This window comes from Mytilus californianus, unplaced genomic scaffold (assembly GCF_021869535.1).
Source record: "Mytilus californianus isolate M0D057914Y unplaced genomic scaffold, xbMytCali1.0.p SCAF_12, whole genome shotgun sequence".
Taxonomy (NCBI): domain Eukaryota; kingdom Metazoa; phylum Mollusca; class Bivalvia; order Mytilida; family Mytilidae; genus Mytilus; species Mytilus californianus.
The window spans coordinates 6,074,570-6,200,827 of NW_026262604.1; the positions used below are offsets into that span (position 1 = coordinate 6,074,570).

Consider the following 126,258-nt stretch of genomic DNA (forward strand, 5'->3'; position numbering starts at 1 on the left):
GTCCCCAGTCCATACAAGCTGTCAATTTTTGATTGACACAATTTTCAATCTTTGATTTTGATAGTTGTCATATTAATCGATACTAACAGGTTAATTTGTGAGCCACTTAGCTGTAAAAATCATTATCGAATAGTATCTACAGTAACTTTCACATTTCAAACAACATTTATCAAATATAAGAAATATCAATACCTTTTGTTTGTAGCCGATGGCAATTACTCTTTTCCTTTTATTGTTCAATCTCTTGTGACGCTTAATTGAAAATTTGTCCTTAGACAATATATCATGTTATACTGGTAATGTAAGAATTTTGTTTCAAATTAGTTTAATACATTGTTTAAGGAAAGACTGCTGTATGCATATGATTTTCACTTTAAAGGAGCGTTCTGCCATTTCAAACATGTTTAAAAAATCCATCAAAGCTTATATTTCAATTAAAATGATTCTTTGAAATTAGAATGACAAAAAACAAAAAATTAATATTTACTTGTACATATCTTCCTGTTTTTAACAATATCCATCTCTTTTATTTAAACCACGAGCAAATATGTACTTCATCTCATGATTGTTAATATCTTATATGATTATGTGAATATAATGGAGTAAAGAATATCTGTACGTGTATATGTTGTAATGTACCGTTGAATAGCATTTTCTTTCAGGTTACTAGGACTTGCTCAGCGTGAAATGACTACGTCAAAACTACGGTATTAATAATTGAATAAAAATTATAAAAAAAATATAGATGATATAGCCTGAGGATATAACACTCTTTGCTTTATCTGACATTCAATACGATCCAAAGACATATTTCCCTGCATTGATTTATTTATACTTGATTTTAAAAACAGCAATTTTGAAGCCACTAAAAGAATAAGTAATGAAATAAATACGGTATTTTTCCAATGTTGAAATACCTTATTGGTCGGATATAAATTCGACAGAATAAAAAACAATCAGATTCGAATTAGTTTTCAATCGAGTCAAATCAGATTCGTAGCCAGGGAACCATCAGCTACTTTACAAGTCTAATACTGAAATAGTTAAAATGTTATGACCAATTAGACAGGATGAGACAATTCAAAACACAACCAGTTGATAGAGATTTAAACAAATTCTACTTTTTTTCAAAAAATCAAATCAAGGAAGTACTATATATATATACAAAGAACAAAAATAACTTTACGAGCAATAAATGGACAACACAACTCCTTTGAAATTTTGTGGTTGAGTCTGATTTTTAATAGTATAGTATTTTACCATGATATATATAGTATAATGGTTACTGAATACAAAGATCGATTAATTCTGCGTCATATGCTATTAAGGTAACAGAGGTGTTTGGGGTATTTTAAAAGTCGAAGCAGCATAGACATCTTTTAGGAAAAAGTAACATTTTTGTTTATTTCGAAATCTGTATTTTTACTAACTCAGACCCTAACCATAGTTATTTTTACCAAACGAAAATATATATCACTCTTTAACACAATTATAGTAAAACCATAACTCATATTTCAATCAGTTTATCTTTTTCACAGTTATTGTTATATTGCGTTTTGTTTTAGAGATTGTACATCATTTGGGTGACTTTTTACAAATGTCAGTAACGTTTTCCACAAGTTATATCAAGAACACCAAACACACAAACAAATCATAATATATAATGTTGTTGAAATAAAAAAATATTCATTGTCATGTTATATAAGATTTCAGCACGACAGTAAAAGGTGACTTGTAAAGATAATGTGAGAAGCGCACGAAATATGTTTGCCTTACTCCAAATCTGTATGGTAATTGTTTTCCTTATTATAATTGGTTAGAACTGATGCTGATTCTGATTATATTATAACCCAGGTTTAGCTGTGTAAAACTAAATTGCCAAACAGTGTTATTTTGACATAAATTTGATAAGTAAATACTAGAATATAAAAGATATTTACAATACGACAAAACAAATAAAAAACAAAAACAAAAAAACAAACAAAATAAAACCAAACAAACGTAATATTTCGCTAGACAGACTAGCTTCATCGGACATGCATCTATCCTGGTTAAAATCGGATGCAGATAAGAACATTTTGCAGTTCATTGTACATTTAATTTTGCTGCGCTAAAATTATGACGTTGAAGATTTTTTGTTTGATTGTAAAAGTAAGCTACGTTTGCAACTTTTCTGTATGTTTTCCTATATTTATATATTAAATGATGAAATCTTATTATATTTCAAATTTGAGATAACTACTTCAATCATAAGCATCTTCATTTGGTCCTGTAATTGTCGATGTTGGTCAGGTCATTGTCAACGTTGGTGAGGTAATGTTTTCGCAGGTTTTTAATTTTTTTTTTTTCGGATTCTTTCCTATATTTATATATAAAATGATGAAATCTTATTACATTTCAAATTTGAGATAAATACTTTGAGAAAAAAAAAACCTCACTAACATTTTCATTTGGTCCTGTCATTGTCGATGTTGGTCAGGTCATTGTCAACGATGGTCAGGTCACGTTTTCGCAAGCTTTTAATATTTTTTTTCTGTATTTTTTTTCTGACATTCATTTGTTAAATGATGTTTTTGCAGGTTTTTAATATTTTTTTCTGTATTTCTACCTATATTTATATATTGAATGATGCAAACTTATTATATTTCAAATTTGTTAAATCCTTTCAAAAAAGTTATTAGCATTTTAATTTGGTCCTGTCATTGTCTTGTCATCGGTCAAGTCATTAGTGTAAACCGAAAAATCCGAAACATCTCTTCTATCACTTTCCGGAAGTTTTTAGCGATCCTTCATAACTTCATCCACTCTACCAAGGGGCTGATAGTGGTGTCTGTGGTGGGGGGAAGGGGATTAACTTTCCATTTCTATTTTCTTTTTTTTTACTATTACTTTCTACTCTTTGATTTTCTGCCAATTCTTCTCAATTATTTATATTTCTGCACACCTTTAATCTGATTTATATATATTTGGGGTTCATTTATTCTATTTTATTCTTATCTGTTCTTTTTTACTTTTATTCTAATCTGTAAACCCCATTTATACCCTCATTCACGGTAACCATTTCATACCCTCATACATGGTAATTGATACAAGTAAAATATACATATATTACTACATTATGATATAAAGTAGGTCTATAAAAATACAATAGCATTTTATTAATGATCATATATAAGGCACTGGTCATTCATGTTTTGTGGAAAGGGGGAGTTTTTTTTTTATTAAAACAAATTGTTGGTTTCCATTTAAAATAAGTGAAAAAAAACACGACATTCAGTTTCAAATAAAATAAATGTTCTTGTATGTTAATGAAAAATGTAGTTTATTGTTTAATGAAGTCCAAAAAAGACAAAAAGACTGTTCCGAGAAAGATATATTCCCCAGAAACCGTATACAAGGTGAGTATTTGGTAATAAAGACGGTTTATTCCTCCTATTCCTACAATTCTAAAATCTGGTATTTAATTTGTAAAAAATGTATGTAGAAATAGGAGAAATAGTTAAATAAACAAGGGATTAAATCAGATTAGTTGTAAAAACATAAGTTTTATAAACTAATTAACTTCAGGTAAATATCCATAAAACCTCTTGCGATTTTATTTATGTCCAATTTGAAAGTATTGATTATAGTGGAAAATGTGTGTTTTTTTTTAAGTTCTATCAAATGCATGTTCTTGTTTCATTAAAATTGTCCTGTATCCTTATTCTCTTCTCTTTTCTTCTCTTTTTAAAACTCTTGTGTTTATTTCCTCGTGTAATGAAAAGTTTTTGCCATTGAGTGAATGCATCAAATATAAATCAAATCAAATAGGTGCAAAGTCCCAAAAAGATAGAGATTACTAACACAATTATGTAAGCAGTATTCAAACACCATATTTTACTTTAAGCTCATATAAAAAAATATCAAAACTACTAGACAATATAATATGTTTAGATAACAAAATTGATCATAAAATTAGTCCACATACAACAAGAATTTAAGTTCTACAAAAGTATGTTACATGAACAATGAGAAAAATTACAAAATGCGTATATTTTTCAAAATTCAGAATTTATTACAAAATCGGTTTTTATGAAGTCATTGTGATCTTGGACTAATAAATGACTTGGTCCATCATGGGTCCTACATTTATGTGCAATGCATGCGATGATCTGAGTATATACTGTGGATCATTTTACTTTGAGTGCTATGAAGTGTAGTGAACATTTAGCTTTGCCTATTGAACCTTATACTTTTGTAACATTGATCTCAGTATCAATGCTATCTATAATGAAGATTACAATTCAAATTTACTGTGTATGTAGGAATAGAAGGAATATGTTTTTTTAAAATGTAGGAATTGCAGGAAGACACCATAAAGACATATCCCATATCAATACCAACATTCTTGACACTTAACATCTATTTGTACCTATTCTTTAAAGACCGATTTTGTTTACTGATTAGAAGATTTCATTTGTTAATCGATTTAGTCCTGTAATAGAAATATTCGTACTCCAATCAGCATGTACATGTAGTTTACATAAATGCTTTTGGATATAGACATTACACATAGGTGTCAATATTAGCACAACCATCGATAAGTTGTCATCATAAGTCACGCATGTTGAAGCTGGGGTTAATTAACGGCCCCTTTCGGAAGTCAAATCAAGCTGTGACTTAATTTTCAATCTAGATATGAAGATTCAGTAGCAATAAAATTATGTTTGAAGATTTTATGGTGACCGCGACTGGGGGAGGGGGCACGTGCCCCCTGTATCTTCCGGTATATCCGCCACTGCTATTGAGATTATTAATTTGATGTTGTTCGATTATACAAATTAATCTAAAACTCACAAACAACACAAACACAAAAATATGTGCATTATAAAATAGCATTTCGGAAAACAATAGAAGTAATTAATGGTAGAAAATAAGGCCTGGTCAGATGGCTGATCGTGGTATCATGGTCTTAAAACCCTCTACTGTATTACATGATACAACTTGTTGAGGCAGTTCATTCCAATGAATATATGTACGTGGATAAAACAAATATGTCAGGGCCGTAGCGTAATGGTGGCAAATGCCTCACTTTTGAAATGACGATCAAACTAGAAAAACATCTTTTTTCTGCATTTCTTATTATTTTTTATCAAAAACTGAAAGCGATTTGATTATTGGCTATCATATTTGGTCATGTTTGATCTCAATTCGTTCATTACAGAGGCAATTGCAACCTAGCTTTTAAATCTATAGAATCAGTTTGATCATCAAATTTACGAAAGCTCAAATTTCAATCTGATTAAAGAAGTTGTGCATTTGCTATTCTTACTTTTGATCTAAATATTTTGTTTATTGATAACAATACCAAAACCAGAAGCCATGAAAAGTACCAGTTCCACTAAAATATTGAGATGACGGGAAACACACATCTTCCTTGGAAGACTCGCACGTTTTGTCTAGAAACTTTATCACAATCATCTCTTATTTGATTAATTAGACAACTGCAAATTTATTCTTGCAAACCAAATACCGGTAGTCATTAAGAATCATTTACAATGCAAAACCTTGTGGAGCTAATATCAATATAGAAAGGCTATGATAAGTCAGTCTCTGAGAATTGTAACATGTACATGTTCGATGAAATCTCATTCTTGCACTCAAGGATGCCTTAAAATTCGAATTTTCAGAGTTAAGGGCATACGATACAGTTTTGATCCCACGGTGATTTTTTTACAAAATTTTGCATAGAAGTTATTTTTCACCTAGTCAATTCAAATATGTAATAAAAAATATACCTTCATGTGATACTTTAAGAGATAAATGGGGTAGAAATTGTATACATTTACTCAAAATTTCGTTTTCTTTACATTTCTATCCTTTGGATAGACATACCTAACTTTTTGTTTCAAAAGATAAACACAAGCGGAATTTTGTAAACACATTTGGAAAATCTTTTTTACATAAGTATGCTCTAAATTTGTATAACAATTCTTTAGAAATAATGATTTTTTATCAAAGTTTCATGATTTTAGAAAAAAAAACGGCATTTTTTGCTGTGTATTTATCTAATTTAAAAATATTTCATCAGTGACTTTTTCATAAAAAATGGTATAAATAATCTTCATACGTAACCAAACCTAATGTCATTTTAAAAAAGAGGGGTCCATGAACTTGTTTTCAAGTTAAATTAGTCTGAATGATAAAAACCAGTCGAAAAATGCATCTTTTCCCGATATGTCACAGTTTGACGTCGCGAAAAATATCATTGTACGTTTTCAACGTCATTACCTCCACTGTAACTGTATCGTATGCCCTTAACTGAGATTTTTAAAACTATCTATCGGATTCAGTATGTTTTATAACTATTTTCTTGTAAGATTTGTAAAAACTTGGTACAGTATATTAGACCGAGAGGTATAAAAGACAGTACCAAGGCGAGGTGTAGGCAGTCTCCAGGAAACAATAAAGCTTGCTGACAGAGATTTATATCATAAAGTTTTTATTATATTCAAACTGCTTCTTTTTCTGCCGGTGACCAATGATCAGTCTGTTGTGAGACACCTAATTTAGGTTAATGCATCTAAAAACCTTGGAACGATCTGCAATGGCCGATGAAAGACTCTGTGGGATTAATAAGTTCGATGCCTATAGAAATAATTTTAAAATTGACAGGGCATTTTTGAAATTTTAAACTTGAGGTCATCGTAGAAGCCGGAGGTTTTGGATGAATAGAGATTAACTTCCAGATTGACACTTGACAGTTTGTTATAACTATTTGTTAAAAATAATCACAAAAATCTGCTTGTTTCTTGTTATAAATACGCCAACCATTCTCTTAGTGTTTTGTCCGGAAAAAGCAAGTCTACAGCTCAATATACCGAAAAATTTTCGTCCCTCTGGGGGCACATCCCAAAGACACCATTTGCCTCAATTCCTTTAGGGGTGGCTACGGTCGTTTATGTGTAGCTGTCTTTATTTGTCTGTATTTGCCGCCAAATAAGAACGAATTATCTTGTGTCTATTCAATAATTATCTAGATCGTTAAGGTTCATTGGCAGAATAGAAGTCAAAATATGTTTATTTTTGGTTTTCAAAGACCTTGCCACAGCGAGCCGTTCGTTAGGATGTGCTGGATGTATAATTACACAGCCACGTGCAGATACGTTAGATTCGAACTCATGTTAGAACCGGAGAATGTCACACTATCTGCACGCTACTTTGGACCCTTGCAGTGCCCTTGCACAACTATTTTGGGGGTTTCTAGGTCTTCTGTTGACAAACTTCTCTCCCTATCCAATATAACTTCTTTTCCAGTGACAGTCCAAATTCTCGTCCTTCATCCCAGACGACAATTATTACAAGACCTACCTATTATCTCTATTGTTCTTCTCGTCCGAAACATACGTGAGATATCTTCCACTGGACGTAAAACACTCAAAAATCAATTAATCAATCTATTGTCTAGAGGGATAAGAATGTTAAATGTAGGGACTGTAACAATTTCATGAATAGTTTTGTAAAAGAAAATAAGTATGTATCTTAACTGTCAAATTTCAATTAGGTACAATTTAGGCCGGTCATCTAGTCTGAAACTGAGGTGGTGTTGAGTAAATGGTTGCTCGTAAATTGGGCTGCTTATCTCTATTCTTTTTATATTTGTGTGAAATTTGCTGTTTTTGATGTTCGTCCCGAGTAATTTAGCAATACTCTAATTTAGGTCCGACTTAATTGAGGTTTTGAATGCATGATCTTTAGCTTTAGATAAGGTTGTCTTTAGGTTTCTACGAATAAATCGAACACCTAGCAAAGAGTCTCAAATTAACAATAAAATAAATTCGCCTAACTGCGCCACAAAAAAATAACCTGCAAGCACAAATCGAAGTATTATCCCCTTTTCACAATGCGTATTCTTCTGAAAAATTTGACTTCTATAAGTATGACTATTTCTGAATGGCCAGTGGATCGCAAATTGACGGTCAGCGCATGCAAAGTAGAATAATCCAACCTCTAATTCTTGAGCATTTGACATCACTTCCGTTTAATAGATTAATAATTCAAGGAAGGTTTAGTTTCAGCATTATTTTTTAATGTAATTTCGTTACAATAATAACCCAACAATAATTTTCATCGTCGCAGAGAGAGGTGTTTCAACAGTCGGTAGCGTTTAATTCTTGTTTTTGTTTTGTAATATAGAATATATGATCATAATTCGGAACATGAATTGGGTAGATATAGAAAAAGTACCTTGAAATCATAAGACTACACATAAATGTGTAAGAAACAATTAACATGACACGAATCAACAACAACCACTGAACTACAGGCTCCTGACTTGGGACGGGCATATACAGGATGTGACGGGGTTAAACATGTTTGAAAGCTCCAACCACCCTTAGCATTGAACAGCTGTGTACTAGCATACCATAAGAACGAACTATAAAATTTATTTGAAAGGGCTTAACTCATCCTATCGATACAAAAATGTTCCTGTTTAAAACGATCAATGGAACTGAGGACAAGGTACTCTTGATTTACTCATTGTTAAAACAAATGTCGTATACATGTGTTATGTAATTTGTATTTTGTTTGTCACGAAATGTTTTATCATTCTTAAGACAATAAAGATTATAATATTTCATAATAAAAAAAAAACATACTACTCAGTAAGTAAAGAATACAGTGCCAACGTATCATGTACCATGCAATTGGCCCTAATGAATAGTCAGTCCGGTTTATCACTAAGATCAAGTAATATTTACCAAAAGAGTATTACCTTGCAAAGAGTTAATTTTGGTTGTAACATCTAAAATATTAAACTTCGACAATTAGGGCATCATTCGACGAATAAAATTGTAAAATTATCTGAAAACAATAAATCAGAAAGCGCTATGTGTATTTTTACGATAGAAATCATAATTTTCACTATTTCGGCTAAATGTTCCTAGTTTTTGCTTCAGACGACATTGGCGACCCGCATGGACCACACTTTTGGTTTATTAGGATGTATATCTCGCCCATGTACATGTGTATCATCTTAACATAAACAAAACAATTTTGGTCGAGAGATGTGGCTAGTGCTTTTTTTTCAGAAGGGAAATATACTTTAAAACTGCAGTAGAATAGGAAAAATGGCTGAAACTGGTAAAATATAATATCTTTGAAGTTGCCAATGTTGTAAAAAAAAAAAAAAAAAAAAAAAAAAACAGCCCTCAGATTAAGTCTAGTTTATGTAAAAATGCATATATTAGAATGTAAATATTGTTTTTTTTTAGGTATAATAATGTCATATACATGGCTTTCATATTTCATGGTTTGAGCGTCCTTGATAAAGGTAAATCAAGAAAACCGATTCAGTTGCACGCAATTTCTTTAGTTATTAGTGTCATTTTATTATGTATTGTAATTTATACAGCTTCTCCTAAACATATCAACACATGCAATACCGAATACCGAATACCGAACTATATTTAAGATCGTGACCAATACTGATAGATACAATTGGGATTACATAATTCATTTCGAGCATTTAAATAATGTCCTCCACTGAAGCAATAATGCACATCGTTTTGTGACGAGTTTTTTTATTTTGTATCATAAATCGTAACTGCTTTTTTTTTTCTTTTTTTTTTAGAATTATCAACGGAATAACAAATGGTACACATTAAATCATGAGAAAAACTGAGAATAATGAAGTTTTTAAATCAAAAATATCGATTCAACAGATATTTTTTTAACAAAAAAACAATACGTATATAATGAATTGTTGTTTGAACTGTAAGTAAATTCAACGTACTTAACCTTTTGATATGAAATCATGACGTCATACACTATAAATCTATGAATGCTTTTATGTGAATGTCATACAGAAATCTTAGGCAAAGCCGTTGGGTACCATATCATGTGCAATGTGCGGAGATATTCTGTTTTATTCAACAATAGAACAGGACAAATCTATAGAAATCTGGTTTCATTTCAAATTGTGAACTAGAAAATAGATATTCACTAGTAAACGAATTTTAGTCAGAAACGGTCATTTTGATCTTTACATCGTCTTAAAATTTGATTTACTCCTACTTGTACACTTTGATTACACGCTTACAAAGTCATCCCCTATTTACTCAATTGGTGTTTGTTGTGTCGTTATAAAGGTAAGAAAAAGGGGGCGAAGATACCAAGAGGAAGAATCAAAACTCATACATGTAAGTCGGTCAGAGACCGAAAAAAAGAATGTTATAGATAACATTTTAGAATCGAATCGACCAGTTAGTGCCAATCATCCTAATATTTATGCAAATAACAAATTAAAGACAAACAGAAAGGTCAATCAAAACCGCCAAAGGAATCGGAGTGATGCATGATTAACATAATACCAAATCTCCTTATATCGCAATCGATTAAGGTGCTAATCCAAATGAGTAAATAGTCATATCAATACTTAATCAAAAAAGGTTTAAAAGTACAGAAACCGTTCAGGTGCAAAACGATTATCTTACTTCATCAAGTAATACTTTTTTTCTGTAAACTAAATATGCTAATTCATCTAAGATTAAAAAGCTGCATGAAACGTGTGACAAATGACTTACATTATCATTGATGCCTAGTGTAAGTTGTATATATTCATTTGCGACAGAGGGGGAGCGAGACGTGCATTGAATACGCATTATATCTCTTTGAGTCTGTTGAAAAAAAAACAATGAAATCCAGCCACATCATGAATATTGCTTTTTTTCTCGCAGAAATGTGCGGAACATGTAAGTAAAGTCCATTACTAATAGTATGTGATATGATTTTCATTTTCAGGTCAAGTTACAGTTAATGAGCTTTGTCACAGATTTTTGTGAAATTTGCACACAACTTTGGCTCGTTGAACTATAATCTAAAATCGAAAAAAATAATACATTTATCTCTTTTATTATCTGAAATAACACTGATTGAATTTATTCAAAATTGGCAAACATTTGTTTATCAAATCGGGTACAAACTTTCTTAAATTTGTCTTAAAATCATAAAATCTCCTATTCTAGTCCATACATTTGTATTCAAAAACTATATGTTGTTGATACATAAATTTCCATTTTAATGATGTAAAATAATAATAGAGTCACCGACTTCTTTTTAACGGTATACATTATTCATAGTATTGTTCTAAGGCCACACCAGCTTGATTCCTAGTTCTTTGGATTTTCCCGCTCCTAATGTGGAGAAATTAACATTTCAATAAAAAAAAATACCGCTTCTGCAAATTTGTGGTCCGAATGCCGCTCGAAAAATGAGTTTCTCCTTGAATTTGTTTTTCACATAGACGTTTTTCTATTGCATATATTGCTCCGATCGTTTCAAACGCACATGTGATAAATCAATTTGTAAATAAAAGGTCAAAAATCGGGATGCCAACATCCAGTTGTATCAGCTCATTGCCGTAGACAAGTAGTGTTTGAACACACAGTTATCCGATATGCTTCTCGTTTTACCTTTGAAGACCTGTTCTAGGATGCAAAAATAACACATCATTATTTTTAAAACCATCGTCATCCCCGATCCTTGTTTAAACAGGCATGGACCTATCTTGGAGAAATGAATTGTAAATTCCCATGAACTTTTTTTTTAAATTACAGTATTTTATTTTGGTAAAACCTCATATCCCGTTTAGTCTTTTGGCATGCAAGCAGAACTCTTCTTTTGTTAGGGTGGATTTAAAGTGTACCAACGAGACCAAGTAGATGGTATTGTGATTGGCATGCTCACCTTATTAGGGGTGTGTTATTGGTTCAACCAATTCTAGTAAAGCTAAATAGTTTTAAATGCCTTGCTGCTTTTAGGAGCAAAGGGAAAGAGTATTTTGTTCTGTCAGAATAATGTATCGGAATAGCGTGACAGGCATTTTAAGGGAATATTATAATACCTTGGGATCTACATGTATAGCAATATAAGTATCTTGTTTAGTATGTTGTTTTAGTACAAAGCAAGAAATATTCACCTCGCACCGTATTTTGATTCTGAATATGGATGAATAGTTCCAACTAGGTGTCAAGCAGTCAAAAAAAACAACCATTACCGTATAATGAAAACCAGGTTTAATCCACTATTTCCTACATAATGAAATGACTGTACCAAGTCAGGAATATGACAGTTGTTTTCCATTCGTTTGATGTGTTTGAGCTTTTAATTTTGATATTTGATAAGGGACTTTACGTTTTGAATTTTCCTTAGAGTTCGGTATTTTTTTTTTTTTTTTTTACTTCTTTCTTCTATCAAATGATCTTTCAGGGCATTTGTTTGGATACATACACATATCTTAATTTTATTCAAAACACATATTATATTCAGAATTACTCTAAATATCAGCACAACAATGTTAAATCTGCAAATTTGTTCTTTCCTCGCCGGGATTCAAACTCATGCTATTGAGATATCGAGACAAAACCGCCTGCACTGTGTCCAGCGCTCTTGACCACTCGGCCACCTAGACTGAACTAAAAATTCATCTTTCGGTGGCCTAGTGTTACCTCTCCTCGTCAGTGGAATCTAAAGTTGTAATACAGTACAGGATATATTAGGCATGAAGATGGAATTGATTGCAGATTAGCTAAACTATCTATCGTAGAGGACCGTAAGATGCAGTCACAGAAATAATTATTTGATAAGTACGTCTTAACAAGTGACAACTCTTCTAACTCCTGGTTTTTCTTAATCATAAGAAATCCGATGGACAAGGTATAATTTACAGTTGTCACTACACATAGGCAGACATACATATATATATATATATATATATATATATAGAAGTCTATAAAAAGGACCAACCAGCAAATTTACTATATGACAATGTTAAAATAATTGACACCGAAGAAGGCTATTTGTTAAGCCGAAATATTTGTCAACACGATTTATTAACAACATCTTCGTATAATACCATCTTATATTAGTATCGTTGTGCAAATCTCTAGACTTATATATATATAACTTTACAGTGATTGTATGCTTCTAAAAATAGAATAGCATCCTGTAATTATACTGAAGAGATGAGTAGATTATCATTTCTGTACACTTAGAAATACTTTGTGTATTGCGTTAGGTGTCCTTGTTTAATTCCTACGAGAAGGTAACACCTCCCAAAACGAAAGCTGATTTTTATCAGCTATAGTTAGAGGAGTGGATAAGGCGGTGTTGTCGTAGAAGTACGAAGTGAAAATTACAGGTTCCAAACCCGGTCGGGGAGAAAGTAAATAATCAGATCTACTTTAACATTGTTAGGTTGATTTTCTAGGCACTTTATATATATATATATATATTTCTCTAATTCTTCGTCAATTTATCCCTTTCTACACCCATTGTATAAAAAAAAATTTAATCAACGTGTGGTTCGTTTGATCTCAGTTCTTCATTGGTTAAAATCCGATTATGACGTCGAATTTTCTTGCTTTCCTCTGAATTTCCTTTTTGTGACGGCATGAAAAAAGGCGACCATGCCTGATGATGTCACATAGAAAGAACACATCTTTTTGCAGATCATTCGAAAAGAATGAATAAATTTGCCTGTGTATTGTTTGAAAATCATTAGAGAAACAGATTCCACCACCAAATCTCGTGTAATACGATATTTATCCACTCTCGACAGTTAAATATTAAATATTTAAAACGCTCGTATCACACTCGATGCAGTGGTAGAATCTATATATATATATAATGACTGAATAATAGCCAACGATAAATCTTACGGGGCGATGGATCATGTAAATATGATACAGTACACTACAAAATATAATATGTAACCAGTCTAAAAGGGTACAACATCACCAAAAAATGACAATAAACGAACAAATGTAACTATAAATATTTCGGATAACAGATATCCTTCATCTGTATGAGCACGATGTAAAATGAATCAGATCAATCTATTCTGATTATTAAACTATAGCAATCTTGAATTCTATACAATAAAAAAAGTGAAACAGTTTCACCCGAACATCATATGTAGAGACGCTAATAAACTTTTAAAATTTTCAAAAAACGACTCAAAGACATGCCTAAAATGAAAATAGTAATTAGAGATATGAACTGGCACAACTCTAAAATTCCAAAATGACGTCAGTTAAGATGTTACAACAACTGCGTGTAAATACATTCCCAAAAAAAATGAATGGTCGTCGAAGTGACTACACCTGCAAGCCCGACCTCCCCGTAAGTCGTCATTTGAGATCACCTGGGCACGCCCAAGCTGATCTCAAAAACCTTACAATCATAATCATAGACCACAACGAGGGTTGGTCAAGGGCCGAAAGACTTGCTCGGGAAAGGTTTTGAATAAGAAAGCTAAGAACAGTTTCCCCAGAGGGCATAAATGAAAAAAAATAGAATGAGTCACTCATTTTCCCTACCATCACTCATTTTCCTGACATCATTTGTTTTCAGTTACTCCGGCTTCCTTACTTGACCCTTACAGTTTTAAGGATTCTTTTGGAATTTTTTGAATTTTACTAGTTTAAATACCAGGGTTTTTTTCATTTGGTAGGGATGTACAAGTACGCATCCACGTCCATTTTTTTTAACCTTATCCCAAATTTATTATTATTTTTTCTTTTCATTATAAAACTGCTATTTATTTGGGATGATAAAAGCCTCTGTTTGACATATTTTACCAGCTTATATCGATCAGTGCTGTTTTTTTGGGGAATGTATTTACACGCAGTTGTTGTAACATCTTAACTGACGTCATTTTGGAATTTTAGAGTTGTGCCAGTTCATATCTCTAATTACTATTTTCATTTTAGGCATGTCTTTGAGTCGTTTTTTTTGAAATTTTAAAAGTCTATTAGCGTCTCTACATATGATGTTCGGGTGAAACTGTTTCATTTTTTTTATTGTATAGAATTCAAGATTGCTATAGTTTAATAATCAGAATAGATTGATCTGATTCATTTTACATCGTGCTCATACTGATGAAGGATATCTGTTATCCGAAATATTTATAGTTACATTTGTTCGTTTATTGTCATTTTTTGGTGATGTTGTACCCTTTTAGACTGGTTATATATATATAAGTAAAAAATCTTTAATATCTATGCACACGTATGTTTTTCCATAAATTGCAGGCGGCGTGCTTATAAAAAACAGTTGGAATCGAATAATGCTGATGCCAATAGTAGCTCTCCTTTTCAAAGTACAGACCAATTTATATAGCAGGAATCGTTATAGTCGCATTTGGTATGGTCTGTGTGCTTGTTTTCGTTTCAATTTATTTCAGAGGAAAGAAATTGAAACGTAGAGCCATGGTTATTTAGATTAAAAGTTTTTGAATAGAATTTAAACGATTGTGTTCTTGATTATCCATTGATTGTTAATTACAAAACAGCGAACATTATATGATAATTGATCATTATTTTACTGAAAGAAAATCTAATAGATTTGTGTTTGTTTGTGTGTATGCTTTTGTATTGTAACGTTAAATTTCTTACAAACAAAATGCAACCCGAAGGTTATTCTTTAATCTCATTATCAGTAGTTCATTATTTTAAATGGAGTTTGTATAATTCATTTTTTGTTTTAAAGATATAAGAAGATATGGTATGAGTGCCAATGAGACAACTCTCCATCCAAGTCAAAATTTATAAAAGTAAACCATTATAGATCAAAGTACGGTCTTCAACACGGAGCATTGGCTCACACCGAACAGCAAGCTATAAAGGGCCCCAAAAATTACTAGTGTAAAACCATTCAAACGGGGAAACCAACGGTCTTATCTATATAAAAAAAGGAAAAACGAGAAAAAAACTTATGAACCACATCAACAAACGACCACTACTGACCATCAGATTCCTGACTTAGGACAGGTGCAAACAATTGCAGCTAGTTTAAACGTTTTAATCCCAGCATTCCCTGTGTGATATGGAACCTTGTGGTACAATGTCAGAGAGATCCATACACTAACACACAAGTTATGTCTGGAAGTTACAAAATTGCTTATTTTTGGCCCCTTTTTGGCCCCTAATTCCTTAACTGTTGGTACCATAACCCCCAAAAATCAATCCCAACCTTCTTTTTGTGGTACTGAACCTTATGGTAAAATTTCATAGAGATCCATTCACTTAAACTAAAGTTAGAGTGCGAAAACCAATGTGTCTTCGGACGACGCCGGACGACGCCAGACGACGACGACAACGACGACGACGACGACGCCAACGTCATACCAATATACGACCGCAAAAAATTTTTGCGGTCGTATAGAAATTACTTTTAACAATTCCATAATTGATATTTTTAGAACAGATATTAGATTCCTGCAAATTTTTCATTTATAAAGGGGCATAACTCTAACACCGTTTAAGTGAGGCCACAAAAATTCAAACTTGATCTGTGGTTTGTGGTTATGACCATTGTGTATAAGTTTCAAAACATTTGGTTGAGGCAAACTATAGTAAGAGAACGGAAACTAAAAATCCTGCATTTCTTTCATTTTAAAAAGGGCATAACTCTAAAACGGTTAAAGTGACGCCACCAAAATTCAAACTTGATCTGTCTTTCGTGGTAATTAGCATTGTGTATAAGTTATATAACATTTGGTTGAGGCAAACTAAAGTGAGAGAACGGAAACCAACTTTGGGACGTACGGACGGACGGACGTACAGACGGACAAGGGTAAAACTTAATGCCCCCTTCGCTATGGCGGGGGCATAAAAAAGACAAAGACAAACAGAAGAAGAAAGGTACACAAAACACACGTTAGAAAACCAAAGACTTAGCAGCACAAACCCCATCAAAACCTGGGGGTGATCTCAGGTGTAACCGTTATATAACGGCTATACAAAATAACAAATTCATGAAAATAACAGATATATATATTACAAAAATGCAGAAACATGATGAAATTCTTCATGATTTGTCTCATTGGCATATATACAACATTTTCTTAGTATTCGTATGTTGTAAAATGTGAAAGAAGAGATTATTGATGATATGTCAGAGTACAAGAAAACACCTTGTTGGTTACATTTTTATTGGTCGCTATAAAACCAGGTTCAATCCACCATTTTCTACAAAAGAAAATGCCTGTACCAAGTCATGAATATGACAGTTGTTGTCCATTCGCTTGATGTGTTTTATCTTTTGATTTTGCCATTTGATTAGGGACTTTCCATAGGATGAAATTTGAAAAAAAATAAATAGGCAGGACAGGAGTTTTGAGTTAAAAAAAAAAAGCAGGATGAGACACTTTTCAAAAAGGATGACAATTTATGTAAAAAAAGTAAGGATTAACCAAAAAAAAAAAGGCAGGACCGAATAGAGTAAAAATTAAAAAGGCAGGACAGAGATTACAAATAAAAATAGATGTGGATAGTGCATGTCCACATGTGGACACATATGATGCCCCCGCTTGCATAGCATATAGTTATAAAGGGACGCTACCCAAATTTGAACTTGATCTGAGTTTTGTGGTAATAATGCTGCATTGTGTGTAAGTCTCATAACATTTGGTTGAGGCTAACTTAAGTAGAGAACAGAAACTAAAAATTCAGCAATTTTTCTATTTGTAAACACGCATATCTCTAGAACGTTTGTGTGTAAGTTTTATAACATATTTTGTTGATAGAGAACGGAAACGAAAAATTCAGCAATTTTTATGTTTATAAAGAGACATAACTCAAGAATGGTAAAAGTGTTCTCACCAACTTAATCTGTATTATGTAGTAATAAGCATTGTGTATGAGTTTCATAACATTTGGTTAAGGCAAACTAAAGTTAGACAAGCGGCTGTCAGAGTGACAGCAAACCGGATTTTCCTGCAGAGGTCGAACCCTAAACAGTTGAGCAAGTATGGACACTACATTTAAGCTCTGAATTTGGATTGTGATTGAATATTTGACACAGCATAGGTTTGTGACACAAAATGAATGTGGTTTGAGAACTGAAATACTTGAAATTGGACATTTAAATACCTATTATGGTCCAATATCAAAAATCTAAGTACATATTAGAATCAGCATATCAAAGAACCCCCAAGAATTCAATTTTTGATGAAATACGACAAAAGTTTAATTTAAGACCCTTTGGACCTCAATGTGGACCAATTTGATAAAGGAGCCCACAATCCAAAATCTCTCAATACATGGTTAGATTCAGCATTTCAAAGAACCCCATAAATAATTTTTTTGTTGAATCAAACAAAGTTTAATTTGGACCCTGATTTGGACCAACTTGAAAACTGGGCCCAAAAATCTAATATTTAAATACAGGTTTAGATTCAGCATTTGAAAGAACCCTATATATATTCAATTTATGTTGAAATGAAACACAGGTTAATTTTATCCATAATATTTTCTGTGCAAAGGGAAATAACTCAAACTGGATAAATAGTTCTCTAAAATAAGATATGATGCAGTTTTTCAAATTATAATCAATAATATAATAACAACCAGTGATGACTAAGTTCTCTAAAATTAGATATGATTTAACACTCAAACATTGCTAGAATCAGCATATCAAAGAACCAAAGAATTCAATTTTTGATGAAATTAATTAAAAGTGTAATTTAGTACCCTTTGGACCTCAATGTTGTATTATCTTATTAATAATGAAAAGAAATACAGCTTTAGATTAAGCATTTCAAAGAACCCTATATATATATATATTCAATTTATGTTGAAATCACAGTTTAATTTTTTGACCTCAATTTGGACCAACTTGAAAACTTGGCCCAAAATCAGAAATCTAAATATATGTTTATTAATAGACAATATAAGCTTAGTTTTTAAAGTTTTAAACTTCATAAAAAAAAATATATATATAGCATTCAGAAAATAAGTTTTTACAGAATAACAAACAAACTTGCCACAAATTCTACAAACAATTTACCAAAGAAAAGAAGAAAAAAATCCAAAATTTTATTTATCATTAATACAATGTCATTTCAAAATCTATAAAACTTATCAGTAACAAGAAATAATTGTAACAGAATATGCTGTTACGAAGTATCCCAAACAAAGCTCCAATAGTTCGTCATTCCAATTGTCGCTTGACATTGGGCAATGTCCAGTACAAATTGGTTTATGATATGCATTAGTGCCGCCTATGGATTGACCCTGTATGTCATTCAAATCTTCTTGAAATTACGAACAGGAATTTATATGGTTTAGGGGTGGTGATCTCAACCGTTTACAAGTTCTCAAAAGGGGGGGGGTGATCCCCAGGGGACTCTCCCTTTATTTCATATGATTTATTTTTTTGTCCTGTACAACAATATATATGGTTTAGGGGTAGGGATCTTGACCGTTTACAAGTTCTTAAACAGGAGGCGGTGGGGGTGACCCAAGGGGACTCACCTTATATTTCATTTGATTTGTTTTATGGTCCAATACAAGAATATATATGATTGCCGCATGGGGATCTTGACCGTTTACAAGTTTTCAAAAAGAAGGGGGGTGGGGGTTACCCCAGGGGATTTCCCCTTAATTTCATTTGATTTGTTTTATTGTCTCATTCAAGAATATATATGTTTTAGGGGTGGGGATCTAGACCGTTTACAAGTTATCAAAAAAAGGGGGTGGGGGTGACCCCCATGGACTTCCCCTATATTTCAATTGATTTGTGTTATTGTCCCATACAAGAATATAATTATATGGTTTAGGGGTGGGGATCTCGACCGTTTACAAGTTCTTAAACAGGAGGGGGTAGGGGTGACCCCAGGGGACTCGCCTTGTATTTCATTTGATTTGTTTGATTGTCCCATACAATAAAATTGAGAATGGACATGGGGAATGTGTCAAAGAGACAACAACCCGACCATGGAACAGACAACAGCAGAAGGTCACCAACAGGTCTTCAATGCAGCGAGAAATTCCCGCACCCGGAGGCGTCCTTCAGCTGGCCCCTAAACAAATATATATACTAGTTCAGTGATAATGAACGCCATACTAAACTCCAAATTGTACACAAGAAACTAAAATTAAAAATAATACAAGACTAACAAAGGCTAGAGGCTCCTGACTTGGGACAGGCGCAAAAATGCGGCGGGGTTAAACATGTTTATGAGATCTCAACCCTCCCCCTATACCTCTAGCCAATGTAGAAAAGTAAACGCATAACAATACGCACATTAAAATTCAGTTCAAGAGAAGTCCGAGTCTGATGTCAGAAGATGTAACCAAAGAAAATAAATAAAATGACAATAATACATAAATAACAACAGACTACTAGCAGTTAACTGACATGCCAGCTCCAGACTTCAATTAAACTGATTGAAAGATTATGTCTTCATCATATGAATATCAGGCACAATCCTTCCCGTTAGGGGTTTAGTATCATACCATCATAACATATATGAGAAGAACATAACCCGTGTCATGCCAACAACTGGTTTTCAAATAAATGTGTTTAGTGCCGATGCAAAGACCCTATAAGTGAATCAATATTAACGCCAAAATATGCAATCTTTAATGACCTGACGGTGGAGATTTTGACTGTTTACAAGTTTTCAAAAAAAGGGGATGGGGTGACCCCAGGGGACTCCCCCTCAATTTCATTTGATTTGTTTTATTGTCCCATTCAAGAATATATATGGTTTAGGGGTGGGGATCTCGACTGTTTACAAGTTATCAAAAAGAAGGGGGTGGGGGTGACCCCCATGGACTTCCCCTATATATCATTTGATTTGTTTTATTGTCCCATTCAAGAATATATATGGTTTAGGGGTGGGGATCTCGACGGTTTACAAGTTCTTAAACAGGATGGGATGGGGTGACCGTTTACAAGATAAAAGCACATTCTCAAATTGAAAGGGGGTGGGGGGTAAGAATATATATGATTTAGGGAGACTTAATTATCTAAAATGTCTAATAATGAACAGTAAATTTCAAATTTCATTTATACAGTCCTACTAGTAAATTTCAAACTTTATATATACAGTCCTACAGATCTTATCAGGAAACAGAAAAGTTCCAACTAAATCTGTCACTCCAATGATAGTATATGATAAGATATAACCCAGATTTAATTAATAATTAATAATGTAATTAACTTCAAAATGTCTAATAATATAGCTTATAATCATTACCACTTAGGAAATAGATAATTTTCAAATTAATCTGTCACTCCAATTTTTATTGAAATATAAGACATTATGCTTAGTCATAAAAAAAGATAACAAGCGTCAAATATTTAAAAATTCCACTTTTGGATATTAAAAATTCGTAAGGGTTCCGCGGAACCCAGTGTCTCGCCTACTTTTGCTGTTAATCGGAGGCTCAACAAAAATGAGAAAAAAAATTAATAAAAATATTCCTCTCTATACTATCATTTGAATGTAAGTAGCTTCTGGTTTGGTAAAAATCCAGGATAATATATGAATCTAATAAATGTTTTAAAAACTTAAACTGCAGACTGTATGTAATGTTGACTGGAAGAAAAACTAAGTCCATTTATAAGTAAAATACGAAAAAAATGGAACAAAATTTTATCAAAATTTCCTTCTAGATACTAGCTTTTGATCATAAACAAGCTTCTGTCCAAGTGTGGTACAAATCCAGGATAGTTTAAGAAAGTTGTTAAAATTTTAAAAACTTTAACCAGAGAGTGAATGTAATGTTAACTGGCAGAAAAACTAAGTCCATTTAAAAGTAAAATACGGAAAAAATGGAATTTTTTTTTTTACAAAATTTACTTCTGGATACTATCTTATGATCATAAACAAGCTTCTTTCCAAGTGTGGTAGAAATCCAGGATAGTTTAAGAAAGTTATTAAAATTTGAAAAACTTTAACCACAGAGTGAATGTTATGTTTCCTGGCAGAAAAACTAAGTCCATTTATAAGTAAAATACGGAAAAAATGGATTTTTTTTTTTACAAAATTTACTTTTGAATATAATCTTATGATCATAAACAAGCTTTGTCCAAGTTTGGTAGAAATCCAGGATAGTTTAAGAAAGTTATTTAAATTTCAAAAACTTTAACCACAGAGTGAATATTTGTGGACGCCGCCGACGACGACGACGCCGACGGAATGTAGGATCGCTATGTCTCGCTTTTTCGACAAAAGTCGAAGGCGCGACAAAAATGGCAATAACTCACGATAGAGATATACTAATATCTTGAAAATTGAACTAGACCTTCATTAAGTCCCAGGAAGCAACATATTTAAATTTAAAAAAAAATTGTTAAAGCGTTTTCATGTAATTGTGCTGACACTGTTTGGCAGCCGCCCGTAGATCCGCCCAGCCGCCCCCGTACATCACCATTTTAATAACCGATATTTCCTTCGAAAATCCGGTTAAAAACGGAAACAAACAATTTGTACTTGATCTTAGTTTTATGGTAATGAACATTGTGTATAGATTTCATAATGTTTGGTTGGGGCAAACTTAAGTTACAGAATAGAAACTAAAAATTTTGCAATATTTCGATTTATAAAGGGGCATAACTCAATAATGGTTAAAGTGACACTACCCAAATTCAACTTGATCTGTGTTTTATCAGTGGAAGTCAAAATTAAACATTGCATTGTATAAAACATTGATTGTAGTTGATTCAACTATAATCATGGACAAAGGAAGATAACTCCAATTCAAATAAAATGCTCCGCTGGGAGCAGCTTGATACGACCGCAGAGGTCGAACCCTGAACAGTTGGGGCAAGTATGGACTCAACATTCAAGCTTGATACAGCACTGAATTTGGATTGTGATTAAATATTTGACACAACATAGGTTTCTGACACAGAATGAATGTGGTCTAAGAACTTAAAAAATTTTAATTTACCTATTCAAACCATATCATTATTATTTGCTTTTATATATAAATCAGAAATATCCAATTTAAAATGAAAAATTTTAAAGAAAAATAAAATTCTCCGCTGGGCGCAGCTTGATACAACCGCAAAGGTCGTACACTGAACAGTTGGGGCAAATATGGACACAACATTCAAGCTTGATACAGCACTGAATTTGGATTGTGATTAAATATTTGATACAACATAGGTTTCTGACACAGACTGAATGTGGTCTAAGAACTTAAAAATTTTTAATTTACCTATTCAAACCATGTCATTATTATTTGCGTTTATATATAAATCAGAAAATAAAAAATGGAAAATTTTAAAGAAAAAAAAAGGAAAAAAAAATCCCTCCCCCAAACTTTTTGAACCCCCTTATGATTCATCACCCCCAAAATCAATCCCAGCCTTTCTTTGTGGTATGGTACCTTGCAGTACAATTTCAGAGAGATCCGTACACTTGAACACAAGTTATTGTCTGGAAACTAGAAAAATGCTTGTTTTTTGGCCCCTTTTTGGCCCCAAATTCCTAAACGTTTAGGGCAATTACCCCCAAACTCAAACCCAGCTTTCCCTTTGTGATATGGAACCTTGTAGTACAATTTCATAAAGATCCATACACTTACACACACGTTATTGTCCTGAAACTAGAAAAATGCTTGTTTTTGGCCCCTAATTCCTTAAATTTTGAGACAATTCCCCCAAAATCAATCCCAGCCTTCCCTTTGTGATATGAAACCATGTAGTACAATTTCATCAAGATCCATACACTTACACACACGTTATTGTCCTGAAACTAGAAAAATGCTTGTTTTTTGCCCCTTTTTGGCCCCTAATTCCTAAAATTTTGAGGCATGTACCCCCAAAATCAATCCCAGCCTTCCCTTTGTGGTATGGTACCTTGCAGTACAATTTCAGAGAGATCTGTACACTTGAACACAAGTTATTTTCTGGAAACTAGAAAATCGCTTGTTTTTTGGCCCCTTTTTGGCCCCAAATTCCTAAACGTTCAGGGCAATTACCCCAAACTCAAACCCAGCTTTCCCTTTGTGATATAGAACCTTGTAGTACAATTTTATAAAGATCCATACTCTAACACACAAGTTATTGTCCTGAAACTAGAAAAATGCTTGTTTTTTTGCCCCTTTTTGGCCCCTAATTCTTAAAATTTTGAGGCATTTACCCCCAAAATTAATCCCAGCCTTCCCTTTGTTGTATGATACCTTGCAGTACAATTTCAGAGAGATCCATACACTTGAACACAAGTTATTGTCTGGCAACTAGGAGTGCTAAAACCAATGTGTCTTGGGACGATGATGACGATGCCAACGTCATACCAATATATGACCGCAAAATTTTTTTGCGGTCGTAAAAATATTACTTGATATTTAGAAGAAAATAAAAATTTTGCAATTTTTCCATCTATAAAGGGGAATAACTCTAGAACGGTTAAAGTGACGCCACCAAAATTCAAACTTGATGTGTGTTTTGTGGTAATAAGCATTGTGGGTATAAGTTTCATAACATTTGGTTGAGGCAAACTTAAGTTAGAGAACGGAAACTAAAAATTTTGCAATTTTTCAATTTATAAAGGGGCATAACTCTAGAACGGTTTAAGTGACGCCACCAAAATTCAAACTTGATCTGTGTTTTGTGGTAATAAGCATTGTGTATAAGTTTCATAACATTTGGTTGAGGCAAACTCAAGTTAGAGAACGGCAACCAATTTGGGGACGTACGTATGTATAGACAGACAAGCGTAAAATTTAATGCCCCCACCACAACGGCGGGGGCATAACAAAAAGGCAGGACAAAATTTTTCATCCTAGACCCCCCATAAATATCAAATGGTAGCTCCCTAAGGACAAGAAAAAGGGACATATGACAGGTGGAAACTTGGTTTTATGAGGTATCAATATGCAAATTGTGATGAACCTAGGTGTGCTATATGTAATTCTTTATCACATATATATTTTACTATTATGAGTTCTAATATATGTCTCTTTAAACATGTAAATTAAGTTTTTTTACCAAGTTTACTCCGTCGTCGCCAATGCTGAAGCATAACAGTGTCTCGCGAGCCATACAAAAATCTCAAAATCCTAGCATTTTGTAGTCAGATTTTCTCTATCTATTATGATTTTCAAGTAACAACCGTAATATTTTTTTCTATTTCAACCCTAGTATTCATGTGAGCTGATAGGTAAAAAACATGATCTATATATAAATTATCAAGAGGATAATTCACCTCAAAGTGGTATTAGAGTAGACGACCGGACGATGACTACAAACAAAGCTCTTCAAAAGAAAAAGAAATGATCTGAGAGAACTCGCCTTTGCTGAAAGTAAGTTAAGACAAATTTCAGCACATGAATAAATAAAGTTCCCCCACCTCAGACTAAGGATGAAAACAGCACATTTCTACATGTAAAATTCACTTTTATCTTCAGTCTAAATACCCTTGCATTGTGTCCCTGTAAGTGAAAACTACAACCAATATCTGAATCATAGGGCTGAAACTTTTACATTGTTAATTACATTTATTAGATTATCTGAATATACATATACAAATGTCATGACTGTTTAACATTAAATAATTGTTCATAAATTTTAAATTTTAGGCGAGTTGTTTTGTCAAATAGCAGATATGTTTTATAACAGCTTGCATTAAATAAACAAAGACTGGTGAGCGTTCTCATTCATTTTTGTAAGATTGGACAATTCTTCATCTCATATACATGTATCACTATAATGAGTTCTAATATATGACTCTCTAAGCTTTGATTGGGTCTTATTCCTTTCCTCATACTTCACATTTATTGTGTCTCTCTAGCATATGTTGTATGGTTTAACTCATACCGTCTTTTGGGGTATGTAGTGCGCATTTGTGTATTGTGCACACCCCCTTTCTGGTCCAAGAAACTTGAGATAAAAAGTTTCTTGTTAGTACTTTAGTCTCTACCCAAAACAACATATTTATGAAGTTTATTAATAGACTGACTGGGTGTTAATAAGATTAAGAATAAGAAGAATAAGAATACTTTATTAATCCAATTATGGACCCTTGCGGGTTTTAAATTTCATACAATGATTACAATGATTTTTGTTATAACAATGAAATAATAATAAAATAAAATACAACACACCACAATAGAACACTGAACAGTTATTGTATGCACATGGAAGAGAAAGTTATATGGGAGACAATCAATAATTTATGTAAGGATTATTCCCCTTTAAACAGTATCTATAAATCTTTGAAGATATTGTGTTCAGAGCTGGAATATGAAGTAATATGGGAGACAATCAATAATATATGTAAGGATTATTCCCCTTTAAACAGTATCTATAAATCTTTGAAGATATGGTGTTCAGAGCTGGAATATGAAGTAATATGGGAGACAATCAATAATTTATGTAAGGATTATTCCCCTTTAAACAGTATCTAATAATCTTTGAAGATATGGTGTTCAGAGCTGGAATATGAAGTAATATGGGAGACAATCAATAATTTATGTAAGGATTATTCCCCTTTAAACAGTATCTATAAATCTTTGAAGATATGGTGTTCAGAGCTGGAATATGAAGTAATATGGGAGACAATCAATAATTTATGTAAGGATTATTCCCCTTTAAACAGTATCTATAAATCTTTGAAGATATGGTGTTCAGAGCTGGAATATGAAGTAATATGGGAGACAATCAATAATTTATGTAAGGATTATTCCCCTTTAAACAGTATCTAATAATCTTTGAAGATACGGTGTTTAGAGCTGGAATTTGAAGTAATATGAAGTATGAATTTAATCCCCAGTATTCGTTGTCATATGTCTCTTTAAATGGTAATAAGCTACGAATTCAAGAGAACAAAAAAGTTTTTTTCCAAACATTTATAAATGCGGAATGAAGTTAATCCCCAGTATGCATGGTATGTGTTTTCAAATGTTTCTTAAAGCTTTTATTCTGAATAAATTTTTTTCCACATACTTCACATTTAAGCTACGAATTCGAGAGAACAAAAATATGTTTTTCCAAACATTTATAAACATGATAAATGCGTAATGAAGTTAATCTCCAGTATGTGTTTTCAAATGTCTATGTAAGCCTTTATTCTCAATAAATCCTTTTCCACATACTCCACACTTATGATTTTTATCACAAGTGTGTGTGCCCATATGTGCACTCATGTTAGTTGTCTTACTAAAGCTTTTACCGCATACAAAACAATTCTGAAGTGTATCACTAGTATGCATTCTCATGTGTGTCTGTAAGTCATGAGACTGTGTAAACCCTCTACCACATATATCACATGTGTAAGGTTTCTTTTCATGTATTTTCATGTGTATTTTCAAGCTACTTTTCACACTGAAGTCTTTACCGCATATCCCACATTTATAAGGTTTGAATCCAGTGTGTGATCTCATGTGTATCCGTAAGGCAAATCTGCTACGAAACTCATTGCCACATAAATCACAGTCATGGAACATTTCTCCAGTTTTTAATAGTGGGTGTGTTCTTGTGAGTGTTCTTATGTGCATTCTTGTCTGTTCCTGTGGGTGATCGAACTGACTAAACTCATTACTACATTCCTCATAGTTACTATATTCATCTTCAGCATGTGTTCTTATGTACATCTGTAACACAAATTATGTATACATCAAAATTTTCATAAGGGCAAGTATATGTGGTTCCAGTTACATCTAAAAACAAAATATTAAGGTAGGTTTTTTTTTTATTTTACGGGTGTTTTTTTTACATTGAGTCTATAGCAGAAACATTTGGACTTTAACATTGTTTAATGAAAAATGACTAAAAATTATCTTTAGGCACGGCTATTATTAGGATTAAAAAGTAGGGTAGGTAGGGTAACTGGAACCACACATATATTTTTATTTGGCCTAACAATGACAACACATTTTTAGTTTTATTCCCTAGCATTGTCAGATATAAAAAAATTTCATTATATTTAATGTTAAAACATTTGTTATTTTTTTTGTCTATTCTAAAAGTAAATTATCGAAGTCATTTCCAGTATAAGTAATTTTGTTCTGTATCATCTAAATAATAAGTTCCTTTCAAAGGTCTTTTTTGATTCCAATATGCAAAATAAACAATATGACCAACCAAGAGGCTGTCTGAGTGACAGCACACCTAATTCTTCTGCAGAGGTCAAACCCTGAACAGTTGAGCAAGTATGGACACAACATTTAATCTTAAAACAGCTCTGAATTTGGACTGTGATTGAATATTTGATACAGCATGGATTTGTGACACAAATTAAATGTGGTCAAAGAACTCAAAAATTTGAAATTGAAATAACCTATTATGGTCATATATCCAAAATCTAAGTGCATTGCTAGAATCAGCATAGATATCAAAGAACCCCAAGAATTCAATTTTTGATGAAATATGTCTCAGTTTAACCATTTCTGTTCAAATGTAAATATAAAATTGAATATGATTTATCCATAGACTCTAAAATTAGATATGATGTAAAGAGATATGATGCTATATTTATTTTTAAATTATAATCAAATATAATTAATAGTTTTCTAATAAATCTGTCACTCCAATTATAATTGGGTGATTGCATTGACAATTACCAGGTGTGTGTTATCTTATCTCTTTGTGTATAAATCAAAATCAAACTTCATATATATCGTTGATAGGTCCCAATATTTTTTCTTTCATTTGTAACATACTAGTATAATCCTGCAACTTATTTTATCTTAATTTTAACTTTTTAGCTTATAAATAATAGATTATTATCTAATGAATTTTCAAATCTGGAACCCAAACAGGATCAAGTAAAAATTAAAATTAACAGACACAACAAAACATTTATAGATATAAGAAGATGTGGTATTCATATATCACTTAGAAAATAAGTTTTTATAGAATAACAAACACACCATAAAATTCTTCAAACAATTTACCAAAGAAAAGAAAAATTAATCATGAAAATCATACTTGCAAATCTGAAAGGTTATTTCCCTTCTCTTTATGTCTCCTCATGTGTATGCTAAAGCTACTTTTCACACTGAAGTCTTTACAGCATATCAGACATTTATAAGGTTTGAATCCAGTGTGTGATCTCATGTGTATCTGTAAGTCATATCTGCTACGAAACTCCTTGCCACATAAATCACAGTCATGGAACATTTCTCCAGTGTGTGTTCTTATGAGCGTTCTTCTCTGTTCCTGTGGATGATCTAACGGACTAAACTCATTACTACATTCCTCATAGTTACTATGTTCATCTTCAGCATGTGTTCTTATGTACATCTGTAACACAAATTATGTATTTAAATTTTCATAAGGCCAAATATGTGTGGTTTCAGTTATATCTAAAAACAAAATGCTTATTAGGGAATTTTTTTTTCATGATTTTTTTTTTCCTTGAGTCTATAGGAGAAACATTTGACTTTAACATTGCTTATGAAAAACGACAAAAAAATCTTTAAGAACGGCTATTATTAGGATTAAAAAGTAGGTTAGGTAGGGAAACTGGAACCACACATATATTTTTCTCTGGCCTAACAACGACAACACATTTTTAGTTTTTATTCTCTAGCATTGTCAAGCAAATGTGAGAGTCTGGATGGTTGTCATGGTTGTCCTTAAATTCTAATTTTTACAATTATCATTATTATTAAGTTATTTTCTTCCAATTCTTCTCACATTTTCCCATCTTTCTTCTTTGACAGTCCATTGTTCTCTATCTTGAACATCTTGGAAGTATTTTCGACCTTAATTGTGTTTTACTTTCTTACCACAAACTACATTTATGTAATTTGGTCACTTATGGATGGTTGACTCATTGGGGATCATACCACATCTCCTTATTTGGTCACTTACAAAAAATGTATGGATGGTTGACTCATTGGGGATCATACCACATCTCCTTATTTGGTCACTTATGGATGGTTGACTCATTGGCGATCATACCACATCTCCTTATTTGGTCACTTATTGATGGTTGACCCAATGGCCATCATACCACATCTCCTTATTTGGTCACTTATTGATGGTTGACCCAATGGCCATCATACCACATCTCCTTATTTGGTCACTTATGGATGGTTGACTCATTGGGGATCATACCACATCTCCTCATTTGGTCACTTATTGATGGTTGACCCAATGGCAATCATACCACATCTCCTTATTTGGTCACTTATGGATGGCTGACTCATTGGGGATCATACCACATCTCCTCATTTGGTCACTTATTGATGGTTGACCCAATGGCAATCATACCACATCTCCGTATTTGGTCACTTATGGATGGTTGACTCATTGGGGATCATACCATATCTCCTCATTTGGTCACTTATTGATGGTTGACTCATTGGCGATCATACCACATCTCCTTATTTGGTCACTTATTGATGGTTGACTCAATGGCAATCATACTACATCTCCTTATTTGGTCATTTATGGATGGTTGACTCATTGGCGATCATACCACATCTCCTTATTTGGTCACTTATTGATTGTTGACTCAATGGCGATCATACTACATCTCCTTATTTGGTCACTTATGGATGGTTGCAGGGATGATTTCAGGTGTTTTCAAATGGGTCCCTTGACCATCAAATTGGGAATTTTCATCTTAATTGGGAAATTTTCATGCATAAAAACTAAGACGAAATAACATTATTTTCCTGTAAATATTAGGTTTCACCTGTACACTGCTGTAATAATTTGTAACATTTTTATAATAATCCTGGATGGGCTACTGATTATGATCGATATATATGATTACCAGATCGCTTGACAGTTATTGGTTTGAGACCAGGGAAGTTGTTACATGAAGATCATTGCACATGATGGCGACAGATGCAGTGGCACTATCTTCTCTTAGCTATGGTAACCTAGGCCTTTTACATATATAACAGCTAACATAAACCACTGAAAAAATCATCCATTGGGTATATTTTTCAACAACAGGTCATCTTTATAAATTTACCTTGATTCAAATGGATTTCAAATTGTACTGGCCAATTGTCGAATTCAGAAAAGCAATTACAAAAGTTCAAGTATTATTTTTGTGATTTTTGCTTGCTGTTTAATATGTAGAAGTTTGCCATACTTTTACTTTATGTGTAGCCCTTAGAAACAGGAAATTGAAGCATTGAACAATTGTATTTTAATATTATTTCATTTTGGATCATCTTCACAACTTTTGAAACAGTTCCATAATGTTCAAGAATGATCTATCGTCCACATGTATTTTCAAAACGCTCAATCGTTTGTCTTTTGAGGAAATATGGGAAATAGAGACTGACAAAATATAAATTAATTTCTTTTACAAAAAAAAAGTTTTTCATCATATCATATACCGGCTCTGCTGGGCGATCTGCTTTTACGAGATCGGTGCCCATTAAACATGTTAAAACTTATTCATAAATGTTATATCTAAAATGAAATTTGGCTCTCTGCCGAGATCTGCTTTAATGAGACCCATTTTGACAAAAAGCATCTTGTTTATCGACCTGCTGGGTGATCTGCTTTTACAAGATCAAATACTCCCATTTCATTTTAATCAATTGAATCCGGCTGCTAAAATCGTTTACCACATGCTGACATAATTAAATCGTTGTTAATAAAACGTGATTGTTGACAGCATTCTCACCCATGTCATATGGATTTTAAAACGCTTTGACGAAAAACTTTAAAAACATAATAGTTGCCTAAATCGGAAACGGAAACATTTCCGGAAATAACGATTTTTATTTTATTTTTCCTGAATTACATATTTATATTCACATAAATTTTTTGGGCCGCTGGCCGATTTTAGGGCCTTTAAGCGGCCCTAACTATATAGTAGAATCATCCCTGGGTTGCCTCAATGGCGATCATACCACATCTCCTTATTTGGTCACTTATGGATGGTTGACTCATTGGCGATCATACCACATCTCCTTATTTGGTCACTTATGGATGGTTAACTCATTGGCAATCATACCACATCTTCTTATTTGGTCACTTATTGATGGTTGACTCAATGGCTATCATACCACATCTCCTTATTTGGTCACTTATGGATGGTTGACTCAATGGCGATCATACCACATCTCCTTGTTAGGTCATCTATGGATGCTTGACTCATTGGCAATCATACCGCATCTCCTTATTTGGTCACTTATGGATGGTTGACTCAATGGCGATCATACCACATCTCCTTATTTGGTCACTTATGGATGGTTGACTCATTGGCGATAATACCACATCTCCTTATTTGGTCACTTATTGATGGTTGACTCAATGGCTATCATACCACATCTCCTTATTTGGTCACTTATTGATGGTTGACTCAATGGCGATCATACCACATCTCCTTATTTGGTCACGTATGGATGCTTGACTCATTGGCGATCATACCACATCTCCTTATTTGGTCACTTATGGATGGTTGACTCAATGGCGATCATACTACATCTCCTTATTTGGTCACAGTGAAAATTTGAACTTGATCTGTAACTTGTCATGATAAAACTATATACCAAATATCAAATCAATATCTTAAAGAACGAACATGACGAAGAAAAAAAGTGTGGAAAACCGATTTGTGTGAACGACCAATGGACAGAGGAACAGAGGGAGTGCAAACCTAAAGTCCCCTTCAACTTTGCCTGTAAGGAAATAATAACTTGCATTGCATGGAAACCTCATGCCATATATTTGATTTTATGATCTTCATTCAGTAAACTTTTCAATTTTATTGATCACGAATAAAAAGAAAAGTTGTCATTTCATTTCATTTTATTTAATTTTATGAGCCAAAGTTTGTCAAATAAACTTCAGTTCTTCCTTTTATTCTTGTCAATAAAAGACTGGTAATTAGTAGATTTCTCTTTAATTTGTTTTGTTTTTTTGTTTTTTTTCCTGCATGGGGGTCTATTTAGCTTGCACATTTTGGCCCTTGTTAATTGTTTGAGCTATAGATATTTTCTTTCTTCTTTTTTAAATTATATACTGTGGATTCATTATTATTTGTTGGATATCAATTTTCGTGGATATTGTGGGTAAAGGCTACATGTAGCTACGAAATTAAAGGATCAACGAATGAGATATTTCCTATTGGCTTGTATGCAAACTTTGACAAAACCACAAAATTAAATATCAACGAGCATGTAAGTGTTCCTTAATCCATGAAAATAGGTACCCATGACACAAAAATAAGTGAATCCACAGTAAAGATGTTCTATGTTTATCATGTTTATCATCATGATCATGTTTATCATGTTTATCATCATGATCATGTTTATCATGTTTATCATGTTTATCTCCTGATCTTACTTTGTGTTAACAATGACAATGTAAAATGATTCTTACCTGTACTTCTTCTATGTCCTCCAACCTTTCATCATCAATTGATTCATTCTTTTTTTGTGGTATCATTGCACTGTCAGTTATGATTGTGTCACTCTTTCTCTTCCTTAATGGATTGGTTTGGATTTCAGACTGGTTTTCAATACCCTGTATAAACATATTTGATGTTACACTATGTGTTGTTTGTAATGTTCTCTTCAGCATGAATTCTGTCTTTGTGTCTTTAGTAGTTTGTTGATGGCCTTTTACAGGTTGTAATTCCTTCAGCGATTGGTCTGACATCAAATGTGTTACAATCTTTTTGCTCGGTGATGCCTGCGTCTTAGAAGTTGATTGGTTGTCAATTTGATTAAAGGAATCTTCTGTTTCTGACGTTTTGCAACAAGTTTTTTTTATTTTTGCTTTCACTAATTGTTCCCTTTGAGGAAATTCTTTCACAGTATTCATACTTATACAGGAATTAGAACTTTCATGTTTGCTGCAAATCTGCAAATAAAGGAAACAATTTAATATAACAAATTTACGTTTTTACACACAAGCTATAATAAAAATATTTTTTTTATTTTTTAGTTATTATATCATGTATATCATGTATATGTTAGCCATTGTTTAAGCCATAGATGTTTTTTCTTCCTTTTTTAACTATATGATATGTTTATCTCCAGATCTTCTCTTTGTATTTACAATACATGTGACATATGCTGAAACAATTCTTTAAAAATAAAAAAGAAAGAAAAAAAGAAAAAAAAAAAAAAAAAAAAGACAATTCTTACCTGTTTTCTTTTTCTTTCTCTGTCTTCACGCCTTATAACAGCATTTGATTTTTTCTTTCTTCGTGGCATTTTTCATCTGTTAAGACACTTTTTATTTCCTAATAAAAAACAAGAGTGCACATGCTGAAATGTCTCGCCTTCTTTACTAATCATTGATATTATGTTGATAGTCCTAAATATAAAGCTTTATTACAACTGTCACATAAACTTAACATTAACCAAGTAAACTAAACATTGACCAATGAACCATGAAAATGAGGTCAAGGTCAGATGAACCATGCTAGGCAGGCATGTACAGCTAACAATTCTTCCATACAACAAATATAGTTGACCTATTGCTTATAGTTTAAGAAAAACAGACGAAAACACAAAAACTTAACACTGAGCAATGAACCTTGAAAATGAGGTCAAGGTCAAATAAAACCTGCGTGACTGACATATAGATCATAAAATATTTCCATACACCAAATATAGTTGAACTATTGCATATAGTATTAGAAAAAAAGACCAAAACTCAAAAACTTAACTTTGACCACTGAACCATGAAAATGAGGTCAAGGTAAGATGACACCTGCCAGCTAGACATGTACACCTTACAATCATTCCATACACCAAATATAGCTGACCTATTGCATGCAGTATTAGAAAAAAAGACCAAAACTCAAAAACTTAACTTTGACCACTGAACCATGAAAATGAGGTCAAAGTCAGATGACACCTGCCAGCTAGACATGTACACCTTACAATCATTCCATACACCAAATATAGTAGACCTATTGCATACAGTATAAGAAAAACAGACCAAAACACAAAAACTTAACTATAACCACTGAACCATGAAAATGAGGTCAAGGTCAGATGACACCTGCCAGTTGGACATGTACACCTTACAGTCCTTCCATACACTGAATATACTAGACCTATTGCTTATAGTATCTGAGATATGGACTTGACCACGAAAACTTAACCTTGTTCACTGATCCATGAAATGAGGTCGAGGTCAAGTGAAAACTGTCTGACGGGCATGAGGACCTTGCAAGGTACGCACATACCAAATATAGTTATCCTATTACTTATAATAAGAGAGAATTTAACATTACAAAAAATCTGAACTTTTTTTTCAAGTAGTCACTGAACCATGAAAATGAGGTCAAGGACATTGGACATGTGACTGACTGAAACTTCGTAACATGAGGCATCCATATACAAAGTATGAAGCATCCAGGTCTTCCATCTTCTAAAATATAAAGCTTTTAAAAAGTTAGCTAACGCCGCCGCCGTAGCCGCCGCCGCCGCCGCCGGATCGCTATCCCTATGTCGAGCTTTCTGCGACAAAAGTCGCAGGCTCGACAAAAAACCAGTTATATTTCAATCTTTACATTCAACAATTTACAATGGTGAAGTACAATTTTAAAGAACAACAAGCATAACTTGCATGTAAATATAAAATAAACAGCAGCGCCATGAGCGCATGATACGCCCGTCCTGTTTTCAAAGAATAAAGTTTAATAACTTCTCAATGTCATACATGAACAAATGTATCAGAAATTCATTAAAATCAAGACTGGAAAATCCCCCCTTTTTTAATGAATGCAACCCCACAACTCAAACAGTCAGGGATATAACTCTATAGGGTTATTACAGAAAAATAACATACATTTGTTATTGTGGACTAAAAAATCAAAGAACTGTGATAACATATGTATGTTAAATGTTTCAAAGGGACAATATACATCACTAGTTTAGTTAAAATGCATACAAGTTCTATTGATATTACTATTGTCTTTATGTATACTTAACTATAGAAAGATATAACAGTTCATAGATTGCCAATTTTGCATAGTACACCTATATGTTATTACAGAAAAAATTTGCCTGTAATAACTAAAGGGTGTTATCACAGCTTCTCTATATCACTCCAAAAGCATTTTCTCAGACAAACATCATGCTTAATTACAATGTATTTTAATTTATTGTAAGAAATAATGACTAGAGCATGTAATGAGGTTCTGCGCAAGCTTCCCAGTAATTCCCAAGTGTCTCATATAATAAGTTACATTCCTTTAATAACTAAGCTATGTTATAACAGCTAAGTTTATCCCTTAAAAGCCTCGTCTCATTGATTTACAATGGTTAATTTATTAAAAAAATAATTATCAAGGCTATGCATTTAGTTTCTGCGCAAAGTCTCAAGAGTTCCCTAGAGCCCATTATAAATCAAAACACTTTTGATTTATTTTAAAAATAACAAACATGTTATTGCAGATTTAGAAAATTAAAGGAATAAAGAGTAGACAACTCATGAAAGTCTCTGTAATAACACACACAAGTTATGTTCTGTAATATCCCTATAGAGTTATATCTCTGACTGTCAAACATAACATCTAAAATTTATAAAAATAGAAAAAGAACTTACTTCAATAGATATAAACTATTCACTAAAATTTAATGAGACCTTATGAAAGTGTTTCTGAGTTACAATGTACTGTCCAAAAACTGGAAAATCCCCCTTTTTTTTTTAAATAAAACCCTGTCAGACTTGGAAACGTAAAATGAAGAAAAATCATAACTGTCAACAGAATTAAAAGGACCATCAAAAGCATGTATTTTATCTAAAACCTCTAAAGAATTTTTAACACTCCGAAAATAATTCATACCATTATTTTCATAAGCTTTATTACAAAAGTTAATAACAAGTTCTTTGATAGTATTTAGGGAGGTAGTTGGAAGCACTGATAGATTAGTAGTATAACACTTACTAGATGTGGCGTTGAAACGGAATTTAAATGGTTTTTTGTGCAATTTACAATGATTTAGGTAACCAGTACATGGTAGGGACTTTCAAATGTTCGGAAGAGGCTTTAAGCTGGGTAGTGGCAGTGATTTTCTTGTTTACAATTTGACTCTCTGTGGAGCGTACGGACCTGAATGTAGAAGAATTGATAATTTCGTTTTGGAGAACTACCGTGTAGTACAATGTATATGCGTCATACCACCACTACATTATTGGCTGCCTTGTCTGCTGGTACTAACACAAACCGCTTTGCGATTACTTGAAGTTTTTTATTCTAGAAATGGGAATATAATGGACCCTATTATTAATTTCAGAATTGTTTTCAAAATGAGATATACGAATATTAACAGTATTCATAATTTTATTCAAATAACTGTCTAGGGATTTTTTATCAGATTTTTGACGTTTACACCAATTTTTACAGTAGGCAGTCAGAGCATCTTTAATGACCTGATGACACTGTTTCCAATCTTTTTTAGATGGAGGACGATATTTCGGTCCTTTCTTAAGAAAAGTTTTTACCTCACGGTCTTCAACGATGTTGAGGTCTCCTGTAATGACATGACCATAGGGAACATATCTAAAACTAGATGTTTCACAGTCTCAAGTGGAAGGAACATTATTTTCTATATTGACATCTGATGTAACTGACGTATAATTAAAATTCAAACTTCTGCTGGGTTTTTTATAAGAATACGAAATAACGGGTGGTTCTATATTATCAAAATATGGAGGTATTTGGCTATAGATGGTAGAGTCGTGGAATATGCTAGATAAGTTAATAAAATCAATACCTCTATTTATGTATTTTAATTTAAAAAAATATAATTTATGATTTTCAGGTTTATCGATACTAGGAAACACGGGTGTATTCATAAAACGAACTAAAAAAAGAAATTCTATCACATTCCAGAAAAATAGCATATAATTTACTTATTGGTATCTGACACCATGGACACAGTTTGCATAATACTTGATGTCTGCCATTATTTTTTATTATAGATAACAGATCAGCAAGTGTATAACTTATACGATGTTTAATACGTTGATTACGGTTTTTGCGTTTACCATGAGACCTATTATTTCTAAGTTGTTTATCAACAATATTAATTAAATCACAAAAGAAACAAGTTACAAGTTCTAATTGATTGATTAAATCCAATCTGCAACAGGTAACCCTCATCAGGTAAATCAATCACCTGTTGTAACTATCAACGTGCTGGTTGAACAAATGTTGAATATCTCCTGTAATTTTTATACCATACAAATACAATTTAACAAGTCACTATTTTACCGAATTAATGATTTCTTACCGAAAATTATAGTACCACAAAACCGAAATATAGGACCATGCGAGGAATGATATCATAGTTATTTATAATCAAAATTAAATAGCGTCCATGACATGTGGTGAAGCACATGTTACATGATTATATCTGACAAAAGTCAGATTTCTCTTTTGTTCTTGCCGGTGGGTAACACTTTTGACACGTCCTTGTATTTAATTCGTACAGAAGACGACAATGCGATCTTGTCGCCCATCTTTCAAGCAGACAGTTTACCCTCGATACATACCGCTTAATTGATAGATAACTCCAGAGATTTCCGAGAAGTCTTCTGGTAATACATGTAATATCAGAACCAATGTCGAAATGGAAACTAATAATTTTCGGGAATAAAAAAAAATCCGATTTTTTTTTGGGGCAAATAATTTTTTGACCCGGGGCTTATTTTTGACCCGGTCGGGCCGAGGGGAAACAAACATGTTTTTTATTTTGGCCTAAATGTATACATTTTATACAGATAACCATTGAATTGAGAGTCATTTCTTGAAGATTAGAAATTTTATTCCCTTCTCCACTAATTCTATGTAGGCAGAATAGAAGATTTGCACTTTTTAGGATACTTTGTTAATTTCCAAGCATTGTTTCAATAATCCAATCTTTATAAAAAGCATTTTATTGCAGTGTTTAAGTCATGTAAGTGAATCGTAAATTTCAATTGCTATGAAATCATATTGCTAAATAAACACCCTACAGGGTGATCAATGTCATTAACACTTATAGAAATGATAAGGCTGATTATTGTTATATAAACATATCTGTGTTCTAACATGTCTAATCTGAATAATAACTTATTAATTAGCGGTGTACATATAAATAATTTAAAAGTATTTTATCTTACATTTTGAATTTTTAATAGTGGATATAAGTATTTGAAAAAAAAGGGCTTTATGTTACATTAACATTTTGACCAATCTAGTCAGATGGGTGATTTAATAGATTTTGAGGAGAAATTATTGAGAAAGGCTTTTTCCATTATTATTAATATTTGTCTAATGTGTCTTCATGTACACTTGTCTCAGACTCAGAGTTGCTGTATCTTCATCTCCGAGTACAGACATTGTCACAAACCTGTGCATCTGGAAAGGTTTTAAGGCATAGCATGCCCTAGATAAATAAAATTCAAATGCATTGTATGATTTAGAAAATTCAAAACTGAACTGGATTTTGCAGTGCACTTTTTTTTGTCCATGCAAAAGATGATAAAATTAACAAACAGTCGAGTTTCACTTGATATGGTCCACTGAGGTACACAGTTTAAATCACCAATTATTGTCATGTACATGTATCTATTGTCCATGTCAATCAATACAGCTCACTTCAATTATTACCTGTGGGGAAGTTCTCAAATAAAGACAACAGTCGTATACAGCTGTTCGAAATTCATAAATCGATTGAGAAATAAATGTGGATAGTGTCCACATGTGAACACAGATGATGCCCCCGCTTGCATATCATATAGTTATAAAGGAACATAACTGAAGAACGATAAAAGTGACGCTATCCAAATTTGAACTTGATCTGAGTTTTGTGGTAAGAAGCCTTGTGTGTAAGTCTCTTAACATTTGGTTGAGGCTAACTTAAGTAGAGAACAGAAACTAAAAATTCAGCAATTTTTCTATTTGTAAACACGCATAACTCTAGAACGGTTGTGTATAAGTTTTATAACATTTGGTTGAGACAAACTAAAAAATTCAGCAATTTTTATGTTTATGAAGGGACATAACTCAAGAATGGTAAAAGTGTCGCCACCAAATTTCGTACTTAATCTGTATTATGTAGTAATAAGCATTGTGTATAAGTTTCATAACATTTGGTTGAGGCAAACTAAAGTTAGAAAACGGAAATAAAAAAATTGTACTTGATCTTAGTTTTGTGGTAATGAATATTGTGTATAGGTTTCATAATGTTTGGTTTTGGGCAAACTTAAGTTACAGAATGGAAACTAAAAATTTTGCAATCTTTCGATTTATAAAGGGGCATAACTCAATAATGGTTAAAGTGACACTACCCAAATTCAACTTGATCTGTGTTTTATCAGTGGAAGTCAAAATTAAACATTGCATTGTATAAAGCATTGATTGTAGTTGATTCAACTATAATCATGGACAAAGGAAGATAACTCCAAAATAAAAAAAAAATGCTTTGCTGAGCGCAGCCGGATACGCCCACAGAGGTCCAACCCTGAACAGTTGGGGCAAAAATGGACACAATATTCAAGCTTGATTCAGGTCTGAATTTGGATTGTAATTAAATATTTGACATATTATAGGTTTCTGAATAAATGTAGTCAAAGAACTTGAAATTGGTTATATGAATTGAATTTATATTCAATTAAAGATTTCTTGCTGTTGTGCAATAGTCCCCAATACTTAGTAAATCTGTTGTCAGACTATAAACAAATAAAGTTCAATTAATTCTCAATGTCATATTAGAAATTTATGGAAATAAAAAGGGAGCTTACATCAATAGATATAAACAATTCACCAAAGTTTCATGAGAATTGGTGACAGCATTTTTGAGTTATTGTCCGAAAACTGGAAAATCACCCATTTTTTTAATGAATAAAACCCAATAACTCAGAAATGTAAAATGTAAAATTTATAAAATTCTAAAGGGAGCTTACATCAATACATACAAACAATTCACCAAAGTTTCATACGAATTGCTGAAAGAATATGGAGTTTTTGTCCGAAAACTGGAAAATCCCCCCTTTTTTATGAATAAACCCTGTAACTCAGAAACGTTAAATTTAAAATTTATTAAAATGGAAAGGGAGCTTATGTCAATAGATATAAACAATTCACCACAATTTCTTGCAAGTTGGTGAAAGCATTCTTGACTTATTGTCTGAAAACTGGAAAATCCCCCTTTTTTTAATGAATAAAACCCCATAACTCGGAAACGTAAAATCTAAATTTTATAAAAAATGAAAGGGAGCTCACGTCAATAGATATAAACAATTCACCAAAGTTTTATGCAAATTGGTAAAAGCATTTTTGAGTTAATGTCCAACATGTTGACGACGGACAGACGGTCGGACAGACAGAAGGACAACGGTATACATGTACCATAATACGACATACGTCCCGTAAACGGGCGTATAAAAATTACTTGATATTTAGAATAAAATAAAATTTTTGCAATTTTTCCATTCATAAAGGGGCATAAGTCTAGAACAGTTACAGTGACGCCACCAAATTTCAAACTTGATCTGTGTTTTGTGGTAATAAGCATTGTGTATAAGTTTCATAACATTTGGTTGAGGCAAACTTAAGTTAGAGAACAGAAACTAAAAATTTTGCAATTTTTCCATTTATAAAGGGGCATAACTCTAGAATCGTTAAAGTGACGCTACCAAAATTCAAACTTGATCTGTGTTTTGTGGTAATAAGCATTGTTTATAAGTTTCATAACATTTGATTGAGGCAAACTCAAGTTAGAGAACGGAAACCAATTTTGGGACGTACGGACAAGGGTAAAACTTAATGCCCCCACCACTACGGCGGGGGCATAAAAAACATTGTCAAAATTTCACTTTATTTTTTTTTTATAGCAATACAATACAATATCCAAAACATCATGAACATGATTAAGATTTATTCAACACAAAAAAAAAACGTTGTCTCACTTTGTTTTGAGACAATGACAACAATAAAATTGAGAATGGAAATGGGGAATGTGTCAAAGAGACAACAACCCGACCATAGAACAGACAACAGCAGAAGGTCACCAACAGGTCTTCAATGCAGCGAGAAATTCCCGCACCCGGAGGCGTCCTTCAGCTGGCCCCTAAACAAATATATATACTAGTTCAGTGATAATGAACGCCATACTAAACTCCAAATTGTACACAAGAAACTAAAATTAAAAAAAATACAAGACTAACAAAGGCTAGAGGCTCCTGACTTGGGACAGGCGCAAAAATGCGGCGGGGTTAAACATGTTTATGAGATCTCAACCCTCCCCCTATACCTCTAGCCAATGTAGAAAAGTAAACGCATAACAATACGCACATTAAAATTCAGTTCAAGAGAAGTCGGAGTCTGATGTCAGAAGATGTAACCAAAGAAAATAAACAAAATGACAATGATACATAAATAACAACAGACTACTAGCAGTTAACTGACATGCCAGCTCCAGACTTCAATTAAACTGATTGAAATATTATGTCTTCATCATATGAATATCAGGCACAATCCTTCCCTTTAGGGGTTTAGTATCATACCATCATAACATATATGAGAAGAACATAACCCATGTCATGCCAACAACTTGTTTTTAAATAAATGTGTTTAGTTCCGATGCAAAGACCCTATAAGTGAATCAATATTAACGCCAAAATATGCAATCTTTAATGACCTGACAACAGTATCGTAACTATAAAATATTTAGAAGAATACACTTGCAAAAACTTGATTACAAAGTTATTAAACACAAAACCAATATAAAAAGGGTGCGAATGTGTAGGGTGTGAATGGACTTTGGGCGCGAACATGTTTTTGGGCGAACGGACCCGGATTTGTGAAAATGCAGCTATTTTAGCCATATACATGTAGCTAAACATAGGTTTCCACATGATTCGTCATGAACCTTAAGGTTCATCTATACACTTCTACAAAAATGGCTGCTTTTACACCATGAAATTTTCTCTGAATGCAGACAAAACTCTGTAATTCTAATAGTTTTAAATCCTGGCAGCACCTAGATATATACAAGTTGTATTCATTTTGTGTTGAAAAAAGAAAAAAACTTTTGTGGATTTTGCTAAACATTTTCTTTCCTTGCCACAGGTGATGTAAAAATAAACAAAGTCATGTGAAATCTTTGAGATGGTCCCCCTCAGGTAATGGTTGTATTGTATCATATTGATTGAAATGGACAAGCGGGACAATAGAAATCTACTCTCTACAAAGGTGATTTAAAAAGTGTAAATGAGTGGACTGTATCAAAGAAAACTCAGGTGTTTGATTATTTCACCATCTTCTGTGGCAAGGAAAGAAAATATTCATCAAAATCCATAATTTGGCATAAACTAAAGTGTTTTAACTTTTTAGAACATAAATTGGATGTAACATTAATTTATCTAGGTGCTGCCAGGTATTAAAACTTTTAAAACTACACAGTTTTGTCTGTACTCAGAGAAAATTTCATGGTGTAAACACAACCATTTTTGTTAAAGTGTATACATGTACATGATGTAGATGAACCTTAACGCGGAATCGATATTTTTTGTCATTGTTCAGATGTAAAAATTTATACTGAAAGTCCATTGCTCAGGTTTATTGTTTTTGAGATTCATTTTGTTAAATCGACATACTTTTTAAATATAAAATACAAAATATCGTCGTCTACCTACCAAATATCTTTGTATTGGTCAATCAAAAAAAAATAGATTCAACGTTTTCATTCAACAGTACCCATACATAAGCCGGAAGTGAAAATAAAACCACAATAAAAGGGCGATAATCACGATTAAATACCTATGGAACGCCATTTTTACAAAGTTTTTTAGGCTTGCTCTACTAGGCTTATTTTGCATGACTTTTAAAACATAAACTCTATCCAGTAAATTCAACAACCAAAATAGTTCATAGATTTTATTAAGCTAGACATTGCTTTTTGTGCATGTGCAACGTTATGGTGGTTGATTTCTTTACAACATTTTAAATTTTGAATAAATTGTGAATATGTTAACATTTTAAAAACTAATCCGTTAAGGGAACATCAGGGGCGGATCCAGGATTTTGGAAAGGGGGGCGTAGTCATGAAGTTTGCCGAGCGGAGCGAGGCGAAATTTTTTTTGGGCCTTTTTTTGACTAAAAAACATAAAATAAGTGTAAAATGCATTTTATAGTTAAAGTGTAGGGGTTGGACATTTTTGGTGCCGTATTCTCTCCATTAATTGTCTATTATAAAATGATTGGATGGATCCAAAGCTATGTACTAATTAATTTATTTGATGTGGGATTTGTCAGTAAAAATTGGACATAGACAATTTCGTTTGTTGTATGCATGGTTAGTTAGCATAACCTCACAGATTTCTTGTTGTAAACAAGATATACGGCTATTCAATGAAATTTACAATACGACCGACACGAAGAAAGACAAACAAGCAATTTTTATCCAAATGTTTGGTTGACTCTGAATGTTTAAACCAACAAGGGAAGTGAGGGGGTTCCAAATCAACCAAAGGCTACTAATGAGTCGGAAATGACAATGAAGTTGTGAATGACTGTCGACACATGAAGACATATAGGCCACACCCAGCAGCAGGTTGCAGTCGGGCCTTGAAAAAAGTATTCAGTATATCAGTTCGGCGAAACAGACATTCCGGTCAGATATGGGATTCACATGCAACCCCCCCCCCCCCCCCCAAAAAAAATTACGCCCGTTTTTTATTCATCATGTTCATTTAATGCTAAATAATTTTGTTGAAAATATTTTTTTCTAATAGCAGAAAAGTGGACAAGATTATTGTTTTAAATCCAGATACGGCCAGAATTATTGTTTAAAGCAAAAATCAGGGTCAGATTTTTTTCTCTGAAATATCTCAGACTGCCCCCTCAAATCAAATGGTCCGTACCTTAGACTTTAAATCTATATTTAGAGCTTACTGACTGGGGATCACTTTTCAGCAATGTTATTAATGGGCTGGCGCGTGTGGGGTTAAACATGTTTTCGTAGGTAAATAATATTGCTGTGGAACTTTTTTTTCATGAGAGTGTAATAGAGTATTACTTTCTGATGGTTGGAATTGTGAAATAGAAGTCAATACGTTCTTGCTCAATACTTTGTCGCTTTGAAGGCGTCATGCTTGTCATCCTCAGCCTAAGCAATGTGTTACTGTAATTTGAATTTCAAAATGACTGAGTGACGTTTTTTCGACGTACTGGTCAACTCCACCGTAGCGAATCACATGACTTTGACATAATCAATAATATATTACAGTAAATACGAGCGAAAACTATCTTTATAAGTAAAGAATTGTCGCATAAAAATTGAATACACGGGAAATGGCAAAGTTCGCGAAGTCTAGTCTGATTAATCATTTTACCAAAAAAAAAAAAAAAAAAAGTGCAAGCAAAGGGGGGGCGTACGCCCTCTACGCCCCCCTCTGGATCCGCCACTGTAAGGTCGATGTTTACAAGAGCAACTTAATTTCCGAAATTCAATTAAATGGTGTTATAAATCTGGAGCTACTACAAAGGAACATTTTAATTTTTTAAAGCAAGATTTAGCAGAACTTGTAAAACAGTATAATAACATTACATTGTTTGTGTGGTTAGGGATAAACGATCTAACAAAGAAGGAAAGAAATGGCAGTACGTATTTCTTTGAAAAGTAGTGGAAATGACAGTGTAAATAATATTTATTCGATCTACAAAGAAATTTACTTTTTCGTTCGTAATTTCGAAAAGGTCAAACTAATTTATATTGAAGTTCCGGTATGTTCTATTTATTGGTGGAACGTTTTTCATAATCATTCAAATCCTGAACAATTTCGTGAAGATGATGTGTGTGTCTACATACTCAAATTGAGCAGTTGAATACTTATATTCGTGACATCAATCGTATTTTACATGTACATTCTCCAAGTTTGTCAAATGATTTAGTGCAAACACGGAAACAAGGAAAACGAAAACATACGTTTTCTAGTTACACTTTTACTGGATATTATGATGGTATTCACCCGCGTCCAGAGCTATCAAGATTTTGGTTGTTAAAACTTTTTTGCGTATTTAATATGTACTGTATTTAGTTATAATACCAGAGAATTCTGTCTGGAAAGGGATTTATTTAAAAGATTCAACTCAAGTTATCTGTAAGTACGTTTATTACTATACTTAATAATTGTATGTGCAAATTGTCGAGCTACAATAATATTCCAGTTCAGAGTTAGGTATATATGTGTGGGAATCTGCGCTCAAAATGCAAGGGATGAATAACCTTTTCTGTATGTGTACATTGGTACGCTACAATTTGAACTGTAATTGACATGAGTAGTCAAGGGATTGATTTTTCTTCCGTTGAAATTAATAACACCGCTGAATCTACGTTTTTGTATCAAAATGAAGATGATTTTGATAATACTATTTTAACTCCAGATTTTCTAGAATTTAACGAATTTAAAGAACATGACATTTTTCTCTCCCTACCAACACCAAGGAAAAGTTCCACGCTAAAATTGCATTCTACAATTTAGATTCATCGCTTCCAAAAAGCTCAAACTCGTTTGCCAAACTGGAAAAACTTGCCAACTGCTCAACATTTTCGGGTTATTCCCAGGATAACGCAAAGAAATTTTTATCGGAATTTAAGTCATATATGCCCTTTTGCACGATCTTCGTGATTTTGACGGGAAAAAAGTAGCCGCGTTTCATCTTCATTTAAAAGGTCCAGCATTAACCTGGTTAAATACCCTGAGTGAAAGATCAAAAGAATCCTGGAACGCCATCGAAGTTTTGTTTGAAGAAAAATTCACAAATTTTAAAAATCACAGCGCTATGGCCATGATGGAGGGTCAAATTTTTAACACCCTTAAATTAGGAAAATCACAACAGCTTGAAGATTTCCATAGTCAAATCCTTGAAAAGGGATACCTTTTACACAAACCTGATCATGAGGTTTTAGCTAGATTCATAGAGGGCCTACCAGAGAAAATGGCATTTTTCGTACGGGCTGGTCAGCCGTCCGATTTGTCCGCCGCTTAAACGTCTGCTAAAATGGCCGAAACATGTGGATACCGTGAGATGATATTTGAAAATGCAGTTTCTAGCTCTCCCACTGAAAAAAGCGAAATTTCTAATCTCAAATCTCAGATTTCAAGCCTCACTTCTGCTATAAATCAGATTTCAACATCAAAACACGACGATGTCAATAACTCTAACTCGCAACCTACACAACATGATTCTGAAGTTAAAAATTCCTCTGAATTCGCTAATCTTACGAATGAAGTTGCTTAGCTCAGTAAAAATGTTTCAGAGCTTTTAATTTCGAAAGCCCCACAGGCATCATCAAATAGCCAATACGAGTCGCCACAAAATAATGTTCAAAGGAGACAACAGTATCAATACCCAAACACCAATTCAAATTGTTTCAACTGTAATTTTCCAGGACATAGGAAACGAGAATGCAATTGGAATGGATTTGGACAAACAACAAGTAATAAATGCCAAATTTGTCACCAAACGGGTCACACTGCTTTTCGATGCAAATCCTTTAAACCTAATCAGGAAAACTACCAATACCCGACCAATACAAGGCCAGATCGTTCGGGTGCATAAATTCGAGGTCTAAACAAGTCAACTATACCGATTCCAAACCAGATAACCTATCTACTTTTGATAATTTTATATATATGAATGTTTGTTGTGATAATGTTGATATCGCAGCTTTGATTGACACTAGAAGTTCAATTAACATTATGTCCGCTCCACTATATAAATCTTTACCAAGGCATGTTAAATACGATATCAGTAGTTTCACTGAACCCATTAAATTAGCAAATGGACAATTAATAGTTCTGGAAGGAACTTCTTCCGTAACAATTAAAACGAATCAAGGTTTACATGAGGTCAAAGTGTACATTCTTAGCACGAGATCACATCCGTTAATTTTAGGTATGGAATACTTGAAATCTAATAATATTACATTGAAGTTCAGTGAATTTAACACAAACAGTAAATATCATCATGTGAAATGTAATAAAAGGCTAAGTATTCAGCCAAATTCTGAAATTTTTGTTCGGGCAAATGTGCCGAAATATTTATCTGTTGGTCTTCAAGGTATATGTACAAACAATGCGTTTTCATTAGGAAAAGGACTGCTTCTTGCAAAAGCGATAGTCACTGTGTCAATTGATAAAACTATTCCTTTGAAGTTAATGAACCCTACAAATACAACAACTTCAGTCTCTAAAGGGTCAATATTGGCGAATTTTCAGATATTGAATGCTGACTTTAGTGTTATAACTGAAGACATTAAATGTCCCCTGTAGTTCAAAATGTACAGATTAGATCCAATAATCAGATTATTTCAACTGGTAAAAACAATGAATTTACCGATGAAACCAAAACTGTGTTTTTGTCAAATTTTAGTATTCCTTAACCATTAAATCCGGAACAAACAACGCAATTAACTGACTGTTTATATGAAAACAAAGACATTTTCGTAACAAAAGAAAATCCTAATCTAGGGTTCTCAACTTATGTACAACATAAAATAAATCTTAAACCTGATGTTGAACCAAAACACCAACAACCTTATCGACTCCCGCCACATAAAAGAGAAGTAATTGCGGCACCACTTAGATGAACTCCTTAAACAAGGAATCATAGCACCGATTAGCGAGGAAGAAAATGTGCCTATCACAAGTCCAATAGTCTTGGTGACTAAACAAAAAAGACAAAATGATACTTTTCAAAACGAAAAGGATGCAGCCTTATCACAATATAGATTTTGTTGCGATTTAAGATATTTAAATTCATGTACCGAACAGTTTAAATATTTTATTCCTAATCTACAAGAACTTACAGAGTCATTTTCACAATTTGTTCCAAACTATATATCGTCAATTGATTTGTCCTCTAGATTTTTCCAGTTGGGCATTGACCCCGATTCTACACGCTACACAGCATTTAATACATGCTTTGGTACATATAAATTTTGCGTTTACCGATGGGACTTTCGTCATCACCGGCATCTTTCCAATTACTCATGGACAAAGTGTTGCATGGACTCAAATTTAAGTCATGTCTTTGTTATCTTGACGATGTTTTGATATGCTCGGAGACATTTGAGTAACATATTACTGACTTACAAGAAGTTTTTCATAGATTTCGTTCTGCAGGTCTTAAGTTGGGACCAAAGAAGTGTTCGTTTGCCCAGTCGTCATGTATCTTTTTAGGCCATTCTATTTCAAAGTCCGCCACCTGATCGAGTACAGGCAATTCAAGATTACCCACCACCTTAAAATGTAAAAGAGCTACGGCGTCTTATAGGAATGCTTAACTAGTTCCGTAAATTTATTCCGAATTTCAGTGCAAAAATATCACCATTATTTAACTAGATTACTGAAAAAGGGTCAATTTTTCGTCTGGAATGTTGAACAACAATCGTCATTTATATATATAATTAATGATTTGAAATATGCGTTACTGAACTCAAAAATATTAGCATTTCCCAATTATGATTTGACATTTAGACTTGCTGTAGACACATCTTCGCGTGGAATTGGTTACATGTTATATCAAATGCATCCTAATGTAAACGGTGAAGAACAACCAAGAGTTATACGATTTGGTTCAAAGTCGTTAAGTAGATGGCAACAGTCCTATGGACCTACAAAACTAGAACTTTTGGGCATGGTAGTTAGTATACTAGACTGCGCTGATTATTTCCGTGGATATAAATTTGTTGTTGAATGTCACCATCAAGCTCTGAGACCTATATTTCAAAAACAATTCAAGGGTGCAATTTATGAACGATGGATGGCTATTTTACAACAATTCAATTTCGACTTGCAATATAAACCAGCCGAACAAATGCAAGTAGGCATATGTATTATATATTGATAGAAACAAGTGCCTGTGTACATCTCTCTTTGGTTCATCTTCCTAGAATTATTAAGGGAAAGTAAGACAATTAATCTATACACAATAACCAGTTTAGTTATGATTTTTCATGCACCGATTTAAAAGTACACTCAACGGAACTAAAACTGTATGAAATGTAGGTTACACGTCAATAAGACAGCAACCAAACGACAAGAACAAACTAAGGACATCTATAAGGCAACATATAGTATAATTTCAACAATAGATAGGTGGCTACACAATATGTCCATTTCTAATTCGTCACTATACCGTATAAACAAATTGTGAATAAATTTAACAGAAACGATAAAAAAAAAGCTACCATTAAATCGCAATTCTCAAAATAATGTAACAATTTTTTAGGAAGAAAACCTAAATATGAAAAAAGTTAATAATTTAATATTCACCCAATTTTAACTACATAAAAGCGTATTTCCCCCTTTCTTTATCCTAAAAGAAACTTTCCTAGGAGCCGTGGATTGCGGAATATCGTCCGCATATATTTCCAAAATGTTCACATAGATTGATGACGTCATGTGTTAAAATAGTTATTGGCCAATCAAATCGGTATATATAATTTAATCTGCTCGTTCGGGTTAGGTAGGGTCATCCGAACCGTGCAGATTAAATGATATATATACCGACTTGCTTGATCAATAACAATAGCATATTCTAGTTTGTATTCGTTTCTTCCTTTTTTTTTGATTCAAAGATTTTTTATTTTGGCAGTCGATGACCATGATGACATTCTTCTTCTTTCAGTTTGTTGCAAATCAGGCAAGACATAATCTCGTTACAAGTTCAATTCATATTAACCTTTTAATCTAATTGCAACAGGTACCATCGACTTCAACTGTATGGATATGCCGTATGTACCATGTGTACTTCGAAGCTTATCTTTTGAAAATGTGGTAGATACTATACCTAGTATCTGTCAAGATAAATAGCGAATAACAAACCAGTGGCGTAGCTAGATCATTTTTACGTGTACGCCCGAACCTCGTCATGAGGACTGAGGGCCCTAAGCGCGTCCAGGTCAAAACACCTGCTGGTAGGTTCGAAGGGGCGATACGCCCAGAAGCTAACGAGTTACCGAGAATGAGATACCATGTGTTCCTATCATTAAAAACTCATCAATAGCAACATACTTTAAAATCCAAATAGTTTTGTTTTATGTTTAATTTATATTTATTGTGTTAATTTGAAAACTAATGGTCATTGATTTTTAGAGAAAACGTCCAAACCAGTTACTTTAAAATGTTTAAAAGGAGCGGGTGTAGAGCAATCAATCGACAAAAACACATTTGTATGTGCAAATTTCGTAAATAAAAATGAAATGAATTGATTTGAAGAGATATTCAGGTGCAATATTAAAATTCGTAAAGTGATCTAGAACCCTTGTTTTCGTCTTGGATTTCACACCACAAAAGGTGAATTCATTTAGCAGAACATTACAGGATTTAAAAATATCAAACCTTTTCTTTGGATATGTATTCTTGATCTGAAATATTAACTTCTATCATAACAATCTATTAAGGTTTATAAATTTATCATGCAAACAAATTATTTCCCAGACCGTTTGTTTATTGCGTAAAGATAAGTCCCTCTGTCAGTGTAATACTGTAAAATAAACGAAAAACATTACTTTCTAACTTTTGGTTTTAGACATTAATCATAAAAAAAAGCTTCTGCCAAAGTTTCATAAAATTCGAAGAAGGCTAGACAAAGTATGTTAAATGTCCGTCAAATTTCACGAAGGTCAAAAAAGTTATTGATTTGATTTTTTTTAACCATACTGAACCTAAATGTTGACGCCGTCGATCTGGCTATTTTAACACAAATGTCACAGGCAGGCTCGACAAAAATGCAAACCACGTATCGATCGAATCTCATCGGATAATGAATTATTTTAAACAAAAAGAAAGTGAAATTCTCAGTAGATTCAGACTTTGACAGAAAATGAACAAAATATGATAAACTCATCATAGATACCTAGATTGAAATTTTGTATTTGCACCAGTTGTAAATAACTCATCATATGATAGATAATATGATACCATTTGGTTGATTAAAATCGTCACTTTAATTCGCAATCACAAGCAATTGAAGAAAGAATTACAATACTTAAGTGCTTTTCACCAGTTCTTTTTATTTTATTTCGATTGAAATATTTGTTTTATCAAAATTCAAGTGTACGCCAGGGCGTTTTGACGTAATCGTAGCTACGCGCCTGAAAACACAATATTCGGTACCGTAAGTCTAACAAAGAAAGTAGAACATGACGAGTCGAACATACAATATTGTATGAATAAAAGGAGAAAAGTGTGCTCCAGTACCCACTTTAGATCACAAGGTCACAATCAAAAATTGCCTCGGGTGACCAGGTCACTTTTAATCAAACTATTCAGTTCTAAACTGATTTGATTCTCGGTTTAAACATTTTAAAGGTCACATGTACTTTCAAAAGAGACGTCAGGTCGCAACGTGGTCAATCCTTCCCCCCTTTGACGTCCCAGATCGGACTTGACAATGGTGTAGCCACATATAGGGTGAATGCATCCAACTTGAACATTTGGATCCTACTACCTAAAGTTATGTATGGCAAGTATCCATACCATTTACATATTTTGGCTATGGTTATTTCACTTGGGATACGTACATGTAAGTATTTCATTCATGAATCAAATACCTTTCTTGGCACAAACTCATATTTGAAAATTTATACATACTAATATATCATAATATTATTAATGATAACAATGTGTGGGACTATAAAGCATAGAAAAAAAAAGAAAGCACAATAGAACTGGTATGTAATGCGTTCTTTCTAGTGCGGCAATCAGTGAAGTTACTTCCAGTGTGTAATGTGTGTTCGAATAAACCGTTAATCACACGTTCTCTTTGGATTAAACGAGATCTTATCTATATAAAAAAGCAGAGACAGATCCAGAGTTTAAGGAAAGAGGGAGGCATAATTGTCCAAAAAGATAAACATACCACAAATGTTGTTTTTTTGACGATTTTTAAGCAAACGATTAGATGATTTCAATCAAAAGGGCACTCAAAACCCACATTGATCTTCGGCTATGTCAGGAAGATTTTCTATAGGTCGTTCCTCAAAATACAGATTTTGTTTCGTTTCGTTGTGTTTCGTTTCTCAATTTACATGTTTCGTTTCGTTTCGTCGTGTTTCGTTTCGTTTCGCTGTGTTTCGTTTCGTTTCGCCATGTTTCGTTTCGTTTCGCTCTGTTTCGTTTCTGTTCCGTTTCTCACTTTACCGGGATCGGTGTATAAATCAAATAATACAGGCATGCAATCAAAGGACGATAATCACGAATGAATTTCTATGGAACACCCATTGAACTCAAGTATACAAGTAATAGCTTGTCTAAAAATCTTGCTGTGTTACTCTGCATAATACACCTTATCGCAATTTGTCCGCCATTACTGGATATCACACAGGTTCCCGTAAAATTTTGACGTCATAAAACAAAATATCTGACGCCACAATGGAAAAGTGATTGTTGTATGACGCCAAAGTTCAAGCGGCCGGGTCAGCCGGGAATAGCGATAAGGTGTATTGTATTGGGGTAAAACATCAAGTATGTTATAGGGCTAATTAGTTCCAGGATAATGGCAGATTTCAGTGGCGGATCAAGGAGGGGGGAGGGGGTTGGAACCCCCATTTTTATTACGATCAATGTATTTGAATGGGGACATATAGTTAGGAACCCCCCCTCCTTTATCTTTTCAAATGGCTGGATCCGCCCCTAGGTTAAGTAGTTTCTAAATCTATGGCAGATTTAGAAGTTTCCAAATCTATGGTAAATTTTCTGCAAATGGATCGGAGGACCCGGCAGTAAGTACGTATCTGACAAAGTATATATACTAGCTCAAAATGATGTAAACAGCCTTCAAGGGTATTAGAAGTCTAAGATAGAGCTTTTTTAAAATATCAAGAAAGATTATTTGGTACAAAAGTACTGGATAGTTGGCGTAAAAATTCTGCAGTTTAGGCTTAACAAAATGTAAAGAAAAAAACAGCTTTGCCTTTCAAAAAAGTATGAAAGAAAAGCAAACTGCAAAAAGCATTCCAAAGACACAATAAAAACTGGTATAATTAAGGGACATGGTACCCCAAACAACACAGAAGAGGACGAGAAAAGAAGGAGCGGAAACAACCATGAAACAATAACATCAAAAACACCATACTCCCCTGCAGTTCCAGCTCCGATCCGCATACTACTCTACACCAAAGGCGGTGGTAGTGATTGATGGAGTAAAGGAAAATGGTTCCGGAACGTAAACTATCACTGTACGGAATTTGCAAAGCATAAACAATACGAACCAACATAAAATCCGACGTAATTATATTAGTATTTGTGACGTTATATAGTTCACTATTTTCACTGGAAATTACGCAAAAATCAAAATCTGCCATATAGATCTGACGGAAACAAAAAAGCTGACATAGATTTATGATTTGTATAGCGTTTTGTGACGTTAAACTTTGCCTTAGATTTGAAATTTGCCATAGACCTGGAACCCAATAAAGATTTGAGTCCTACATATATTTGCCTTTTCAATTGTTTAGTACATAAATCAATTTCACATATTTTATGGCATTATATGACTGTTTAATTTTCTGGACCATGCATGGCCAAAAAATTTAAAGAAAAGAACACTGTACGGGACAAATTAGCCATTCCAGAATTGGCAAATCTGACTTTGTTGTTTTACAAGATAATAAAAAATATATTTGGTCAAGTGAAAGATTATTAAAAAAAAATCCCATATGTCCCAACATGTCAACGTTGTCACTACAGCTGATTAAAAGTACATTTTAGAAGTTCCATTGGGAAATTTAAAGTTCCCATGGGAACATATAAGAAAATAGTTTGTTCACATTGGAAGTAACTTATCCTATGGGAACAATTTATCTTCCCATTGGAACAATTTTTCTTTCCATGGGAACAATATTTTCTTCCTATGGGAGACACATTTTCTTCCCATTGGAACATATATTTTACGATGGGAACATTTTTTTCATTTTGACTGTTTTTTTCCTATATATATAGAAAAATGTAATGGAGGCCGTGGCCGTCTTTACCTTTTTTAAACTCTAAGCAATTGTCTTCAACTTCCGTGTGTGATTTGGACTTTTCATTTTTTTCTAGACATGCAGGCGCGGATCAAGCCATTTCAAAAAGGGTGTCCCAAACCACCAGAACACTATGAAACGTTTATACAATTAAAATAATAATAATAAAAATAAAAATTGTAAAGAAAGCGAGTTCTAACTAACGGACACCCACCACTCCCTTGATCTACCAATGACATGGCATAACAAGTTATAAATAAGTCTGGTATCCCTGAAGCGTTTAACACTTTTGATCCAGATAACACGGTTCACTGAACATGGAAATGAGATTATGCGAGCGGACATGGATGACCTATTGACACGTATACTAAATTGTTTCTAAGTTTAAATTTTCTCTCTACTTTAAAATAAACTGCTGGTACAGAGATATGTCTCACCTGTCAGAGTTAAATTAAGAAAAAGACAATCTGGTTGACAGCAACATTGTTAATTGATTTAAAGTCCCTGAACCATGAAGAAGGGTACAGGGCCTGGGATGTAAAGGCAGAATATGGCAAAAACCTATGCACTTTATTCTTTTGATTTGTACCACGTGACTTTGACCCTTTTTTATTAAACTATACCTCCCTTAATTGTAAAGTGAAAACATATGAACGTGTATTTGAAAACTCATTGGGTGGATATTTTCAAATGTATTTTGTAATTCTAAGGAAAAAACAAAAATTTGACTATTTACGTAATGGTAAGGATGAAATCATCGTTTTTTTTAAAACAATTATTTGGCCGAAAATTTAAGAAAGTAGGTAAAAGAAAACATTTTTACATGAAAACTCAACCTCCAAGGTGTTTCCCTATATTCGGACATATCAGGAGCAATCTCTTCTTGTATCCGTATTTCAATTATGAATCTTGCCATTTTACGATTTTATTTAGCAATTATATTACGATAACGTACGCTTCCAATTTTCAAACTTGAAAGGCAGTGTCATATAAATTTCGAAATTTTTAATTATCTTAAATATTTCTGTCCGTTTTTCTCAATTCTGTACCTTTTGTCCTTTGTTCTCTTTTCTTTATATTATAGCACCTCATTATTAATTCTTAATTCTTTACTCTTTATTTTGTTATTCCATTTTTTCTTTATTCTTTTTAGTTTTGCTCATCATTCTGTATTCTGTATACCCCAATCCACACCCTGAAGCATATTGTGTCCTTTACTTAACATTCAATACATCAAATATAGCTGACCTATTATTTGCAGTATTTGGGAAATAGACACAGCCATGAAAACTTAACATTGACTGATTACCATTGAAGATGAGCTCAAGGTAATCTGAAACCTTCCAGACAGACATGTACACCTTACAATCATTCCATAAACCGAGTATAATTAAGCTATTGTTTATAGAATTTGATAAACTAACAAATCCACAATAGGTAAATATTGTCAAATGAACCATAAAAATGATATCAAGGTCTAATGAAACATACCAGTCGGACATCTACACCTTACAATCATTTCATACAGCAAATATAGTGGCAATACTGTTTATAGTATATGAGAAATAGACCAAATCACAAAAACTAAATATTGAACCACGAAATTGAGCACAAGGTCAGATGAAACCTGCCAGAGGGATATGTACACTTTAACAGCATTCTACAAAACAAGAATAGTTGACCTATTGCTTATAGGATCTGAGACGTGACCACATAGCTTAATTTAACCTTGACTACTGGTCCATGAAATAAGGTCATGTCATGTCAGGTCAACCATACCTGACGGAAATATAGACGTTGCAAGGAATACTCATACTAAATATTACTCATAATCAAGTGAGTACTAAGTATTTCATTTGACAAATAAACTTAAACTGTTTATGTAGTCACTGAATCATCAAAATGAGGTCAAGGATAATTGACATATGACATACAGAAACTTCGTACCATGTCTACCTTCTGTAGTTTTTAAAATTGTTGTTTGTCTTTTCCTTTTTTTTAACATTGTCATACAGCGGGAGGTTTGGCTAGCAATTAAACCAGGTTCAACCCACCATCTTTTTCTTAAAATGTCCTGTATCAAGTCAGGAAAATGGCAATTGTTATATTATAGTTCGTTTCTGTGTGTGTTACATTTTAATGTTGTGTTTATGTTGTGTCGTTGTTCTCCTCTTATATTTGATACGTTTCCCTCAGTTTTCTTTATTTAACTCAACTTTTTTTCTTAAAATATCCTGTACCAATTCAGAAATATGGCAGTAGTTATCAAAAAGTTCAATTCTATGTAAGTTAGCGTTTGTTTTTGTTGCACTTCAGTGTTCCTGTGTGATATTTATAAGATTAATAACAATATGTCATGTATGTATTCTTATTTTTGGCGCAATGTATTTGACAACAAATTCTTACTGACTTACATCATTATCTTGATATACATCATATATTAGTATAAGAAGAATGCACACGCTGAAATTACTTGCCTTCTTTACTAACCATTTTTATCAAGTTGATAGTCCTAAATATAACGTTTTACTACAATTATCACATACACTTGCCTTGATCTAAGAAGATGAGGTCAAAGTCAGATAAATAAAACTAGAAATACATGAACACCTTACATTCATTCCATACACCAAATTTGCTTTAATTATAGTTGAACTATTGCTCATTTAGGATAGCGTTTAACTAGGAAAGCTTAGCATTGATCAGTAACCATAAAAATTTGAAAGGGTTTCGCGGAATCCAGTGTCTCGCCTTCTTCTGCTGCTAATCACAGGCTCAACAAAAAAGAGAGAAAAAAAATAAAAATATTCCTCTCAATACTATCTTTTGATTGTAAGAAGCTTCTGTCAAAGTTTGGTAAAAATCCAGGATTGTTTATGAATCTTATAAATGTTTTAAAAACTTCAATTGCAAACTGTATGTAATGTTAACTGGAAGAAAAACTAAGTCCATTTATAAGTAAAATACGTAAAACAGGTACAAAATTTTTAACAAAATTTCCTTCTAGATACTAGATTTGATCATAAACAAGCTTTTGTTCAAATTTAAGAAAGTTATTAAAATTTTAAAAACTTTAACTACAAAGTGAATGTCATGTTTCCTGGCAGAAAAACTAAGTCCATTTATAAGTAAAATATGGAAAAAAAAATATTTTTTTAACTAAATTTACATCTGGATACTATCTTATGATCATAAACACGCTTCTGTCCAAGTTTGGTACAAATCCAGGATGGTTTAAGAAAATAATTAAAATTTCAAAAACTTTAACCACAGAGTGAAATCAATGTAATGTTTCCTGGCAGAAAAACGAAGTCCATTCATAAGTCAAATACGGAAAAACCGGATTTTTTTTTAAAATTTACTTCTGAATACTATCTTATGATCATAAACAAGCTTCTGTCCAAGTTTGGTAGAAATCCAGGATAGTTTAAGAAAGTTATTAAAATTTCAAAAACTTTAACCACAGAGTGAATATTTGTGGACACCGCCGTCGACGACGACGACGGAATGTAGGATCGCTATGTCTCGCTTTTTCGACAAAAGTCGAAGGCTCGACAAAAATGAGGCCAAGTTCAGCTGGACCCCTCCAGAAAGACGTGTAAACCTTACTATCTGTGCACGCGTTAGATATAGTTGACCTATTCAATATAGTATCAAAATAACACACTTAAAGTCATATGAAACTTCAAATAACAAAAAAAATTGATGCATATGTTTTTATTATCTAAATAGCTAGTTTTTATTTTACAACTTCTGAACATGTACTTTTTTCTAAAGAAAAATTCTTTAATTTGTCCAAATTTAAAAGAAATTTACTTTTTTTATTCTTGGCTTCCAGTCAACAATCGCCTGCACGTTTTTGGATGCTGTTACCTCAGCGTGACCTTTCTCGTAGAAATCTGGTGATCGAAATACGCATATGTGAATGGGGAAACCGAACGTAAACTTCGCTCCGTCATCGAAACAAACTATAGCTTATTGTACATGTTATACACGTGTTTACCTAATTCCATGCTTCTTTGTTGATTGTTTACAAAGATGACAATCGGTAAACTTCGGTTTTAAAACACGTCCATTAAACAGCTGACATATTCTCACAACATCACTGACCAAGTGAAGTATTTTTTTGACGATTACACGAAATGGATACGTAAAAAATGATAAAATCGTGCACAGGAGACTCAGTTCATGATATATGTATGCATTGTTGCAAGAATTGGATTAACATTATTTTTCACCGGTCACTCGTTTCATATGACTTTAACCAGACAAAGTCTAAAGTTTCCAAGTTAAGATTGATCATTGAACTATGAAAATTAGTTATGGTCAGACGATAATTGCTAACAAACATATACACCTTACAATCATTCGATACGCCAAATAAAGGCAACAGTAGTATACCGCTGTTCGAAATTCATAAATCGATTGAGAAAAAAACAATCAGGGTTACAAACTAAAACTGAGGGAAACACATCAAATATAAGAGAACAACGACACAACAGAAACACACACAGAAACGAACTATAATATAATAATGGCCATTTTCTGACTTGGTACAGGACATTTTATGAAAAAAATGGTAGGTTGAAAACAGTTAACCTATTGATTATTATATAAGAAAAACAGACCAAAACACAAAAACATAACATGACACCTGCCAGTTTGGACACATCATTCAATACACCAAAATATAGTAGACCTACTCCTTATAGTATCTGAGATATTGACTTTACCACGAAAACTTAACCGTGTTCTCTGATCTATTAAATAAGGTCGAGGTCAAGTGAAAACTGTTTGACGGGTATAAGGACATTACAAGGTACGCACATGCCAAACACATTTATAATATATAAGAAATTAGGAATATTAAACGAATATCTTAGCTTTTTTTCAAGAAGTCACTGAACCATGAAACTGAGGTAAGAGACAGTGGACATATGACGGAGAAAAACATCATAATATTAGGCATCTATATTCAACATGTACATAGTATGAAGGCCCAAGTCTTCTACGTACTGAAATATTACGTTTGAAGAAGTTTGTTAACGCTGCAGTGACCGTCACCGCTAGATCACTATCCCTTTGTCAAGCTTTTTGAATCAGAAGTTGCGGACTCGACAAAAATGTGAATTTAGATTTCAGTTTTCAAGTTAAAAAAGTAGCATGATCTTGTATCCTTTTATGTGGAATAAGTACTTTCTCGGCATTTTTACATGCATCATATCCAACATGTCCTAATGCGGTTGAATACATTTATGTGTCTGTGAATTCATAAACTGACTAAATCCTCTTCCACAAACATCACATTTAAAAGGTTTATCACCGGTGTGTATTCTCATATGGGTCCTCATGGTGTGTCCACGACTAAATCCTTTACCACATACACCACATTTATAAGGTCTATCACCAGTATGTATTCTCATATGTATCCGTAAGCTATGACTATCAAAGTAACTTGTATTGCATTCGTCACATTTATAAGGTTTATCCCCAGTGTGTATTCTCATATGGGCCCTCATGTTCTGAACAGAACTAAACTCTCGTCCGCATAAATCACATGTAAAAGGTTTATCCCCAGTGTGTATTCTCATATGGGTGCTCATGTTCTGAACAGAACTAAACTCTCGTCCGCATAAATCACATGTAAAAGGTTTATCACCAGTGTGTATTCTTATGTGTTTCTGTAAACAATTAGTATGCCTAAAAACTTTTTCACAAACATCACATTTATAAGGTTTATCTCCAGTATGAGTTCTCATGTGTGTCTGTAAGTGACCATTCTGCCCAAACGCTTTACCACATACATCACATTTATAAGGTTTATCACCGGTGTGTGTTCTCATATGGGTCCTCATGTTCTGTCCAACACTAAATTCTCTGCCGCATACGTCACATTTATAAGGTTTATCACCCGTGTGTATTTTCATGTGTATCCGTAAGCTATAACTATCAGGGTAACTTTTACTGCATTCGTCACATTTATACTTTTTGTCACCAGTATGCAAAGTACTGTGTCTCCGTAAGTTACCACTTTGACTAAACCCTTTACCACATATATCACATTTAAATATGTTGAAAGCCTTTTTATCAATGAGTGATCTCATATGCGCCTTCAGCTTTGTACCATTACTGCAACGTTTACCACACACTTTACATTCATAGTCATTTTCGCCAGCATTTAAGACGAAGTGTTCCTTTGACTTGTCTGTTGTCTTATCAAATGAGATGATCATGGAATCAGCTGTATTTTCGTTGTTAGACATTTTATTTGTATCTTTTTCTTTCTCGTCCACTTCTTACATTCTCTGAGTGAAGTTGAGTCTGATGAATAGAAAACACACAATGAACATAGCTGAATATATCCAGGTACAAAAAGACGGAATGATTTCTATTCTAGACTGATCGTCCAAAAAGAGCTGATGTTAAATTTGTTTCCCTCTTTTTAAGATGTTATTATATTTTTGTATTGTTACTTAATGTTTGGCCTTTTGGATTTCGAGGAACCAATGAAGTAAAATATCTTGTTTACAATTATTCTAAAATGACCAGATTAGAGTTACTTTTAATGAATATGTTGACCAAAGGTCTATTCTAGAAGTAAATATAAATGTGATTAAACAATCAATCCTTTCTGTAATGACCTAACTTAAGCATTGTGATATGAATAGGAATAGGAAAAGGCACGTTGTACACGGTTCATATCAATAAAATAAATCAGCAATCTATCAAATAAGCATGGAGTTTACAGAAAAGAGACAAACATAGATCAACAAGCACATCAAGTTCTAAAAGTAAATTAATATTCAAACGCACCAATGCATTAACGCATCAATACAAATTTGTAAATGGATCACCTTTTTCTCAATATTCTCTTGCCTCAGCGTGGCAGTTATACATATACTGTACACTTATCTAAAATTATTTCTTGACATTTTCCCCCATGTGTTATTAGATATGTTAATTACTTCATAAGACCAATGTAATTATAAATACCTAGGTATATTACCATTGACAGACTTTTTGATAAATTAATCAAATATGATTAAAAGTTTTTGAATAAATCTGTCACTCAAATTATACTTAGGTGATTGTATTGGCAATTAACAGATGTGTCTGTTATCTTATCACTTAGTCAAACTTGGTCTATATAGTTGATAGTTCCCAATATTTTTTATTTCATTTGTAACATACTAATATAGATCTTCAACTTATCTGATCTTAATTTTAACTTTTTAACTTATAAATAATAGATTATTATCTAATGAATTTTCAAATCTGGAACCCCAAACATGAAGAATTAAAAATTTTAATTAACAGACACTACAAAACAGGTATATCATATATCACTCAAAAAAAATAGTTTTTTTACAGAATAACACACACACCATAAAATTCTTCAAACAATTTACCTAAGAAAAGAAAAAAAAAATAATGAAAATCTGAAGGGTTATTTCCCTTTGAACAGAACTCTGGTTAATATAGTACTTTAACATTACATATATAATAATTAATAATGTAATTAACTTCAAACTGTCTAATAATATAGATTATAATCATCACCACTTCAGAAATAGAAAATTTTTCAATAAATCTGTCTCTCCAATTTTTATTATGAGATAAAGCATTTACCTTTAGCTTAGTCATAATATGATAGCGAGAGAAAAATATACAAAAATACCACTTTTGGATATTAAAAATGGCAATAACTCAAAAAGGAGAAATGCTAAATTCGTGAAAATCGAACTTGACCTTCATTAAGACACAAGAAACAACATACCTAAATTTGAAAAAAAACATAACAGTGTATTCATACTATGGTGGAGACACTGTTTGGCAGCTGCCGCCTGCCCGCCGTATATCCCCAAATCAATAACTGATATTTACTTCGAAAACCCAGTCATTTTTTTTAAGTAAATATTAAGTAGTTAGAAATAACGTGGATCAATTATAAAATCATTCAGAATTCAAATGATGTGATTCCTACAGTAATATATTCAATCCAGGGCATTTGTAACATCATTTTTTGTCCCCCCTAGAGGTAGAGCCCCTTCAGATTTTCACTTGCCCACTTTTTCTGTAAACAATATATGTTGGGTAAACTTGCTTGTTCTTTTATGTAAATTCCGGTTGGTGTGTTACATATGTCACTGATGAGCCATGGTACTGCAATGTTTGTGTACAGTCTGAGGAATAATGAACTATGAATATTTTTTACGCAAACAAATAGTTTTCAAATCATTAAACATCTTGATAAATTTTATAATCTTTGAATTTCTGTGAATGAATTACCATTTCAGTAAAATTTAAATACCAATTATCAGTAAAATGTCCATTTTATCAATTAAACATCATAGTTCTTATTTTATTTTTTATATCATTATCGAGAACTGGTCAAGTTGTCTTCGAATTCGGCATACTTTTAGCATTGAAACAAACATGCCCAAAGGTGACGTCATAATAGAAATTAAACAACCAATCAGGTTCATTTGTTTCAAATAAGGTCAACTTTCATAAAAACAAAGGTCAGGAATAAGTTTTTAAGATTATGTCGGTAAACAGTAAAATAGAGCACTGGTCAGTAGAGTCCAGCAATACACCATGTACACACGGTCAATATGATTCTGAAAATGTTTATGAGCCGTTCCATAGAAATATACATTTTCTTTACATTTAAAAAAAAACATGTTTCTTGTGTCTCAGATTTGATTTGAACCAAACAATATTGTCTCCTAAAATATTTACATCGACACTGATCGATCTGATGACACTGATGTCAGCGAGTGTAGGTCGATTTTATTATTTTTGTTATGATCTGTTATAAATACGTAGTGCACATTTCCTTAGTAATAGTATTTGTTATTTGCAGTCCAGTTCTTGTATAAAGTTTGAAATTATTATATAAAGTAGCATTGCTTACTCACATGCCGATTGCAATTATATTGTCGTGACTGTGTGTATAAATAAAAAAAAATACAGGTATGGATTCAAAGGGCGATAACCACGAATTTATTTCTATGGAACACCCTTTGAACCCAAGTAACATTACTTTGCGTAACGCCGTTTAAATAGAGAACAGCAGATTAAGTTGGTCTTCACACTCGTAATTATTTGAAGAGTAGGGGCATTAGGCTATTGTAACTCGTTAAATGTAAACTTTAAGATTGTTTTATTTTCTGAATATCATTTCTACATTTTTTTTCTAAGGCCCCTCTTTTAATTTCATGTAATATATAGGCCGTTGCCGTCTTTAAGTTTTAGAATTTTTGACAATTATCTTCAACTTTGTGTGTGATTTCGACTCTCAATCTTTTTTTCTAGACAAACAGGCGTGGATCCAGCCATTTTAAAAAGGGTGTTCCAACCCCCGGAACACTATATGAAACGTTCACATAATTAAAAAAATATTAATAAAAAAAAGTGCTCACGCTGAAATGTCCCACCTTCTTTACTAACATTGATTCAATGTTGATAGAACTAAATATAACTATCACACAAACTTGACATGATCCATGAAAATAAGGTCAAGGTCATATGAACCAAACACGAAATACATGTTCACCTGACAAGCATTCCATAAAGTTGACCTATTGATTGATTGATTGATTTTTTGGTGTTTTAACGCCACTTTTAAGCCCCGCATTTAGGCTATTTCGTGGCGGCCAGTTTTTATTGGTGGAGGAAGTCGGAGTGCCCGGAGAAAACCACCGACCTTCGATAGGAAAACTGACAATCCTAGTCAATTAAGATTGGAGTAGAGTGCACCCGCGCACATGAGCGGGGTTCGAACTCTCCAGTTGTTGACCTATTGCACATAGTATCTAAGAATTAAACTTAACTCGGAAAATTTAGCATAGGTCAATTAACCATGAAAGTGAGGTCAAGGTCAGCTAGATGAACCCTGCCAGACAGATATGTACACCTTATGATCACTACATACTTTAAATATAGTTGACGTATTGCATATATTGTCCTTAAAACAAACTCAACAAGAAAACTTAACATTTATTAATGAACCATGAAAATGAGGTCCAGGTCAAATGTACCTGCCAGACAGGCGTATACACCTTTTAATAATTCCATGCACCAAATAAAGTTGACCTATTGCTTAAAGTATAAGAAAATCAAAACACAAACATTTAACATTTACCAACAAACCGTCAAAATGAGGTCAAGGTAAAAAAAAAACCTGCTAGACTGACATGTACATCGTGAAACCTTTTCATTTTCCAAATATAGTTGACTTATTTCATATAGTATTAGGGAAACAGGCATTAACCCAAAAGATCAACTTAAACCACTGAACCATGAAAATGAGGTCAAGGTCAGACAACACCTGACAGTTTGCCATATGCACCTTTCAACCATTCCATACATCAAATATTATAGAAGACCTATTGCTCATAGTATCTCAGATAACGACTTGACCACGAAAACTTAACTTTGTTCACTGATCCATGAAATGAGGTAGAGGTTAGGTAAAAACTGACCAAATGGCAAGGTACGCACATACCAAACATAGTTATCCTATATCCCAAAATTAAAGAGAAATTACGATTTCTAAAAATCTTAAATTCTTAAGTACTCACCCTAACCAAGAAAATAAGGTCAAGAACAATATACAGTGAAACCTGTTTAAACCGAACCTTTTCGAGACTAAACATTTTGTTCGGTGTAGGCTGATGTTCTGTGTTATCAGGTCTACAACGCATACAAATTGATATGGCGGTGCTTAAGAACATGTTTGTTTTATACAGGTTTTCGGTTTATGCAGGATTAGGTTTAGCCAGGTTTCACTGTACATATAACAGATGGATTCTTCATAGCATAAGACATTTATATTCAAAGTATGAAGGATCCAGGTCTTCTATCTTCTGAAATATTAAGCTTTTAAGAAGTTTGTCAAAACCACCGCCGCTGGATCAGTATCCCTTTTTCAAGCTTTCTGCGACAGAAGACGCACGACAAAAATGATGTCGATGTCCGAATCACCCTGCCAGACATCAGATACACATTGCAGTCACTCAATACACCAAATATATTTGACCTAGTACTTGAAGTATCTTAGGAAAGGTCATAACCATGAAAACTTAGCATTGACTAATTAACCGTTTGAGGTGAGCTCATGGTGATCTTAAACCTACAAGACAATAATTCTCACATTATAATCATTCCATACATCAAATTTAAGTATAAAACGTGAAAAATAAACATTGTCAAATGAACCATGAAAATGGGGTCAAGGTCATATAAAACCTACTAGTCGGACATGTACGTATACATCTTACAATCATTCCATACAGCAAATATAAGGACCGTACTGTCTGCTTAGAGTACCTGAGAAATTGACAAAATTACAACAAGAGTGCACACGCTGAAATGTCTCACCTTCTTTATTGACCATTGATTCAATTTTGATAATCCCAAATATAAAGCTTTAATACATGCATCACATAAACTTAATTAATCCAAGAAAATGAGGGAAAGGTCAGATAAACCAAACATGAATATAATGTTTACCTTACAATCATGTAATACACCAAACTTAGTTAACATATTGCTTATAGCTTCTAGGAAACAGATTTTACCAGGAAAACTAAACATTTACCAAGTGCAAGTGCAAGTAAACCATGCCAGAAAGACCTGTACAAATTACAATCAATCTATGTGTTAAATATAGTTGCCCTATATTGCTTATAGTTTCTATGAAACAAACATCATCATGAAATCTCAACATTGACCAATGATCCATGAAAATGAGGCTACGTCAGATGATACCTACCAGACAGGCATATACACCTTACAATAATTCCATACAACAGTTGATCTATTGGTCATAGTTTAAGAAAACCGACCAAAACAAAAAACCTTAACACTGCGTTATGAACCGTGAAAATGAGGTCATGGTCTAATAAAACCTGCTAGACTGACATGTACATCATAAAATATTTCCATACACAATATTTTAGTCGAATTTTTGCATATAATGTAAGAAAAAAAGACCAAAACACAAAAACTTAACTTTGACCACTGAACTATAAAAATTAGGTCAGATGAAACCTGCCAGTTGGACATATACATCTAACAATCATTCCATACGCCAAATATAGTAAACAACTATTGCTTAAAGAATATGGTAAATGAACTTGACTTAATAGATATAAGAAGATGTTGTATGAGTGTCAATGAGACAAATATCCATCCAAGTCACAATTTATACAAGTAAACCCTTATAGGTCAAAGTACGGTCTTCAACACGGTGCCTTGGCCCACACTGATCAGTGATAAAGGGTCCGAAAAAATGACTAGTGTAAAACCATACAAACGGGAAACCAACGGTCTAATGTAAAAAAAAAAACGAGAAACTCGAAACACTTCAAACTACATCAACAAATGAATGGCCATCAGATTCCAGACTTAGGACATGTGCAAACAATTGCAGCGGGTGTAAACGTTTTAACAGGTACCAACCTTCACCCTTATCTGAAACAAAAGTGTAAGTTAAGCCTTTATCAACTTATTTATATAGCTCATTCTTATGTTGTACTGTAATACCACTGTCCCACGCAAGGGGAGGGTTGAAGTCACGCTAACATGTTTAACCCCGCCACATTCTGTATGGATGTACATAACATCCACCAATGCAAATAAATACGTAATTCATACTAGCATAAAATAACATATTCAATGAGTTTTGATTTTAACCATATACATAAACGCAGTTGGAAATTCGTTCATAATGATAATTCTATGTTCCATGTAATACTGTGTTATTTAGTGTTCTATGGTAGCATCGATAATATTTTTTTTCTGGTAGTAATTAGCGGTGATTTAGATATATAGTTTTGAAACTAAGAAATGGCGTCAATTAAAGACTGGCAAATCTGTTATCAATTGGGTAAATATACCCCCTCCCCCCCCCCAAAAAAAAGGTACAGACATCTTCTGAAGCTAATGTTTCATTTCAAATTCGAAAGGGTTGATTGGTTGATTGATTGTTGGTTGCTTAACATCTATAGGGAACGTGAACCATCGTGGAATTATTTTACATATAGAATGGAAATGGGGAATAAGTCAGAGACAACAACCCGACCAAAGAGCAAACAACAGCCGAAGGCCACCATGCAATGGGTCTTAAATGCAGCGAGAAAATCCTGCACCCGGAGGAGGTCCTCAACTGTATAAGGCTTACGGTAGTTAATGAAAATACCAAACTTGGTAATCTAAATGTATGAACTTTATTTTAATAAACAATACTTTTTGGATATACATCAGCTTTTATTAATTCTATTTACAACATTTAATACCAATATGTATTCTAATATTTGGCGCCATATATTAGGCAACAAATTCTTATTGACTTACATCATTATCTTGATATACATCATATATTAGTATAAGAATGTACATGGTGAAATGACTTGCCTTATTTACTAATCATCTATGTTATGTTTATAGTCCTAACTATAAAGTTTTACTACAATTACCACATAAACATTAATACCTTGATCCAAGAAGATAAGGTCAAAGTCAGATAAACAAAACTAGAAATACATGAACACTTTAAGTTACATTACTTCCATATACCAAATTTGCTTTAATTATAGTTGAACTATTGCTCATTTAAGATAGAGTTTCATCAGGAAATCTTAGCATTGATCAGATCAGTAACCATAAAAATGAGGCCAAGTTCAGCTGGACCCCTCCAGAAAGACGTGTAAACCTTACAATCTTTGCACGCGTTAGATAAGGTGGACCTATTCAATATAGTATCCAAATAACACACTTAAAGTCATATGAAACTTCAAATAACAAAAAAAAATGATGCATATGTTTTTAATATCTAAATAGCTAGTTTTTATATTACAACTTCTGAACATGTATTTTTTTCTAAAGATTTTTTTTTAATTTGTCCAAATTTAAAAGAAATTGACTTTTTTGTAATTCTTGGCTTCCAGTCAACAATTCGCCGACACGTTTTTTGTATGCGTGACCTTTCTCGTAGAAATCTGGTGATCGCAATACGCAAATGTGAAGGGGAAACCAAACGTAAACACCGCTCAGTCATCAAAATAAACTATATCTTATTTTACATGTTATACACGTGCTAACATAATTCCATGCTTCTTTGTTGATTGTTTACAAAGGTGACAACCGGTAAACGTCGGTTTCAAAACACGACCATTAATCAGCTGCCATATTCTAACAACATCAATGACCGATTGGAATATTTTTTTGACGATTATACGAAATGGATGCGTCAAAAAATGATGAAATCGTGCACAGGAGACTCAGTTTATGATATATGCATGCAATGTTTAAAGAATTGAATTGTTATAATTTTCAATGGTCACGCATTTCGTATGACTTTACTCAGACAAAGTCTTAAAGTCATATGAAACGAGTGTCTGGTGAAAAATAATGTTTATCCAATTTTTGAACCAATGCTTGTTTATATATATCATAAACTTAGTCTTCCGTGCACGATTTTATTATTTTTTACGCAAACATTTCGTATAATCGTCATTTTTTTTTCTCTCTGACTGTAATTGTGTGAAAATATGGCAGCTATTTAATTGTTGGGTTTTAAAGCCGTAGTTTGTCAACAATCAACAAAGAAGCATGATTATTGAGCACGTGTATAACATGTACAATCAGGTAATAGTTTATTTAAATGACAGATCCATGCGTATTGCGATCACCGGATTTTTACGAGAAGGGTCACGATGAGGTCACTTACTTACCGATAATGTGTCGGCGAATTGCTTCCTGAAAGCAAGCAATTAAAAAAAAGAAAACGTCTTCTGAATGTGGACAAATTAAAGAATTTTCTTCGGAAAAAAGTATATGTACATAGGTTTTATAATGAAAACTATCCATTTTGTTATAAAAAACATATGCATCATTTTTGTTTTAATTTGAGGTTTCATATGACTTCAAGTATCAAACTAAAGATTGATCATTGAAGTATGAAAATTAGTCATGGTCAGACGAAAAAACTGCTGGACAAACATATACACCTAACAATCATTCGATACGCTAAATATACTTTATCTTATGATTATTATTTTAGAAAAACAGACCAAAACACAAAAACATAACTTTAACCACTGAACCATGAAAATGACATCAAGGTCAACTGACACCTGCCAGTTAGACAAATCATTCCATACACCAAAATATAGTAGACCTACTCCTTATAGTATCTGAGATATTGACTTTACCACGAAAACTTATCCTTGTTCTCTGATCTATTAAATGAGGTCGAGGTCAAGTGAAACTGTCTGACGTGTATGAGGACATTGCAAGGTAGGCACATGCCAAACACATTTATAATATAAGAAATTAAGAATATTAAACGAAAATCTTAGCTTTTTTTCAAGAAGTCACTGAACCATGAAACTGAGGTAAGAGACAGTGGACATATGACGGAGAAAAACTTCATAATATTAGGCATCTATATTCAACATGTACATAGTATGAAGGCCCAAGTCTTCTACGTACTGAAATATAACGTTTGAAGAAGTGTGTTAACGCCGCAGTGGCCGTCGCCGCCAGATCACTATCCCTTTGTCGAGCTTTCTTGCTTGCGACAGAAGTTGCAGAATCGACATACATGTGAATTTAGATATCAGTGTACAAGTTTGATACAAAGTAGCATGATCTTGTATCCTTTTATGTGGCAAAAGTTCATTCTCAGCATTTTTTCATGTATCATATCCTACATGTCCTAATGCGGTAATTTACATATATGTGTCTGTGAATTCATAAACTGACTAAATCCTCTTCCACATACATCACATTTAAAAGGTTTATCACCGGTGTGTATTCTGATATGGGTCTTTCTGATCTGTACACAACTAAATCCTTTACCACATATACCACATTTATAAGGTTTATCACCGGTGTGTATTCTCATATGGGCTCTTATGATCTGTGCACGACTAAACCCTTTACCACATACATCACATTTATAAGGTTTATCACCAGTATGTATTCTCATGTATATCTGTAAGTTATGACTATCAAAGTAACTTTTACTGCATTCGTCACATTTATAAGGTTTATTTTCATGTGTATCCGTAAGCTATAACTATCAAAGTAACTTTTACTGCATTCGTCACATTTATACTTTTTTCATCAGTATGCAAAGTACTGTGTCTCTGTAAGCTATCACTATGACTGAACCTTTCACCACATACATCACATTTATAAGGTTTATCACCGGTGTGTGTTCTCATATGGGTGCTCATGCTCTGTACAAAACTAAATTCTCTTCCACATAAATCAGATATAAAAGGTTTATCACCAGTGTGTATTGTCATGTGTCTCTGTAAACCAGTTAATCGCATAAAAACTTTTTCACATACATCACATTTATAAGGTTTATCTCCAGCATGAGTTCTCATGTGTGCTTGTAGATTACGATTCTGCATAAACTCTTTACCACATACATCACAATGCTATGGTTTATCATCTGTATGTAATTTCATGTGTTGCAATAAGCTACATTTTTTATTAAACTCTTTACCACACACTTTACATACACAAGGTTTATCCCCGGCGTGTGTTCTCATGTGTTTCTGTAAACAATGAGTATGCCTAAAAACTTTTTCACATACATTACATGTATAAGGTTTCTCTCCAGTGTGTATTCTCATGTGTGCTTTTAAATTACCTTTCTGCCTAAAGTCTTTACCACATACATCACATTGATATGGTTTATCATCTGTATGTAATTTCATGTGTTGCAATAATCTACATTTTTTTCTAAACTCTTTAGCACAAAATTTACATTTAGAAGGTCTATCCCCGGTGTGTGTTCTCATGTGTTTCTTTAAGCCATGAATATATCCAAAAACTTTTTCACATACATCACATTTATAAGGTTTATCTCCAGTATGAGTTCTCATGTGTGCTTGTAGATTACCATTCTGCCTAAACGCCTTACCACATACATCACATTTAAAAGGTTTATCACCTGTATGTGTTCTCATATGGGTCCTCATGCTCTGTCCAAAACTAAATTCTCTTCCACATACATCACATTTATAAGGTGTATCTCCAGTGTGTATTTTTATGTGTGCCTGTAAGGTATCTATCCGACTAAATTTTTTGCCACACATATCACACTCATAAGATTTATCACCAGTGTGTATTGTCATGTGTCTCTGTAAACTATTTAATTGCACAAAAACTTTTTCACATACATCACATTTATAAGGTTTATCTCCAGAATGAGTTCTCATGTGTGTTCGTAAATTACCATTCTGCCTAAACTCTTTACCACATACACCACAATGATATGGTTTATCACCTGTATGCAATTTCATATGTTGCAATAAGTTAAAACTTTGACTAAACTCCTTACATTTATAAGGCGTATCACCAGTGTGTGTTCTCATGTGTATTTCTAAACCATGATTTGTACTCAATCCTTTATAACATATATCACATTTAAATATGTTGAAAGTCTTTTTATCAATGTGTGATCTCATATGCACCTTCAGATTTGTACCATTACTGCAACGTTTACCACACACTTCACATTCATAGTAATTTTCGCCTGTATTTAAGATGAAGTGTTCCTTTGACTTGTCTGTTGTCTTAACATCGCCTGTATTTAAGATGAAGTGTTCCTTTGACTTGTCTGTTGTCTTAACATCGCCTGCATTTAAGATGAAGTATTCCTTTGACTTGTCTGTATTTAAGATGAAGTGTTCCTTTGACTTGTCTGTTGTCTTAACAAGGGAGATCATCATGGTATCAGCTGTATTTTCGTTGTTAGACATTTTATTTGTATCTTTTCCTTCTCGTCCACTTCTTACAATCTCTGAGTGAACAGGAGTCTGATGAAAAGAAACGAGAAAAACACAATGAACATAGCTTAATATATTCAGGTAAAATAAGATGGAATGATTTCTATTTAAGGAATGATTGTAATATTTTTTTCTGTCTATGAAGAAATAACATGAAAAATGTGGTGCACACTGAATAACCCGCGTAGCCGGTTATTTAAAGTGTGCACCAAATATTCTTTGTTATTTCGAATAGGCAGAAAAAATATTACAGTCATTTATTATAATTTAATTCTTAAATCCATTTCAAACCTCAGTATATCATGAAAAAACGTTGATGACGTCACGGTCACATGACAAAATTATGTCTATGGGCCGATAAACAAAACGACGTCAGCCAATCAGAAGACGTGTTACTTCCAAAATTAATTATTCATGTTATTCTAGACTGATCGTCCAAAAAGAGCTGATGTTAATTTTGTTATCCTCTTTTTAAGATGTTATTATATTTTTGTATTGTTACTTAATGTTTGCCCTTTTGGATTTCGAGAACCAATGAAGAGAAATATCTTTAATTTTGTTTAAAATTTTGTAAAAAAAAGACCAAATCAGACATTCGGTAATCCTCGGTAGAATCCGCTACTCTCCTTCTAGATGAGGGTACGGAAGTTGAGACGAATACAAATTAGAGTTACTTTTAATGAATATGTTAATTCAAGGTCAATATATACTAGTCGTAAATATAAATGTGATAAACTCTTTCTGTAATGAAATAACTTAAGGTAGATCATAGGTATATGTTTCCCCGAGATAGATTTTTTTTATTATTTGCCAAAATGAAGATTTTAATATGCTCTTTTTCAAAATATGATAACATGGATGGGTCACCGTGCAATTTTTCAAGCTATGAGTTGTTGGAAATTGCCTAAATTTGCTAAGAATGATCATGAAAAAACATATTCTCAAATCTACTAGAAAGAATTTTGAAATAAATTGTGAGAAGATAGGTTTTATAATATGTTTCAAGAAAATAAAAATAAAAAAATTGTGTCACTGAATTTGTTTTCTTGCCACAAGTAAAAATTAAAAAAATCCCTATCAGTTCAGTATAAATTTGTTACTAAAAGAGTTATCTCCCTTTAAATGACTTTGTTAAAAATAAATGATTCTTAAACACAAATGCTCGGTATTTGTTTAAATATTTTGAATAATGCAATAAATCAGCAAGTTTTCTCAATATAAATAAACAGTCTAATCAATAAAATTGCACATCTGTGTACAAATTTGCAGATTTGGGCAAAAGCTAGACTGATAGTGTAATGCGATAGTACAATCCAAGATGGCGGTATACCATGAATTTACCTTAAGCATTATGATATGAATAGGAATAGGAAAAGGCACGTTGTACGTGGTTTATACTGTGGATTCATTGATATTCGTTTGATACCAATTTTCGTGGATTTCGTGGGTACCGGGTAACCACGAATTTAAATGTTCAACGAAATACAAATTTTCTACCGAAAGGAAGCAGACTTTGCCAAAACCATGAAATCAAATATATACGAATATGCAAGTTTTCATCAATCCAAATATTTACATGTGATAGGTGCACTTTTTTTATGAAGACACCTTTTCTTGCTAATTCATTAATATTATAATTAATTTCGCTGACCGTTGTCACGGTAACTCTAACATAGCTTATTTGACATATAATATTGAAGGATTTTATGGATCATTGATCACGGATCAGTCTGGATCCGTCAAATCCATCACCCATTAGCATGATAAGTGAAGTTCACATTAAGCAGTAACGCATAAGGTTGCAAGTACTGTACATTACATATTTAACGTTAAACTGAACAGACCCATTGGTGGACTTCGGCTGTTGTTTGCTATTTTGTCAGGTTGTTGTCTTACTGACATATTACCCATCTCTTTCTCATTTTTTTATTTTCAATAGCACCCAGCAAACACACAACATTTTAAAAACATTTTTTAAATGTCATATGGACGTCTCTCAAAAAATGTTTCAATAAGATATCATTTAAACATAAAAAAAATGTGTATTTTATTGTTTTTGAAATGTTTTATTTCTAACATTTAAGTAAAATGTTTTTACAACATTAACAAAATATTATTTGCAAATATCTTTTATTCATGTTCTCAAACGTTGTTCTAAAATATCCCGTAGATATTTTATAATATAAAAAAAAAATATATTCTTCAATTGGTATTTTATATTTTAACAACATTTAGAGTAAATATTTTCCAAATATCCAAAAAACATTCTGCCAAAAAATGTGTTACAGAAAATATAGTTTTGCTATTTGCATAAAATGTTTTATAACGTAAAATTAAAATGTTTTACATAAAACATCTGAAAAATATCAGCTAAATGTTTTCTATAAAATATTCTGACATACACATTACTTAATAGTCTTACTGATATTTTATTCAACATTTAACGGATATAAAAATAACATTTTATTTAAACTTTATTCAAAACCCCACAAACAACGTTTTGTGGAATTAGCTCGTTTTTTCAGGATAAGATATAGTACTACATTTCATCAATATCATGACAAGCAAGATACTATGGTTGATATCCTTAATTGATATCTTGAAGATCCTTGAAGTCAGATTTTATTCCTTCTTATATTAAAATTCAAAAGAGTCAACATTAAATTAAGCAATAATGTATTAATAAACAATCACCGTTCTTTAATGTTTATTCATTTCGTTCGTGTATATTTTAGAAATTAAGAGATGAAAACTGTAACTGTACTAAGTTCAATTTTCGTATCGTTTATATGCCTTACGGAAAACCGACCTTTTCCGGAATCGACTTTTGTTTTATCACCGGAAATGATTTTGCAATTTGAATTTCGAAACGAAGACAGGATATCAACAAAGAGAGCCAAGAAAATTGTTTGTTACGCGATATATACTCACTTGGTAAGAATGATTAATCTGTTAAGATGAAACTTGTGCATTCATTGTGTGTGTTCAATCATAATCGGAACCAAATTACATCTGTTTCTGGAGGTGCGGATCAAGGTTTTGAAAAAAAGGGGGCCCCTGCCCAAGCCAAGGCAAGCAAACGTTTGGAGTGATACTTGTAAATAGTCTATACATTTATCTTATAAGTAGCTCCATAAGGGGGTCGGGGCCCCTAAATCCGCCACTGTTCAAGCATCTACGTACAACAATTATGAATTTGTTCATTGATATAAAAAAATTATAAGGATATGTGGCTTGTGTGTTTGATTGCCAATATACCTTATTGCTATTTGTCCGCCATTACTGGCCATGGACATCACAAAAGTTCCCGTAAAATGTTGACGTCATATTAGAAAATATTTGACAACACAATTGAAAGTAATACACCTTATCGCTAAATTGTCCGCCATTACTGGACATCACACAACTGTCACAAGTTCCCTTAAAATTTTGACATCATCATAAAAAATATCTGATGCCACAATGGAAAAGTGATTGTTGTTTGACGTCAAAAGTTCAAGCAGGATAGATTCTCGGGTCAAGCGGGAATAGCGATAAGGTGTATTATTGTATGACGTATGCTGACGTAAAAAGTTCAAGCGGGACAGATTTCCAAATACTGAAATAGCGAAAAGGTGTATGAGACAGCTATCCACCAGAATTTAAATGACTTGGATAAAAGAAATTATAGGTCACTGTACGGCTTTCAAAACTGAGAAAACCAATGTCCACTTTGAAGCCTTGACAAACAAATGTTAAATTTTTCTCAACACAATTGAAACAAAACAACTAACTGCCTACATTAAATATACATACATGTATTATGAAAAAGAAATTTGACAGACTTAAACCAACAACAACTATTGCAATAAGCATGACTCAATACCTTGTTTCCGAGGCACACAAACAAGTTACAATAACACTAATATAAGCACCATTTGAATATGGAGATTTTTTTTCTAGTAAAATTAGTGTATGTATGTATTTGCAAAACAGTAAATTAAATTTCCCTTAACAGCTTAATGAACATTACAAAGACTATGTAAGACTTCAGCACAAGCAAGATAATATAAACTGTTGCTTAAAATCTTTTATTTTTTAACAGGAGCTAAAAGAAAAGCCACAAAGGACAAGTTCAATATGCAGGTTTACAATTTGGAAGTGGCGCAGGTTCTTTGAAATGTCTACAACCTTTCAGGAGAATTTTTTTTGAAGTAAGATTTTCATACAAAATTACTGTTATTCCATATTTAATTCAAATATTTAGCATAAACAATGCATTACATTCATTAGATTATGGGCATACAATACAGAAAAGATATCTGGATATTTGAATAAATTATTTTTTTTGTGACAAAATAGAAACAAGTTGTTTTTTTAAATCAATCTTTTAGTCCAACAGTGTGCTTTCATAAACATATTTGCTTTCCTTTGAAGTATTTCAAATACATATAAACAACTCATTTAATGACATCTGTGTGTTTCTCGGAAGTTAAGTTATATTATTATCATCATTGCGAAAACAATGTGTAACACTTCGATAAGTTATTATGTGCCTATAGTATACTTCTAGGACTGTATCATATGCCCTTAGATACAAATGACAAGTTATAAACTATGTCACTCTACAGAGTTTAACACTTAAAAAGGACAATAAGATGTTTAATGACATTATGTAGCAGGGCTTTTAAAGGCCCTTACATGATACAATGCATTTAATGAAAACTAAAAAAACCCAAGAAAAACAACAGCCTGATTTATACAAAACAATAAAAGAAAAAAAATATGATAGACAACAATCAACGAGTATAATGAAATAAGACTCTGGACTGGACACATATCTAGTCTAAAGTTTTTTTTAATTTTTTTTAATAACTAAATGAAGTTCAGCGTGGATTATTGCTCTCTCTTAACACGGTCAGCAATTTATCGTCCCCTTCCGACAGACTATCATCGTTATTTGTTTCAAAACTTTAAAGGGGAGGGGATGTATATCCTTCAGGCAACGTGAATCGTTCTATAATTAAGGAATGTGCAAGAAGTTCATATATGAATGTAAGATTAGTTTTTTTTTTTCAGAAGCATGGCACAGCAAGAAAAGATATAAGACACTACAAGACATTCCAAGTGATTTTGAATAAGACAATTGATTGACTTTTTCAATGTATTCTTAAATAAATCAAATAGTTGATGTAAAATGGTGTTTTGTTCTCATCTGTTCAGCCAATTATCAATGATTATTGACTTAAGATGTAACCCTATTAGAAGTGTAGCATTTTAGTTTAGAAAGAGAAGATGTATTGAAAAATCTGAATTTGGGACACAAGTTTTAGTCAATGTAACTTGAACTTAAAAATGTGTATAATGTTTGCATAATGTCCAATGGCATATATGTCATGCATGTTCAGGTTGACATATGCATGATGCGTATAAGATAGGTAATAAAAGTTGAGAGTGACAAACTAAACATTATACCATTGTGGTTGGAATGTGAGATTTCTTGCACTGTCTGTCGTCTGTCAACCTATATTTGTCGGATTTTGTCCAACAAATATTTTCATCAAGTGCTGTTTTTCCCAAAACTGCTGATAAAGATGAGTTCATATTTTAAAATGAGCTGCTTGATAGTGATGAACTGTGATGTGTGAACATTTTTGTATCTTTCACCTGTTTCCTGTTTGCTTATACTTTGTATTTCAAAATGTTGAATGTTCTCAAATTTTTCATTACTTTAATTAGTAATGCTGATGAACAGAATTACTTCATATTTGGTAAGTGGCTTGACCATGATGAGTTGTGTCTGCCATTTTGGATGTGTCAAAATTTGTAGATACTTCTTGTTTTTAGAGACTTTGAATTGTGAATTTCATATGCTTAGCAAAACAACTGATTTATTCTTGTTTGTATATAGAATTAATCACTGTGTATAAATTAATTTAACTAATGATTTGTTATTTAAAGAAGCAGGAAACTCAATCAAAAGTACAGACATTTTTTTATTGATATGGTCTAGATATCAACCAAAAACATCTTCTTAAAACATTTTGAAAACATTTTTAGGCACAGTCTCACTTGCAAGAAAACATCCAAAAACATTTTTATAACATTATTTGATGTTCATGATATTTTTCAAACGTTCAGAAAATATTTCTAGAAAATATTTTTTAAAAGATTATCAAAATGTTTTATACGCCATTGTTTTTCACATTATCATGATATTTCTTTACAACATTTTAATTATATTATGCAAATATTTTAGAAAATATATTAGAAAACGTTTTAGCGATATATATTCTACCATACATTTAATGTTTTTCTCACGTTTTTTTGTGATATTTTCATGACATTAGACACAACATTTTAAAAACATTTTAAAGATGTTTTTGTGTTTGCTGGGCAGCAACCCATAGATTTAAGAACCATTCTATAATATTCTCAGGAAAAGAATTTGTATAAAATGAGTGTTTTATACAGAATCAAATCTGAAATTGACCTATAGGATATTATAGGCTATCGGGTCAGTTCGCCCTAGGTCCGTTCACCCTGAGTCTGTTCGCCCTGGAATACGCCTCCTTACTTTATCTAAAAATATTAGTATTAGGGTATTAAAGTTTAATTAACTCATTCAGATATTTATGTGGTACATAATTTTTTGAAATTTATGAAAACACATGGAAATGTTTAAAATCAATGGAGTGTTTTTTTAGCATTAATTGTCCTAATAATAATATATATATCTCACTAATTATTGTAATAATTGTACATGTCTTTGATGGATTAATAATAAAAACAACATTTTGTTTTGATAAACTAGTCAGCTTGGAAGGAGTTAAAATGGTGTATGAATTGTAAAAAATGACAAGGATCCATAATTTCATTTGTAATAATACTGCATAAATTGACGGAACAGAATTATTAAAATTGTAAAAAATCTCTAAAGATAAATGCATTGTATTCCAATATTCTACTATACAAATCAATGGAAAATATTTGGTTGGACACTAGGCGAACAGATACTAGGGCGAACGTGAATCAGGGCGTACGGATGGCGGATTCAGAATATAGCAGTATACGGTTAGCAGGTTAACATGATCCTAAAAATGTTAAATAGACGTTCCATAGAAATATAAATGTTCTTTACTATGTTAAAAAAACATATATTAATAACAAGAAAAGAGTCTCGGTTTTTAAACCAAACAACATTGTCCCCCAACATATCTAAATCAACACTGATCAACAATATTCATAGATCTAATTTCAATGACTGTTGATTGTTGGCAGATTTTTTTATTTTTTTATTTTTGTGAAAACATTCTGGCTGCACAATTATTGTTTGTTATTTTCAACTTAATCCATATGGACAGTTTAGCATCATTAAATCAAATAATATTACTTACTTACATGCTTATTGACGTACCTAGTCTGTAAGTAATAAAATTATAATGCAGGTATCTAATCAAAGGGAGAAAACCACAAATGAATTTCTATGGAACGCCCATTGAATTCAAGTAGCATTATCATAGCATTGTATGCGTTCAATATTAGAAAGCATTAGATCAAGCTGGTCTCCACATTCGTTAGGTATCTATCTTTTGATTTATAGAGAAAGGGGGGGGGGGGGGGGGGGGGGGTAGGAAGAAAAATTTGGTCTCGTAGCCGTATTTTGTTAAGTTGTAATGAGGGGGGGCAATACCTTATGTTAACCTGTTTTGGCCTTTTTCAAGATGTTGTTAACTGTTATCTGAGATAACTGTTTTCAACCCACTGTGTTAACTGTTATCAGCATTTTTGCATTTGTTGTTAACTGTTTTTGCCAAAATTTAGTCCAAATGATTATGACGTCTGGCAAAGCTATTTTATTTTTTTTCTGGGACGCCTTCCTAAAAATTTGACGTAAAACAAAGAAATTCCAGAATTTTACAAAATATACTCATTTAATTTTCTTATAATTGATTGCCATGGTTACTCGTTAAATGTTACATTTCATTATTTTTTTCTGAATACCTTGTTCCTAAGTCTATAATAAGGACAAATTTTAAAATATTTATGCTAACTTTTAAATTTGCAGTAATATTTGGGCCAAATAAAGGCTTAATTGTCCGCTACTTTTTTCACGCTATCCGTAATAAACACATTGTTAATAGACACTTTTCGAGTTCGATGCATTTCCGTCAAAAATAAAAATAAAACGATGCCCATAAACGCACGAATGATGTTCACTAAAACCAAAGTTTTTGATTCTGGTTTTAGTGAACATCATTCGTGCGTTTAGGGGCATCGTCACTTCCGTTCCAATGTTGAGCGAGTGGTTGAAAAACTATAATGTTATATTGCACGAATTATTCGTAAAATTAAATTATCATAATTGACAATCAGCACTGCTGTCATTAGAGAATTGTGATTAAGTACTTACAAAACAAAATTTGTTTCTAGTTTATCCTGCACAATGACGATCATTAAGACGCTTGATGAACGTTAAAGGGATACTTCGCAAAAAAATGAAAAATTGATATTATGTTGATTATGTATAAAACAAGAGTGCACACGCTGAAATGTCTCGCCTTCTTTACTAATCATTGATATTATGTTGATAGTCCTAAATATAAAGCTTTATTACAACTGTCACATAAACTTAACATTAACCAAGTAAACTAAACATTGACCAATGAACCATGAAAATGAGGTCAAGGTCAGATGAACCATGCTAGGCAGGCATGTACAGCTAACAATTCTTCCATACAACAAATAGAGTTGACCTATTGCTTATAGTTTAAGAAAAACAGACCAAAACACAAAAACTTAACACTGAGCAATGAACCTTGAAAATGAGGTCAAGGTCAAATAAAACCTGCGTGACTGCCAAATAGATCATAAAATATTTCCATACACCAAATATAGTTGAACGATTGCATATAGTATAAGAAAAACAGACCAAAACACAAAAACTTAACTATAACCACTGAACCATGAAAATGAGGTCAAGGTCAGATGACACCTGCCCGCTAGAAATGTACAGCTTACAATCATTCCATAACCAAATATAGTAGACCTATGGAATACAGTATAAGAAAAACAGACCAAAACACAAAAACTTAACTATAACCACTGAACCATGAAAATGAGGTCAAGGTCAGATGACACCTGCCAGTTGGACATGTACACCTTACAGTCCTTCCATACACCGAATATACTAGACCTATTGCTTATAGTATCTGAGATATGGACTTGACCACCAAAACTTAACCTTGTTCACTGATCCATGAAATGAGGTCGAGGTCAAGTGAAAACTGTGTGACGGGCATGAGGACCTTGCAAGGTACGCACATACCAAATATAGTTGAACTATTGCACATAGTATTAGAAAAAAAGACCAAAACTCAAAAACTTAACTTTGACCACTGAACCATGAAAATAAGGTCAAGGTCAGATGACACCTGCCCGCTAGACATGTACACCTTACAATCATTCCATACACCAAATATAGTAGACCTATGGCATACAGTATAAGAAAAACAGACCAAAACACAAAAACTTAACTATAACCACTGAACCATGAAAATGAGGTCAAGGTCAGATGACACCTGCCAGTTGGACATGTACACCTTACAGTCCTTCCATACACCGAATATACTAGACCTATTGCTTATAGTATCTGAGATATGGACTTGACCACCAAAACTTAACCTTGTTCACTGATCCATGAAATGAGGTCGAGGTCAAGTGAAAACTGTGTGACGGGCATGAGGACCTTGCAAGGTACGCACATACCAAATATAGTTGAACTATTGCACATAGTATTAGAAAAAAAGACCAAAACTCAAAAACTTAACTTTGACCACTGAACCATGAAAATGAGGTCAAGGTCAGATGACACCTGCCCCCTAGACATGTACACCTTACAATCATTCCATACACCAAATATAGTAGACCTATGGCATACAGTATAAGAAATACAGACCAAAACACAAAAACTTAACTATAACCACTGAACCATGAAAATGAGGTCAAGGTCAGATGACACCTGCCAGTTGGACATGTACACCTTACAGTCCTTCCATACACCGAATATACTAGACCTATTGCTTATAGTATCTGAGATATGGACTTGACCACCAAAACTTAACCTTGTTCACTGATCCATGAAATGAGGTCGAGGTCAAGTGAAAACTGTGTGACGGGCATGAGGACCTTGCAAGGTACGCACATACCAAATATAGTTGAACTATTGCACATAGTATTAGAAAAAAAGACCAAAACTCAAAAACTTAACTTTGACCACTGAACCATGAAAATGAGGTCAAGGTCAAATGACACCTGCCCGCTAGACATGTACACCTTACAATCATTCCATACACCAAATATAGTAGACCTATGGCATACAGTATAAGAAAAACAGACCAAAACACAAAAACTTAACTATAACCACTGAACCATGAAAATGAGGTCAAGGTCAGATGACACCTGCCAGTTGGACATGTACACCTTACAGTCCTTCCATACACCGAATATACTAGACCTATTGCTTATAGTATCTGAGATATGGACTTGACCACCAAAACTTAACCTTGTTCACTGATCCATGAAATGAGGTCGAGGTCAAGTGAAAACTGTCTGACGGGCATGAGGACCTTGCAAGGTACGCACATACCAAATATAGTTATCTTATTACTTATAATAAGAGAGAATCTAACATTACAAAAAATCTTAACTTTTTTTTCAAGTAGTCACTGAACCATGAAAATGAGGTCAAGGACATTGGACATGTGACTGACGGAAACTTCGTAACATGAGGCATCCATATACAAAGTATGAAGCATCCAGACCTTCCACCTTCTAAAATATAAAGCTTTTAAGAAGTTAGCTAACGCCGCCGCCGCCGCCGTAGCCGCCGCCGCCGCCGCCGCCGGATCGCTATCCCTATGTCGAGCTTTCTGCGACAAAAGTCGCAGGCTCGACAAAAACCACAAATTCATAAATATTAAAGTTTATTCTGCTAGATAAGAGATCACCATAGATTTTAAATTTAGAGTATCACTTCTCCGCGTGCGGCCATTTTGACATCATCCCTGAATAGAAACCACGATATATCTATAAACCACAAAGGACCAAAACAAGCAGTAACCTAACGTAGCCGTAATTGAGTGTCGATATCTTGTCAAGCGTATGGTTGTTTTACCCGACAAGGAAAGCCTAAACAGTTTCCCGGGTCACAAAAAAAGATTATAATAGACATGGTTGTGCATGCAACCTTTCCTAACTAACTTGATAGGCGGAAAATGTAATTATATATAAATTTTTTTGAATAACTACTATGGTCTGTCGTTTTAAAACTGTTTTTTACTAAGTTTTTGAAACAAGAAATTTTAATGGAAATTAGTTAAAAAGTTCAAAGTGATAAATTAAGTGTTACGTGTAAAAATGTTTTCGAAAATCTAGTGTATTCATAATTAATTTATGTAATAATCTTATTTAAATAAATTCGGACCTTCCCTTATCTGATCACCAGTATGGCTAAAGGAATTGTTCCCAGAGGTATTGTGAGTTGACACGTCCAGGTATTCAAGCGATTTCCTGTCGGGCTTTAAAACTCTTATTACACAATAACATAGAGCAAGTTCGTACATCACTTCACCTCTGAGGGTATTGAGAAGTGTACACGGCCGATAACTTGTAACTTTCCATTTTGAAACTATCAGGTGAGTATAGTGCTTTGTCTTGCGTTTCCGATAGTGATATACTAGTCTTTACTAAACCATAGATATAATAGCCATTATATATATGACTAAACTCATACGCTTGTTTATAAATAACATTTATGGTGTAAAGAATATTTATGAAAATCTAAATAATTCCAAAAAAAGATTTGATAAAATAAAAATATATTTACATATTTTCCAAACGTAAATTGGGGAAAATGTAAGTAATTACTCGTTGTCAATAATTATGGACATTTTGAAACGTACAAATATTGATTTAACAAAATGTTCGCACTTGTCGATCATTGGATTATACGCCTAGATAGAAGGTTACGGAACTATAGATAGTCGCAATTTAGAATATATACATGTATATTGAATATACGAGAGAAACATCCAAAACCAATCTGATTTAAATACAGGTCGATATCTAACTTGCTTTGGTTCATCGAAGTTATGCACATAGTAAAATCACAGATTTTTATTTCAATTAGAATATTTGGACAGTTTAAGAAAGTCGTCATCATCTCAATGGTTGTGTATTATGTATAATAATGTAATAATGTGAACATGGTTATATTATACCGGTAGTACCTCATGTCAATTTTCCTGTTCCGACTTGCATGTAATATATAATGATCCCCAAAAAGCTTATTTGAAGAAATAAAGAAACTTCACTCCGAATAGACTGATAGTAGATGTATTAACGTCTGGTCATCTAGAGGGTTGATTAATTTATTTAGTTAGCTTAAAAGGGAGGGGGGATAAACCATTCCTAATATTGCACTTATGCATAAAATATAAAATGAGAGTAATATAAGAGAAAATATAAATACGAAAAGTCGTATATCTGGAAAAAAAGTCTCACTGGCAACTATAAAATTTCACGTACAATTGTCATTCTTAATCGAAATAACGGACAGTCATTAAAATACATGCATGTACACTTTGATAAAAAGGGGTGCTGCAGTTGCATATTATTCATCATAAATCTATTTCAAGTATGTACTTTCCTGTCATTCTTATAAGTTAACTCAGAGACATGTGACTATACATCTCTAATTAACGACAATCAACCATATAAATATTTGAATCTGATGTGACTTACCGTTCATCTCTTTCTTTTTTCTTCTTTTGTTTTTTGATTTGGGCAGGTACACAAACATTGTAATGTTAGATATACTGTTCCCAGGTTGGGAGGGGGCGGTGGTTGGAGGCGAAGTATATCGAAAGTTACAAAACAAGAACGTTGTATTGATGAATTCACATGAAGAATTCTGATCTTGGGCGTAGGTTTCTTTTTTTTTAAGTTCAGTGATTTAAATTGAGAGAAAAAAATCTGTCAGAATTTAAATCGTACCGGCAATTTCCAACTAAGAGTCCTCTAAAACCATGAATGGTCATGCTTCACAATCATCAGAATTTTCTTTGCATTGTTACATTCTGTATCGGTAGTGATTTACCTTTACATTTCCGGGTATAACAGAGCTACTTGTATATTACATGTATGTGGTTAGGTGACGTCCCATGAGGTCTTACGTATACAGGTTCACATTTATAATGGTTTCTGATAAAAACAAGGTTTTATGACATTCACACTCCTGCATGTTCTGTATACCAAATTCTTATCTTATTTTCAGACCAAACGAGGATGTGAATATTTTCCAGGAAAAATATTGAGTATCAAAGTATCAAATTAATTTCGGGATTTTTTTCTTTCTTTGTATTAAATCACAGAAACTTAAAGAATATACTGCTTGTCCGCTTTAGGTGTATTCTTGTCGGTAAACGGACAGAAAGTCACAGGACAAAAAGTCACAGGACAAAAAGTCACAGGATATAAAGTCACAAATTTGATAGGAAAAAAAGTCACAGAAAAGTCACAAATAATTTGTTGACAATTGTTTGAATACATAAGAGAAAGATCTTGAAATATTTTCTTTTTATTACATATATCCATTTTTAAGTTAAGGAAATTGTTCATAAGCCTTGATAAATGAAAATTTATTAAATTTTAATCATTCAAAGTATAATTTCTTGGCACCATGAAGCCATTTAAGTACTAATCCACTTTGACATTTTGTTTCCATAACAATTATTTGATCATTATTGATATTTATTGAATAAATGTTAATAACAAAGTTGCTTTATATATAATAGTTCAAGAAGAAAAAACAAAAAAATTTTTTTTTAAATTAGTGTTTTCTTGTTCAAAGAAAAATAAATTTAAAACTGAATTGGGACTTTTTGTCCTGTGACTTTCTGTCCTATATTCTTCTTGTCAGTTAAGACTGACATATATGTCTCTGGTATATAGTGGGTTTATGAATGAATGATAAGTCTTGCAAAGGTACAAGATATAAAGCACATTGAAAATTGATTCCGCCGGTCTGTCTCAAAACTTCAAAAAAGGAAAGTTGACGTTAGATTGATTCTGTTTTTTTTAAACATCGTTGGTCAAATAGCTAAAGTATGTATACGTTGTGAGATTTTAAATATTTTAATAAGGGCATTCCCGATTAAGTAAATGTAGATCGCTGTGGACGGACCAAGCTATATTAATCATGTAACCGCGATAATTTTCTCTAAACATTGAAATATTCAAGGTTAATACCCATGATAATTTGAAAAAGTAAGTACAGTGTATGGTTTATACGCTCATTTTCGTGGGCCATTTTTATTTATAAAATTATTTAATTGAAAGTAATTCAGAATTTCGATGTTACAACAAATACTCACCTATCTATTTTAAAATTAAGCTTACGCAAAATATAAAAGATATACATTTATATAACGGCGATTCAGGTATTTTGCCACCATATTCCTCCCCAAATAATTAATGTTTTTATCATTCATACGAAATGTTGTTCACACCTGTAACGGTGAACCGTGTTGGCTAAAAGGTGTCTTCCTGCTATTCCTACATTTTATAAATACATATTCCTTCTATTCCTACAAACAAAGAACAATAGATTTTGGTATATGGTGTTTTGTTGTTTTAGTAATTTAAATTTAATTAAAATACAGGTAAGTACAGGTAATCTGGAAAGGATGATTACAATGATAAAAATAAATAGAAAAAAAGTAGATGCATTGCAAAGAGTATAGAACAGAAAATTCCCCAAAATGAATGTATTTCTGTTAAAAATGTTTTTAAAATAATAAAACCCTAATACGACTTTAATTTTAAAGTTTAATAGATATTTTAAGGGGATATTATATTGTCCGGTGAACTTTATAAATTTTGACTATGTTCTAATTAAATGGCGTTGTTGCTAGAATAAATGCTACAAAAGTATTATTATTTTTATTATTATCATCAAGGATTTGTAAATCTATCTATACAGATCCTTGTTATCATTGATGTTTTGGGTGGCGGCTTTCCCGGTATGGATCTTGCGCCCTACTAAACACTCATTGTGTGAAAAATTAAAATTTCCTTAGTGTTTCGTATTGTTTCATGTGAGTTCTGGAGTTGTGAAGTCCTTACTTTGTTGTGAAGTTGTACTCATGTAAAATGATACAGGATTTTGAAATATTGATGTTGACATTGCATGATGAATATAAGCTAATTATAATTGCTTTGATTTGAGTGGTAATAGTAGCCGGTAAATGAAATAAATAAAACTAGATAAATGAATGAATCTCAATGTCCATCAGGAAGATTGAGATTATATATTGCTACCCGATAGCCCAGTGTCAATTATATATATATAAAAAAAAGCCAAAGCTATATATGCGTCAAATAAGTAAAACATTGATAAATAAATAATAAATTTATGTTACATTTCTTTAACCTACTTTGAGCTTAGCAAAAAATATTATATCAGAAATTGCCATAGATACCAAGAGACCAGTTTGATTTGTAGTCCCCTGTTCAGTGAGGATCGTCGGGGTGATATGTATTGACCTCTACTGCCCTCACTGACTACTGGGTAGAAAGTAATTGAAGTATCTGGAACAACTATGCAACAGATGGCCCAAGAACTACAAATCATCTAGAGGGCTGGTACAGCAGATTAAAGAAATTGATCAAGGCACACCACCCAAACATATTTAGTCTTGTTAAGCTGCTGAGGCATGAAGAGGCGATTCATGCGTGCAAACTACTCCAATATGCAGCAGGAGGGAAGCATGTACCAAGGCTAATTATTATTTTTCATGAACATGATGAAATAAATAAAATGGAACTTTACCGATCTTTTTTTTATTATTGTCCTCGGTGATATAAGAGGAAACACACATAATACAACAGTACAAAAATAGACAAGAATAAATATTTCTTTCAATAATTTGTATCGTTTTATACTGTTAGTACAAAATGTACACTAAAATTGCACATGAATTGAAAACTAAAAGGTATTTCATTTAAATTTACCCGAAGTTAATTAGCTTCATGTTTTTACAACCTAATCCGATTTAGTCCCATGTTTGTACAAGCATTCCTCCTATTCCTACATGGTTTTCTTACATTTTACATACCGAATTATCAAATGTAGGAATAGCAGGAATAAACCGGCTAAAATTCACTGAGTGAAGATCAAAAAGAATAGAATTACAGAATGCTAATCTTTTTATTACCTTGAATTTAACCACGCATTCAACAGGTAGTCACTAAGTGTCACAGTACAATACACATTGTATTTTCACAGTACTAGTTGGAAATGTTTGCTAGACTGAAGTAAAAGCCGTCAGGTGAGAATACAAACATATGCATTTGTAAAACAATATCAGTTATATATGTTTGTTCAAAATATCCGTCGGAAAAAAAATCATAAAAATATATTCTATTGTATGATTTACTTTTATTACTGTAATCATATCAGAAATCCTTTAAATATAAATCGTATATTTTAATTTTGAAAGTTGCACGGCTGATCACTTTACTTTCTTAATTATTAGTTGGTTAATAGCTACGCCAAATGTTGTCGATGCGCTTTAAATCGCGTTATTAGATGATTAACGAACAAGACTTATAATGAGATTTATTCACTCCCGGCATGCAAAAAGACTTAAACTACGTCACATAAGTCAGGAAGTTGGAATAAATTAAATTATTAATTCCCAATTTTCTTCTTTATTAGTGTTCATATCCAGATAAAACTTGGTAAATATGTTTTTTATGGTATTATGAACATAATAAGATGAAAAGTAAAAAATCGCGAATTTTACCTTTAATAGTGCAGGGATACAGGCGATCCCCTCTACCTGGTAAATGACGTCATAAAGTCGCGCATAACTGACGAGTTTTTTTTCGGTGACGGATGAACTCGAAAGTGGTCTTTTGATTCAAGGGGTAAGTATGGGGTACCCTACATGACGAATATGACGGTAACATATTTGTTGAACTAACACTAAGGATCAACGTTTTACTCCACTTGAAGCTGCTGACGGTAGCTACAAAATCAGACTTGACGAATCACGATAAAAAGGAATAAGGCTTATTTAAGGTTTATGACCCCTTCTGTAGCCATGTGAATTACGAAATTTTCAAACTGCAATAGTATCAAAATAGCAAAGATAATGCATAATAGAAATATGCCATTTTGTACATATACCAAAGAGAAACTTCGTGCAAAGCAATATTATTTATTGTTTCCTTGTATTTAATAGAAAAAGGGGATTTTGGGAAGATAAAACCAAATTTTTTGTAGAAAATCTACAGACTTTAATACAGAGATTTTTGTTATAAAATTTTAAACATAGATTACTCACTTGTTTTTCTATGACGTGCTAGCGTTTATTGTTTACGAAAAGTCCTAAATACTATATATAGTAACCTTTCAATTCCCAAAAAACTCGTGCTGAGTCACTAAAGTTGGGCGCACCCTAGAAGGTGTACTTGAATTGATCCATTTTTATAGTTATTTTTTTTACCGATATCTAAATTTATAAATATGTTTTACGGAAATCAATGCTGTCACTGCATGCAATAATCATCTACCTATCGAGCACCAAATTGGGTGAAAAGTCATAACCATGAAAACTTAACATTGACAAATACTAGTAAACCGTTTAAGATGAGCTCAAGGTGACCTAAAACCTACAAGACAATCATTCACACCTTATAGTCATTTCATACACCAAGTTTAAGTATACTATTTCCTATAACATTTGATAACTAAACATTGTAAAATGAACCATGAAATTGAGGTCAATGTAAGATAAAACCTACTAGTCGGACATGTACACCTTACCATCATTCCATATAGCAAATTTTAGGGCCATTATGCTTATAGTATCTGAGAAATGGACAAAATCACAACAAGAGTGCACACGCTGAAATGTCTCACCTTCTTTATTGACCATTGATTTTATTTTGATAATCCTAAATACAAAGCTCTAATACATGCATCACATAAACTTAAAATGATCCAGGAAATGAGTCAAGGTCAGATAAACCAAACGGGAAACACATGTCATCAATACAACCGTTTAATACACCAAACATAGTTGACCTATTGATTATAGTTTCTAGGAAACAGACTTAACCAGGAACACTAAACATTGACTAATGAATCATGAAATTGAGATCAAGTTCAGATGAACCATGCCAGAAATGTGTATCTGGTGCAGTAAACTTGATACTGTTAAAATATTAATTTAATACATAAAGTGTTTTGGTGTGACACCTGTAAGTTATACAGTTAATTTAAGTACTTAGAAGAGGAATAATTACTCCTTGTAACGATATGAAACTTAATGTCATTCAGACATATATTGTTAATGTTATCAGGGTTTATAGAAAAGAGGAAATGGACCAAAAACACACAGCAAAATAGACAAAACATAATTATCATAAATAAAGAGAACAATCGACCAAAAATAGACAAGATGCTGTAAAAGATACAGAAAATCGGATTTTCCTGTAGGGGTCGAACAATGGCCAGTTGAGCAAGTATATACACAACATTTAAGCTTAAAACAGCTCTGACGGAAACTTCATAATATTAGGCATCTATATACAAAGTATGAAGGATCCAAGTCTTCTACCTTCTGAATTATTATGTTTTAATAAGTTTGTTAACGCCGCAGTGGCCGTCTATGCCAGATCACTATCCCTTTGTCGAGCTTTCTGCGACAGAAGTTGCAGATTCGACAAAAATGTGAATTTAGATATCAGTGTACACGTTTAATACACAGAAGCATGATCTTCTATCCTTTAATGTGGCATAAGTTCTTTCTCAGCATTTTTTCATGCATCATATTCAACATGTCCTAATGCGGTTGAATACATATGTGTGTCTGTGAATTCATAAACTGACTAAATCCTCTTCCACATACATCACATTTAAAAGGTTTATCACCGGTGTGTATTCTCATATGGGTCCTCATGGTGTGTCCAAGACTAAATCCTTTACCACATACATCACATTTATAAGGTTTATCACCGTTGTGTATTCTCATGTGTATCCGTAAGCTATAACTATTAGGGTAACTTTTACTGCATTCGTCACATTTATACTTTTTGTCACCAGTATGTACGGTAATGTGTCTCTGTAAGTTACCACTATGACTAAATGCTTTACCACATACATCACATTTATAAGGTTTATCACCAGTGTGTGTTCTCATATGGGTCCTCAAGTTCTGTTCAGAACTGAATTCTCTTCCACATAAACTACATTTATAAGGATTATCTTCAGTATGTTTATCTCCAGTATGTATTGTCATGTGTTTCTGTATACCATAAATATGCATAAAAAATTTTGCACATACATCACATTTATAAGGTTTTTCTCCAGTATGTGTTCTCATATGGGTCTGTAAGGTACCATTCTGCCTAAACGCCTTAACACATACATCACATTTAAAAGGTTTATCACCGGTGTGTGTTCTCATATGGGCCCTCATGCTCTGTCCAAAACTAAATTCTCTTCCACATACATCACATTTATAAGGTGTATCTCCAGTGTGTATTTTTATGTGTGCCTGTAAGGTATCTATCCGACTAAATTTTTTGCCACACATATCACACTCATAAGGTTTATCACCAGTGTGTGTTCTCATGTGTCTCTGTAAATTATTTATAAGCATAAAAACTTTTTCACATACATCACATTTATAAGGTTTATCTCCAGTGTGAGTTCTCATGTGAGCTTGTAAATTACGATTCTGCCTAAAATCTTTACCACATACATCACATTGATATGGTTTATCACCTGTATGCAATTTCATGTGTTGCAATAAGTTAAAATTTTGACTACACTCTTTACCACAAACTTTACATTTATAAGGTGTATAACCAGTGTGTGTTCTCATGTGTATTTTTAAACCATGATTTGTACTCAGCCCCTTATTACATATATCACATTTAAATATGTTGAAAGTCTTTTTATCAATGTGTGATCTCATATGCGACTTCAGATTTGTGCCGTTACTGCAACGTTTACCACACACTTTACATTCATAGTCATTTTTGCCTGCATTTGAGATGAAGTGTTCCTTTGACTTGTCCGTTGTCTTAACAAGGGAGATGATCATGGAATCAGGTGTATTTTCGTTGTTAGACATTTTATTTGTATCTTTTCCTTCTCGTCCACTTCTTACATTCTCGATGAATAAAAAAAAACACATTTAACATAGCTGTATATATATATATCGATTTATCCTGCAATTAGCCAACTATTGTACAAATAATAGGTATACAAATAAATTTTTCCTTTATTCGTTCTTGTTAAAATAAAGTCTCCTGTTACCCCACGTCCATGTTGAGCAAGCGGTAATATGAATATTTGTGTCTCCTAACCAGTTTATTTTGGGGTACTCTACGCGGTCTGCGTTTCAACTATGTCGATTTCTTTGATTGATCGTTGGTTGCTAAACGTCCAGTGGTCGATTTCTTTGAGAAATTAGAGACAATGATTCAGATTCTAATAAGTAAATTTTCAAGTAATTTCAGGATAAACACAATATATGTACATTGTCGGAAAATATAATATTTATACGTCAATGACCTCAACTAACCTATTAGCCACGCCTACTTACCGGAACTACTGTATTTCATCAACAATGTCACGTCACAACCATGACAACGTGTATCCCGCAATGGTGGTAAGTCGTGCACTTAAGGCCATTTTTTATTTAATTTTTCTGTAGACTTAGCTTTGTTTTTTTATTACTGTGTATTGTCAAGCTTGGTTACTCATAATTGTTTCTCAGTCACTGAATGTACGATGTTGTTTCATACTGCAGCAGATGACCCGGTTTGATTACATTCAAATTCTAATGGCTTCAAAACCACGTGACACATTGAATCGTTATATCCAATCAAATTGCTCTACTGTCAATTAGGTGATTTTTTAGTACAAGGCAATTATATTATTTGTTTGTATGATATTGCTTTGAAATAGTTTGCAATAAATTGGGGGTTTATTCAATAGGAAACCTCATTATTAGCCATGAAATTCGATATCAATGGAATTTTATATGAATATTTACTTATGGTCAGAATATCGATCTCTTTATATTGAACCAATTTTTTTTTTTATGAAAAATATATGTATGTTGTTTTTTATTAACCTACTCTATATTCCTGAACAAAAATATGGCATGATTATCGTTTGTTTCCCAAAGTTTTTCTTTCAATTTGGATGGGTTTTTTTCGCGGGAAAATCGCGTAAGACGTAAGGTGCTTGCCATTTTGAAATTCTTAAAAATACGATTTGCTTGGCCTGTTTGGTCTGCCATTAAGATTGATGACGCTAAATGGAATGTAAACAAAGCAATGGAGGCCGGAAGAGGGGATTTCTGAAGTTCTGGAATGTTTTTAGGCATTCGGAAGTCAGGTTTGAAACGGCCATTAGAAAATTGGCATTTTTGTACAATGCTTTAGAATAACAATGAAAACATATCTTTAGAAATGTTTGTTTATTTAGAAGTGTAGAAAAAATGTATTCTGCACTAATTTTGTACGCTGGTATTGGCGTAGTGACGTCAATGCGGAGTTTTCCCGTGTGATAAGTACAATAACAAAATCCGAACGAACCAACATTATGACCGATTATAGACTACGGTAGGATAGTAACAATTGTCAAACTTTTGTAAATTTAAACTTGTTATGTCTTGAAATTCGTAATTTACATACCATGTTTATTAAATATTATTAAATTAGTTTATTTTCTCTTTCTAATTCCTAAAAAAGTCAATGTCTTATCGCCTGGACTTTATGAGTTACTACGCTTATAGGGAAATACCCAGACAATGGTACCCCAAGAGGGAAATTCCAAACACTTTTTTTTAACAATAAATTTGTTACGTTTTTTATTTTTTTTTTATGTTTTTTATCGATTTCAGTATAAAGACAATATACGTATAGTGTCTAATTATTTGTTCTCGCTATGAAGCAACAGAGCCTCGCTTTTCGTCCTGTTTCTCTTCTTCTTCCTTTATAGTACAGGCCTCCCATGGGAGTAGTATCCTACTGTTTTATGCACATGTTCTATGTGAGAACAACAAATGTGCGGGTAAGTGCGAATTATCTACAGTGAAAACGGTGCTTCTTTTCTAAAGCTCATACAACATGTACAAATAAATTTTATATTTTCCGACAACATACATATATTGTATATGTATGTGTTGTATATGTATGTGGTTTATATAATTACATTAAAATAAGCAATAAATCACATACACAAAGTCATGGAGTCTACAGAAAAGAGATTAAGGTTAAACATAGGTCAACAATCACATCAAATTCTAAATGTAAATTATAATTCACGCGCATCAATGCCTCATTAAGCAGGAAGATGTCAGAGTCACAGCAAACCGTATTTTCCTGCAGAGGTCGAACCCTGAGCAGTTGAGCAAGTATGGACACTAAATTTATAAGCTTATAACAGCTCTGAATTTGGATTGTTATCGTATATTTGAGTATAGGTTTGTGACACAAAATGAATATGGTCAAAGAACTGAAATATTTGAAATTGGACATTTACCTATTATAATCCAAAATCTAAGTACATTGATAGAATCAGCATATCAAATAACCCCAAAGAATTCAATTTTTGATGAAATCAAACAAGTTTAAATTGAACCACAAAATGTTGAATAATCTTCTATTCCTGGCTCTCTAATACATTTATCCAACTGTTTGTGTCATTCATGTGCACATGTGTGTGATCAGTATTTTCCATAGATTTGATTTTCAAAAGTTAAAATAGTAAAATATAGTTTCTTTTTTGTGTAACCATGGCAAAATTCTGCATGTATTTACCATAAAATATTGCAAAAAGGGGGATGGAAATGTCACATATTCTCCACAAATTTGGTTCAAACTAGAATTTCCCTGAAATTTAGAATATTTTATGGAAAACAACCCATCCTGATGTATAAAAAGTACTTAAATTAAATAAAATAGGGGTTGATAATTTCTATCAAAATAAATCAATAATTGCAATTGTATTCGACACAAACAAGAGTATTCTTTTCCTCATGAAATTTAAACATAAAAAAAAATTTATATTGGTGCCTTTGAAATAAATAGTTACAAATAACACTGAATTATTTTTTATCAAATGAAATAAAAGTTATCATTTTAAACAATGCAAACATAAATTTATAGTGTATTTTCTTTTAATTTCTAATGAAAAACAGCATATAATGAAGAACGTAAAATACAAAAATCTAATGGCGGTCAATAATTTCCATTAAAATGAAGAAATGATTGCTTTCTTATTCAATTAAAACGAAAGTTTATGTATATTTAAAAGAAAGTCTGCGTTTATCACTGACTCATAAGTAATGTGGAGTTCGTTTTAAAATAAGAGTTTTAATATATATGTATCCGTCCAATTGGTGTATTTATATTTAATTTCGCTGTCAAAGTAACTTTCACATAGCTTATTTGACGTATTTGACAGATTCTATGGTTCATCGATCACAGATCTGTCATGGACCAGTAAAAGTATCCATCACTGATCAGTCACCGATCAGTCATGTTCACATCAAACAGTAACGCCAGTGGCAGATCCAGAAATTTTCATAAAGGGGGGGTGGGTACTGACTACTTAAGATGGCCTCGCTCCCGTCATGCTTCAGTGGTTCCCTATATAATCAACCAAATTTTACAACAACAAAAAAGTACCAAAAAAAGAGGGTTGCCCGACCCCGCTAAATCCGCCTCTAAACGCCTCATGTACATGACATTTTTAACATTGAACTGAGCAGGCTTTTCAATAGCAGCCATTCATAGTGTTTTAAGAACCATTCTATACTATTCGCAAGAAAAGAATTTGTATAAAAAGAGTTTAATAACGGAATCAAATCTAAAATTGACGAAAAGAATATAACAGTACACGGTTAATATTGTCCTAAAACTGTTAATTAGACGTTCCATAGAAACATAAATTTTCTATACGTTGTTAAAAAAAAAAATATCTTATTTACATGTAAAGTGTCGCAGATTTTATTTAAAACAAACAACATTGTCTTCCAAATATTTACATCAACACTGATAAACGATATTGATCGATCTGATATCAGCGAGTGTAAGTCACTAAGTGTCGGTCGACTTTATTATTTTTATTATCTGAATACGTAGTGCACATTTCCTTAGTAAAAACTTATTATTTGCGGTGAAGTTTTTGTATAAAGTTTGAAATTATTATATAAAGTAACATTGCTTACTTACTGCAAGTTTATTGTTGACTCGTGACTGTGTGTATAAATCAAAATAAGACAGGTGTGAAATCAAAGGGCGATAACCACGAATGAATTTCTATGGAACACCCATGGAACTCAAGGAAGTACACCACTAATTCATGGCCCCATTGCTTTCTATGTTAAATTCCTCAATTTCAAGCAGACACAGCTCTTTTGTTTCAAGTTCAAATAAAGTGACAATCATTGCATGTCAAAGCAACACTTTATGGTGTCTTGTACTGGAAAAATCAACATACCTTTAATGGCATATAAGAAAGAACTGGTTCCCGGAACTTCGGATGTACCAAAACAGGTACTTCAGATCTGACATACAGGCAAAAAGTACCCTCTTTATAAAATTTGGTGCAGTTTTTTTAATATTCAAAATTATAAGTCAAAAAGTGTTCTACAATGATCACCAGTCATTCAGCTTTCATTTGATACCAACAATACCTAAATATTCTACATATTTTGAAAGCTACACTCATGCGTAGGAACTATTTTGTGTTAAATATGTACTACTTTCTAGTATGTGCTTTCTGGCCGGGCCGAATTAGTGGTGTTACACCTCAAGTAATACAAGTAATAGCTTTTCTAAAAATCTTGCTGTGTTACTCTGCATAATTGTACAGTTTGAAAAGTTTAGAGTGGTGGGCGCATATTCGCCATGGACACAAATTCGCCGTTTTGCTATTTTTTCTGTAAAATGTGTGTGCCTTTACCCAGTACTTGCATAAATAGATAGTAAAGTCTTTTTGTAATGTTCTTACGGTTGATATTCCTCTTTACCCCCTTTCCAAGGTTTTTCGCACTTATAAAGGAATACGCAGGTGTTTTTAAACAATTTTTGGCTATTATGCAAGATTTATATGGCAATCATGCGCAGTCTTAAAGTAAATATTTGTGAGAAAAATCGTATAGGAATGATCTATCAAGCTTATTCATTTAATTACAATCATTCGTTTTTATAATATACCAGGATAATGAGGATGATCATATCATACATTGCGGCGAAAATGTGTCCCCCATGGTACACGAACAACTTAATTTACTCTTGAGTTTGCGTTCAGTTTTAGAACAATTAACCAATGTTTTGAAGATAATTCCGTTATCAAACAGTTTTTTCATATAGCAAAATTTCTAAATCCTACATAAAAAGTTCCAAATATTTGAATGTAGGTCAGATGTAAGTGGAATGAACGAATTATGCAGCGAATATGGGTCACTCACTCTAGTCTTTTTATTTCAACCGTGTGAGTGATTTTACGCCGATTATAAAATTGGTGATTCTCCTAACATAGGAGGGAGTTGCAGTACAGGTGTATTGGGGGTAAAACATCATGTATGATATAGGGCCTATATTAGTTCCAGGATAATGGCAGATTTCAGTGGCGGATCAAGGGGAGGGGGGGGGGGAGGATTGGAAACCCTCTTTTTTACGATCAATGCATTTAAATGGGGACATATAGTTATAGAACCTCTACTTTACTTTACTTTAGTCTGTACTGTTCCGCCTAAATCAGACGACCCACTTTTCAATGTGAATATCATTAAAATTGTCATTTAATCCAATGCACTAAAATTGTTCTTTTATACACATTAACCACCACCTCTTTTTACACACGAGAATAAGTACATCCCTTGAAATATATACACGACAGAAATATATAACCATCCATTTTATCCTTTTTTTTAATGACTGGATTTAGCAGTTAATTTCTAAATCTATGGCAAAATTTCTGCAAATGGAGGAGCCGGAAGTTAGTACGTACGTATCTGACAAAGTACTTTAGCTCAAAATGATGTAAAAAGCCTTCAAGGATATCAGAAGTCTAAGATAGGGCTTTTTTTAAAATATAAAGAAGGTGATTTGGTACAATAGTACTGGATAGCTGCTGGGACTATTAGTATAATTGTCCCAGATAGGTGGCGTAAAAGTTCTGCAGTTTAAGCTAAACAAAATATAAAGAAACAAACTGCTCTGCATTTCAAAAACGTATGAAAAAAAAGCAAAATGCAAAATGCATTCCAAAGACACAATAGAAATCGTATAATTAAGGAACAAGGTACCCCAAACAACACAGACGAGGACGAGAAAAGAAGGAGCGGAAACAACCATGAAACGATAACATCAAAAACACCATACTCCCCTGCAATTCCAGCTCCAATCCGCATACTACTCTACATCAAAGGCGGTGGTAGTGATGGATGGTCCCGTACGAAATTATAAGGCGTATTTTGCCTGGAACTCTGGCGTAAACCATACGTAAGTGGTAGTTACGTGTCCAGACCCAGGCGTAAGGGAGCAGGAAACGTAAATTTGTAGACTTACAGGCGTAGAAAAAGTGAGAAACCTGGCGTAAATTGAAATAAGCAAGGCGTAACTTTTCTTACGGGCGTAAAACTGTTGGTTTGGCGTAAATCATAATACCCATAATGCTTTGTTTAAAGGTTCATGGGATTTTTTTTCAACTTTTGGCTCTTTGATATTTGTTTACAAGTCGGTTGGACTTATAGCAGCTATATAAATTCAGGGATAATTAACTTGTTTTGTGCTTTTGGAAGAATTTTAAATTGGCATCGTGGAAACAAATTGATAAATGAAAATTAATTGTGAAATAAAAGGAAATATGTAGTAAGAATAATTATGTAAGTAATTAAGTTATTAAGTTTTTATCTTTTGTCAGTAATTTTGAATTCTGAAAACCTTTATCCTTGGATAATAACATTAAAATCTTTCACATGAAGTTAAATTGCAGTACATTGTAGTATCATTGATATTTTAGTTTAAATGACATTAATTTTCAATAAAAAAATTAGTTAAAATGCTAGTTATACATAAGGAAAAATTAATTGTCATAATTCTTCTTTAATTTACATAAACTCATTTGAGACAGTATATTTATAAAGCTTCTTCAAAGGTTAATATTTCAAGTTTTATGTCAAACACTGAGAAATTATTAAGCAACAGACTTACAATACAGAAGTTAATGTATCAAATACACAAAAGTACACAGCTAGCTAGAGTAATACACTGATTTAAATTGAGTGTAGAATTATTTAAGGATATTACGCCTGGTTTATTTATTGAACAGGCGTGCTCATTTGCATATAACGCCTGGTTTTCTGAGGACCAGGCGTTCTCATTTAAATATTACGCCTAATTTTAAGCCTGGTTTCCGCCTCAGTTACGCCTAGCTGGTTGACGCCTAAAACATGCATTCCTTAAACACTGCAATGACGCCCAGATAAAGTATGATTTCTACGCCTGGTTCGTGTCATATACGGGCGTCACATTTCGTACAGAGAGTAATGGAAAATAGTTCCGGAACGAAAACTATACGACTGTACGGCAAAGCATAAACAATACGGCCAACATAAAATTGGACGTTATTTTACTTTAGTTACTAGTATTTGTGACCGCAGTATATAGTGCACAATTTTCACGAGAATGTAAACAACATTCAAAATCTGCCGTATAGATTTGGAGGAAACAAAAAAGCTGATTTTTATGGCGTTTGAGACGTTAAATTTTGCCATAGATTTGATATTTGCCATAGAGTCCTACATATATTTGCTAAAGCTAGATTCCTACATATATTTGCCTTTTTAATTGTTTAGTACATAAATCAATTTCACATATTTTCTGGCATTATATGACTTTAATTTTCAGGACCATGGCCAAACATTAATTGAGAAAAGAACACTGAATGGTGCAAATTTGCCATTTCAGAATTGGCAAATCTGACTTTGTTGTTTTACAAGATATTAAGAATATATTTGGTCAAATAAAGATAATCCCATATGCCCCAACATGTCACTGTTGTCACTACAGCTGATTAAAAGTACATTTCCGATGGGAAATTAAAAAAATTCCCATGGGTATATTAGAAGTTCCATTGGGAAATTTAAAGTTACCATGGGAACATAAAAAAATAGTTTGTCCGCATTGGAAGTAATTTATCCTATGGGCACAATTTATCTTCCCACTGGAAGAATTTTCTTCCCATTGGAATATACATTTTACGATGGGATTTTTTTTTCATTTCGACTGTTTTTCTCCTAGAAAAATGTAATGGAGACTGTGGCCGTCTTTAATTTGTTTTAAACTTTAAACTATTGTCTTCAAAATCCGTGTGTGATTTGGACTTTCCGTTTTTCTAGACATGCAGGCGCGGATCAAGCCATTTTAAAAAGGGTGTCCCGAATCCCCGGAACACTTGTTTGGCTTTATAACTACTAGTATTTTGATCTGAGTGTCACTGATGAGTCTTATGTAAACGAAACGCGCGTCAGGCGTATAAAATTATGATCCTGGTACCTTTGATAACTTTGAAACGTTTATACAATTAAAATAATAATAATAAAAATTAAAGAACCTTAGTGAGCGCGCTCACATTCCCCACGTCCTCACATTGTTATTGGAGAAATAAAATATGTGTAAGAAAAAAAAATTGAATCATAATTTCCTGTCAATATGCACATCTACATAGTATGTCCTTATTATCTACAAAGTTTCATGAAATTATGTTGTGTGGTTTCAGAGGAGTTGCGATGAAAAACTGTTGCAGAAGACATTGAAGCAAATAAGTTCAAAGGGGCGTAACTCCTAGAAAAAATATTGAATCATAATTTCCTGTCGATATGCAGTTCTACATAGTATGACCTTATTATCTTCAAAGGTTTCATGAAATTCTGTTGTGTGGTTTCAGAGGAGTTGTGATGACAAACTGTTGCAGTAGTACATTGAAGCAAATAAGTTCAAAGGGATGTAACTCCTAGAAAAAAAATTGAACCGTAATTTCCTGTCGATATGCACATCTACATAGTATGTCCTTATTATCTTAAAAGGTTTCATGAAATTCTGTTGTGTGGTATCAGAGGAGTTGCGATGACAAACTGTTGCAGTAGTACATTAAAGTAAATAAGTTCAAAGGGGCGTAACTCCTAGAAAAAAAATTGAACCGTAATTTCCTGTCGATATGCACATCTACATAGTATGTCCTTATTATCTAAAAAGGTTTCATGAAATTCTGTTGTGTGGTATCAGAGGAGTTGTGATTACAAACTGTTGCATAGTACATTGAAGCAAATTAGTTCAAAGGGGCGTAACTCCTAGAAAAAAATTGAACCGTAATTTCCTGTCGATATGCACATCTACATAGTATGTCCTTATTATCTAAAAAGGTTTCATGAAATTCTTTTGTGTGGTATCAGAGGAGTTGCGATGACAAACTGTTGCAGTAGTACATTAAAGTAAATAAGTTCAAAGGGGCGTAACTCCTAGAAAAAAAATTGAATCGCAATTTCCTGTCGATATGCACAACTACATAGTATGTCCTTATTATCTAAAAAGGTTTCGTGAAATTCTGTTGTGTGGTTTGAGAGGAGTTGCGATGACAAGAAACAGGACTGACGGACTGACGGACTGACAGACGGACGGACGGGTCAAAAACATTATACCCTCCGCAACTCGTTGCGTGGGGTATAATAAAAATCGTAAAGAAATCGAATTCTAACTAACGGACACCCCACCACTCCCTAGGATCTACCAATGACATATTGCATAAATAAGTCATGAATAAGTCTGGTATCCTTGAATCGTTTAGCCCTTTTTTTTCATTTGAACAACATATATTAATTTTCAGCAGTGGATGTTGTTTCGTATCTTATTTTGCTCATATTTAATACGAAATGAACCATTTCGAAGATATGACAGATAAGGATTTTGATCCAGATAACACGGTTCACTGAACATGGAAATGAGATTATGCGAGCGGACATGGATGACCTGTTGACACGGATACTAAACTGTTTTTAAGTTTAATGTTTAGCTTTTCTCTCTACTTTTGAAATAAACTGTTAGTACAGAGATATGTCTCACCTGTCATGGTAAAACTAAGAAAAAGACAATCTGATAGACAGCAACATTGCTCATTTATTTAGAGTCCTTGGACCATGAACTAGTGTATAGGGCCTCGAAATTGTCAACAGGGTGAGGTGTAAAAGCAGAATATGGCAAAAAACTACACACTTTATTCTTTTGATTTGTAACACGTGACTTTGACCCTTTTTTATTATTAAACAAAACCTCCCTTAGTTGTAAAGTAGAAACATATGAACGTGTTTAAAAACATCATTGGGTGGATATTTTTAAATGTGTTTTGTAATTCCAAGGGAAAAAAAAACAGAAATCTGACTATTTACGTAATGGTAAGGATGAAATCATCATGTTTTTTTAAAAACAATTATTTGGCCGAAAAGTAGGTAAAAGAAAAATTTTTTACATGAAAACTCAACCTCCAATGTGTTTCCCTATAGGTGGATATATCAGGAGCAATCTCTTCTTGCATCCTTATATTTCTATTTTTAATCTGGTCATGCATTTTATGATTTACTGTTATTTTATTTAGCAATTATATAACGGTAACGTACGCTTCCTATTTTCAGACTTTATCTAAAATGTTTCTTTATCTTTTGTCCATTATTCTCTATTCTTTATATTTTAGCACATCATTAATCTTATTCTTTATTTTATTAGTCCATTTTTATCTATTCTTTATAGTTTTCCCCCATCATTCTCTATTCTATAAACCTCCATCCACACCCTCAAGTTTATTAATACACCAAATGTAGCTGACCTATTGTTTATAGTATCTTGGAAACAGAAATATAACCATGAACACTTAACATTGTCAAATGAACCATGAAAACGAGGTCATGGTCAAATGAACCCTACCAGTCGGACATGTACACCTTACAATCATTTCACACAGCAAATATAGCGGTCATACTGCTTATAGTACCGGTATTTGAGAAACATTCCAAACCACAAAACTAAACATTATCCAATGAACCATTAAAGGTCAGAAGGAACCTGCCAGCGGGACATGTGCACTTTATCGGTATTCTTAAAACAAAAATACCTATTGCTTATAGGATCTGAAATTTGGTCGTGACTACATAGCTTTAACCTTGACTACTAGTCCAGGTAATAAGGCCGAGGTCAGGTCAACCTTACCTGACGGACATATAGACGTTTCAAGGAACACTTACACCAAATATTACTCCTAATCAAGTAAGTACTACGTAATTCACTTGATAAATAAATCTTAATCTTTTTAAGTAGTCACTGAATCATGAAAATGAGGTCAAGCACAATTGACAAAGGACAGGCGGAAAATTCGTAACAAAAGGTATCTGCATAGAAATATGAAACTTCTATGTCTTCTTCATGTCTATCTTCTGTAGTTTTTTATGTTGTGTTTTGTGTATAGTACTGTTGTTTGTTTGTCTTTATATTTGTCATTTCAGCAATATTTTGTAACATTGTCATAAAGCGGGAAGTTTGGGTAGCCATAAAACCAGGTTCAATCACACATTTTTGTCTTAAAGATGTCTTGTATCAAATCAGGAATATGGCTGTTGTTATCAATTGAATAGTTCGTATCTATGTACGTTGGCGTGTGTTTTTGTTGCACTTCAGTGTTCCTGTTGTTCCTTTGTTTTCCTCTTATAGTTGATGTGTTTCCCCCTGTTTAAGTTTTAGTTTGTAACCAGGATTTGTTTCCTCTCAATCGATTTATGACATTTGAACACTTATCACTATCATACAATTAACAAACATCAAGTTTCAGACGATTATTACCATCATACAATTAACAAACATCGACTTTCGAACGTTTATCACCATCCTACAATTGATAACATCGACTTTCGAACGTTTTCACCATCTGACATACAATTAAAAAACATCAAGTTGCAAACGTTTATTAACCATCATACAACTAACAAACATTAAGTTTCAAACGTATATCACCATCATATAATTAACAAACATCAAGTTTCGAACGTTTATCACACAGGCACTTGTCTCAAAAATAAATTCCCTATATACCTTAATATTAAGGTATAGGAATTTTTTTTCTAAGACAAGTGCCTGTGGTTTATCACCATCATACATTTAACAAACATTCAGTTTCGAACGATATTCACGATCTCACATACAATTAACAAATACAAATGTATCAAGTTTCGAACGTTTATAACCATCATACAATTATAACAAACAAAGTTTTGAACGTTTTTCACCATCATACAAATTACAAACACCAAGTTTCGAACGTTTATCACCTTCATACAATTAACAAACATGAAGTTTCGAGCATTTATCTCCATCCTACAATTAACACACATCAAGTTTCGAGAAGTTTAGTATAGGTATAAAATAAGGTTTAATCCATCGTTTTTTACCTGTACCAAGTCAGGATTATGACAGTTGACTCGTTTGATGTGTTTGAGCTTTTGATATTGCCATTTGATAATGGAATTTCTTTTTTGAATTTTCCTCAGAGTTCTGTATTTTTGTGATTTTCGTTCTTATCACCATCTACAATTAACAAACATTCAGTTTTCGAACGTTTATCACCATCATAAGCATACAATTTACAAATATCAAGTTTCGAACATTTATTACATTCGTACAATTAGCAAACATCAAGTTTCATACATATAATACATTTGTAAAATTAGCAAACATCAAATTTCAAACGCTTATCATTATCATGTGTTTTTATGTGTCTTTGTAAGTTATAATCTGTAGGAAATCCTTTGCCACAAATACTACAGTGTCGAAGATTTCCAGAATGTTTTTTTCGAATGAGTTTGTAGGTTACTTTTCCTATTAAACTGTTTGCCGCATACATCACATGTATGCATACCATCACCAGTGTGTAATTTCATGTGCATCCTTAGAGTATCTTTACTACACAACCCTTGACCACACACTGCACACTTATAAGGTTTGTCATCATTATGTGTATGAGTTCTTACGGTTCTCTCCAAGGTATGTGTATGAGTTCTTATGTGTCTCTCCAAGGTATGTTTCTGACCAAATCCTTTGCCACATGCTCTGCACGTGTACGGTTTATCTCCATTGTGTGTTCTCATATGTTTTTTTACGTATTTTTCTAATCTGAAACTTTTATCACATAATTGACATTGATAAGGTTTCTCACCCGTATGTAATGTCAAATGTCTCTTTAAATCATCTTTTCGACCATAACTTTTACCACACTTTTCACATTTATAAGGTTTATCATCAGTATGTGTTATCATATGTCTTTTCATCGCTTGATTTTCGCTGAACATTTTACCACACAGATCACATTGATACGGTTTTTCTCCAGTATGTGTTCTCATGTGTGTTTTTAAGAAAAATGAAAACTTAAACCGCTTTTCACAAAACTGGCACTTATGAGGTTTCTCATCGCTGTGTTTTCTCATGTGTTTCTGTAAGTAGTAGGAATCATGAAACCGTTTACCACACATATTACACTGTCTAGCTTTGTGATTTCTTATGTGTTTCTGAAATTGCAATTTATTTTTAAATCCTACACCACACACATCACACAGATAAGATGTGTAATCAGAGTGTGTTTTCATGTGTGACTGAAAGAAATCACTACGATCAAACCCTAAACCACATAAAAAACAATCATAAGGTCTATCAACGTGTGTCCTCATGTGGTCCTGTAGGTGTTGTTTGTCGGTAAACTTTTCACCACACACAGCACATGTGTAAGGTTTGTAAACAATATGTGTTCTTATGGGATTCTGTATGTGTTCAGTAAAGATGGTTATCTTTTCATCACATAAAATATATGTACGAGGTTTATAAACAATGTGTGTCCTCGTGTGGTCCTGTAGGTGTTGTTTGTCGGTAAACTTTTTACCACACACAGTACATGTGTGGGGTTTATTAATAACATGTTTTCTTGTGTGCTCCTGTAAGTGCTCTTTCTTAGTAAACGATTCATTACATACTATGCATGCATGTCGTTTATTAACACTATGTATTCTCATGTGTTCCTGCAAATGATCATTAGTTGTAAACTTTTCACCACACACAGTACATGTGTGAGGTTTATCAACAATATGTGTTCTTGTGTGTTCCTGCAAGTGCTCTTTCTTAGTAAACTTTTCATTACATACAGAACATGTATGAGGCTTATACACAACATGTATTCTCATGTGATTATGTAGGTGCTTTTTCTCAGTAAACTTTTCATGACATACAACACATATGTGAGGTTTATCAACAATATGGACTTTCATGTGTTCTTGAAAAAGATCATTTTCAGTAAACTTTTCCCCACATACAGTACATGTGTGAGTTTTGTTAACAATATGGATTCTCATGTGATTCTGTAAGTGTTCCTTCTCAGTTATCTTTTCATCGCATACAATATGTGTAGGAGGTTTATAAACAATATGTATTTTCATGTGTTTCTGAAAGTGTTCATTAATTGTAAACTTTTCACTACACACAGCACATGTGTAAGGTTTATCAACAATATGTTTTCTCCCGTGTTCTTGTAAGTGCTCTTTTGTAGTAAATCTTTCACCACATACAATACATATATGAGGTTTTTTGACAAAATGTATTCTCATATGATTCTGTAAGAGTTCTTTCTCTGTAAACTTTTCATTACAATGACCACATATATGAGATGTCTGAGGTTTATGAACAATAACTATTTTCATGTCCTTTGTAGGTTTTACCTTGGGCTGAATTTTTCGATACATACTTCAAAATTGTAAGTTTATCACTTATATAAATGTTCATGTGTGCCTCTTATTTGCATTATTTCTTCTTTCTCCACCACAGAAATTACTAATTTATAAGCTTCCCATGCAGTGTCATGAGCATGACATCTCATGGGTGATTGTGTTGAGTCCTCGGTAGTCTAATCAAGAAAAATTCTTGTTGATATTACCTTAGTTATAATAAATAGGTTGTCCAATATCAGACCTTTCGCATTGGTATGTACTTCCATTAATTGAAATAGTTTTAATTATATCATATATATTATCCAATATCAGACCTTTCTAATTGGTTCGTACTTCCATCAAACACTGTTTTGTCAATATTATACTTTTATGTGTCTTTCTTTTCGTATCTATTAATGGACATCTTTCACTGGTCTGTTGTCAATTTGTGGCATCAACCATGGATCTTATTTCATTACATTCAGCAAACTTATAAATAGACTGAAAATATATAAAAGAAAAATATAGAAATAGGACTCAGAATTGCTACAGGTGAAATACCACCAGTCATAGTACATGTATGTCACATCCTGCATAATAGTCATAATAATAGCTCCAATAGAATTTTAAATTGTCTGTCCTTTGCAGATGGCTTTACTAATCATTTAAGTGTAATTTCATGGAAAATGAAAATCCCATTTGTCTGTTATCTTCAGAACACTGCTCATTTACAAGCCCATAAGGAGCAATTTTTGAAGGCCTTGCGCAAATACTAAAAAAAAAAAGATCTTTGTGCAATCAGTTTCTTTGTTGAACTCTAATAAAAAAAAATATGAGCTTACCTTAGAAAAATAATTAAAGGCATGTTTTTACATCTCAAAACTTAAGAATTTTTGTCAGATTGTAAAAAATAAAATGCTCCGCTGGGCGCAGCTTGATACAACCGCAGAGGTTGAACCCGGAACAGTATGGACACAACATTCAAGCTTGATACAGCTCTGAATTTGGATTGTGATTAAATATTTGACACAGCATAGGTTTTTGACACAGAATGAATGTGGTCTAAGAACTTAAAAAAATTTAATTTACCTATTATGGTCCAATATAAGGCCATTTAAATACATCATAAAAGTATTAAAATAGAAAATGACATCATAGTCATGGCTAAATTTAAAAAAAACTTAATCAGCAAAATTTTATAGTGATATCTAAAAATAAAATTCCTTTTCAACCATAACAGCCCATTTAAATACATCATAAAGGTATTAAAATAGAAAATGACATCATAGTCATGGCTAAAAATAAACAAAAAACCTTCATCAGCAACATTTTATATTGGAAAATTTCCAATGGAGTTTATTATACTAAAGTTATTGGCAAATTTCCTATGGAATTTATTAATACTAAAGTTAGAGGCAAATTTCCAATATACATAATTTAAAACCAGTGTAGCTGAGATATTCAAATGAGTTGAATTACAACCCCAATAAATTTGCAACAATAAAAGCCCATTTAAATACATCATAAAAGTATTAAATAAAATGCTCCGCAGGGTGCAGCTTGATACGACCGCAGAGGTCGAACCCTGAACAGTTGGGGCAAGTATGGACACAACATTCAAGCTTGATACAGCTCTGAATTTGGATTGTGATTAAATATTTGACACAGCATAGGTTTCTGACACAGAATGAATGTGGTCTAAGAACTTAAAAATTTGAAATTGGACATTCACCTATTATGGTCCAATATCCAAAATCTAAATACATGGTTAGAATCAGCATATCAAAGAACCCCAAGAATTCAATTTTTGATGAAATCAAACAAAGTTTAATTTTGGACCCTTTTAACCTCAATGTGGACAAAGTTGATAACAGGGCCCAAAAATCAAAAATCTAAATACATGGTTAGATTCAGCATATCAAAGCACCCCATATATTCAATTTTTGTTGAAATCAAACAAAGTTTAATTTTGGACCCCGATTTGGACCAACTTGAAAACTCATAATCAAAAATCTAAATACATGTTTAGATTCAGCATATCAAAGAACCCTAAAAAATCAATTTTTGTTAAAATCAAACTAATTTTAATTTTGGACCCTTTGGACCATAATGTAGACCAATTTGAAAACGGAACCAAAAATTAAGAATCTAAATACACGGTTAGATTCGGCATATCAAAGAACCCCAATAATTCAATTTTTGATGAAATCAAACAAAGTTAAATTTTGGACCCTTTGGACCTCAATGTGGACCAATTTAAAAACGTGGCCCAAAACCAAAAACTTAATACACGGTTAGATTCAGCATATTAAAGAACCCCAAGAATTCAAGAATAAAACCCCATTGAAATTGATCAAGAAATAAGCAATTTATACAAAGTATCTTCTTTTGCACAATACAGTTATACTGTGCAATTGAATATTTCTTGCTATTGCGCAATACTGTACAATTGACAATTTCTTGTTATTGCGCAATATTGTGCTATTGGATATTTCTTGCTATTGCCCAATACTGTGCAATTGAAGATTTCTTGCTATTGCGCAATACTGTGCAATTGAAGATTTCTTGCTATTGTGCAATACTGTGCAATTGAAAATTTCTTGCTATTGCACAATACTTATCATATAATAATTTACACATCCTGGTTGGTGTGTATCTCCTACCATATCATTATTATTTGCTTTTAAATATAAACCAGAAATAACCAACTTAAAATGGAAAATTTTAAAAGAAAAAAAAAAGGAAAAAAAGAAAAAAAAGAGAAACAAAAATCCCCCCCCAAATTTTTTGAACCCCCTTATGATTCATCACCCCTAAACTCAATCCCAGCCTTCCCTTTGTGGTATGGTACCTTGCAGTACAATTTCAGAGAGATCCATACACTTGAACACAAGTTATTGTCTGGAAACTAGAAAAATGCTTATTTTTGGCCCCTTTTTGGCCCCCAATTCCTAAACGTTTCGGGTAATTACCCCCAAACTCAATTCCAGCTTTCCCTTTGTGATATGGAACCTTGTTGTACAATTTCAGAAATATCCAAACACTTACACACAAGTTATTGTCATGAAACTAGAAAAATGCTTGTTTTTTTGCCCCTTTTTTTGCCCCTAATTCCTAAAATTTTGAGGCAATTACCCCCAAAATCAATTACAGCCTTCCATTTGTGATATGGAACCTTGTGGTACAATGTCAGAGAGATCCATACACTAACACACAAGTTATGTATATTTTTCTACTTCTTCAAGTAAATAAAGAATACTTGTACAAGTAGTACCCATGACTGACATGTGAGAGCTCTAACAAGACTGGATTTTTTAAATTACTTATACCAAATTGAAATATTGAAAAAAGCTTGCATTTTTTTTTATAAAGGAGCTGTAATAAAGTGATTTTCTTTGTATACTGATAATAATTTCAATGAATTCATTCATTGAATTTCACACATTGTTTCTGTATTTCTGGACAATGATGCACAATAATGTATTTTGCATGCAGTCAGTTTATTATAATATATATTTAAATAGACAAACATGACAAAGAGAGTGTTAAAAAATCATAAGATGAATATTATGGTTCTAAAACACAGGTAAAATGAATATCAAAATATGACAGGAAAACGTAATATTTGCTTAATACATGTACATATGATAAATAAATGTAACAATTAGATATAGGTTTTAAACATGTGATGCTTTATTGAACAGATATATGGAGGGGTATTTTGAAAAATACAAATATCCATAACATGATATATCTGTTTAATTACACAGAATAGATTTTGATTGAATTTGTCTGTACATGCGAAGGGAAATCATAGTAACCATGGAATTATACATGTACTTATAGTCTTATAATGTTACATGTTAGTGCTATCTTGTTGTAAAGTCATGGTATCTATATGTGTAAACGTCATTGTTATTCCATCATTAAATAATTTTGGCGGGAACAGGCTTGTGAGGTTAAAAAAGGATTATCCAAAATGGCAACTAGCATGGCAGAGAGGGAAATTTGAGGCAAATTCACCGGCAGTGGTGAAAGACCATCAAAACAAGCAAATTCATTTGAAATGAGAAAAAAATATGTTAGAATATGCGAAAAATACATTGGCTAACAATCAATAAAAATGCAGCATACAGAGCGTCTTTTCACCACAGAACACCACAGAATACCACAGAACACTGTGGAATACCAAAGAACACTTAAAATATACCAAAGAACTACACAAATTACAATAAAACTACAAAGATATACAATAGAACATTAATACTATTTTATAAAATGAAAATCTAATGATACAGAATTTTATATCATTTCTTTAATTCAGGTTACACTAATATGAAATGACGATTGACTGGATGAGATAATTATTATCATAACTGTTTTGTTATTTGGCATATTTTTTTTAATTTGGAGACCCTTCAATATGTTGTTTAACAGTAAAACTATATATAAATAAAACATATTTTCTACAAAAAAAAAATTGATCTGACGGATTTTACCAGCGAATATTACGCTACAAATTATATCGATCTGATCAACAGAAAGTGCTTATTTCGCTTTGTTTTTTAATTTCATTGAAATAAGAAATCTGGGAGATAAATGAATATTTTATACGAAAATATATCCTTTAGAACCTATGAATAATATTTACTTGATTGGCAGAAAGAGCCAATACCGGTATTTCTCATATGTAACTATTTTTTCTGTTAAATTAATAAACCTATAAGACAATAATTTTAATTTTTCAACTAAAATGATAATGATCATCAGCTCACATTTTAATCTTTAATCTAATTTATTATAAAAATTGTATTCTTGAAATTAGTTGGCAAAAATTAGAACAGGAAGACTGCTATCAATATTCTATTTTTTTATTGCCACTTGATTAAATAAGTTAATTCAAATAAATGTATTTGATGTCTGAGGTGTGAAAACTTAAATGACATGTTAATTGACTTGTTTGGTAATTACTACAATTGTTAAAATTGTTTAATCTAATTAAATTTTGGTACTTTAATTGTGCCGTACACTTGCTAAGGTCAACAATAATTTTGGACTTAAAAATATAGTTGCCAAATGTAAATGCTACAATACTATACCGCAGGCATGGGGCGAATTACATTGCAATGTAATGCATTATATTACAATTACTTTGACCAAACCATGCATTATATTACAATTACAATTACATGCATTTATCAAAGTAATGCATTATATTACAATTACTTTTGCAAAGTAATGCCTTGAATTACACATTACATTTGAAAATTTTATTAAGTGAATAGAAAAACTGAACATTTTGAAAAACAACTAGAAGTCACAAAAGATTCTAGCATATGCAGAAACTGTTCCATGAATTGAATATAAGTATACATTTAAAAAGTCTATTTAATTCGACTTTTACAATTTTAATTATTTTAACTTAATGTTAATTAACTTTTATAAATATACTTTTTGTTGTTTTTTTTTTTTTTTTTATTTTAAACGAAATATTTAATTACTGTGAATTACTCCCCTAATTATAAAATAAACATAGACCTTAATTAATGAACAATTGTTTAGTTGGTGAAAATATTGATTGTAAAACAAACTAATTAGTGTTTTATAACAAAGTTTAATTATCTTTTATTTAAGCAAGACAAGATATTCTTTGATCTTATGACAACAATACAGTTATGCTTTTCAAATATCAATCTCTTTATGCAGGAAAATGTATGAAATAAGATGAAACAAAGAATGTATTCTAATGATTAACATATTCTTAGTTAATCAAGAAATCTTAAATTTGGTTTAGTTAAAACTCCAACAACATGTTAAAGATGTAGTATGTGAAAAAAGTAATGACATGTAATGCATGAAATTACACAACTTTTTGCTAAAGTAATGCATTATATTACAATTACATGTAATGCACAAATTGCTGCATTACACATTACATGCAATTACTTGGAAAAATGTAATGCATTACCCCATGCCTGCTATACCGGCAGTTTTTTTGTTAATAAAAGTTTCAGTTCAACAATTTCTGAATGCATACAAAATTTGGTTAAAATCTGAAATATTGTCAAATTATTGGAGAAGATGTACACAGACAACATAAGATTCCAACAGTTATCGAACTGGAATTTTTGACAATTAAAAAGACACACTTTTAATACTAGTATGTTAACAATTACTGTCTTATAACAACTTTAGATATCTTTTTGAAAGTATTTGATTATTTATTGAAACTACTCTTCACATAAAATTATTAAAAAAAAAATGGAAGAAAAAAACTGACAGACAAAATAAATTTAACAAATAATTACGTAATGCATCTAAAATTTTCAATAAACTGTTATCACAGAGATATGTCTCACTTTTTTTTAATTTGGATAATGCAAATGTTAAAATTAAAATAGCAACACTTTAACATGTAAGTTTTGCAAATATTCAAAGTCAATGAACCAAAACTGAAGGTACATGGCTAAAAAATCTCCATGGAAATGAGATGTGCCAATGCATAATAAATACCATTGACTTATTATAAGTAAGGTTCCCTTTAAACAAACCTTTTTAAAACACAAACTAATACATGTAAACTAAGCAAAATTTCAAAGTCAATAAACCATAACTGAGGGGGCAGGGTCAAATAATCTCCATGAATATGAGATGTGCCAATGCTAATACAACTGCATACCAAATATCATTGACCTACCACTAGTGGTTTCCCATAAATCTACCTAATCACGAACTAATACATGAAAACTAAGCAAAAGTTTCAAAGTTGATAGACCATGACCGAGGGGGCAGGGTAAAATAATCACCATGGAAATGATATATGCCAATGCTTATGCAACTGCATACCAATTATCATTAACTTACCACTAGTGGTTCCTCATAAACTGACCTAATCACAAACTAATACATTAAAAATAAGCAAAATTTCAAAGTCAATAGACCATAACTGAGGGGGCGGAGCCAAATAATCTCCATGGTAATGAGATGTGCCAATACTAATACAACTGCTTACCAAATATCTTTGACCTACCACTAGTGGTGCACTATAAACTAGACCTAATCACAAACTAATACATCGTTGATGCCGCCGTCGCCGCCGCCGCCTTAAACAGCATACCTAGTTCTCACTTTTTGACTCCATCAAGCGAGACAAAAATTATTTAAAAATCATAAAACAGATTAAAATGTATTTAAACATTAATCTCACAAATATAAATAATCTTTGTATATGAGACAATATCTGAAAATGTCTAAGTTTTGGCGATAGGAAAAACCAAAAAAAAATGTCTTTAGAACCGGTATTTTAATAGCACAAATGGAAGAACACACATTGAGGATCTAGGAACTGTTGTCTGTAATTCAAACAGTTGTTAAATGTGGTAATAATTGCAAATTTAAAATTGGTACAAACAAATTCCAGTTCTTTCCTGTAACCAAAGTGAATCAATTTAAAAAAGTTTCTAATGGGAATAAAGAATTAGTTGAAGATCCTATATCTGGTTTACAAGTATAACCTACAGGGCTCGACAATAACGCTTGTCCGATTGTCCGGTACCAGAGGAAAAAAAGGTCGGACAAGTAAAAGCTATATCAAGCTTGTCCGATGGGACAAGTAAATTTATTCTGCATAAAATAAATTTAATCCAACTTTGATGAACAAAGTAATTATAAACAAAAAACAAAAAAAGAAGATAAAAACAAGTATTAATTTGACATGTTTACTTGCAATCGATAATTGAAAACTGGTTCTTTGTCAGGTACTTTTTAACAGGTAAAAGGCATACTATTATCAGAAACCAGTCTTACTGATCCGAATCAGCCATGCGCTTTGTAGATGGATAACTTTACAAGACAGTTCGTCTCCAGCTTGGAACAATTCGGCTCCAAGTTTAATAGACAGTTTGGCACCGTAGGAGACATATTTAATAGACATGATAAATAGACAGTTTGGCAACAGAAATTTCGGGACCAAGTCAAATCAGTACCTCGTTTTCCTACCTTGATTCTGTTGCTTTATCATAAATACCAAACCAGTAATTTTTTAACAAAAATATTTTTTAAATAAAAATGAAGAAATTATTTACCATAAATTTCACAAAATCAGATTTGATCATATGTAGAAAAAAAACAATACTTGCAATACTGTGACCTATAGTTTTTTAGTTTCTGTGTCATTTGGTCTCTAGCAGAGAGTTATCTTATTGGCAATCATACCTCATCTTCTTTTTTTTATTGATTGCATTTGAATAAACTTTTTTTCAGCTTAAAAACAGGATACAAATCCAATGAGTGTACATTGACAGGCCTATCAGACAGTGCCTCATGTGCAGAGTCTGATGAGACTTTGGCATTGATGAAAACTAGAACCTTAAAGTCCTGTGACATGACTAGATTCAGTTGTTCTCGACTCATATTTTTGAAAAGTATATCAAAAGATATAAAACTAACTTCTGTTATATTGTTGTAATTCATTTTGTTCCTGGAATTAACTTAAAATGCAAAAAAAGGTTATTATTAAGATTTCTTTTGGACAAGTTACAATTTCATTCGGACAAGTAAATTTTGGTATGTACTTGTCCTACTGGACAAGTTGAAAAAAAAGTTATTGTAGAGGCCTGACCTACAATATTTTATCAAATGCCAATTATTTATTTTAGCATTTTCAATACAAAAGGTTAAGAAATATACTAGAATAAAGTCTGATATGTCAGTAACATGAAAGAATCTTGAGTAACAGGACAGAGTTGGTAACAGGAAGGAATTATTTTTTTCAAAACAATTGCTTTATTTCATAGTGTTAGAAAAATACATCATGTCAAATTGGTCACAATTGGAAGATAACAGCCAACAATGTCATTTATCTTTTGAAACTGTATTTGCAAGATGAAAAATCTGCCTAGGTAATGAAAAATTCTAAAATAAATTCCTTTCTGTTACCATCTACTATACTAAAATTGCACAATGTTCTCTGCTGTTATCATAAGTAAAAAAACTGTCTTTTCATTCAATATGCTGTGTATTATGGGGGTGAACATCTAAATTATAATATTTTATTAGAAGAAATATAAGAAAGAGTGTTTAATTGGCAATAGTTGGTGCATTATATACTCTAGTTAATACTGAAACTTAAAATTTTCCAAAAAGATGCCGGATAAAAAAATAATTGCTCGTGAAAAATGGAACATGGAAATTAGACTTTTCAGATATTGTCTCATATATATATTATGATCCCCATTATTGGTCATTCAGTTTGGGGTGTAACAGTAGTGAGTCCACCCTAAATAGAAAAATTAAATTTATTTGAATAAAAAATGTCAAATTATATAAAGAATGAACAATAAGACGATAATAATGTCTGAAGTATTAACAATGATTAACATGATTAATACAATGTATTTCGAAGATCTGTGGTAAATTTTTGGTGTCCTGTGGTATTCTTTGGTGTTCTGTGGTATTCTGTGGTGTTCTATGGTATTCTGTGGTGTTTTGTGGTAAAAAGACGCTCCCATAATTATACTATATATAAATATAGACTTTTCTATAAATTCATATTTATAAATTATATTGTTATAGCTAAATTTGTTTTCTTGTCGCTAAATAGTCTTCTTGTCGATTCTTGACGCTAAATTATTCGTCTTGTCGCTTATTAGCGAGACGGAAAAATAAAATAGCCTTTCAAGATGTCATAATTATTTCAATATTTGGACTTCTGAACTCTGGACCATGCCCTAGCCCTAGGTGGCAGTAAAACATATAATATTCTGTCTTTGGTGGCAGGGCGGCTATATCCTGATTCTACCCCGTACATTAAATTTTCGGGGAAGAATGACAAGACCACTGATTGTACACAATTTCATTCAAGATGAATAAAAGAAAGATTTTGTTTTGAATTACATCTCTACTTCAAACTATTTTTACTTCTTTATTTTGTATTGAGTAGTAAAAAAATTTAATCCCCCTACTATATTCTAATTGACATTATTTTTTCATTTTCCCAAAAAAAATCCTAGCCCCTTTTTTTCCTGAATATAACCCCAAAGAAAACCCTTTCGGACGCTTGGGTATATGTGTAAAAGAAAATAAATTAAATAATTTAAATAATTTATTTTACAACAAAATATCCTCCTTCCTTTTTAAAACACTGTCTTATATAACTGTTCCTGATTCTACCCTGTAAATTTCTTAACACTGTCATATATAACTGTTCCTGATTCTACCCCGTAAATTTCTTAAAACACTGTCTTATATAACTGTTCCTGATTCTACCCCGTAAATTACTAAAAACACTGTCTCATATAACTGTTCCTGATTCTACCCTGTAAATTTCTTAAAACACTGTCTCATATATAACTGTTCCTGATTCTACCCCATAAATTTCTTAAAACACTGTCTTATATAGTTGTTCCTGATTCTACCCCGTAAATTACTTAAAACACTGTTTTATATAACTGTTCCTGATTCTACCCTGTAAATTTCTTAAAACACTGTCTTATATAACTGTTCCTGATTCTACCCCGTAAATTTCTTAAAACACTGTCTTATATAACTGTTCCTGATTCAGCCCCGTAAATTACTTAAAACACTGACTTATAATTTACGGGGTAGATTCAGGAACAGTTATATGTTGTTTGTGCTGTATTTAGACCCCTCTACCAAGAAATTTGTTTTGCATGCACACGTATAAAAATTGCGGTACGTTGTTTTCAATTTAGACTTGTTTATATATAGATTATATATATATAAATAATATAAAACCGGACCACAGAAGTCTTTCCTTTATTCAAAATATTACTCCATCACGAATATTCATTGCCTGAAATGCTGATATGACATTCTACCCCGGTGGGGGTAAAATCAGGATATAGCCGGCAGGGCTTCTGAATAGTTGTCACGAATATCATATATAATAGAATTCTATATTGAAATTCGACCATCCAATGGCAATGGAAACAAGTGCATGTGTCTTCACCTCCCCCCTAATTTATCAACTGACGAACTGTTTTGGTATGTTTTGGAATTCATTGTGTAAGTAGCTGATAGTGTTTTACATTCGGGGTATTAGTCCTACCATAATGTATATAAATATGAAAACATTCATTCTCTTCACTGTTTTGAAATCGCTGTATTCATCAAGTTTCAAAGTGTAAATAAACAAAGGGCGATAACCGAACATTATTACATGTACCTATGGAGTGCCAACTATGGCACAACTGGATATGTGGCACATGGTCAATTCGCCACTTTTAGAATAAGACAATTGGGCACCTGCACAAATCGGCATCTTTTCAAATCGGCACTAATGTTGTCTTTCATTAAAATGCATAAAACAGAAGGAAAAAACACCTGTAAGTAAATTAAATTTATATTGATTACCTGAAGTACGCAAATATGTTCTATACGTAGTATATATACTTATACCGCTGTTCGAAATTTATAAATCGATTGAGAAAAAAACAAATCCGGATTACAAACTAAAACCGAGGGAAACACATCAAATGTAAGAGGAGAACTACGACACAACACCAAAAAGTAACACACACAGAAACGAACTATAATATAACAATGGCCATTTCCTGACTTGGTACATGACATTTTAAGAAAAAAATGGTGGGTTGAACCTGGTTTTGTGGCTAGCCAAACCTCCCACTTTTATGGCAATGTTAAATATAATTAAAATGACAACATTACATGACAGGACTATACAAAACAAATAAATGGGAGAACATATAGGACAGACGGAAACACGCAAATAATAGCTATCAAGGTACCAGGTTTTAATTTAATACGTCAGACGCGCGTTTCGTCTACAGGATATATTAGAATGATTATATAGGTATACTGATTTTGAATACCTTATCCAGAATCTGGGACTCATATATTTAACAAGTGACATGCATGTACAGATATGATGAACAGAGGAATAGACTATTTTCATATTACCGACTTTTGACTCCGGATTATATAATTTGTCGACTGGTTACCTTGGACATCATGGTACTCGGTCAAGTAAGAGCAACCAAAATAAGTAAAATCAAACATATAATCGGTGTAATTTGAGGGGAAAGTTTATTGTTTTCCGATGATTTTGTAGTGAAAAAAAAATGTTAAGCAGGTAATTTCCCCCCAAAATTGTACCGATTGAACGCTTGGTTTTACTTCTTTAGCTTGCTCTTACCTGACTTGGTACCATGATGTCCAAGGTAACCAGTCGACAAATTATATAATCCGGAGTCCAAAGTCGGTATTATGAAAATAGTCTATTGTTTGTCACAAGGCTCACAAGCATATATATGTGAAATTTTAAGAGGAAATGATGTACAGAAGAGTGTTTTGAATACACAAGTATAACCAAAGGATAATTTACATTTAGCAATGAAAAAGGTAACATTGTGCAACAATTGGCTATTTTTATAAGCTTATAAGATCCAGGGACTTTCTATATAGTATAGAAAGTCCCTGTAAGATCTTATAAACCCTCGCGGACATGACTGATCTCAAATTTAGCAATTGCTTTAAAACAACTTCTTATAAAATTTGTAAAAAATATGACAATTTAATGATAATAGGAGATGTGAATTTTAATAAGATATATGAACATAAAAGTTCATTTTTAATTGATACATGTGACATTTTTTATCTTTAAAATTTAGTTCAAAAAACTACTTCTTAACAAATACCATATATGAACAAGAAATGATTGTAACAGGATGCTGTTACGAAGTCTCCCAAACGAAGCTCCCATAATTCGTAATTCCAAGGGTCGTCTGACATTGGGCAAAGTCCAGTGAAAATTGGTTTGGTAAAGTTATATGCAGTAGTGATGCCTGGGGACTAACCCTGTATATCATTCAAATCATCTTGGCATGACAAACCAGAATATATATGGTTTAGGGGTGGTGATCTCGACCACTTACAAGATACTAAAACATTGGGGGTGGGGGGAACCCCTGGGGACCGACCCTATACGTCATTCAAATGTTCGCGACATGACAAACAGGAATATATATGGTTTAGGGGTGGGGATCTCGACCATTTACAAGATATTAGAACATTGGGGGTGGGGGGAACCCCTGGGGACTGACCCAATACGTCATTCAAATGTTTGAGACATGACGAACAGGAATATATATGGTTTAGGGGTGGGGATCTCGACCATTTACAAGATATTAGAACTTTCTCAAATGGCAGGGGGTGGGGGATGGCCCCTGGGGACTAACCCTGTATATCATTCAAACCATCTTTGCATGACAAACCAGAATATATATGGTTTAGGGGTGGGGATCTCGACCACTTACAAGATACTAAAACATTGGGGGTGGGGGGAACCCCTGGAGACCGACCCTATACGTCATTCAAATGTTTGCGACATGACAAACAGGAATATATATGGTTTAGGGGTGGGGATCTCGACCATTTACAAGATATTAGAACATTGGGGGTGGGGGGAACCCCTGGGGACTGACCCAATACGTCATTCAAATGTTTGAGACATGACGAACAGGAATATATATGGTTTAGGGGTGGGGATCTCGACCATTTACAAGATATTAGAACTTTCTCAAATGGCAGGGGGTGGGGGATGGCCCCTGGGGACTAACCCTGTATATCATTCAAACCATCTTTGCATGACAAACCAGAATATATATGGTTTAGGGGTGGGGATCTTGACCACTTACAAGATATTAGAGCTTTCTTAAATGGCAGGGGGGGTGGTGACCCCTGGGGAATAACCCTGTATTTCATTTGATTTGCTTTATAATGACAAACCAGAATATATATGGTTTAGGGTGGGGATCTCGACCATTTACAAGATATTAGAACTTTCTCAAATGGCAGGGGGTCGGGATGACCTCTTGGGACTAACCCTGTATATCTTTCAAATTATCTTAGCATGACAAACCAGAATATATATGGTTTAGGAGTGGGGATCTTGACCACTTACAAGATATTAGAACTTTCTTAAATGGCAGGGGGTGGGGGTGACCCCTGGGGACTAACCCTGTATATCATTCAAACCATCTTTGCATGACAAACCAGAATATATATGGTTTAGGGGTGGGGATCTTGACCACTTACAAGATATTAGAACTTTCTTAAATGGCAGGGGTGGGGTGACCCCTGGGGACTAACCCTGTATATCATTCAAACCATCTTTGCATGACAAACCAGAATATATATGGTTTAGGGGTGGGGATCTTGACCACTTACAAGATATTATGTTTTTCTTAAATGGCAGGGGGTGGGGTGACCCCTGGGACTAACCCTCTATTTTATCTAATGTGCTTTATCATTTAGAACATTTTCAATTAAAAAGATTGTGTCTATCACAAATGGTTTTCAATTTATAATCATTTGAAAATTTAAAAAATAAAATCCCATAGGGTTCTATAGTAAAACCCTCCTTTCTTTTCGCCCCTCAAAGTACCCCTTTATAAACCCTATTGCACAAACAAAACCCTGATTGCACCACTAGACATGTTAGTCTAACATATTGTGAAACCCTAAGTTAATCTGACTAGCGGTTTTGGAGAACGGGTGCGGACAAGTTCAAATTTAAAAGCGGCGGAAGAGGAAGAGGAAGATGAAGAAGAATAACTAGATTTGCAATTGCAAGCAATAGCGGATGGCACCCTTCCCCCGTTGCCAGGTGAGTGGCAGCCATTTAGAAAATTCCAAAGTCAAAGAGTGCATCTACACATGCAAATTATCCTTTTTGTAAAGTTTCATTAAGTTTGGAGCATTTTGAAAATTTGGACATTTTTGCTGTTTCCATGGTAACGGCGGCCATTTTGAAAAATTGCAACTTCAAAATGCAACTCTGCCTATGCCAGTTACCATTTCTGTAAAGTTTCATCCAGTTTGCAGCATTTTGATTTTTTTTTAAATTTTGGACATTTATGCTGCAGCCATGGTTACAGTGGATAATTCCAAAATTCTAAAATCATGCAGACTCTTCATTGCCACATGTCATGTCCCTTATATATCAATACAGTTTCCTTGACTTTGGTGAAATACTCTTTAAGAAAATGCTGATTTTATGCATTTTCCCTTAGGGTCAATGTTAAACTTGCCCCCAGTTTCCATGACAACGGCGGCCATTTTGGAGTATCCAAATATTGTCTTGGCATCTTGGCATACTGGGTAACATTTTCATTAAGTTTTATCCAGTTGGGTCTTATAACGGAAGAGTTAGAATTTTTGATATTTTAGCTGTTTCCATGGTAACGGCAGCCATATTGAAAATTCCGAAGTCAAAATGCAAATCAGCACATGCCAGTTACCATTCCTGTGGAGTTTCTTCCAGTGTGAAACACTGATTTTTTTGGCATTTTTGCTATTTCCATGGAAACGGCGGCCATTTTTTACCATTCCATAGCAAGGTGCACAACTTTACAAGGGGGTCCTCATTATAATAGAGTTCCATCAACATTGGTCCATTGGATTCCAAGAACTCGCGCGGACAAAATTTGTGCAAGAAAAATAATAAGAAAAAAAAGAAACGTAGAATAACAGTATGTCACCCCAACTCCGTTGAGGTTGCCATAATAATAATAATAACTGAGCAAAAACAATAAGTCTTCCCAAACTTCGTTTTGGAGACTTAATAAAGAACTGAAGTCAGCAGTCTTACCGTAACTACCATTGAGGCAAGTGAGGCAATTGCCTAACTAAAATTTCGACACTGATTTTTTTGTATTTGTTTATGGTTATTGAATACGAAATATAATCATTTGTTGTTCTGTTTCAACCTTAATTTCTACAACTTGTCATCGTTCCTTTTAAATTATTCTTCTCAAATATAACTCAGCATCTAAACGGGTGATCACGGGTGATGTTTCTCAATTTTAACCAGTTAACCTAGTAACGGTGATCATTGTGGATCTCTGTTTGAAAATAAGCTCTTGAAGAAAAAGGAAAAGCGATACTGAAGGTTAGGAACGAATAATTCTAGTAAACTAACTGATGTTGTTTGTGTTAAGAGTTTGAGTATTGAAAATAACTTCATTGGAAATAATTCAAAAACTACAAAGAGCCCTATAAATAGTCTGACAAATCAAGTACTGGGGCATCGCTCGGAAGCAATCCTGTCTGCGTAGTTATTTCTCCGTTTCACAAACTTTATTCACTATCTTTACATATAAACAAAACATAAATAATATGAAACCTGCATGGATTAGTTTTTATCCATGTTTCTTCAACCTTAAAAATTGAAAGGACATCCCGTCTTCAAATTTGACATTATTGAGGAACGGTTGGACCTTTAAAACGGAATTTTGGCTTTTCTAATTCGGGACTAAGGATTTTTGTGTCTTTATATTCGGGATTACCTGAAGACGAAGCATAGATGAAACAAACGAAGTGTACAACCCCGTATTTCATTTAATAGAGCCTCAGAATTTGCAGAAAGTAAAGAAAATGTCGGATTTTCTCGATTTTTTAGTTTTTGCGCCCCGTGTATGATCGTATGCGCAGGTAATTTCATTATGTCATCAGAAAGTGAACAAAAATGTCGGATTCCAGCGACAAGGATTAAATAATTATTCTAATGACTGTAATAATTGTTTTGTTTTTTTTTGTTTTCAAGGTATCATACAAATTGATCATATTTTACTGGTTGTTCATCTCATTGAAAGAACTGCTTTTCTTCCGTTATTTTATTAATTCGATTATTAGATTATTTATCAAAACACAATTTTAATAATAAAACACTTAACAGTGGCGGATCGGGATCCAGGGAGCGTAGATAGTGTACGTCCCCTATCTGATCGCAAAAAGAATCATGTTTTTTTCACAAATTTTTATAGCCGATATTTATTCCTTTTTCTATGGTAATCCCCTTTTTTAATCGAAATTTAATTGAATTTTTGCAAAAGAAATGGTACTACATTGTAGTATTACATTTTATTGTTTTTAGAACTGAAAGAAGAACTTTTAGTATTTTTTCCAAAATTAAGGGAACTCGTAATAATCCTATATAGTTTGAAAAAGGTTTCTTAAGATGGTACACATGATTTATTGCTTTTTGTTATAAAATGAAAACAAATGAAGATCTTGACCTTTTACGATTTTTTGTTTCCTAAATATTTCAGTGGCGGATACATTTAAAAAAAAAGGGTGGAGCTTCAGCCATGGAATAAAATGAAAATGAATGTGTTAGCTAAGCTCCGCCTTCTTTCCTTTGGATTCTAGTTGAGTTGCATATTCAATTAGCAAAGTATGGCACAACATCAAATTGCAGATAATATACCATGATGGTTTTCCCTCAACACACTCAAGTTTTAAGCAAATTATTTCATTAAAACATCAAAGGAAAACTCCAATTTATGTTACAAGAAAACATGGCTATAGAGACAAACCAGGAAAAAATATGCGAGACATTTAACCATTTCTTTGTTACTTTAGCGAAGAACATTGGAGATAACGCCATGCTGGACAACGTTGTCGATAAAAAAAAAGACTTCAAAGTAATGAAGCAATTATAAAAAATCATACAGATTTGTCATCATCAGCACTACATTTTCAACCAGTAAACGAAAATTTTGTTTTGAAACGAATAAATAAAATAAATATCAAGAAAGCAACAGGTATTGATGGAATATCACCAAAATTGTTTCACTATGCCAAATCTGTAGTTACGAAACCAATGACTGATCTTGTAAATTTGTCATTGTCTACCTCAGTCTTCCCAGACTCACTTAAAACTGCCCAGGTGGCACCGATTCATAAAAAACCCCACTCCCAGTGCTCTTGAAAAAGGTAATTACAGACCAGCGAGTGTGTTTCCTTCGATATCCAAAACTTTTTGCCGGAGGCAGCCATCGAGATGCAACTTTCGGAACAATTCAAAATTATATTTAATTGATTTCTTGCAGCATTTAGAGCAGGTTTTGGCTGTCAGTCCACTTTACTAAGAATAATCGAGGACTGGAAGAAACCCTTAGACAATGACAATTACCTAACAATCTAAACTATCAACACTTAAATTCAGACCCATGAGAACCATGGCATTAGAAACTTTAAAAAATGTGACAAAATCCAGTCCAGAGTTCTTTCACAATATATATATATATACATTTTAAAGATAACTCATATAATTTAGATATAAACTCACATTTGATTTACCAAAACCTAGGACAACAATGTATGGCAAAAGGAGTCAGTTTAGCTTTAAGACAGCAAAGTTGTGGAACTCCCTGCCTAACCATGCACGGCCCCCTTACAGAACTGAAATGTTTGCTGCAGATCTGCTGCAAACTTGCTGCAGGTCTGCTGCAAACGAAAAGCTTGCAGGAACCCTTTCAATAATGTTTGCAGATAATTGCAGCTAGCTGCAAACCTCCTGCAAACATTGCAGCTTTTTGCTGCAAGCTTGCGGCAAGTTTGCAGAAACAAAAATGTTTGCAGTAAGGTTGCAGGAAAAACTAGAATATAAGGGATGTTCGCAGCTAGATTGCAGAAATCTTTGACAATTCTATATGTTTGCAAGAACATTGCAAGAACTACATAACATGACTGAGCATGCCTATTGGTAACTTCCTGATAGATAGAGATTTGAAATTTGAAAATGTTGATGGTGTTTGAGTCATGTTATATATTAGTGTTCACGGACGCATTTAAGTTTGGAATTAAAAGTTTAGTTTTCAAAGACATTATTTGTAAGTAAAAATTCTTCATAGAAGTACTAGTGTAATTTATAAAATTTTAGATATTCACGCATGCAATTTCATTTGAGCATGCATGTACAATGTACTTGAACAACAAATAAAAACCTTTAAACTAGTTTTCAAAGGTATTAACTTATGCTATGATAATTTTGCAAATGATAAAGTATTTGGATTATTGTATGTATGTATGTAACATATTTTTTTTCAGAATTTGCTGTGTAAT

The 126,258-nt window shown here is 32.8% G+C and overlaps 4 protein-coding genes, 1 long non-coding RNA gene and 1 pseudogene across 6 annotated transcripts; 2 read left to right on the forward strand and 4 right to left on the reverse strand.

Annotated features, from left to right (window-relative positions):
• Positions 1–25,767: 25,767 nt before the first annotated feature.
• Positions 25,768–114,394, reverse strand: LOC127721266 (zinc finger protein 37-like). 2 transcript variants are annotated; one of them, XM_052227945.1, is made up of 5 exons: positions 114,383–114,394; positions 33,852–33,949; positions 33,082–33,564; positions 28,711–29,025; positions 25,768–27,374 (listed from the first exon to the last, which is right to left on the reverse strand). In XM_052227945.1, exons 2-5 carry the CDS (start codon positions 33,918–33,920, stop codon positions 26,808–26,810), a joined length of 1,434 nt encoding a protein of 477 aa, XP_052083905.1. In that variant the 5' UTR covers positions 33,921–33,949; positions 114,383–114,394; the 3' UTR covers positions 25,768–26,807. The 2 variants fall into 2 exon arrangements, with proteins under 2 accessions (XP_052083905.1, XP_052083903.1); XM_052227943.1 differs by lacking the exon at positions 114,383–114,394 and adding an exon at positions 43,348–43,416.
• Positions 47,350–49,205, forward strand: LOC127722257 (uncharacterized; annotated as a pseudogene).
• LOC127721276 (zinc finger protein 239-like) lies at positions 58,389–63,663 on the reverse strand. The gene is made up of 2 exons (XM_052227959.1): positions 63,608–63,663; positions 58,389–61,007 (listed from the first exon to the last, which is right to left on the reverse strand). Exon 2 carries the CDS (start codon positions 60,947–60,949, stop codon positions 59,921–59,923), a length of 1,029 nt encoding a protein of 342 aa, XP_052083919.1. The 5' UTR covers positions 60,950–61,007; positions 63,608–63,663; the 3' UTR covers positions 58,389–59,920.
• On the forward strand, positions 74,897–77,683 carry LOC127721286 (uncharacterized). The gene is made up of 3 exons (XR_007991106.1): positions 74,897–75,436; positions 76,587–76,695; positions 77,561–77,683. It is a non-coding gene; the product is annotated as an uncharacterized LOC127721286 (long non-coding RNA).
• On the reverse strand, positions 90,455–95,109 carry LOC127721267 (zinc finger protein 664-like). The gene has a single exon (XM_052227946.1). It carries the CDS (start codon positions 92,752–92,754, stop codon positions 91,396–91,398), a length of 1,359 nt encoding a protein of 452 aa, XP_052083906.1. The 5' UTR covers positions 92,755–95,109; the 3' UTR covers positions 90,455–91,395.
• LOC127721258 (gastrula zinc finger protein XlCGF26.1-like) lies at positions 105,274–107,863 on the reverse strand. Its single transcript, XM_052227934.1, has one exon. The coding sequence runs from the start codon at positions 107,404–107,406 to the stop codon at positions 105,442–105,444; it is 1,965 nt and encodes a 654-aa protein (XP_052083894.1). The 5' UTR covers positions 107,407–107,863; the 3' UTR covers positions 105,274–105,441.
• Positions 114,395–126,258: the final 11,864 nt, after the last annotated feature.

Coding starts and splice junctions, on each gene's coding strand:
- LOC127721266 (XM_052227945.1), bottom strand. CDS start 33,920: ATGCCACGAAGAAAGAAAAAATCAAATGCTGTTATAAGGCGTGAAGAC. Junction 33,565..33,851: donor GAGAAAGAAAAAGAAAACAG/GTAAGAATTGTC, acceptor CTTTATTTGCAG/ATTTGCAGCAAACATGAAAG. Junction 29,026..33,081: donor AGGACATAGAAGAAGTACAG/GTAAGAATCATT, acceptor TTTGTGTTACAG/ATGTACATAAGAACACATGC.
- LOC127721276 (XM_052227959.1), bottom strand. CDS start 60,949: ATGTCTAACAACGAAAATACAGCTGATTCCATGATCATCTCATTTGAT.
- LOC127721267 (XM_052227946.1), bottom strand. CDS start 92,754: ATGTGTTTTTTTTTATTCATCGAGAATGTAAGAAGTGGACGAGAAGGA.
- LOC127721258 (XM_052227934.1), bottom strand. CDS start 107,406: ATGTATCGAAAAATTCAGCCCAAGGTAAAACCTACAAAGGACATGAAA.